The 143,145-nt window shown below is 34.5% G+C and overlaps 14 protein-coding genes, 2 long non-coding RNA genes and 4 pseudogenes across 19 annotated transcripts; 8 read left to right on the plus strand and 12 right to left on the minus strand.

Moving 5' to 3' along the window:
- Positions 1-7,428: 7,428 nt before the first annotated feature.
- On the minus strand, positions 7,429-11,296 carry LOC120200684. Its single transcript, XM_039201455.1, has 5 exons — positions 11,165-11,296; positions 10,312-10,861; positions 8,914-10,122; positions 8,251-8,699; positions 7,429-7,881 (listed from the first exon to the last, which is right to left on the minus strand). Exons 1-5 carry the CDS (start codon positions 11,294-11,296, stop codon positions 7,429-7,431), a joined length of 2,793 nt encoding a protein of 930 aa, XP_039057386.1.
- A 3,835-nt stretch (positions 11,297-15,131) lies between these two features.
- Positions 15,132-17,251, plus strand: LOC120200695 (annotated as a pseudogene).
- Positions 17,252-26,764: 9,513 nt separating this feature from the next.
- On the plus strand, positions 26,765-27,084 carry LOC120200691. Its single transcript, XM_039201457.1, has one exon. It carries the CDS (start codon positions 26,833-26,835, stop codon positions 26,998-27,000), a length of 168 nt encoding a protein of 55 aa, XP_039057388.1. The 5' UTR covers positions 26,765-26,832; the 3' UTR covers positions 27,001-27,084.
- Positions 27,085-29,096: 2,012 nt separating this feature from the next.
- On the plus strand, positions 29,097-30,895 carry LOC120200696 (pentatricopeptide repeat-containing protein At1g77360, mitochondrial-like). The gene has a single exon (XM_039201461.1). The coding sequence runs from the start codon at positions 29,221-29,223 to the stop codon at positions 30,655-30,657; it is 1,437 nt and encodes a 478-aa protein (XP_039057392.1). The 5' UTR covers positions 29,097-29,220; the 3' UTR covers positions 30,658-30,895.
- Positions 30,896-31,269: 374 nt separating this feature from the next.
- LOC120200697 (DELLA protein GAI-like) lies at positions 31,270-33,377 on the minus strand. The gene has a single exon (XM_039201462.1). It carries the CDS (start codon positions 33,190-33,192, stop codon positions 31,504-31,506), a length of 1,689 nt encoding a protein of 562 aa, XP_039057393.1. The 5' UTR covers positions 33,193-33,377; the 3' UTR covers positions 31,270-31,503.
- A 4,676-nt stretch (positions 33,378-38,053) lies between these two features.
- LOC120200698 (myosin-binding protein 2-like) lies at positions 38,054-41,158 on the plus strand. Of its 2 annotated transcripts, none has more exons than XM_039201463.1 (4): positions 38,054-39,098; positions 39,185-39,394; positions 39,485-40,879; positions 40,974-41,158. In XM_039201463.1, the coding sequence occupies exons 1-3, from the start codon at positions 38,081-38,083 to the stop codon at positions 40,840-40,842; spliced, it is 2,586 nt and encodes an 861-aa protein (XP_039057394.1). In that variant the 5' UTR covers positions 38,054-38,080; the 3' UTR covers positions 40,843-40,879; positions 40,974-41,158. The 2 variants fall into 2 exon arrangements, with proteins under 2 accessions (XP_039057394.1, XP_039057395.1); XM_039201464.1 differs by having other exon boundaries at positions 38,054-39,095.
- A 1,162-nt stretch (positions 41,159-42,320) lies between these two features.
- LOC120200700 (repressor of RNA polymerase III transcription MAF1 homolog) lies at positions 42,321-45,564 on the plus strand. Its single transcript, XM_039201465.1, has 11 exons — positions 42,321-42,453; positions 43,341-43,432; positions 43,560-43,630; positions 43,707-43,756; positions 43,854-43,924; positions 44,008-44,070; positions 44,441-44,528; positions 44,851-44,913; positions 44,985-45,064; positions 45,150-45,221; positions 45,309-45,564. Exons 2-11 carry the CDS (start codon positions 43,401-43,403, stop codon positions 45,385-45,387), a joined length of 669 nt encoding a protein of 222 aa, XP_039057396.1. The 5' UTR covers positions 42,321-42,453; positions 43,341-43,400; the 3' UTR covers positions 45,388-45,564.
- A 520-nt stretch (positions 45,565-46,084) lies between these two features.
- LOC120200701 (protein TIC 40, chloroplastic-like) lies at positions 46,085-53,144 on the minus strand. 2 transcript variants are annotated; one of them, XM_039201467.1, is made up of 15 exons: positions 52,885-53,144; positions 52,654-52,776; positions 52,086-52,143; positions 51,960-51,977; positions 50,609-50,885; positions 50,299-50,393; positions 50,127-50,190; positions 49,557-49,635; positions 48,368-48,408; positions 48,007-48,052; positions 47,272-47,366; positions 46,999-47,102; positions 46,844-46,891; positions 46,370-46,434; positions 46,085-46,209 (listed from the first exon to the last, which is right to left on the minus strand). In XM_039201467.1, the coding sequence occupies exons 1-14, from the start codon at positions 53,088-53,090 to the stop codon at positions 46,375-46,377; spliced, it is 1,314 nt and encodes a 437-aa protein (XP_039057398.1). In that variant the 5' UTR covers positions 53,091-53,144; the 3' UTR covers positions 46,085-46,209; positions 46,370-46,374. The 2 variants fall into 2 exon arrangements, with proteins under 2 accessions (XP_039057398.1, XP_039057397.1); XM_039201466.1 differs by lacking the exon at positions 46,085-46,209 and having other exon boundaries at positions 46,255-46,434; positions 52,654-52,774; positions 52,883-53,144.
- Positions 53,145-66,351: 13,207 nt separating this feature from the next.
- Positions 66,352-67,955, minus strand: LOC120200702 (UDP-N-acetylenolpyruvoylglucosamine reductase-like). Its single transcript, XM_039201469.1, has 4 exons — positions 67,689-67,955; positions 67,289-67,562; positions 66,814-67,013; positions 66,352-66,736 (listed from the first exon to the last, which is right to left on the minus strand). The coding sequence occupies exons 1-4, from the start codon at positions 67,922-67,924 to the stop codon at positions 66,421-66,423; spliced, it is 1,026 nt and encodes a 341-aa protein (XP_039057400.1). The 5' UTR covers positions 67,925-67,955; the 3' UTR covers positions 66,352-66,420.
- Positions 67,956-69,247: 1,292 nt separating this feature from the next.
- On the minus strand, positions 69,248-70,515 carry LOC120200686. Its single transcript, XR_005523593.1, has 4 exons — positions 70,423-70,515; positions 69,830-69,887; positions 69,616-69,692; positions 69,248-69,415 (listed from the first exon to the last, which is right to left on the minus strand). It is a non-coding gene; the product is annotated as an uncharacterized LOC120200686 (long non-coding RNA).
- Positions 70,516-70,666: 151 nt separating this feature from the next.
- On the minus strand, positions 70,667-72,502 carry LOC120200687. The gene is made up of 3 exons (XR_005523594.1): positions 72,374-72,502; positions 71,368-71,582; positions 70,667-71,288 (listed from the first exon to the last, which is right to left on the minus strand). It is a non-coding gene; the product is annotated as an uncharacterized LOC120200687 (long non-coding RNA).
- Positions 72,503-73,276: 774 nt separating this feature from the next.
- Positions 73,277-73,582, minus strand: LOC120200692 (non-specific lipid-transfer protein 2-like). Its single transcript, XM_039201459.1, has one exon. It carries the CDS (start codon positions 73,580-73,582, stop codon positions 73,277-73,279), a length of 306 nt encoding a protein of 101 aa, XP_039057390.1.
- A 1,327-nt stretch (positions 73,583-74,909) lies between these two features.
- On the minus strand, positions 74,910-82,828 carry LOC120200703 (RAB11-binding protein RELCH-like). Of its 2 annotated transcripts, XM_039201471.1 has the most exons (21): positions 82,493-82,828; positions 81,926-82,078; positions 81,128-81,306; positions 80,458-80,565; positions 79,843-80,013; positions 79,508-79,757; positions 79,218-79,444; positions 78,838-78,912; positions 78,627-78,755; positions 78,468-78,542; positions 78,166-78,375; positions 77,795-77,947; positions 77,477-77,691; positions 77,227-77,344; positions 76,994-77,126; positions 76,724-76,925; positions 76,534-76,639; positions 76,316-76,456; positions 76,118-76,241; positions 75,862-75,978; positions 74,910-75,590 (listed from the first exon to the last, which is right to left on the minus strand). In XM_039201471.1, the coding sequence occupies exons 1-21, from the start codon at positions 82,692-82,694 to the stop codon at positions 75,202-75,204; spliced, it is 3,477 nt and encodes a 1,158-aa protein (XP_039057402.1). In that variant the 5' UTR covers positions 82,695-82,828; the 3' UTR covers positions 74,910-75,201. The 2 variants fall into 2 exon arrangements, with proteins under 2 accessions (XP_039057402.1, XP_039057401.1); XM_039201470.1 differs by having other exon boundaries at positions 79,218-79,757.
- Positions 82,829-85,911: 3,083 nt separating this feature from the next.
- LOC120200693 (protein PLASTID MOVEMENT IMPAIRED 2-like) lies at positions 85,912-89,888 on the plus strand. The gene is made up of 3 exons (XM_039201460.1): positions 85,912-86,038; positions 86,183-86,340; positions 89,288-89,888. Exons 1-3 carry the CDS (start codon positions 85,912-85,914, stop codon positions 89,561-89,563), a joined length of 561 nt encoding a protein of 186 aa, XP_039057391.1. The 3' UTR covers positions 89,564-89,888.
- Positions 89,889-101,254: 11,366 nt separating this feature from the next.
- Positions 101,255-102,336, minus strand: LOC120200704 (annotated as a pseudogene).
- Positions 102,337-106,307: 3,971 nt separating this feature from the next.
- LOC120200689 lies at positions 106,308-107,029 on the minus strand. The gene is made up of 2 exons (XM_039201456.1): positions 106,888-107,029; positions 106,308-106,726 (listed from the first exon to the last, which is right to left on the minus strand). Exons 1-2 carry the CDS (start codon positions 107,012-107,014, stop codon positions 106,452-106,454), a joined length of 402 nt encoding a protein of 133 aa, XP_039057387.1. The 5' UTR covers positions 107,015-107,029; the 3' UTR covers positions 106,308-106,451.
- A 15,661-nt stretch (positions 107,030-122,690) lies between these two features.
- On the plus strand, positions 122,691-125,447 carry LOC120200705 (glutamine synthetase cytosolic isozyme 1). Its single transcript, XM_039201472.1, has 11 exons — positions 122,691-122,853; positions 123,228-123,267; positions 123,363-123,466; positions 123,544-123,592; positions 123,679-123,785; positions 123,883-123,970; positions 124,187-124,315; positions 124,399-124,473; positions 124,557-124,648; positions 124,724-124,883; positions 125,007-125,447. Exons 1-11 carry the CDS (start codon positions 122,780-122,782, stop codon positions 125,157-125,159), a joined length of 1,071 nt encoding a protein of 356 aa, XP_039057403.1. The 5' UTR covers positions 122,691-122,779; the 3' UTR covers positions 125,160-125,447.
- Positions 125,448-129,501: 4,054 nt separating this feature from the next.
- On the minus strand, positions 129,502-133,169 carry LOC120200706 (transmembrane protein 33 homolog). Its single transcript, XM_039201473.1, has 9 exons — positions 132,930-133,169; positions 131,444-131,564; positions 131,196-131,296; positions 130,863-130,988; positions 130,662-130,782; positions 130,479-130,563; positions 130,164-130,277; positions 130,014-130,053; positions 129,502-129,821 (listed from the first exon to the last, which is right to left on the minus strand). The coding sequence occupies exons 1-9, from the start codon at positions 133,104-133,106 to the stop codon at positions 129,669-129,671; spliced, it is 1,038 nt and encodes a 345-aa protein (XP_039057404.1). The 5' UTR covers positions 133,107-133,169; the 3' UTR covers positions 129,502-129,668.
- Positions 133,170-135,956: 2,787 nt separating this feature from the next.
- On the plus strand, positions 135,957-141,000 carry LOC120200707 (annotated as a pseudogene).
- A 1,187-nt stretch (positions 141,001-142,187) lies between these two features.
- LOC120200685 overlaps positions 142,188-143,145 on the minus strand; it is a 1,313-nt pseudogene continuing 355 nt past the window's right edge.

Genomic DNA, 143,145 nt, shown 5'->3' on the forward strand with positions numbered 1-143,145 from the left:
TCCAAGTTGATGTACTCTTGACCATCTTTCAAACCCGACATCTTCTAGTGTTTGAGCACACTGAGGCAAAACACGTCTTAAACAGTTTATATGCTTATTGAAATCCACTTCCCGATAAGCCTTTACAGCATTCCAGTATGTCCATTTGTGCTTTTTATACCAGCAGACCTTGATTTTAGATTTCTATACAAATGAGCACCACAAAGTCCATGAAAAGCATCTGGGAAACACCTTCTAACAGCGTTGTCAATTGAGTTTGCCCTATCGGATATGATTGTCAGATTGCTAATAGGACCTATGCAATCCCTAAGATGCCCCATAAACCATGTCCATGAATCAGAGGTTTTAGATTTGTCAACCCCGTAAGCTATTGGCAATATCCCATTGTTAGCATCCATGGCTACTTCTAATAAGTTTACTCCAAGGTATCGACCTTTCAAATGTGCTCCGTCAACTATAATAACTGGGCGCGTGCAAGTAATAAACGAACGAATCTACAAAATAATATACACAAGAAATATAATCATTTAAATTTTAAATGCATGTAACTAACAGAAATGAGTCAACAGAATTATATTGATTTACTAACCGCAGCACCAATGGCGATAAACAGCAACTCAAAGCGTCCATCTCTATCTGTTTTGATATGAGTTACCGACCCAGGATTTTTCAGCTTTAAATTGTGACAATAAGCCGGCAGTTGGGCAAACGATGCTTCTGGCGACCCCCTCAACAATTCCAAGGCATAACATTTGGCTCTCCAAGCTTGAGAATATGATATACGAATCTTGAACCGAGCATTCATGTCAGTCATAATTTCATGTCCCCGATATACCCTGCCATTCAAAAACATTAACTCAGCCAGAAAACCACCCAACACCTTTTTGTTTGCCTGTCTATGGTGAGGAAAAACTTGGGTTCTTGAACATGTATGTTTATCAATAAAGGTCCTAACTTGAAACATTGCGCAATCTTTTATCCTCTTTGCAATCATACGCCACGTACAATTTTTATCAATCGTACACCTTGTTTCGAAACGATCTTTGCTTGATTTGTTAACTTTTAGTTGATAGCCATCTTCCACACATTTCGTATACAAAGCTATCTTCAAGTCTTCCTTTGTATCAAAACAATCATCTTTCTTGATACAAATAACTTTTGTGTAACAATCAACTGCTTTCTTTGCCAACTCTTCTTCCGGTAACTGAAGTAATTCTGGCATATTCCAGTTATACTCCCGTGGCATTTTCTTTTCTTCGAGGACTTTTTCTTCTTATTTTTCTTCTTCAGGATTATATGAATTACAGAATGGATGTTCAACATGTTCATTCATAGTCGTAACTTCCTCCTCATTATCATCAACAACATCTTCCTCGGCAACGGGTGTTTCATCATCAAAATTCGGGATGCGAAACTAACGACATGAACATTCTCCCATGACCCTCCAAAACACAAATCTATCCAAACATGATCAACATTAGATGATTTCATGGTTGTAACTAAACAAACGAGATGCGAAACTAAGACCTGTTGCCGGATGGGGAAGGATGTCGTTGTATACTGGAACGAATGTCGCCGGAGAGAGTGATAGATGGAGATGGCATGAGTTGCGATTTAGGGATTTAGGTTATGAATTATTGCTGCTGCGTATATATATACACTCAAAATTTGGCTTGTGAAACTAAAACCTGTTGCGAACTTTGAAACTCGCATTGCGATTCTGTATTATCTCGTTGCGAAAGTCAGAATCGCTTTGCGAAAGGCAATCATTTGACCATCGCAATGCGAAATGCAAATCGCAACGATAGAATCGCAATGCGAAATGAAAAAGGCAACGAGGATTAACATGCATAAACTTTTAACAATTATTATTGAATTCTAGGTACTTAACCAAACATTTTCAAACCAAAAGGAGTATATATGTTAACAAAACTTGCATTATGTGTATTTTATGTGTGCACTTTTAACATTTTCAGTTAGGCATGTATTAGTAACTTGAGTTTGAACATTGCTATGATCTATTCAGTTGTCATCACTTATTAGACATTCATTTGACTATCGTAACGCGAAAATGGCTATTGCAACGCGAAAATGGCTATCGCAACGCGAAAATGGTTATCGCAACGAGAAAATTGCAATGCGAAATGAAAATCGCATTGCGATTTTCTCGTTGCGATTTTCATTTCGCATTGCGATTTTCTCGTTGCGATAGCCATTTCGCGTTGCGATAGTCTGTTTTGCCTTCAACATAAAGCAGATTGAAAATCAACAAATCAACTATTACATTTCAACACAAATTATGTACACATCAATTAAACAAATCAAGATTTACAAATCATCTTTTACAAATCAATTAAACAATCAAAAAATAATAATAATTCTTATTTCTTCATCAATTATTGAATCAATGAATCAACAACTTTGTGACCCCGTACATCCATTTCACGCAGCTCACTTAAGGATTAACCTGCAGAAACCAAACATTTTCTCAAACAAGACTTCCTACACATCTAAAACCTACAAACAGCAAATTATTGAATTCTAGGTACTTAACCAAACATTTTCAAACCAAAAGGAGTATATGTTAACAAAACTTGCATTTGACTTACCAATTAACAATGGACACTTTCATAACGCGGATGCAGGTAGGCAGCGTCTCGAATATATTGCTCTAGCCATATAATGCCAAAACCACAAGCCTACTGCAGCTCTATCTCTATCGGTGAGAGGTAAAAACTCTGTGCTTCCCGTCGTCAAACGCGCCAAGAAAAGGCATACGAGAGGACCACAATCCCCTCTGGCTCCCGGCGATTGCTGTGGCGCGGTCTCGTCTCTGACAACTGTGACATTGAACTTCTTTGGCTTCTTGTGTCCAGAATAACTCCAATACTTAATCCCATCCAAGAATTTAGCCAAATGAGAGCTCCATCCCTTGAAAATATCTCTCAAATCAGACAGTGATATGTAATTAATCATGCTGTCATACACTATTATCTTCAGGGATGGGAGCTGAAGTTGGACGAGAAGCCAGTGACGACGTTCCAAAACAGGGATAAACACCTGCGATCATAAGTAATAATTCATTTATTTGCGCACTTATTTATTAACACCTTTAAAAAATTTAAAAAATAAACACTAACCTTATCGACCTCCCACCATGCAGGATAAAGTTTAGCTTGTCCATTGCCCAACAAAAATGATTCATCTCGTTGATTCTTCAAGTGAACTGCGTGAAAAGCCGTCGGCATTATTGTATATAGCGAATTTTTTTTTTATTTTTCCTAAGCTTCCTTATTATTAATAGACGTGACACCCACGTATCGATATGCTGTTTTACAAAAAAATACATATATTAGTGAATTACATTAATTTTTAAACAAATTAATCAAAATCGTATATAAGACAAATATAGTCTTACCTCCCCATCCAAATAGCCACTGTCTTCAACCCCTAATAGCACACCCCACCAAGACCGATCAAGCAACAAAAACATTTCATCGTTGAGTTTGCTGATGTCAGTGTAACACCCTTGGCTCCGCTCATGTAGATAAAAATCAACTGCGGTCTTAGCCCAAAGGGTATTATCCACAATTGTTTCCGGTAGTTGTCTCCTCTCCACTTCAGATACCGGAAGGGTACTAGCCGGTAACTCATACGAGAGCTAACTCTCATCCATCATGTCCCGAACCGGTGGGGGTTTCTCAATACTTCGATATATTACCCCATGTGAATCGGGCTCTGGAATGGTGGGAGGGACCTCTTCAACGATGACAGTGGCCTCTTGAACGGTGGGAGGGGAATCTTGAGGGAGAAAAGGGGCCTCTTGAACGATTGGAGGGGACTCTTGAGGGATGACCGGTGAGTCGGGCTTCTTCTTGCGGAGTCTTCGCACCATTGGGGTGAACGGAGACGTAATAGCACGTCCACGCCGTCTGATGCGTGAACTCCGTCGTGCAAGGAAAACCCGACGTAAAGCATCCACCTTATCGGGCCGCTAAAAAAATTAATACATAAATCAATAAATAAACAGACATGATATTAAACAAAGACAAATATGTTTCAAACTAGCATTGTATTCACCCAAATCATTATTCTATCATAGTTCACAAAATGCTCAGATAACATTCCAGAAGTAAGCACTTATATAAACATTTAAAAGGACAACATATATAAACATTCCAGAAGAAGAATAGTTTACTTTCGCAACACGAAACTTAAAATCGCAACGCGAAATGACTATCGCAACGCGGAAATGGCTATCGCAATGCGAAATGAAAATCGCAACGCGAAATGAAATCGCAACGACAAAATCGCAACGCGAAACACAAATCGCATTGCGATTTTCATTTCGCATTGCGATTTTGTCGTTGCGATTTTTATTTCGCATTGCGATAGCCATTTCCGCGTTGCGATAGTCATTTTCGTGTTGCGAAAGTAAACTATTCTTCTTCTGCAAATTGAAACTTGAATGGATTGCATTACTTCAACCAAAAGATAAAAACAAAACCAAAAACAAATACTAACAAAAACAGATTGGCAGCAACCGAATGAATTACGAGTATGAAAAATCTTAAACTTACCTCGTTGCGTAGAGTATGAACCTCATTCTGCAACGATGCTACCATCTCACGTAGAGCGGCTACCTCACCGCGTAATGTAGACACCTCAACACGCCATGCACCATCGTCTTTGCGTAAAGTACCGACCTCCTCACGCAAGGCATTGACCTCATCACGTAACTCCCCTAACTCATCCCGTTGAGGTGGAGGTGGAGAACAGGGAGATAAACGTCGTGGCATCTTTGTCGGTCGCCTATCTTGCGGTGATGGTGGAGAAGAGGCTCGATGATGTGACAGAATAGGTGATGGCTGTCGTTGTGGAGGTGTATAGCCGGGTCGATCAGATGATGGCTCTAGGTGAGGTGATAGCTCTGGGCGAGGTGATGGCTCCCGAAGTGGAGGCTGCTCATCAACCGTTCCATCAAAAAACGCTTACTAGCTTGCCACCAATCAGTGGCAAGCTCAGCTTCCGTGGGTGTCAGCCTCTGTAGAGGAGTGTTGGCCTCCTAACAATATAAAAGCTCAAACAAAGTTAAATGTGTACTAGTAATAACTTGTTTATAAACATATGGTAGTATTTATGTTAACTTACATTATTTATTGTCGTATACCGTAGTAAATCTTCCCATTGCAAGGTTCGTTTCCTCTTCCAGGAAATAGCCCTGGGAATATTATTTGAAGTTTTTATTGCATATGTCTTCATGGCGGGAAAGGCCTCAAATATCCAAATCTACAAACAATATAATAACAAACATTAGTAATTGTTAAATAATTACTTATAATTTTGGAAACATTATATAAAAATTCTTACCTTAAAGGCCCAAATAAAGCATGTCAAAGTGTATTTGGAACCATCGCCATGCAAACTTTTTCGATCATCCAAGGCAGACGATAACTTATTCCATGTAGCTTTCCATAAATACAAGCCCCACGGAAACAGGTTCCACGCATTTAGGTCTTCTACCAATTTGATTAGATCATTTGGAATAGGTTGTCTGGCCTCTCTGCCTAAAAAGCCGGCATGCAAAAGAATTAGAAGGCATACTCGGACAACGTCGACGTCATCCATCCGAGTAAAACCATCTTTATTATTCAAAAATCTTGTCAGGTCTTCTACGTGTAGACTCGGCCTCTCCAGCTCAGGAAAAACCCGGGATAGCCATGATGGGTGGGTAATGTGTCTAGTGTACCGACCTACATCATCGTGTCCGAAGCGTAGACCGGTGATTAAGCAAAACTCCTCCCGCCCAAAACACGTATACGCCGGTGGAAAATCAAACCATATCTCTTCATCACGACGTTGTATAGTCTCTGGTAGATCTCTAGTCATGGTTTGAAGAAACAGGTGTGTCAACATCGCATCTCCACCGGGATGTTGTACTTTCAGCCATGGCCCGAAGCATGTATCCTCAAACATTTTTCTTTGTGCAGGTGAAAGCTTCGACGCAATTGTTTTGGCCAGGCTGACTTTATTTCTCAAGGTCAATTGAGCCGAATAAAAGTTCTACAAAAACAATAAACATACTAAATTAGATATACCAAAAACTACACTGTGAAGATATACCAAAAACAATAATAAACATAAATAGTAGTAGTTTATTCTTCAAACTTAAATATGCAACACTGTGAATTTCGTATTTGTCTTTGTTTTTTGGTTGAAGTAATGCAATTCATTCAAGTTTCAATTTGCAGAAGAAGAATAGTTTCTGAAAATGAAAATCGCAACACGAAAATGACTATCGCAACGAGAGAATCGCAACGCGAAACTAAAATCACGTTGCGATTTGCATTTCACGTTGCGATTCTTGGTTGATTTAATAAGCAATCTAAGTGAAATGGTTAATCTATTATTGAAATTACCAGTAAACTTATCATCAATTTCAATATGAAAAACCTAATAATAATGCAAAAATTTCAAAAAGAAAATAATTAAAAAACTAACCCTCGTTGGTTGATTTGGTTGATTTTCCATTTCTGATTGTGAGGGTGGCTCTGAGAGATTTAGATAGATGGATTTCGCATGAGATGGGGACGGATTTCGTCGGAGATGGGTGAGAGAGTGAGAGATGGAGATGGGACTGAGTTGTGATTTTAGGTTTTAGGTTATGAGTTGCGATTACGGGATATACTGTGGACAGTTCAGTGTTCCAATATATTTATATTCATGTTTGGAATTTAAAAATAAAATACTTGGCCAGGATACTAATGGCGCTTTGAAAATCGCATTGCGATTATGTATTATCGCGTTGCGAAAGTCAGTATCGCGTTGCGAAAGTAAGTATCTCGTTGCGATTTTTTATTATCACATTGCGATAGTCAGTATCGCATTGCGATTTTCCCAATTCGCGTTGCGATTTACTTATTCACATTGCGAATTTCCCAATTCGCGTTGCGATTTACTTATTCGCATTGCGAATTGGGAAAATCGCAACGATACTGTAGACCATCGCAACGCGATTTTCAACTATCGCATTGCGAAAATGCAACGCGAATTTGCGATAATGGAGATCGCGTTGCGAATTAGCGATCGCATTGCGATTTTGTTGGTCATTTTGGCAAATCCGGAAAAAGTTGGTTAAAATCGTATATTATATGGGATTTTTGGTCACTGAGGTTATTTTCTCTAAGATATATTGTAGAGGGAGTGAGGAGGCACGCAAGGGTGAGGATTTCTCTACTAGTTTACTTTTTTTTTTGAATTAAAAGAAAGCCTAAGACAGTAGTCTAAGCATGTCTAGTGGCATCGTCTTGTTATGCATCGACTGCTTCTAATCGAAGATCAACAAGCTCATCAGGGGGAGAGTCAAAACGAATCAAACTGAAGTGATTCCAGGAGGCAAGCTTTGCCATCTTATTTGCAATCTTGTTCTCATTCCGGCTTATCCATTGGACCTTTGTTATCCAGCATCCAGACCTTCGTTGCTTCAGGATTGCGCACACTATCTTCGACCAGCTTGACTGCTCTATTACAGTCTGATTGTGTCAATAATCTGAGAACCCCAAGGCTCCTTGCAATGAGTAAACCTTCATAGATGCTCCAGAGTTCTGCGTAGAGGGCCGATGTTGTCCCTATATTCTTTGTAAAACCTGTAATCCAGTCACCAATGGAGTTGCGAAACACACTACCAATCGAACCTCGCCCATCAAGTGTCGCAACTGCACTATCAGTGTTTAAACACGTCCATCCTCGGGGTGGCAAAGACCATGTTGAAGTAGCCCCCTGTTGTCTCGGGCGTGCAGTAGGATTTCTGATATTGGTTTCATAGCATTTGGCCCAGCTATAACTACTATGAATAATCGAGTCAGTTTTATAAGTGACGCCCTTAAAAACATAATCGTTCATTTGTTTTCAAATTAGCCAAATGAGGGCAGAAAAAAGAGAGGACCAAGAGGGATCACCATCACATAAGGGACGATGCATGTGGATGTTTTGCGTAATCCATGAATGAAGGTCAGTCCCGAAAAAGCTTGAGCAGGCAGATTGGGGCACAACACGCAACCACATGTGTCGGTTTGGTGGGCAGTCGTGTAGCACATGAATTACAGTTTCAGTTGCTGCACCACAAGTCGGACATGAATAGTTATTTGTGAGCAGTCGTCTTCCTCGCTCATAATTCGTCATGATTTTTTCTTTATAGGCGAGCCATGTAAACATGCGAACTCGTTGAGGAGCAGTGATGGGCCAAATTACCTTCCAAATAGAGCTTTTTTCATTCCAGTTATCTTCCATGAGAAAAGTATAAGCTGACTTAATTGTAAAGTTAAGTTCAGGAGTCCATCTCCAGATCAGTGCATCGGGTTTATCGTTTCTATCTGGGGGTCGGACATTGATGACGTGAGGTATGACATCTGGAATAAAAACTTGAGATAGAGCTGCAACGTCCCAATGGCCATGAACATCAACGAAGTTATGAATTTTCTGGGTTAAATCAGCATGTATATCATCTCGGGCATAGTCTCGTAAATGCCCCAAGCTCGGCACCCAATTATCATTCCAGAAAGTTATAGAGTTCCCATTACCCACTGACCACCAAACATGAGAGTAATTGTCTCCATACTTTCGATATTCCTCTCCATAATGGGGAGCAGTTGTGCTTTTCAATTGATATAGGGTGAGCTTCCTGGATTTTATATTTTTGTCTGAGTAATTGGACCCAGTAAGAGTTTGTCTTCACCATAAGGGAATAGCAAAGCTTCATCATGAAAGCTTTGTTTTGCTCAAGAGGCCGAATAAACCCCAAACCTCCTCAATCAATTAGATTGCAAACGATAATCCAGTTAACTAGAGAGATCTTCTTGCCAGATGGTTCCGACCCCCAAATAAAACATCTTACCATAATTTCTATCTCATTACAGACTCGTTTAGGGAATGGCATGACTTGCATAAAATAATTCGGAATGGCTGAAAGGACTGATTTTGTCAGAGTAATACGCCCTGCAAGCGATAGGGATCGAGCAGCCCATCCATTTAGTTTACTTCTGAACTTGTCAAAGATGAAATCAAAATCAGTAATTTTCATACGTCTGTGGAGGACCGGAACTCCAAGATACTTCCCCATAGATTCAACTTCTTGGAAACAAAGACATGATAGAATAGAAGATTTCGTAGATGTGGTGGTATTAGGCAAGAAGTATATATGCGTCTTCCGTTTACTAACTTTGTGACCCGAGAAATACCCAAATTCCTTGAGGGTTTTCTCAATGATTTCCTCATGGTGAAGGTCAGCCTTTGCATATAACATAAGATCATCAGCAAAGAATAAATGATTGATGGAGAGACCCTGCCGGGAAAAGGAATAACCCTTCCAATCACCTTCTTCAACACATTTACGTATGCTATGGCCAAGACGTTCCATTGCAAGAATAAAGAGGTATGGGGAAAGTGGGTCACCTTGTCGGATACCCCGTTCTGGTTGGAACGCAGAAGATTTCTCACCATTCCATTGGATTTGCATAGAGGTCGAAGTGATACAATGCATTATGAGTCGAATAGTGCATGGTGGGAAGCCAGCTTCAGTGAGCGAGTCTTGAATGAACTCCCATTGGAGGCAATCGAAAGCTTTTTCAAGATCCACCTTAATTGCCATCCAACCTTGCTTTGTCTTGAGTTGGCGCATGAAATGGATTACCTCCTGATTTATAATGATGTTTTCGGTGATAGAGCGGCCAGCGACGAAGCTTGTTTGATTCAGCATGATCAGAATAGGCATCACTTGTTTTATGCGACGAACAATAATTTTTGTGATGAGTTTGTACATAACTATGCATAAGCTGATAGGACGTAAGTCTGCAAAAGTTTCAGGTCCTTCTTTTTTTGGGATTAGAACAAGCACATTTTTGTTTAGGTTCGCTTCAATGTCACCTCCTGCAAAAATGTTTTTCACCATGCTGCAGACAGATTGACCCACCACGTGCCACTGTTGTTGGAAAAATTCTGCATGGAGGCCATTACGCCCCGGTGCTTTTAGGGGAGCCATATCCTTAAGAGCTTCATAGATTTCCTTATCATCGGGTTCAATGGACATGGAATCCTTTAAATGAGACGGAATAGCCGGGAAGTAACCTGAAATGGGAAAATTCCCTACCACGTCCTCATCGCATGCATAGATATTCTTGAAAAAATTAACCGCTTCTTCCTTAAGTTTATTTCTGTCAAAGCACCAATCATTTGGAGAAAGTTTAAGGGCCAAGATTTGGTTTTTCTGCTTTCGCTACAAGGCACTTCTATGGAAGTATTTTATGTTTCGATCACCTTGGGTAGCCCAATTTATTCTTGAGCGTTGTTTCCATAGAATTTCCTCTTGGTCTAGGAGCTGCTCTAACTTGGTGAGGAGTTCGGTTTCAAGATTGATATGGAAATTCGAATGACGTCTATTGAGGCTTTTGTGTATTCCTCGAAGTCTTGCCATAACTATCTTCTTTTTTGTGCCAATATAACCGAACACCGTTTTATTCCATGTATCAGTTGCATTAGTAAAAAAGGAAATAGTGTCTGAAAGAGACTCAGAGTTTACCCAGTTATCCTTCACCATTCGGTTGAAATCATCATGTTGTAACCAGCCAGAGAAATATCTGAATTGAGACTGGCGAAGGTTAGTTGTAGAGCTTCCAACACATATGAGAATTGGTCTGTGATCAGACCGCATGCGATGAAGATGATGTATGGATGTTTCAGGATACAATTCGTCCCATTTGCTATTACATAAAGCTCTGTCAAGACGAGCGTAAGAGAGACCCCAATTCCACGTGAATTCAATACCTTGGAATCCAATGTCACGGATACCGAAATCATAAACAAAATCCTAGAAATGTTTACAAGGCCGAGTAGAAATTGCACCATTCATCCGATCCGAAGCAGTGAGTGTGGAATTAAAATCTCCAATCATGATCCAATGGGAGATAGTATTTCCAGCGAGGGATCGAAGGTGAGGCCATAGTTGTTTTCGCTTTGTTGCATTCGGGCTGGCATAAATAATGGTTGCCAAAGTTGAGAACTTGCCACAGGTGGTAGCTATACGGCAGTGGATAAACTGCAGATGATTGAGGAGTATTTTGACATGGATGTTTCCACGCCAGCATAACTATATGCCTCCTGAAAAACCTACAGCTTCAATGCGGTGAGAGCGATCAAAACCAGTGGCGGAGATGAAAGCATCAGCTCTACCCCCACTTAACCGGGGTTCAAGGATTACTACTAAATCTGGTTTAAAGTCGCGCAAATATTGTCGAAAAGCCATGAGAAAACGCAGGTGACCACATCCCTGTACTTTCCAACATATTATTTTAACATCCATAAATAAAGATAAGTATAGAAACCAAATCATTCCAGCATGGGAACCGTTTGGCTGTCAGTGCAATTATTCGACATGGCATCATCTCGTTGAGTAGGACTAGTAGCATCAGCTTCTGTTCTTTTAGAAAATGCTTCACTCGATTGAATTTAGTTTATATCGGGTGGTTCTCCTGGTATGGATTTGTGTTTGGTGGTTCCGCGTAGGTCTTGCAAGTTCATGTCATCAATAATGTTTGGATTTGTGTTTTCTGCTAGAACGATGGCCGAATGTTTCGACCTGTCCAGTATTGTAACACGTGGTTCAACATTGATTTGGCGAGATTGGTTGCTAGATTGACCCTGACTTCCTTTCGAAGATCTAGCAGTGATCTTGGGGATCATTAGTGGTTTACGGGCAAGAGCGGTAATCTTGTTTTTAGTAATATGTTGATTGTTGGAGTTGATTTTGCTGGATTGTGCGTGATTAGCTGAAGAAAGAGCATTAGTCGCATTGGAAGCATGAGAGACATTCGGTCCATGAGAGGCATGATGAGCATGAGGAGTCTGAGCAGCATTTGGCGTGTGAGTAACTTTGCTGGTATATGTAGCTTGGTTATCAAATGCAACAGCAGTAACATCATCGACTGATTCATAAAGAGGATTAAAATGCGAGCCATTATTCTCCAGATGTTGTCCTTTATCCGCTGGAGGTTTTTTACTATTTTTATGTTGCCTTCGCTCAACAACCATCCATGGTCCAAATGGTTCAGAGTTTTGGTTGGCAATCGACAAATGTGGTTCACTTATTTGCTCATTCTGGTAATTTGAGTCCAGCTTGTCGACAATAATTTTATCTGGGCAGATATCCTTTACATGTCCATACCGACCACATGAGAAGCATATTGTAGGCAGTGATTCGTATTCAACGATCTGAACACGCCTATTGATTAGAAGCTTTGAGGTTAGCGGTTTTTTCAGGTCCACACTTACCGTCATTCTTGCGAATCGTCCTCGACGACCAGTTTCCATTTGATAATCAATTTTAACAACCTTTCCAATGCATTCACCAATTTTAGTAATAAGGCTGCGTTTATAGAGGGTTACCGGTAATCCCAGAAGACGAATCCATGCCACAATTCTGCTAGGAAACAATTGTGAGGAGGTGAAATCCGGTGACCATGGTTCAACGGTTAGGTAATGTCCAAAAATTGTCCATGGGCCATCGGAAAGTGCAGTCAAGAAATATGAGCGTGTTCGTAGCGAAACGAGGAAGTAGTCGTTTTCTATGTCCATGAGACGAAAAGGCTGAGACGGCTTCCATAGATCATAAAGTTTATTTCGAAGAGTTGTGTAAACAATACGCCTCCCCAGTAGCTTCACCACAACGGTCTGATCAAAGCTTTTATTGGCAATGACTTGGACCCGATCAGAGAAATCGATGGAGATTAAACCATTAACGACACCACGGACTACACCATCCTCAAAGACTTTGACATCTTCCTCGTCCAGGATTTCATCATCGATCAATGGTTCTTTAGGATTATCTTTAAGGAGAGTGTCGCAGTAAGAGATTGGAGCGGGTGGGATCACTGGATTCGTATCGCTGACCACTTCGACATCCATGTTGCTTGGAGCGCCGCCGCCTGTGTCTGGTGGTTCTTCATCAAGTCGGCGTGCTTTCTTTGTGAAACGGTCGTCTTGCGCTAGGTTTTCTTTCATTAGCCGCCGCTTGAGAGAAAGGGTTTTCTTTTCTCTACTAGTTTACTTTTAATGTTGTAAATTTATTACGGGTAAAGTATACAAATGGTCTTAACTATAGCGAGATGATTTATTAAATCATTAAAAGTTATAAACGATCTTTTAATTATATGATGTTATTTTGTTTAGTATTTCTACTATTAAAATTTTATAAGATGGTCCTTTAATTATAGGATTCTATTTTGTTAAGTCTATAAATTATTAAAGATTATAAAATGGTTATTCGATTATTCATATCTTCCAAACTCATCTTTTTTCATTAAAAAATTAACGGTCATTTGAGCTGAACGTTAACCTATTGGTTAAGATATGATAAAATTATATTTTAATGATATATATTAATATCGTTGTTACTTTCAAATACTGATTTGACATAATAATATTTTAATCACTAGCTCGACAATATAATTAAAATTAAGGGTGAACAAAACTCGACTTAAAAAATCAATCTTCACGATTCGACTCAACTCCAAGAACTCGACTTAAATTGACATCGAGTTGTAATTTCATAAACTCAGCTCGGCTCAAAAAAATTTAAATTCGAGTTGAGTTATAAAATAGAACTCGAATAATAACTTGAATAACTCTAAATTTTTAGTAATTAGTTGATTAATTTTTAAGTTTGAATCGAATCTTTCGACTTTGTATGATATATGTGTATTACATACGAAGAAATATACATGTATTGTATATGATTATAGAAAACCGTTTAAATTAAAATCAAATAGTATGATAATATTATAAATATTTACAATCAAATTTAAATAGAAACTCAAACAAGCCAACTTGACCAAAAAAAAAAATCAAATCAAATTTGAGTTATAAAATAGGATTCGTCAACTCGAATAACTCAAAATTTTCATTCGACTCGACCTGATCGAATGCTCACCCCTAACGTAAATAGAGAGTCAATCTACAAATACAACTCAAACTGTTTTGGAGTCATATTTTATTATATCTCAATCAATAGGTCAACGTCCAACTTAGAGGGCGAATTTAGAACATATGAATAGTACCCTATAATCGGAGTAGAATTTGTGTAGTTTACCCATTTATTATTTAAAAGATTTGGAGTGTTGAAGGGGACGAAAGAAATAACCTGGCCCAATGAGAACGTGATAAATGACCGTTCACCGTCAAACCCAATTTTTCTAATCCAAAAGTTGAATTAAATACACTCCTTTCAAACTTTAATTTAATTTAAATTCAATTTAAATTCAAATACATTTTAAATTATAACATAAGTGTCTTTTGTAATTTTTATTTTGAGGATAATGATTTATCATTTATATATGTATAAAAGTCCTCATTAATGTCGTGTTAAACAATCATATCAATAGAATTCGAATATTAATCAATATGGCACAAATAATAAACAATATTAATAATTATTCTATTCTATTATCGATACATACTCATTACATACGATTAAAATTATTTATTTCACTCATTTCTTATAGAAATTATATTGTGATCATTTAATTATAAAAAGATTTTAATTTAATTATCAATAATATAATTTTGTTAATCAAATCACTTGATTATATAAATGATGTCAATCAAACTACTCTTTATTAACATTTAACAGATAATGTAATGAGACAGTTAAAAAGTTTTAATCTAATTATATATTTGTTCTCTATTATTTATACATTCTATCATTTAATCCTAATTTTAATTTAATTCAATAAATTATATATTTTATTAAATTAAATTAAATTAAAATCAAAACTAAATCGATAAATGTATAACTAACATGGACCAAATGTATAACTATATCAAAACTTTTAGTTGTTATGTCAATTTGTTTTGTTAATTATTTATGATTAGTGATTTGATTGATACTATTTAAACATTTGAGTGGTTTGATTGATAAAATTGAAAGATTAAAGATTAAATTAGAATCGTTACATAATTAAATGGTTATGAGTATAATTTATCTTCTTTATAGAAAAAAGTATGTCTAGGTTTTTAATGAAAGATAGCTAAGTTTGACCACAAATGAGAACTATGTAGGACTAAAACAAATGACACCAATTATAATGTCGTTAAGATGCATTTTCCTAGCAAAATGGAAGCATAGTATCTACAAACTATACTCAGCTCCGCCACCTCAAATAATTTCGACAAATATTTACATAAATAAGTTGGTTAAGAGCGGACAGTTATACATCTCGTGGAATGTGTTCGATGAAATGCCTATAAGAACCGTTGTGTCATGGAACGCCATGATTTCGGGTTACTCAAAGTGGTGGAAATTCAATGAAGCACTCGATTTACTTTCATCCATGCATCGGTGTGATGATGTAAAGTTTAATGAGTCCACTTTTTCCACCGCACTAAGCTTATGTGGTCGCTTGCAATCATTAAGTCTCGGAAAACAGGTTCATTGTTTGGTTATTAAATCTGGAAGTTCTTTGTTGTATTCTTATGCGAATTGTTTTGAGATCGAAGAAGCAAAGCGAGTTTTCCAAGAATTGCATGATAAAAATGAGTTGTTGTGGAATTTGATGATTGTGGGTTATGTTGAGAGTGGCTTGATGAAGGAGGCTCTCGATATGTTCATGAAGATGCCGAAAAGGGATGTTGTGGCTTGGACTACATTGATTTCGGGATATGTGAAGAGCGAAGAGGGATGCGAGAAGGCTTTGGAGTTGTTTTGGTGGATGAGAGGGAGTAGTGAGGTGGTGCCAAATGAATTCACGTTGGATTCTGTTATAAGGGCTTGTAGCAGGTAAGGTGATTTATGTGAAGGGAGGCTTGTTCACGGGATTTTGATCAAATATGGATTTGAATTCGATCAATTAATTGGTGGTGCACTGATTGAATTTTATTCTGATTGTGAAGCTATTGCTGATGCTAAGAGAATCTATGATGGAGTAACAAATCCGTGTTTGAATGCTTCAAACTCACTTATTAGAGGGCATATATCAATGGGTAAGATTGAAGATGCTGAACTGGTTTTCAATAGACTAGTTGAGGCAAATTTGGTTTCTTATAACCTGATGATCAAAGGGTATGCTGCTTGCAGTCGAGTTGAAGACTCGAAAAGATTATTTGAAGAGATGTCTGAAAGAACAATAGTTTCTACTAACACCATGATTTCTTTGTTTCCAGAAGTGGGGAAATTGATAAAGCTTTAAAGCTGTTCGAAGAAACACAGGGCGAAAGAAACTCTGTAACATGGAACTCAATGATGTCTGGTTATATTCAAAACAAGCAATACAAAGAGGCTCTAATGTTGTACCTGAATATGTGCAGATTACAAGTAGCACGTACAAGGTCAACATTCTAGGTTCTCTTTCATGCATGTTCATGCCTGAGATCTCTTCAGCAAGGAAAATTACTTCATGCACACTTGCACCATTCCAATCTAACGTTTATGTTGGAACATCCCTCATGGATATGTACTCGAAATGTGGCAGCATCGTTGATGCTCACAAATCATTTTCCAGCATCTCTTCCCTTAATGTGGCAGCATGGACAGCTATTAGTAATGGGTATGCACACCATGGGCTTGGCTCTCAAGGTATCTCACTCTTTGAGCATATGTTGGAGAAAGGTGTGGTTCCTAATGGTTCTACTTTTGTTGGAATTCTGTCTGCCTGTGCGCATTCTGGTCTGGTAAATGAAGGAATGAAATTGTTCAGATCGATGGAAAAATGCTACAGTGTGATCCCAACTATAGAAAACTATGCATGTGTGGTTGATCTTCTTGGTCGGGCAGGTCTTCTGCAAAAAGCCGAGGAGTTCATTAAAAGGATGCTAGTTGAAGCCGATGAGGTTGTTTGGGGAGCTTTACTCCATTCTTGTTGGTACTGGATGGACATGGAAGTCGGTGAGAGGGTAGCAGAAAAGCTGTTCAGTATGAATCCAAAGACCATATCTGTATATGTGTTTCTTTCATACATATTTGCAATACTTGGGAAATGGGGTGAAAAGTTGGAGGTGAGGCAGAAGTTGAGGGACTTGGAAATGAAAAAGGATCCAGGCTGTAGCTGGAATGAGCTAGACAACAGTCTCTTCGTGTTTTCCATAGAAGATAGGATCCATCCATGTTGTAACATGATTTATGAAACCTTACAGCACCTGACAACAAATTTAAACTCTTTTCATTTCGATTCGTTTTGATTGCAAGAGGTTTTGCTATATAACATACTGATAAGGGATCCTGGCTGTCCTCATGCAGCACACAGCAATTCATCAATCAAGGTCTTTTAGTTTGCAGATTCATCGTTGGTGTTCCCTAAATTGTTATCCAGAATGAGCAACAAGGTATAACTATCCTTACTGCTATTGCATCATTTTCTGTTATGCTAGAGGTACATTATAGATTGGATGTTTTCTTCATGTTCTGTAAAGAAAGTACCTTTTTTCCCCTTGCCATGGATAAAATGTAGTAAGTAAGTAGTAACCTAAACCACTCATAATACACATTACTATCCAAAACATTAACTCGATTTTTAAGAGATCATATTTTAAGAGTGGCCAAATTTAGACATACGCATTCAATTGGTCTGTCAAGTTTTCAAGTTTGGATGGTTCTGTCAACATTGTTAGGATTATTTATTATTTTAAAAAAATCCTGAGTTGAGGTCTGTGCAAGTTTGGATTGTTCTGTTAACATTGTTACTATACTAATTACTATCCTAATTATTAGGGTTGCTCCAGCTTTCTTTACCTCCAAGTCAAGATACTATTTTTCCTGAAACTACCGCAGATAAATGCAGGAATATCTGCTTGCATTTGAGAAAATTTCTCCAACACTAATTCATTCAGCAGCATCTCACATTATTAAGAATTCAGTTACACTGAATACTCCTTGATCTTGATAATTTTATCCTTATTTTGTGCTAAATATTTTCAACTCCTCAGTTTTAATCTACATGCTGATGGATTCTTTCCTCCATTCAAGCTTAAGGCTATTAAGCCTTATCTGTATTTTCTTGTTGTTTCATAGTTCATCTGCTAAAGATAAATTTTGCTGCAGCTTTTGAAAGGGACTCATAGAGGAGGCATTGGTGTTGTCTTAAGAGACGTCAAGGGGTTTGTGGTTGGGGCAGCTGCCATAGTACTGTCAAATATACTGGATGCACATCTAGCTGACGCTGTTGCCGCACGGGAAGGTATCGTATTCGTACCTTCTAAAAAAATGGGAATGCACGCAGTTATCCTGGAATGGGACTCATTATCGGTGGTTAAGAAGTAACAAGACGACGAGGACGATGTCTCAAGCATGGAACTTGTAGCGGAGGAAATTTACCTAGAGCTTATTTTTGCAAGTGAAGGCAACGAAGTTTAAAGTTAGAATAGGATTAGATGTCATAAGTGTTTACAAAATTTATGTAAAACTTCACAAAAAAATGTTTTGAGAGAGATTAATTTACTCGAGTTCAACATTAATGGGACTTAAAGAATATTTAAACCAGCCAACAATAACTTCAACGTCTTGGACTAAAATAATAACTTTTAAAATATACAAGACTTAAAAGTAAATCTTTAGAAGTATTACATAGACTATGGTGTTCGTTTTTATAGTAAAAGAACTAAAATGAATTTTTGATATAATGCATAAATTTCTAATAGACAAAGTCTGAAATCTATCAAAGAAAAAAAAAAGAGCAGACTCTATATACTTAACTATACTTATTGTGTTAATAATATTCTATATATATTTGAGCTTTTAATTAATTAGTTAATCTATCTATACATATAAATTCTTTGATTAAATTAGCGTGATGAGTTAAACAATATCAACTCGACTAAAAAAATCAAATATCCTATTTTAAATGATGATTAATATTCTTATAAGGGAATTTAATTATTTTTAATATTTTTATTTTATATTTAAATAAAAAAATTAAAATTCACTATTTAAGATTAAAATATAAGACTAATAAATTCATATATAAACTCCTAACTACTCACTTGTGAATAAATTCTTTATCAAATTTTTATAAATATATTCATTTAGAGTTCATCTACATTGAGAATCGAGTTATATGTACCCTAATTTGATATCCTGAATCAAGTTGACAATAGTTCAGTTGGAAAACTACTAAAAGATCATTATTTTTAATAACAATAAATATTATTATAATGATATATTTTTATTTAATATTTAAGGTTTATATTAAAATAAATAACGAAAATTTACTACTCCAATTAAGTGATATGGATCAAATACACTATCAAAATAGATTTGTAGAAAACATTCTATCATTCTACTTATGATTATTCAATAAATATATTTTTATATCTACATCATGACTTAATTACTTAACTACAGATGAAAAATGATGTAGTTTTAATATTTTTTTTGTTACTTTAATTTTTAAAATTCTAACTCAATTCGAATTAAAATCCTAAATTATTAATTCAAGTTAGCACGAATAATTTGAATAACTCAAAATTTTAAAATCCAATATTTTAAATCAGATCGAATTTCATTTAGTTCGGCACTTATTAAAATTGTTAGATCACAACAACCTTATCCCTTTCATTAAAAAGAAAAACACAGAAATATTGTTTCCCTTCTCATTTGAAATGAAAACTATTAATTTTGGCTGTTCATTTGGAACATTAATTTCGGACCGATGGAGAAGCCACTAAAAATCTCAATATGTCTTTGTGGGACACTAAACACTTCACTCCGAGCCACCAGAACTCGCAACATATCTTGCATGTCGCCATCACGTTTCTTCACAAATATCTTCTATTAAAGACATTCATAACACAATTTTCATTTTGTAATAAAAAGTTTATAAAATTCGAATCCCAGATTTTGTAATTAACCATTCATACTTGTTAGGTATGGCTCATAAATATACCAGTAAAGAGGACAGGAGATGGAGCGGAGTGAGCGAAGCGAACATCAACTGTCCTTACAAAGAAAGTCTCGTTGTGGGGTTACAAATTATGTGGGTTGGGAGTGTGGGGGCGCAGCCCCCGCGGTACGGTACAGGGTTGATTTTGTAATTATGTACCAGGGTTTTCTATTATAAATAGAGATGTAACCTAGACCTAAAATATCATTGAATAAAATTCTAGCGCCGCCTAGGCACCGAGGACGTAAGCACATTGCCGAACCTCGTAAAATTCTCGTGTTCTTTCGTTTTCTTTACCCGTTTTCGTCAACAATTGGTATCAGATGTCAGGAGCAAAATTCGAAGTCGCGAAATTCGATGGTCAGGGTAACTTCGGATTATGGCAAACGAGGGTGAAGGATCTATTGGCGCAGCAAGGGATCTTGAAGGCTTTGCGACCTACAAAGCCGGCGTCGATGGATGAGGAAGATTGGGAAGAATTGCAGCAGCGAGCGGCAGGAACCATACGATTATGCTTGGCGGACGAGGTCATGTATCACGTCATGCATCTATCGTCTCCAGACGAAATTTGGAGGAAGTTGGAAAGTCAGTTTATGTCCAAATCCTTAACGACAAAACTGTATCTGAAGCAGCGGTTGTATGGGCTGAAGATGCAGGACGATCACGATTTGGCGCAACACGTGAATGTCTTCAATCAAATCGTTTCTGATCTGGCTCGGCTTGATGTGAAAATTGAGGATGAAGACAGAGCGATGATTCTGTTGTGTTCGTTGCCTCCCTCTTACGAACACATGGTGACTACTCTTACATATGGGAAAGAGACTATCAATGTTGAGGAGATTACTGCAGCCTTGTTGGCTCACAACCAGCGGAAGCAGAATGCAGGGGAAAGCTCTCAAGCCGATAGCTTATATGTCAAGGGTAATCGAGATCGTGGACGGAAGCCAGAGAAGGCAGGGTCCGGGAAGCGGAATTCCAGATCCAAATCCAGGGATAAGAAGACGATTCACTGTTACAAGTGCAAGGAGGCGGGACATATGAAGCGAGATTGTCCGAAGTTGAAAAAGCAGACTGATGAGAAGCGTGATGGCTCATCCAAGTCTGTGAACGTGGTCGAGGATGATAATTCTGATTGCAGTGAGGGTGATATGCTTTCTATTTCAACGACACAATTGACGGATGTTTGGATTCTTGATTCTGGATGTTCTTATCACATCACACCAAATAGGGAATGGTTTTCGACATACAGGCCAGTTAATTCTGGTTCGGTTTATTTGGGTGATGATCGATGTTGCAATATTGTTGGTATTGGTGATGTCAGAATTAAGATGCACGATGGCTCCGTTCGGACGTTGAGTGGTGTTCGACATATCCCAGACTTGAAGAAGAATTTGATTTCCTTGGGCACTTTGCACAAGAATGATTTATCCCTAAGGCTGACGAGGATAGGGAAACCATTCGGATTGTTAAAGGAGCATTGACTGTGATGAAAGGCAAGATGACTGCAGGGAATATCTACAGATTGTTAGGGAGTACCGTTGCAGGTGAAGTTCACTCTGTTGAGTCCTGTGATGATACGACAAAATTGTGGCATATGCGCCTTGCTCATCTTAGTGAACGTGGTATGGCAGAATTACACAAGAGAAACTTGTTGCATGGTGTCAAAAGCTGTAAGCTCGATTTTTGCAAGTATTGTGTTCTTGGTAAACAGACTAAAGTCCGTTTCAAGACTGCGAAGCACACAACTCAAGGGATTCTTGATTATGTGCATTCTGATGTATGGGGGCCTTCCACGACATCTTCTTTGGGTGGATCTAGGTACTATGTTACTTTTATTGATGATTTTTCACGGAAAGTTTGGGTGTATTTTTTGAAACAGAAATCTGAAGTTTTTGAGAAGTTCAAGTTGTGGAAAGCTGAGGTAGAAAACCAAACAGGACGAAAAATCAAGTGTTTGCAGTCTGATAATGGTACGGAGTACACAGATTCACAGTTCCTACAATTCTGTAAGGAGCATGGGATTCAGAGGCATTTTACAGTGCGCAAGACACCACAACAGAATGGTGTTGCGGAACGAATGAACAGGTCGTTGAATGAAAGAGCCAGATGTTTGCGGTTGAATGCGGGGCTTCCCAAACACTTCTGGGCTGAGGCTGTTAACATGGCGTGTTACCTTATCAACAGATCGCCAAGGGCATCGCTGGCTGGGAAAGTTGCAGAAGAGGTATGGACTGGTCATGATGTTAGTTTTGATAACTTACGGATTTTTGGTTGTCCTGCTTATGTGCATGTACCTGCTGATGAGAGATCCAAACTTGATGCAAAATCGAAGGAGTGCATTTTTTGGGTTACAAGAAAGGTGTCAAAGGATTCAAGTTCTGGGATCCAGTTGCGAAGAAAGTTGTGATTAGTAGAGATGTCGTTTTTGATGAACAGTCTATGTTGCAGCAGAAGCAAGACACGACAGTGGTAGATTTCGAGCAGTTTCCAGTTGAGAAACCAGAAACTTCTCAACCGACTTCTGGTGGTTCCACTACGGATGATTTGCAGGATTATAGTCTCGCCAGAGACAGGGTGAGACGGACGAATATAAAGCCTCCGAACAGATTGGGTTTTGAAGACTTGGTATCTTTTGCACTTACTGTTAGCAGTGATGATCCAGTTACTTTTCATGATGCCGTTACTAGTCAGGAAAACGACAAGTGGATGGCAGCCATGGTTGAGGAGATGGAGTCTTTGAATCACAATCGCACATGGGAGTTAGTTCCCCTTCCTGAGGGTAAGAAGCCGATTGGTTGCAAATGGGTGTATAAGAAGAAACCAGCAGTAACAGAAAAAGAGGGGGAGAAGTTCAAGGCTCGTTTGGTAGCGAAGGGTTTTTCACAGCATAAAGGAGTTGATTATGATGAAATCTTTTCTCCTGTGGTCAGGCACACTTCAATCCGAGCAGTACTTGCATTGGTGGCTAGTTGGGATTTGCATTTAGAGCAGATGGATGTTAAAACTGCTTTTTTGCATGGTGATTTAGAGGAGCAGATCTACATGCGGCAACCTGAAGGTTTCACTCAACCTGGAAACGAGCATTTAGTTTGCAGATTGAAGAAATCTTTGTACGGGTTAAAACAGTCTCCGAGACAGTGGTATAAACGGTTTGACTCCTATATGATCAAGATTGGCTACAACCGATGTGAGTATGATTGTTGTGTCTATGTTAAGAGCCTTGATGATGGTTCTTTTATTTTTCTATTACTGTATGTTGATGATATGTTGATTGCTGCGAAGAACATGGATGATGTTATCGGTTTGAAAACTTTATTGAGTCAGGAATTTGATATGAAAGATTTAGGTGCTGCAAAGAAAATTCTTGGAATGGAAATTTGCAGGGACAGAGACTCAAGGAAACTGCGGCTATCTCAACGGGGTTATGTTGAGAAAATGCTAGAAAGGTTTGCGATGAGCAGCGCGAAACCAGTTAGCACTCCATTGGCGAATCACTTTAAGCTCTCATCAGAACAGTGCCCTAAGACAGATAAGGAAGCTGAAAATATGACAAAGGTTCCGTATTCTAATGCTGTTGGTTGCTTGATGTATGCGATGGTATGTACTCGCCCTGATTTAGCTCATGCTGTTAGTCAAGTTTGTAAGTACATGTCTAAACCTGGTAAGCAACATTGGGATGCAGTCAAGTGGATCTTTCGGTACTTAAAGGGTACTGTGGGACATGGAATTATTTTTGGGAGTCAGCGGGATAATCCTTTGGTTGTAGGATATGTGGATTCAGACTATGCAGGTGACTTGGATAATAGAAGATCTACGACAGGGTATGTGTTTACTCTTGGTGGAGGGCCTATTTGCTGGAAGTCTACTGTTCAATCTGTCGTGGCACTATCTACAACTGAAGCTGAATACATGGCAGCGGCTGAAGCTGCAAAAGAAGCTTTATGGCTTACTGGTTTAGTGAAGGAGTTGGGTGTTCAACAAGGTGGAGTTCAGTTGCTTTGTGATAATCAAAGTGCTATTCACTTGGCTAAGAATCAGGTGTATCGTGCTAGAACTAAACATATTGATGTAAGGTTCCACAAGATCAGAGAGTTGGTTGCATCTGGAGAGGTTTTGTTTCAGAAGGTACATACTGATGAGAATGCCGCTGATATGTTCACCAAGCCAGTTACGACAGACAAGTTCAAGCATTGCTTGGACTTGTTGAATGTTTCGAGTTGTTAAAGAAGCAAGGTAACCCAACCCACATTGAAGTTTCCAAGGGGCAGGATATTCGCCAAGGTGGAGATTTGTTAGGTATGGCTCATAAATATACCAGTAAAGAGGACAGGAGATGGAGCGGAGTGAGCGAAGTGAACATCAACTGTCCTTACAAAGAAAGTCTCGTTGTGGGGTTACAAATTATGTGGGTTGGGGGTGTGGGGGCGCAGCCCCCGCGGTACGGTACAGGGTTGATTTTGTAATTATGTACCAGGGTTTTCTATTATAAATAGAGATGTAACCTAGACCTAAAATATCATTGAATAAAATTCTAGCGCCGCCTAGGCACCGAGGACGTAAGCACATTGCCGAACCTCGTAAAATTCTCGTGTTCTTTCGTTTTCTTTACCCGTTTTCGTCAACAATACTGTTGAAGATATTAACTCAAGCTTGTGAGATCTTTTTGCCAAGCTTAACCATTCATAATCAAACTTCTGTATAAAAAAAAACATAAAAAAGTCAAAGAAGGTTCTCCAAATAAATAAAAATGATACTATAACAAAAATCTTGGTTGTCTTCTATGAGCAAGGCAAAGGCAATGTCTCACACGGGATTATCACGTGCGGACCGGTCCTCTTTGTACCTGACATGTTTGTAAAATATTTTATCAGCAGAAAGAGATAATAGCAGCGAGCAACGACCGGAAGACGAAAGCATGGCCCCGTTGTTTGGTAATAGTGTTGTGTGTCATGGTCCCCGTGCAGACCTAAAAACAATTGCATGGTGATACAACTAAAGTTTCCACACGTGACATGGATAAGATTTTTATTCTTTTATATGTCTACGTGGTTTTATTTAATTATTTAATTTATCTGTATTTTCATGGACCAAATGTTATGGAGAAAGTTTAATTATCATGTACAGAACAATCTGAACTTTCCCTGTGACCTGAATTATTTGATGTCTTTTCCTTTTTAACAATCATCCATAGGATCCAGGGCTAGGGCTTATCAATTTATATAATTTATTTATGTTAATATTAAAAAATAAGTTTTATTTCACAATTAAATTGTTGGAGTTGACTTTTTTCAAGTATATTATGTAAAAATATAATAATAGTATGATTATACATGATTTTAAATGGTGATATATATACATAACATATAGATAGCAGAAAATGTATAAGAGTATAATAAATTTATAACATAACAAACAATAATTGCATACTTTATCAAAAAAGAAAATGGTAATAATAAGCTATAAAATTAAATCAACTTAAGTAATTATACACATCATTTTGATTAATAACCTTAAAAATTATATTTAATTTTAATTCAAATTATTTAGATTTTGAATCAAGTAATTTAATGACCGACTTGATTCGAAAATTTTAAGATATTAACATTTTCTTATAAAATAAAAATGGATTGAGTTCAAGTTTAAGTCAATTAAATTAGTGTTTTGAGTTATAAGGATATGATTTGTAATCGTAAAATGTTTTCTTATTAGGGTTTTATTTTTCTTTGTACTTTTAACATTATCATCAAGTGTCACGAAATCTGATAAGATAATGATAAGAAATTACAAATCGAAAGAAAATAAAAGAGTGGACTCACATTTTTTTTAGGTGAAAACCTTAGACGAAAAAAAAATATCACGAGTGAACGAGAAAATTTTACTATTGTCTAAAATAATTCTTCAACAAACAAATATCACACTTGAAACTTTTCAAATCATATCAAATAAAATTCAGGCTATCATCTCTTACATTCGAGATTATATCCTGTTCAACATTAAATTAAAGCAGACTCGATATACCAGTTGATATCTTGTGTTGAGAATTAGAAACCAAAGATTAGCTCCAACATATCTTTAGGACAAGTACTGGAGAATGCGTGGCAGATGAGTGTAAAACTGAAACGTTAAGGAATATGCAAATAGATAGATAGCTTAGCTGTGAGCAACATTTTAAAGGGACCAAGAGTTCCTGGAATTTAGGCAGATGTTTGGACAATTCTGAGAACTTTCAGAACTGAATTGAAGCTATCTAAAACGCTCAAGTATAATAGATTAATCCCCTATAGAATGGAATAAGGGAAACCATTGAAGCAGTTTTGGTAATATGGGTGCGGAGCACGAGACAAAACATGTGGGATTAGCATGCTGTGTTTTTAGTTTATTTACATTCATTTATGTATTTTCTACTTTCAAGTTTGAACTTGTCACTCAGATTCCTTTGCAGTGTCTTGAGTTTTGGGCTTTAGTTTATTTTTCTTAGCTCGATAACAGAAATAATTACTACTCCTTGTAACTGAATACGATACTATTAAGATAATCACGAATTCTGAATATAAATCGTAAAACGAAAATTTAGATACATTCATGAAAACATGCATGCCTCTCCCATCCTTCAAAGTTCAAGTTTTTCATCAATGGCCGACCATTTGTCTTGGGTTGGTAATTCCCACAAAATACTGCATATGATTAAGTGTCATATTCATTGATAGACAAAGAAATGGAGTCTTTTATTTTATTTATATTTTTTGTTTTTAGATCTTGGGAAGCTGAGGTGCAAGAATCTGGACCACACCCTCCCTCTATAAAAAGCCCTACAATCTGCTCTCATTTCAAACAATCTAACACAACAACATTTTCATACTTTTTCCATTTCCAAAAGATCGAAGAGAGATAAATCAAAGGAGAAACTATCAACACCATGAAGATAAGCTTAAGCAGTTGTACTACTAGCAGTGCAGCAGCAGCCATGGGAGAGTCCAAAAAGAAGGTTTCATGCAGAAGGCTTGGAGGGTATCTCAGACAACAAAAAGGAAGGATTTACATTATCAGAAGATGTGTTGTTATGCTCCTTTGCTGGCATGATTAAACAAGTATTTGCTGCAAGCTTGGAGCTGATGAAGTTTTCATCCATCTCTGCCAGTATCTGAGTATTTTTGCAGCTAATTTAGGCTTTCTTCTTGTTATCTAATTGTAAATAGCAAAATAGGTTAGGGCTTTAGTGAGCTTTATCCTACCCTTCAACTGGCTTTTCAGACTAAAAAATTCCTCATGTTGAATAAGATAAACCCTATAACATCAGCCTTATTTACGATATTATATATAATTTCCTTATATTTCTCTTTATTTTGCAGAAGTTTAATCACTTACATTCATGTGCAGTGTTTTTACTGAACTGCAAGTTTTAGGGTTTAATGGAAATACGTATCGTTTCGTTAAATAACTCATCAGGAACAAATTCAACATTTCATCAATGATTGTGTCAACATAATCCAGCAAGATGAAGTTGGGATATTCCAAAAGCCAATCCAGAAAGGAAAACAATGAGCTTGCAAAGAAATTATAAAGGTTTATAAATGAGAAAACTTCATGCATCAAACGCATGCACCAAATATTTTTTTCTTGATCCCTTAATCTGATAATATTACAACTTTGTATAATGTGTATGGTATGCATAAAAGAGATTTTGGACATAGAATTTGGTTAAACATGAAGGAGACATGAATCCTATGAATGAGTATCCGAATGCCCCTTTGGTTATATAGGTGACTTGGACTAAGGTAATCCATATACCATGGACAAGATATTTTGACAAATTGATGAAGAAAATCATAATAAATAAATAAAATTTCTCATTTCAGTAGTGTGTCCCAAAGGAAAAACACCAAAGTATTTTAATGATTATGGCATAAACTTTGTCAAAGTTCATTCTGGAACACTTTATGGAAACAAGAGGAAATGATCGGCTCAATGGTTAATGGTTGGCCCGGTACACTAATAAGTCTGGGGATTCTTAAGCTTTAAGACCCAACTTATGGGTTAAAGATGTTACATATTTATTCAAATTTTAATCGATGATTAAATTGATTTTTATTATAATTCTAGTATTTATTGTAAAGATAAGTTTTATAGGACGTTGGAAGAATGTTTTGTGATACATTAAATTTTAGGATATATATCGAGTTGAGAATTCCATGCATTTATACTATTTATGATCTATGTGTTTATATTGGTTTGTTTCTCTCCTTTGTGGATTATACAAGGTCTAACTACATTAAATCTTGTCTTTTACATATGTCTTATTCTATGTTGATCTCGTTTTTTTACACTTATGAATTCCTAATAAGTGGTATCATAAGTCGTGATTCGAGTTATTTAATTTTGAAGGAACATTTTATTACACAATTTGTTAGCAATATTTGATACATACAAAATGAGTTTTATTGCAGCGAGTTTATGAAGAATCTAAGATTACGATGGTTTATTAATAAATTTGCACGATCAATTGACAGTGGAGGTCACAAGAAGCATTATAACTCGAATCCAAGCCGATCAATGACTCAATGAAGTTTGGTCTGAGACCTTGGTTTTAATTTAGTGGAATTTAAGTTTACTTTTGAAAAATCTAAAATGAAAAAAGAGAAAAGGAGAAGTCTAATTAATGTCGTTGTTGGTCGAAGAATAACAGTGATTGATTACTAGCGATGGTGGTTTGATCAATAGTTCATTTGAATTTTTCGTTTATAAATAAAAGAATGTATACGTTTTGACATATTATTGCGACGGTCGACAATGATGATAGTAATAGTGTTTTTTAAAAAAAGTTTTATGGATTTTTTTTAATGAAACAAGAGGAATAAAATACACGAATTAAAATGTTGGTGTCAAAACACAGTCATCAGTTTCTTGTTGTACAAAATCGACGATCTCTATTGACGGAGTAGTGAAAACCATATGGACTTCACCCATCGCTGTAGCTAATTTCACTAACATATCAACCACCTTGTTTGCATCCCGATAAATATACTTCAAAACCACATTTCAATCCCGATGTATCAACTCCTTAATACAATCCAGAATTAAAAACGTAAAAAAATAAAGTTATTTTAATAAAATTAAATATACGTGGAAAAAACATAAGAATAAATTAATGAGTGGATATGTCGGACTTCCGTGACCTAGAGAATGGTTTTGCGCAAATCTAACGGAAAATCCTAAAAATGGCGAAAGACTGGAAAATCCTCTAAACTCCATTGAATTCAATTCCTCTCTGAAGGGTTTTGCGCAAATCTAACGGAAAATCCTAAAAATGGCGAAAGACAGGAAAAGGTCACATTCGCAGCGCTCCCCATCACCCCCCAAACCCTCAATTTTCCCTTCCTACCAAACCGCCCCTAACCTCAACCCCAAAGTCAAACTCCTCTGCGAAATCATCTCCACCACGCCCTCCGCCTCCGTCGAGAGCCTTCTCGAAGACACCGGCCTCCGCATCACCCAGCACGACGTCGAAAACGTTCTCAGCCTCTCCTACTCTTTCCCTTCACAAGCCGTCAAGTTCTTCCGTTGGTCGGGCCACGAACTCCAACACCAACATTCCCCTTACTCCTGGAACCTCGTCGTCGACCTGTTGGGAAAAAACGGCCTCTTTGATGCTATGTGGGACGCCATCAAGTCCATGAAAAACGTAGGGTTAGTTTCTTTGGCTACTTTTGCTTCTGTGTTTAGTAGTTATGTTAGATTTGATAAAGTTAAGGAAGCTGTTTTGACTTTTGAAGTTATGGATGAGTACGGTTGTGTTAGGGATGTTGTTGCTTTGAATACTTTGATTAGTGCTATTTGTAGGGAGGGTAAAACCATTGATGGTTTGGAGTTTCTAAGAGTGGCTAAAAGTAGGATTAAGCCGGATTTGGATAGTTACGCCATGTTGCTAGAAGGGTGGGAAAATGAAGGGAATGCTAGTTTAGCAAAAACGACTTTTGATGAGATGATTGCGGAAGTAGGGTGGGATCCCGGGAATGTACCGGCTTATGATTCGTTTTTGAATGCTTTGATTAAAGGGAAGGATGGGATTAGTGAGGCTTTGAGGCATGTCGATATACTGCTAGAGAAGAAGTGTTATCCAGGGATGAAGTTTTTTAGGGATGCACTCGAGGATTTTCAGAAAGTTGGTAATGTTAGGGGTGCTGAGTTGATTTGGAAGACGATGGTGGAGAAAGTTGGGATTCTACCTGATACAGAGATGTATAATTCGATGATCACTTTGTATTGTTCCAAGAATTATACTGATATGGCGAAGAAGATGTTGGATGAGATGGTTTTCACTGGGGCATTTCCGGATGCGCAATCATATGATGTGTTGTTTCATTTCTTGATCAAGAATAGGAAGTTGAAAGATGCTTCGATGTTGTTCAACGAAATGGTTAAAAACGAGTTTTTCCCAAGTAAAGCAGATTGCGTTGCAGCGGTTAAGATTTTTCTTGACATTGGAGACCCATATGTGGCTATAAAAGTTTGGAAATTCATGATAGAGAATTATGATTCTGATTTGGAGCAGACTGGAAATATATTGATTAATGGGCTTCGCGATGCAAACATGCTTCCTGAGGCAGTTAAGTATGCTGAGGGTATGATTGAGAAGCGAATAAAGGTCACATCAGCAACATTGTCTAGACTGAAACACAGCCTTAGCAAAGAAAAAAAAGACGGGGTATACGAAGAACTTTTAAGAAAATGGAAATCCTTTTAGTCTTATCGGAAGTGCTTGAATTACGCGTTAGCTCAAATGAGCACTGGAAATCCGTATTTTGTTTCTCAAAGTGAGCAGCACAGTTTGAACTTTGAATTTATTTCATTCTTATCTGTAGGTTTGATTCACTGCTCATTTTGTATGCTGGCCCTAGCTGTTGTGCCAATAGCCCGGTATTTCGAAAACCATAGTTATGTCGCTGCGAACTAGATCACTAAATACTTGGATACTTGTATAATCATTTTATGAATACAGGTGATTATAATCAGTTTAACGGTTTTGCATTTGCATATGACATCCAATACGATAAGAATTTCCGGATAATACGGTTGAAACTATCTTGTTTACATGCCTATTTTTGTTGTGTTTTTAGACGCTGGTCGAGTTAGGGAAGATTGAGGAAACCTCTTGAAATATGGTTAGTGGGAAAACTTGAGCAAACTGTGCAATTGTTGCCAAATGGTTAGTGAGAAATATGCTTCAACAACCGTTCCCAGGCCACCAAATGCATCAAAATTCATACAAACGTTATTCTTTATTGTTTGAATCTTGCTATGAGACACAATAATTTATGTAGTATAGTCTATTTATATATTTATACCACTAAAGAAATGAAAAACAATATATGCCTTTCAATATGATATAACCTTGAAAATTACAAAGTCTTCCATTAGAAAAACACTACCCTACAAAAACTAGTAGAAAAGCAGAAAGATATAATTGGAGTTACACAACTGGAATTGTCCTTTTAATTCGGGCGCATCTCGTCTCATCAATTCGTTCAGATTGCATGAAACTCGGTTCAATCATCTCCATTCTCTTCAACTACTCGAGTAAACTCAGTCCTCACACGACGGCGGCGAGTTGCCAAGCTGAGGTGGCAATAAGCGGTCTTGTATGCCACCCAAGCGTTAAACACCCATCATTCTCCTCCACTCTGTACTCGTCACCTCCAGCAAACAGAGCCAACAGCATGCTGGCTTGCTTGTAAGCATTTGAGCCCAAGTGAACTGGACAGAAGCCGGATGTTTCCATCCGAAACCTCCACTGAGCCAGCGTCTCATGTCGTTCAACTCGCTCTACCCCTTCACAAGCAACCACATTACAAATCTGTCTTCCCAGATACAACTCTGACATAACCAGGTCCTGACTTGGTGGTGGCGCCACCCCTGAGCCTTCTAACGAGTCAAAAAGGCTAGAATAGTAATGTAGAGCTTCAGTGAAGCGGTCTACGAAAACAGGACTGTTATGATTCGCTTCTTCTTCTACAATCGTGAGAATTTTGGGCTTCATGGTTTTGATCGACGAAAGAACCTTTTCTATCCCACCAGGTCGAGCAAGAAGACGGTGAAGTTCGAAAACGGAATTTACTGCCAGCGTCTCAACCTCAGGAGGTCGGATATCGAGCATTTTGGGCTCGAGATCTGCCAAACTATTGACCATTAATCCCCTGAACTCAAATCTGACGCCAATAGTTTCAGCTAACTGAGCTAACTTACATCCCACTTGCTGCAAAGCATCGGTATTATCCGGTTGATGAGGGCCAATGCCCGTCAACCTGAAAACAGGCGGCCCACCTGGTCTTAATGCAAGCTCTTGCATTAAAGCCGGCCATTGCATCCCCTGATTTAACCCGAAATCAACAACGTGTACTCTGTTTGACGTTGCAAAAGCTTCCAGTATTGCTTGATTGGCTGTAAAATGAGCGAATTTCAAGTAAGGGCAAGTTTCGTAGAAGTACATCTGCAGCATATCAGTGTAGGAAGGGTGAAGCGAGTCTTGTGGGTAAACGCCATAGATTCGACGAGCTAAGGCTTCAGCAAAATACGTAGCCACTTTCCTCATGGCACCAGCTTGAGACGCGGCAAGTAAGCCTATATGTTTGACTAAAGCATCAGCCAGCTTGAGATTCTGTTGTTGGACAGCTTCCGCACAAGCCATCAAGGTGTGAACCAGTCGAACCCCAGCTTCCTGTGAGTCAACCAAGACAACAGGCCGAGTTGATGACTCAGTTGGTGGTGAAGAAGATGAATCAGTTCCCGTGGAGGTTTTGATCCGTTTTGTTTGTGGATAAGCAAAAACCCCGGGAATTGCCCTCAGATCGTACTCGGAATCATCGTTATAAACCTGGGATTGGTTGTTGCTAACAATTTGTTGCTTTTGCTGTGTCTTTGAAGAATTGGAATCCGAATTAGGGAGAACAGGATTGTTCAACTCAGTCAACATGCTTTGAACCCAACTCGAAAGATCCGAAGGATTGTAATGAACTCTATCAGAAGCAAGATGTGAAATCCCATCTTCTTGAGCAGTTCCCATAACCATATCCAACTGTTCCATTTTTTGAGCCACATCCGCCATGTCTGAAGACCGAACTTTGTAACCCAAAACGGCCATTAGCTCGTCCATGTCGCCGGCATCTTGATCTTCTTCCCATAATTTCCCTTTGTTAGTGATTGAGCTCTCACCCTTTGAGCCACTGCTAATTCCACAACCACCGCCGCCGGCTCCACTGATAGCCTGATGATCTCTCTTCATTTTTGGTTTTTGGGGAGTATGGAACGAAAATCCAAGGCTAGGATTTGATCATGGTAAGGAATTGAAATCCGGGCTACGATTTTTCTTGAATTTTAGCTTTTTCTATTGATTCAAAGAAAGAAAGAAAACTGAGAGAAAAATAGGGGGGGATATGGGTGGAACGGAGGAAATAGGAAAGAAGAGATAAGGAACAACGAAGGCCATAATAATAATGCATTTTCTTCTTTTTCTTTTTATGCTTTAATTTCTTAAATATTTTCCTGATGTTGTTTGGCATCCAATTGTAATATAACCATTTATTTAATAATAGATTAATTTAGACCAGATAGTATATAAATTTATTGCGAAATTATTTTTAATGTATATTTTTTATAATTTAAAGAATTATTTTTTATTAGTATGAATGATTATTAGGTAATATTTATTTAAAATTTTTCTTAATTATTGACGACGTGTACACACTTTACAAAATTAATTACTCGAATTTAAAATCTTTAAAAATAACAACACTTCTTTTCAGTATTGAGATCATTATTTAAACATTAAAATAATTCATAATTTGATTTAGTATTGAAATTTCAATTTTATTATTAAATATATATTAAAAATATAATAATGTTATGATAATAATAGAAAACTTTAAAATATTTATTAAAATTTTAAAATTAAATAACTATATTATTTAACTACTTATAAATTGTTTTTCGTCATTAGTGCATAAATAATAATTTTTAGTATAATTTTACGTATTTTAAAATGATGTACAAATCAAGTGGCCTTTATGGTAATAAAATTGTTGTTATTTCTTGAAGACTTTGGTTTAAGCACTATAGATGTTAGAGATGTGAGCTTTTTTTTTTGTTTAATACAGCTGAATGGGTCTCTTAGAAACCCTTTTTATCGGCTCTAATTATCTCCTCAGCTTCCTTAGGGTAAATGTGTAGAAAAACAGAATCTTCTCGTTGGTTCCTCATTTGCTTGGCGATGATGTCTGCGACTCGGTTGGCCTCCCTCGGTATGTTCTGAATCTTTACTTCCCAATTCTTTTTGAGCATATTATCTATGTGTTGAAGTATTGTTAGTTGTCTGTGTTCGGTCGATCTATTGTTTATCAGTTTTACTGCTTCCTTGTTATCTGATTTCAGTATAACTTTTCTTTCTCCTTTTATCCATGCCATTTTTAAACCTTCATGAATACCCCAGAGTTCTGCTTCTAAAAAGGAACAAAATACCTATTTTCCTGCCAAATCTCCAGAGCCAATTACCTTCGTGGTCTCTAGCTATTATTTCACATGCTGCATCTCCATCATTCTGGTTTCTTGTTCCATCAGTGTTTATTTTACAGTAGTTAATCTCTGATTTTTTCCATCCATATTAGACATTCTTCCTGGTTTGATTAATCCCAGTCTTTATGGTTTTTGAATTTTCAACCTCTTGAGTAAGTCTCAATGCCAGTGCACTCGTTGACATTTAACGAGATTAAAATACCAGTGCACTCGTGACATTTTTATGACTATATATTATAGAGTGAGATTTTGTAACTAAAGCATTGTCATAAATCATTGGAAATGCAAGAATAATAACATTAAAATTAAAAATAACTATAGTTTAATTGCTTAACTAATCTTACTTAATCAACCTATGCATATATTGATTGAACTCAATTAATAATTGACGTTCTTTTTAATTTTCAAAATTACTTGAAATTTTTTAGTAATAAGTGGATTAATTTTTAAGTTTGAATTAGATCTTTTGATTCTATATAATATATGCATATCATATATGAAAAATATACGAAGAAATATACATGTATTATATATGGTTATAAAAAATCATTTAAATTAAAATTAAATAGTATCATAATATTATAAAAATTTACAATTAAGTTTAAACAGAAACTCAAAAACTCGAATCGGCTCGAAAAAATTTCAAATCGAGCTTGAGTTATAAAATAAGACTCATCAACTTGAATAACTCGAAAATTTTTAACTCGACTCGATTGAACACTCACCTCTATTTAGAACTCATTATCTAATCAATATACGAGAACAAAGATAAATAGTTTGACTAATGACCAAATGAATTTGATCTAATTTATATCATTTTTGAAATAGTAAAATTTAACAATATACATATTTTATATTTATATCATATTTACGTTCTTATTCTTATTTTATTCGTCACGTAAACTTAATCTTTCATTTTAAAGTACTAATAAACCATACAATAGGAATTGTAGCAGAGTCGCAATTCTATACCTATGACCATTTAATTATTGTCTATTTGTACTTTGATCATTGATCTTTATATTTTATCAATTAGATTATTTAATTATGTCAATTAAATTATTGGTCGCTAACATTTGGAGGATATACTGACGTTGCAGTTAATAAAAATAGCATAATTATAAACTTAACCTCAATACTTACATATTTTTATTAATTTAAGACTAAACTCTTTAAAACTTAAAACTTTAATATTTTAGCCAACCCAAACCTGATTCAAAATACATACTCAATTCCTTTTTTTTTTTGGATAAATAAATAAATGATATAACCCAAAATAAGAAGTGTTTAGCTACAATACAGTCATCAGCGTGAAATCAGGAAACAACCTGCGTGCAAGCAGAATAAAGATTAATCAATACACCATTGGTTACAAAGAGAGATGTTAACTCTATCCTGTCATACTCAATTCTTTATTCAAACCTGACCCAAATAAAAATAAAAACTTCAAATTTGACCAAACTAGAGGGGTCAATAAAATAAAAAATGAAAACGAGATAGATAACTTTTCAAAATTAAGCATATTAGAGGAATAAAATCATAATTTGACACGTAAAAAAATCTATAAGGATGTGCCACACACGCGTCAGCCGCTCTGAAATCATCATTATTCAACTTTACCGATTAAATTTATTAAAACATTATTATTTCTTTGTCTTTTAATATTTTCGATAAAGTGTTCAACAATAACAAAATCGGTAGAAAAAATAACAAAATCAATAACTTTTTTAACCGTATATTAGAGCTGCCGCACGTAATCATTTTCCTCATAAAATATTGTCTAGATTACTATAAACGTGCGTCGATAGATTTAAATTAATTAAAAATTAAATTTAACACCTAGTTTTTGGCAATTTTCATGAGATCACAAGAATAAAAATAATAATATAACCATGAATAAAATTGGTAAAAATAGTTTTATTTCACATTAGAACATTTTCAGCTAAGCTTTATTGGCCGGTGGTATTGGGCTTGCCTGAGTAATGATAATTTTATCTGGACTACACTTGGACAAAACATTGAACCTTTCTTGGATTAGGGCTGGCCCATGGACAAGTTAATGCCCAGCACGGTTAATTTTAAATTTTAGTCCCTTCAAAAACGCAGCTTTCAAACCTCATAGCCGAAATCAGAGGTGGAGGCAGGGGAAATGATCCTATTTAAATGGTTAAATTTCAATTTTAGCCCCTTTAAAATGAAAAGCTATGAAGTTAATGATAAAATTAAATAGTTTCAGTTTAAACCCCCTCAAAATTATATAAATATAAAATATAAGTTAAGGAAAAAGGTAAACTTATATTTTGAACTTCCACAAATTTATAATTTAATTTTAGACCCAAAACATTTTTACCATAAATTAATCTCGCAATTCTTATTAGGTTTCGTAAAGTTATAGAGTTTTAATTCTTATCAGGGACGATTATGATTCATTAGTCTTTCTTTACATCAAGCTGAGCCTCATTAGTCCCCACATGTGTTAACCAAAGGTAGAGCCGAAACAGATTCTGAAATTGGGCAACAAAATTTGATGGACGAAGCCAAAGTTCCCAAGCTTCCATATCTTAAAAGCATCATACACGAGACCCTTCGATTGCACCCAGCAGGTCCACTTCTACTCCCACACATGGCATCGTCCGATTGCACCCAGCAGGTTTTTTCCTTAAATCCATCAATTAACGGATGCCTAATGATTCGCATCCAAGAACCAACTTTTCAAACAAAACAAGATGAATAAAACGAATACCGGATCGGTAATTGAATAAGTTAGATCATTAACTTTTAATTTAATCAAATGAATTATTAATTTTTAATTTAACCAATTTTATGGGTGGTGGGGGGAAGCCAAAGAGAGGACCATGACAGCAACATCATTTTGTACCATAAAATTGTAAAAAAAAAAAAAGAAGAAGAAAAAGGGGTTTCTCAAGTCACCATCAAAGTCCCCCTAATTTTTCCCACTTTAATCTTCTTTATTCTTTTAGGGTTCCCATAGTGTCTGCCACTGTTTGACACATCATTCCCTTCACTTGCGCTTTAATTATAAAACCAAATAGAATCCCAAGTTGTTTCCTTTATAATATAAATAATCCCACTGTTACCACCTTTATACTATGCAAATCTTTTTTTTCTCAGAAAAAGTATTATGGGTTCTTTACAAGTTTTGCTAAGTTTAACATAATGCAAATCAATGGAGCCAATTATGGTTGAATAGGTTGGCACCTCTCCTTAAGAAATTCCAACACTGAAGAGCGCCTGTCTGTCTAAAGGAAAAAGTAGTGTTGTGGGCCAACTCCCAATAACACATAAAAATGGCCCGCCCACCGTACTCACATGCGGAGAATGGTGGGCCAATCTTTTGCGCGTGATGCTGCCTAAATCAAATGTAAGTGGGCCCTCACCCACTCTTTGCTTTTATCATCTCCCTTTACACATAAATACAATTGCTTATACACTCGGTCTTAATTTAGTTAGTATTGTAACTGTTAAAAGGCATAAGAAAAATGACTAGAGAAACAAATAACTCGAAACCTTAGCAAACATCTTTTATGTCTTGTTTTTTTTTCCATCTGATTTTGTAGCAAGAAGACAATAGAAAACATTCCATGGCTGCTGGCAATAAGTTCGCAAGTTTTTTGCATAAACACACCAGCAAAATCACTGTCATTTTAGTCTACGCACTCCTTGAATGGATCCTCATCTTCCTCCTTTTACTCGACTCTTTGTTCACTTACTTGATTACAAAGTTTGCCAATTATTTTGGCCTTAAACCACCATGTCCCTGGTGTTCTAGAGTGGATCATGTCCTGGAATCGAACAACAACTCGAGCTCTTACCGGGATCTTGTCTGTGAGAAACATGGTTCCGAGATTTCGAGATTGAGTTACTGTTCCAGTCATGGGAAACTAGCGGAGACGCATCTCATGTGCGAGGAATGTTTGGCTTCTAGGCCAAGTCCTAGTGATGGTAAAGGAATGACGAGGGGGATTGCTTTCATCTCGTGGGTGAGTAGCGATCACAAAGTCGACGATGGCTGTAAGGTTGTTCCTTGTTCTTGTTGCAATGGCAGCAAGCTCCGTCCTCCTTATTTCTTGTTCAAGCCGAGTTGGGGTGCTTTGGATTATGCAGACAAAGGGAGTTTGGTTATAGAAGCAATCGAAGACGATGGTGATGGCAGTGAAAGTGACGATCAGTACAAAGATGGTGAGGATATGATCGAGATTAAACTCAACGATCAGGATGATGATGATGATGAAGGGAACGATCAAAGGGCTACGATTGAACAACAGGTGCTTTCTGATGTTGAAAAGGATGTCCATGAAGATGACAAATCAGACACCATGAACATTGCAGAGAGGCATCTTGGTAGTGTCGCAAGTGGAACCGTTGTACCTTGTTTTGCAGGAGATTATATGATGGAGTTCATTAATCAGCATCATCAGAAATGTGTTTCGGATCGTTTAGTTCCCGTTGAATTAGTTGATCTATCGACATCTTCGAACCATTTCTCGCAAAAGCAGCACCATAACGACACTGATTCTTCGGTTGAAGAGACTCCATTGCTTGCTATTGATGAGAGTGCAGAGAATACCTGTCCCGGTGAACCCGAAAACCTGGAGCTAGGTATAAAAAATCTATATAATTTATTTGCTTAACCAGGATTTATTATACTGAAAAGTATTCCCCCCACTAAATGTATTTATTTGTAGCATCTAATCAACTAGACAAGGATGATCTTAATCTAACGGCTGAGCAACCAAAATCCGAGACGACATTGTTAAGCACTAGAGACTTTGATCTGCCTCAAGTTCAAGGGTCAGATCCTTCATTGCAAAGCTTTCAAGAAGAAAGTCTTTCAAAGTTTAAGAACCAAGCTAAAGGTGTTGATGCTCCTGAATCAAGCAAGACTCATAATGTTGGTAAGCCTGTACTTATAATCTTTATTACTGTGGTCAAGCATTTGATCTTGTGAATGGTAAATATATATGTTTATAACATATGTTCTACAGCCATTCTTGGTGTGACACTTGGTGTCAATGAGGAGAAGAGCATGATGGATGAGGATCGAGAGAGGATAAATGCTCATTTATCTGTTCGAACGGATCGTAACAACGAAGCAGAGGAGGAAAAGTTTCCCGAGACTCCAACTTCATCACATGAAGTTATGCATTACTTGCATAAGAAACTGCAGTTCTTCGAGAAAAGCAAATCGGGTATCGATGAGTCTTTCCTAAGTGAGATGGAAAGTGATGATCTTATTCAAACCATTGAAAGGCTGAAAACTTCCTTGAAAGCTGAAAGAAAGGCAATGAGTGCTTTATATGCAGAGCTTGAAGAAGAGAGGAGTGCCTCTGCGATTGCTGCGAATCAGACGATGGCTATGATAACAAGGCTTCAAGAGGAGAAGGCAACGATGCAGATGGAAGCATTGCAATACCAGAGGATGATGGAAGAACAATCGGAATATGACCAAGAGGCCCTTCAATTACTAAATGAGCTTATGATCAAAAGAGAGAAAGAGAAGGAAGAACTCGAGAAAGAATTGGAGTTTTATCGCAAGAAGGTTCTCGATTACGAGACTGACGAAAGGATGAGAACAATGAGGATAAGCAAAGATGGAAATCTGGAAAGTAGGAAAACTTCGGCTGCATGTAGCTATGCGGAGGATAGTGATGAGCTGTCGTTGGACCTGAATCGTGAAGCCAAGTATGAGGACAGCAGCTTCTCTGGCAACCAAGAGAGCAGCCCTGATGCAGTTGGTAACTTGGAAGAAATGGCACTGGATTGTATAAACCATGTAAGTGCACTCAATGAATCGTTGACCGAATTCGAGGAAGAAAGGCTGTCCATCCTAGATCAGCTTAAGGCATTGGAAGACAAATTACTAACCATGGGGGATAATCAATTCATGGAGGATTTGAAATCAATTAAGGATTCCTTTAATGGTTTTGATGACAGTAATGATCTGAGCAGCAAAGAAGGTAACGGGACAGATAATGGCTTCCGTGGAACAACAATGGCTGCCATGGCAAAGAGTCTCCTTCCTTTCCTGGATGCAGAGAATAATGGAACTGAAGAAGGATCGATATACGAAAAACAAGGAGAATCGGAACCAATTGAAATGCAGGCATATGCAAGTCCAGAATTGGAGTTGGATCACAAAAAACTAGCAATTGAAGAGGTGGATCGTGTTTATGAGAGGCTGCAAGCTCTTGAAGAAGACAGGGAATTCCTCAAGAACTGCATGAGCTCCATAAAGAAAGGCGACAAAGGGATGGATCTACTCCAAGAAATCTTGCAACATCTCCGAGACCTGAAGGCGGTCGAACTCCGATCAAAGAACTTGAGTGGTGATCTGCAAGGATGATCTTCGGCTTTCCATAAAATATAAAAGGAATCGCCTGGTAATTTCATATCACATTTCTTATATATATTCAAGGTTCTACATTTAAACTACTGAATCATCACTTCCCTTTCTAATTTCTTTGGTAATAGCAGGATCCCTTCAGCAAGCAACTCTCAATATCAACTGTTCTGAGAACATTTCACATTGAACCTGTTGGTCGAGAAGCTCCTGGGGTATCCATTTTCTAATGGGGAGATCCCTTATCTACCTTTCCTTTTTGGGGTTAAGAATGATGCAAATTCCCAAGTTTTGAAGGATCTCCTCCTTATCTGCCTTATAAAAAGAGGAAGGAAAACAAACTATTACCTGGTTAGTTCATGTAGGGTAAGCCAGTTTTTTCTTATTTGTTTTGTTCCATAAAACCAGTTTTCATGTACCCTTTTCTCCATAAGGTTTGGAGGAAGGATTTGAAAGGGAAGAAGGGGGGTTTATCCTTCACTCTCCTACTGTTTGCATCGGAGAAGGAATTTGGGGAATTCAAACACGTATATGTCCTTTATTTATAGTTCAATTCTCGTTTAGAACAGAAGGAATTACATATGGCAATTATGCAAAACTGCCTGTAAGTGTGAAGGGAATTTGTTGTTATATGATTGGTAAATATGACTACTTCATTGGAATTAAAGCAACATATGGGGTCATGTAATCAAGCAACTGATGCAAGAAGCAGTGATCTAGTTGTCATCTAACCACTAAACGGTTAATGATGGATCCCATTTTTTTTCTTCTTTTTAGAATAGATACATATATCTATTTTAATTTTAACAATGAAACTATATGTAGTATATATTTGCTTCATTGAAATTTCATCTTTAGCTCCCAGGAAAACACTCATTGTACAAGACGAAATTGCTTGATTAATTCTCTTTACCATAATCCCTTTTAGCGGGTGTAGGGGATGACTGGCCTTGCTCCCTAAAATTGGAAAAATAACTTTAAAGTCCCTTCATAGTAATAAAATTTTGAATTAATACAAGGTGAAATTCTACTTTAGCCCCATAAAAATGGAAAAGTTATCTCTAAATCCCTTAAAAAACTATTTTTTGGCTTATATATTAAAAATCCTTAAACTACATGTGCTTATTTAAGTAAGCCCTTAAAGTATTTTTGTAGAGTATTTAAATAATGCCTTCTCTTTAATGCTTATTCATAAAAACTTTTGTTTTGATTAGTTAACATATTTTATGACACGAGATTTCAGTGAATAAACGACGTAAAAATTAATTATTAGCATGGAAATGAAAATTGTATTTATCATAAATGATTTATTTAAACTATAAGAACATATTAATATGTAAATTTAAACCAAAATTTATATTCAAGTATTTAATTAAATAAAGAAAAATTGATTATCGAATTGAAAATTAAGACCAATTTTACATACCTAATTGGAAAAAACTTGGGTACCAAATTAATGATTGAAACCAAGTTCAAGTACCCGTAAATATATTATCCATATAAATACATCTATTTATTTCTCCTTTCGCTGTTCTCATTTGACCCGCATTTTTCAAAACTCCCCATTTTCTGAAACCATCGTTCAAATTCAAAGCCGGAGGCCATTAACGAAAGGTAAGATCCGCTTCTTCTCAGCGTTGTGATAGCTCTTATTATTTGATTCGAAAATTAGGTTTTTTATTTGATTCTAGATTTGTAATTCGTTTTCGTTCGGTTCATATCAAAATTGGGGTTTAGTTTAATTGGGTCTCCAAATTTTACGCTGCTTTAGATCTGACTTCGATTGTTTTTTTAAAAGGGGATTAAGGCTAAATCTTCTAGTATAGGTCTCGATGCTAAATATTCCCACTGTATTTCAACTTATAGAATGTTACCCTTATACTTTCAGTTTTCTTAGTTTCAGAATAAAATGGAAAATTAACTAAAATTTTCAATTACATCAACAAAATATTCCATGAAATATTCTAATTTGGTGATTTTCATGTAAAAATCCATGAAATTGAAATTTTAGTTGCAGATTCATTAAAATTGAAACACAATGACACAATTCAATATCGAGATATAGTACCTGAAGTGTGAAGTGTCCATTGCCCAGATCTTGATTAACAAGCTTTCAAAAGTTTTTTCCCCAGAATTTCTAATTGATACATAGGTTGAAATGATATATAGATTTGGAAAATGGAATAATAATAATTATTATTCATGTTTACATCTTCAGTAACGTAATAATGAGATGAGAGATTGATGTCTACGCCTGAGATAAGTCAGGGTGTGTTTTATAAATGAAGAACAATTACTTGAAAAAATGTGGTTTTTATTGGTTCGTGGTTTTATTTAGCCAGTTGAATGTGACTTGCATTGAAATATTTATCCTGCTTGCATCCCTAAGTGTTTCAATCTGATTGTGTGCGTCCCTTAAGTGATAGTCTGCATGCATTTTTACTACGATAATTTCTACATTATAGTTTCAGTGTATAAATCCTGCTTATCTTTGGCTTCAGGACCTCTTAGCTTGGCATCTGTGACGCTAAGATTCAACAACCTGTCCGAAAATACTCATCATGAAGTTCTTAGAATACACTCCTCTTGACCGGTAATTTGCAATCATTGAAAAGACCCAATTGCATAATGTTTTCTACTTTCTTATCCCTTAGATTCATGAGCTTTGCCATATTCTTTCTAACCTGAATTCTGACATAAGTACCATGTCAATTTTCTAGAATAAATGATTTCTTGAGAGAAATAAACCTTGGTGAACGCACCATCGAAGGGAGCCTTGAAGCATATTCTTGTAAGTTTAGGCACATAATTTGTCCTGAAGAATTTGGAGAAATTTGATTCAAACTCAGTTTCTTTCTTGCTTCTAGGCAAACACACAGGAACGGATAAAAGACTGTCTCTCAGTCTGGAGAATGAGGTACATTCAAGAACAATCAACATATAATATGTTTGATTCCTTTTTGCTCTAGAAGGTTATTATTGATGAGGGTTTTCTGATGCTTGTTTAATCTCAGATCCTGGACTATCTTGGGAAATCTTCAGATACCGACTCCTCACCGGTTGAATTCCTGTTGAGCCGATCAAGGTTGTAAATATTACATTCAGGTTTAGGCAGTTTAGTTCATCTTTCATATTTCTTTGACCAGCTTTTTATCACGTGCATTTCAGCCGGAAGACATTGATCTACTTGGTGCTTACCCTCTATCACATGTATCCAGATTATGACTTAAGGTATCTGTATCTTTTATTGCATCAGCACGTTCTTCTTTTTGAAAGAAATTTAAGAGGAGGATTATGGGTAATGCCACTGTCAGCTTATTGGGCGACTTGGCAACCCGCTATTAATTCTCCTTTTCTCTGCATTGGGAGTGTTGTCAAAAGGCTTTGACAGACAGTTCAGCCAACTGTTGCTCTTGGAGGAGCTGAGAGTTCAAATCTCTCCATTTCCCATTTCTAATTCTGCTGGCTATATTGGTTTGTTTGTTGTCTACTTCAAGTCATTGTTGTGCCATTGAGTGCTTATACTGATATTCATGCATGTTTTGATTTTTGCTATGGTTCCCTTATATTATGATATGGCATGTGCATCTATGGTTTCCAGTGCAGTTAAAGCACACCAGTTCTTCACAGAGGAAAGCTGGGAAACTTTTAAGCAGATTTTTGAAACTTACATGCTTGAAGTGTCAAAGGTATTAGCATAATTATCTCCATTTGTTCACTTTGACATTGGATTTCCTTGAATAATTTACCCGAGTTACTATTGTTGTAATCCTCACGTATCACCTGTCCTTGTGGATACTTATGTTGGACACCGGTTTAGTTAGGTTTATTCATTAGTTACTTCCCAAGTTATATGACACGTTAACCCTGTGGGTTTCTCCATTCGTCATTTGTTTGGGGTGGAGGAGTGGGAGACAAGGGATTGCTAGCATTCATTTGATCATGATATGTGTTACCTTAAAAAGGTGGATTTGCCTTGTGCTTAAGTTTCCTGCTTTATATCTTTGACAGGAATGGATTGAGAAATATGGGGGCAGTTCACTCCTGGAAACTTTGTACAAGGCTCTAGATGAGGTGAGCTTAATTTCAAAAGACTAAATGCAAGTTTTAGCTAGTGGCAGTTCTAAAATACCGAAGTTATGCAGGTTGTGAATCTCTCGGAGTGTGAAATTTACAGTTATAATCCAGATTCTGATGCTGATCCCTTACTGGAGAAAGGGGCAATGTAAGACCCTTTTTTTCTCTAAAAATTTTATCTCAAGAGGGTTGTTGCTCTGCCATAATTAACAGTTGGTGGACTTACGTTTCAGATGGTCGTTCAGTTTCTTCTTCTACAACAGAAAACTAAAGCGTGTAGTGAGTTTCAGCTTTTGCTGCTTAAGGTGGGTATATTTTCCAAGATATTTATCATACTTTACAAGATTCCATGATCGTCTTTAGGCCTCACTCGCAGATGTTGTTTCTGGCAGTAATTTAGTGGGTGATGGATTTCTTGCGGACAACTTATATTACGAAGACGGTGAAATATTTGATGACATGGACATGTGATGTAACCATGAACATGTACATACTAGTACAACGTAACCCGTTGACATTGGTGTGCAGTTATGTAACAGCAGTGTTGCTTGCATCGCTGGCAGACTAGGTTAGCCTTTTCAATTTCACCGTGTACACGTAGTCTGTAGTTGTGTTGTTTGTAATTGGAGTAAGTGATGATGCCTATAAGAAAGTGTCAAGTTCGAGTTTAGGTTGTGTTGTATGCTTGAGGCATGGACTTTTTGTGTTGATATATGCTTGAAACAAAGTGCTGATTGTTGTATATGGTTGAAATGTGGCATGTGCTAATGCATTGCTTAAAAAACATTTAAGTTCATTTAAATAAAATGGAAGTGTAAAAAATAATAAAAATTTGTTTATGTATTAATATATATACAAGTCTGGAAAAAATATTTTATAAACTGGGTTTTAATGTTGTCATGTATCCTATCTAATGTCTAGGATTATAGATTCAGAATTTAGATTTAAGGTTTGAAATTTGAAGATTACAGTTTAGAATCATTTAAATACGTGAAATAACATTTACCATTTATTAATTGGCACGTTTGTGAAAATAATAACAAGTACCATTTACATTTTTTGGGGAAAAATTAATTTACAAAGCAATTATATTATTATTATTATTTGGTTGCTTGATCTTTTGGGAATGTTAATGCTCGTAGAAACGGGCAAGCAGTTAGCTTAGCCTTTAATGTCATTTTCCAGTATACCATTAAATCAAGCTGATCAACAAAGCAAATACTGCAAAGACATTACCCCTATAATAACACCATTTATCGTTACTTTCTGGATAGCGTGCGCATTCAACTGCAACTACAGTTTACCATCTAGATCACAGTAAACGATGGACATTAGTGATAACCGAGTGGCAATGCTCGTTCTCATTCGGGAAACAGAACTCAGAAACTCGGAATGAGTGATCCAGAATTCATGCTCGGTTTTGGATTTGATACTAAAGATCCAACCAACTCACCAACTTCAAGGTGAACCAGACATTCCAGGGAAGAGTTCGGATATTTTGTTGAATACATCCATAACCTGATGTGCAAAACAAAAAATATGTTGTCAATCAAGTTATCAACAATAAAAAGGTATCAAGGAAACAACTTTAAAGACTATATTTTCCGGAAAATGGCAGCAAAGTTTAGATAAGTAAATGATGAACCACGGATAGAATCTTAGTACGTATATGGAAAGCTCGTTATTAAATCTTAATAAGCTCATTGAAAAAACAAAATCACAGCCATATTATGCACATCTGCAAGTAGACAAATAGATATGCAGGTCTATGCATGCATGTAAGATGAAAAAAACCTTTTTCCATTTTCTTTGTTGGATAATAAATGTACGCATCATATAGGCATCAAGGGGAAAACTGCTTAAAAAGGATGAACTCCGTGATGGCCATTAATCCCATAGATTGAATAGAAAAAAGGAAAAAGTTTACCTCCTTGTCATTTTGATATTTCGCAATACTCAGTGGGTTCTGGGAACACTGCAAAAGCAGCTCATAGTCATGAACATAAATGCTAAAGATATACAATGTATGAATGCATCTAAACACATATTCGACATTCATCGTATAAACAAGATAGAAGATACCTCCATGATAGCCGCTTGAACCCTAGGGTTTTGGAATGCCATAGCAACTTCAGGATTGGCCATTATTTTGGAGATTACTTCTTCAGGTGTCAGCCCAATCTGATCTGCAAATGGGAAGGGGGAGAAATTAAAGAACTTTCTTCAGGTGCGAGACCATATTCAAGCGGCAGAGAATTTGACAATCTGGTAACTAAAATATCATATATAGATGATAAGGGGATCTGATATAAACCAGTATCTATCTTATCCAAAGCGCCAAAGCTTCAGACTTACCGAATTGTTGCTTGACCTCAGGACTGTTGAGATCAAAGTTCTTCAAGGATTCCATCATCATATTGTCCCATTTGGTATTTCCACCCATATTATTTCTGAAAAGAATTTCCGAGACAATATTAGTATGCAGATTTGCTGGAAACTGATGCAATTATGAATAACAAGAAAATTAATATACCAATAGAAAACCATAAGGCTAATGAGAAAACGAGAAAAATTAGAAATCAATGAAGTTAAAGCTTTGGCAACCAAAAAAATGTATGAAGATCAAATTTGACTGTAAAAGAACAAAATGAGAAGCAAGTTAAGTTGAAAAAGGCATTATTAGATGTTATTCAAATAGCTAAGTTGGGCTCGAGGATCATGTTAATTTGCAAGTGAGAATGTCACTTTAAAGTTTGGTAATTGTCACAATTAGTTTCTAATTCTTCAAGCAGTAAATATAGATATTAAAGAAAAAACTTCGTTAAAGAATTATAAAGAAAACTTAAGATGGGATTACAGGAATAATGTATTCCAACCCTGCCATTCAAAAATCTGTGCAAAGAAAAGAGAACCGGGAATAATATATCAACAAAATCCAGACAGAAGAGTGAGCAGGATAACTATAAAAGAACAAAATGAGAAGCAAGTAGTAAACTCTTTTCGATGACTATGCTTGTGACAAGTGTAAATCAAGAGAAAAGACAAACCCCTAAAAATAATCCAATGCAGAAGGGTCAGAAGAGTGCTTACAGCATGTCTTGCAGTTGTTGACGGTATTGAGGATTTTGTAGCATCCCTGTTAAAAAATATATATATGCACAACAGTAAGAAAATTGGACTGAATAAAAATGGTATCCATAAAATTGCAGCAATGCTTATGCGTCAAATTAACAAAGCAGTTCTGCAAACAAATAATTCTAATAGGTTGACTGGCCATGAATCCTTAACCGGACAAAAGATAGCAGCCCTCTATAATTTAACATATGATATAGTTTTTACAGAGACCATAAAAATGTACCTTCCCTACTCACATCGACCCATCACACTAATCCAAAAAGAAAAGAACATAAAAACAGAGAAGGAAAGCAGTGTTACAAAACCGTGGACTTACATTTAAAAGTCTCAGGGTTCCTCATTTCCTCAGGCAAATACCTGTACGGACAAATAAAAGATCAAGCTTCCTTTTGACAATAGATGACAAAAAGATTTAATGAAAGCTTAATTTAGTTAATTGACAAATATCTACAAAGGAAAGATCCCATCCAAACACTCCCCTGCCTTGTGTCTCTTCTAGCAACCTAATCGAAACCAAACAGCTTCTGCCACAACTGGCCTCCAAAGAGTCTTCTTTCTAACTTAAGGTTAATTTTTCAAAAATAAGAACATTGAGAAATGGATGTGAAAAATCCAGAAAAGGCTTTATAATCTAATTTACCTCTTCTTTCTAATTTCAATGTGTAAGGTTGAATTTTCACGAATAAGATCATTGAAAATTGAATACTAGATGTGAAAATCTAGAAAAAAAAATGCCTTACAATATAATTTCCCTTTATAAGTTTTTTGAGGGATTTTTTAGCCAACTTAACCATTAGCATACCTTATCCTGGTGAATGGTCATGTACTAAAGTTAATGCAAGTCTACAAGATTTGCGTTTGATGTCACTTACCTTCATGTACTAAAGTTAATAGGATAATTGGATGTTTAATTCTCAATCACTAACTTCACAAACAAGGTTCACAAAAAAGATGACAAGAAACGACTAATGGGTAGATCTGATGCCAGCATTCAATCACTAAACGTCATGGGAAAAGTCCACAAGAATTTGGAGAAATTAAGATGGTTGCATTGGAGAAGAAAGGTTTTCAGCTAAGGTCTGGACATGTCTTGACTGTTGCTGGAAAAAGGAAAGGAAAAAAGAGACAACAGAGAAGAAGATAACCGAGTTTGACCAGTAACATCCACAGTTCCGTACACTAAGGTAAATAGGTATTAAACCATCAAGGGACACAAAGGGTGTAGGAACAAAAGATCAGGACTCATTCACTAAAATGATAATACAAGCTGTAATATGTCATGTTCCTCATCAAAAACATTGAGATGTCTGAAACATATTGTAAGAGGAAAGATAAAAAAACTTAATAATTTGACAGACCTTGTGTTCTGTAACTATTCCAAAGAAAAAGTATTATATAATGCACATTTAGATGAGAATAAACTTTCACCACACCTTAGGGCACACCAAGATGACATCAATAAGAACTTCATGAAAAAAATATTGAAGGAAAAGAAGCTATATTACGGATAAACCATCTTCTGTACTGTTGGATCTTCCAGCATTTTCTCTAAAGTATCTACAGATAAGGTAGGACCTGCTCTTCCTGCAAATGCAATACAATGTGTGCTCAAGTATTATTCATAGAGCATGAACGAAATTAGAAAGCTCGCCAAAAATGTCCATGTGCATGATTAAATAAATAAATCACAGGTACAAAGGAATATAACTAAACTAGTAAAAAAAAAGCACCATATATAATCTTGAATAAGCGCTACCTGATAAATAAGGCAACAGAAATGCCTCTGTCTCAATTAGTTAATAAATCCAACTATTAACCACCATTAGCTATGCTAATAAACACATCAAATGCATTTGAAAAGATGAATATTAAAAAAGATTACCATTAATTACTAATAAAACTGTGCATATGGACGCATGCCAAATCCAGTGATTTCAAATAATTACCTTCCATAGTACCGATGAAATTTTAAACAGTATGAAGATTACAAGGGTTATTGCAGCCAAATAAAAACCAAAATGCCCCACAGTTCCATTCCAAATAACCTTAAACTCTGCAACTAGCTTTTTACATACCAATTTCCTGGAAACCCCTAAAATCACCAGCATCCTGCTTGGATGCAGCTCCATTTTCAGAGACCTTCATACAAAATATAATAAAAATAATTTCCCAAATAGATACTCTGACTCCTAAAGAAATAAATCCACGCTAGCACAGCATCATAATGAGAGAAAATTAAAACCTTACATCCTTGGGAGAGCCAACACCGTTCGATGAACTTAGCTCTGTTTCTTCAAAAGCACTCTTGTTGACGGTTTCTTCAGGAGAAACATCAACAAAAGCTGCAAAAAGAAATCTGCTTCAATCTTTGAGAAACAATTTCAAGAATATCACAGCAATTGAAATGAATTCAGTCGTAAACTATATCTACAACCATTATTTTAGTCCTGCTAATATTTCATATACATGAATTGCCATATAATGTTCTTTTTTACCTCAAAAAATGAAGAGCTGCACATTATACATTCTATAGGTAACAATAAAAGTTTCATACTACCATATTTTTTTGTCTCAGCTGTTTCTGTTTCATTTTTCATGCTTTTCACTTCTGTTGTTGGATCAGTCACAGAGGCTGCTTCAAATTTTGATGCAGGTGCATCAACTGTGATAGCAGGTTGAGAAGAAGATGGAGAACGGGGTGTGGCAGGACCTGCTGATGGAGGTGCTGGAAATGGAAACGGGGATCCCGAGGGAAAGGCAGTATTGTCAAATTGATTATTTTGAGTATTCATCTGGCCCATCATGGTTTTGAAAGCTTGTTGCATTGCATAATTCTGAATTAAAGGGAAATATTATAAAGAAATGAAATAACAGAGTTACATTAAAATATTTTACCATTTGTACCATCTTAAGTGCATAAAGAAAGTTGAGCATCCCCAAAAACAAGGATCATAATTTAGATACATTAAGGCACAGCTCAGCCCCAAAACAAAAGGGCCATGAAAGAGATTTGGGTTACATATCTAACAAGTCATGGCAGGGCCTTGATAGTCTTCATAACACAAGGAACTCACTGTAGGAAAACATTTGGTATTATACCATTATTTTCAACATTTGTAAATTGACGTAAATCATGCCTTTGTAATTGTCATGTCAAGGCAACCTTCTGCCATTAAGTCAGCTTCTCAACTGCATCAACAAAGATCTGGCAGAAATGGAAGTGGCAGAAATATACAACAAGCTCTTTACTTACTGATTGACCAGTAATTTTATGTCCTAGATAAATAATTTCCATTAACAACTTTGTTATCAACTCTGCAACCCCCAGAAATGGGGCCCAAGCAGGGGTTCATCTTCCCTTAGGATAGATGAAAAGAAATATTTTAAATATATCAAACCAAAAATTTGCAGGTCAAGGAAAACATTGATTCCCCAGTCTTGTTTTGAACTACCACTATCTATTATAACCTGGATTCTTGGATTTCAAATGATAGATAACAATTAGACTCAAGTACATGGCCAAACAATTTGTTCAAATTACGTCTGATGGATTATTTATTATAATACTGTTTAGTCTTCTTGACCAAAAATAAACCCTTTAAAAACAGCTATATATGAACCCTCCAAAGAAAAATAAAAAAATTTCTTTGACAGATAAAGAAAAAACCTTTGGATAGTATATGGGACACTTAGAAATCTAATGGAAGACATCAACCTCCTATCTTCAAATGGAACCAGAAGCATGATTAAGACTTTTCAAAGATGCAAATTAAAAAAATTCTACCCACCACCATTTTAATTGCACCATTTACCCATATTCTACTTCCAAAACTCGAAAAAGAAGATCCGATAATAAAGATAACAGGCAAAAACAATACAAGTATACCTCAAATGAGAGAAACCCTCACCTTTAATCTTGAAGCTACCTGTCATTTCATTCGATCTCATCAAAATATGTACCAAAAAGGAAACATGGCCATTATCAATACAGCATTATTATAAATATCAACTGAGAAAAAATTTCATGTGCTCACCCATGTAAAAAGTGCTGAGAGCCCAACACCTACTCCAATCCAGAAGAGCGGTGATCCACTACAAAACATAAAGAAACAAATGACTAAGTGATGAAAGAAGTGTTCATAAAAAGCAAAAGATAATGTCTGCCTAGTAATTGCTTCTTTTTTCTCTGATTCGCATTTTTATCACTTCCTCTTAAGTTGCTATAAAGAAAAGTGAATATTAAAAAAGAAAAAGGAAATCACAACTGCATAAAATTTTGAGTTAAAAGTTAAAGTTTTCATAGCAATTCAAATATATTTGTTCCATAAGACTCTGTCTAGTGTTTTTTTTTTTGGGGGGGGGGGGGGAGGGGAGGCTACCTTAAGATTTAATGAACATTAAGGAAAAAAAACCCAAAGAACAAAATAGATAAGTGACTAAAAAAGCAATCATAATTCTAATACAATATCGATTACTACTCTCCTCACATTAAATTAAATATCAAACCTTTTGTCCTCCAAAGAAATTACAATCTTAAGCTTTTCATTTTCAAAACCAGAAATTAGAACCAAACTTAAATCAAAATAAAAGAGGATTTAATACATTTGAGAGGATGGCGGAGGCACAGTGAGATTCGTGTTGACTCCAACTGAAGAAGTAGTCTGCTGATTGCTGGAAGAAGAAGAAATGCTCGCAAACCTCTCATCCCCATGCTTTCTCAGAACTGCTTAACATAAAATTCAAATGAAAAAAAAAGCTCAAAATAACTAGAATTGTTAAAATCAAAGCAAAAACCGTTAAGAGACACATAAATAAAGAAGAAAAGCAATACAGATTCGGGGATGACGTGGAGAAAGAAGAGAAGCATGGGCGGAGGTGGGAATTCGGGAACGACGAGGAGCAATCTTGGAAGCTCGGAAATGTGAGGTTTTGGTAGGGTTTTTGAGAGTGTAATTGTGATTATTGTATCGTAATGGAAGTAACTTTGGAGCAGAACAGTAAGACGATGAAGAAAGTAACGCCATATTCAGATTCTCCATTGAATTTAAACTCGGGAAAAAAATAGAATAAAATAAGACAGAAACTGAAAGAAAACGAAAAGCAATGGATGTTGAAGAGCTGTTTGAGCAAGAGAATTCTAAGTGACGGACTTATAGCTTCTAATGGAGGTGAGGTTATCAATAAGTAATATTAAATAATTATTATACACAGAAAAAAATAAACCATTAACAGAATAAATAAATAATGGTGAAGAATTAAAAAAGTAAATAGCTAAATTAACATATTAGGACTAAATTATAAGAAACAAAACTTAAATGGGTTAAGATGAAAACTAATATATGATAAGTACTAAACTAAAAGAAAACAAAAATTAAAGTGGTTAAAACTCCAAAATAACATGCACATCAGGACTAAATTATAGCCTATACAAAAGCGAAAGGACTGCACAATTATTTACCCAAATTGTGAAGAAAAAAGGGGTAAATTTCATGTTTAGCACCTAAGCTATCATTTTTTTATTTAGTACCTAAACTTTCATTTGTTTCAAAATCATACTTAACGTTTACTTTCTATTTCGTTTCGGTACCTCTCTGAAACAAATGCTTCAACTTTTCTTATTTTTCTTCATTTTCAAGTTTTTTCAATTGATTTTCACAGATAAGTTATTTTTCATCTTTTGTTTCTGATTTTTTTAGAGGTTTGATTTTAAATTCATGGTTCATTTTGAATCTCTTTCTATTTTATGTAGGGTATCGACCTTTGATTTTATAGGAGTAGGAAGAGACTCTTTTGTGAATGAAATTATGATTAGGATTGTCATATGAACTTTAGATTAACTCGAGTTTCAATATATTAATGATTGTAATTGGATACGAGTCATTTAATTTGAGTTAAAGACGTTAATCTTTCGTTTGTAGAACGTGATCCTTCTGTAAGGCAATATTAAAATATTCAGTTAACCAATGAGATGAAATTCGACGAGCGTACTTGAGAAAAATGTCATAGGTATCTTCAATTTTATTGGTTTGCTTAATTTTTTTCAATGGCCCCCTCAAAAGATAATGTAGAGTTTTGTCACTGGGTATCCTCCTTCACATATGATGATGTTACACTCCAAAGATAATGTTCCACTCATTCACATTCGAGGAAGTGAGATTTGTAAAAGATAATGTGTTTCGTCATATTCGAAAATGTCCGACTCTTAAGATGATTTTCCACTCTTTCATACACAAAGAGGTGAGATTTGATGAAAATAATCTGCTTCTTCTTATTTGAATATGACAGTCTCTAAAGATAATATTTTACTCATTCGCGTTTGAGAAAGTGAAAAGTGAAATTTGTTGAAGATTGCATGCTCATTCGTACATGAGGATGTCAAACTATGGAGATGGTGTTTCACTTATTCGCACTCGAGTATGAGAGATTTGTTGAAGATAATCTGACTTCAACTTTAAGAAAATAAGACTTAAAAACATAAATTGAAAGAAGACTTAAAAAACATAAATTGTTCTTTCAAATTGAGATGGTAAAATCTCGAAAAGATAAATTATTTCTCCAACTTAAAGTAGTGATGTTCATCTTGTAATGTCAAATGTTCAAGCTCTTATAGTGTCTAAGAGTACATTTTTTTAGATAATTAGTTTTATTACCCAAAGAACAGAGTTTGCTACAAAACCAAATACAACCAATCACCAATCACAAAACATATTTACAACATACTTACAAAAAGAATGATCGGTTAAGCAGGGCCGTGGCTGGGGCGGCGCGAACTGCGCGACCGCGCAGGGGCCCAAAAAATAGCCCCAAAAAAGTATATATATAGTGGTGTTTTTTCAATAAGCGCCACTATAGATAGACCTATTGCGACGTTTTTAAAAAAAATCCACTATTATTGCGGCTTTATTGATAAAACGCCATTATAGATGGATCTATCGCGACGTTTGTCAAAAAAATGCCACTATTGTTGCCCCGAAATCGAATATATCTAGAAAATAGGGAGCCCCTTTATAAGAATTTGTACAGGGCTCCCGAAAACCCTGCCACTGCCCTGAGGTTAAGTTATACCCCATGCATTACAGAGATTAAATTTAACACTATCTAAACGGTTAATATTTCTTCCTCGAAGTTGAATTCCAACAATGTCTTTGATAGCTTTGAGGATGTCTTCAGCTAAGAATAATTATTATTAAAATCTTGAATTTATAATTTAAGATTTTAAAATTTAAAATTTAAAACTTATGGTTAAAAATTTGAAGGTTAAAGATTTAAATTTTATTTATAGTTCTTTTGAATGTTTATTCATTGTAATGATTCGCTAATGATATGTAGAAAAGAAAAGAACAATGTTTTTCCCTTTTTTTCCACAAACATATTATGTAAAATCAAAATGTTTTAGTTTATCAAATTGAATGATAGTTATTTAATATTTTAATATTATAATGATTCGCTAATGATTTGTAGAAAAGAAAAAAAAAACAATGTTTTTTTTCTCTCCTTTTTCCAAACATATTATATAAAATCAAAATATTTCAGTTTATTAAATTGGATGGTAATTATTTGAGATTTTAAGATATACTTTAGGAAATTCTCATTTAGGTTTTACATTTTAGCCTCAAATTATCAATTCATGTGATAAGAAAAGTTCTTTTTTTTTAAAAGGAAAAAAAGGTATTTTGTAGGTTAGTGAAAATCTCAGATATAAATAAAAATTTAAGTCGTTTTAAGAAAAAAAAGATAGTACAAATAATTGATCCATTGAAATACTAAGAAAATAATAATAATAATAATAATTATTATTATTATTATTATTATATTAATAATGTATGTAAAAGACTAATGTCACATTTGCAGTGATGGTGAGGGGCCATGGAGCCTTTAAAGCTCCTATTAATTCATTTTCTAACTTTTGGCCACCAATCATAAACAATTAAACATAGACCTACCCACACCGACAACTGTATTTGTTTTGTATTTATTTTATTTTGCATAAAATTTTGATTTTAATTTGAGAAAATCGCCTCAGTGACCAAAAAAAAGTTATAATATACGATTTTAACCAACTTTTTTTGGATTTGCCAAAATGACCAACAAAATCGCAACGCGAAATAAAAATCGCAACGCGATCCCCAGAATCGCAAATCAGTTTCCAGAATCGCAAATCAGTTTCCAAAATCGCAACGCGATTCTTGAAAATCGCGATGCGATAGTACAAATTCGCATTGCGATTTTCCATAATCGCAACGCGAATATGAAAATCGCAACGCGAACACATAAATCGCAACGCGTATGGGTAAATCGCAACGTGTATCCGTAAATCGCAACGCGTATGGGTAAATCGCAATGCGTATCCGTATATCGCAACGTGTATCCGTAAATCGCAACGATAATACATAAAATCGCAACGCGTATCCGTAAATCGCAACGCGATATTTAAAGCGCCATTATAATCGCTACGCGTATTTTATTTTCAAATTACAAAAAGAATATTAAGACAAAATCCCGTAATCGCAACTCATAACCTAAAACCTAAAATCACAACTCAGTCCCATCTCCATCTCTCACTCTCTACGGCGAAGAAATCCGTCCCCATCTCCGAAGATTTCCGTCCCCATCTCCGGCGAAATCCCTCACAACCATTCACGGTCAGAAATCCCTCACAATATTCAGAAATGGAAAATCAACCTCCGAGGGTTAGTTTTTTTAATTATTTTTATTTTGAAATGTTTGCATTATTGTAGGTTTTTCATATTGAAACTGATGATAAGTTTACTGGTCATTTCAATAATAGATTAACCATTTCACTTAGATTTCATTTCGCGTTACGATTCTGTCGTTGCGATTTTCATTTCGCGTTGCTATTCTCTCGTTGCGATTTTCAAGTTAGTATTTGTCTTTGTCTTTGTTCTGTCTTTTGGTTGAAGTAATGCAATCCATTCAAGTTTCAATTTGCAGAAGAGTCGCAACGAGATAAATGAAAATCGCAACGAGAGAATGACTGTCGCAACGAGAGAATCGCAACGCGAAATGAAAATCGCAACGAGAGAATCGCAACGCGAAACCAAAATCGCATTGCGATTTTCATTTCGCGTTGCGATTCTCTCGTTGCGATTTTCATTTCGCGTTGCGATTCTCTCGTTGCGATTGTCATCTCGCGTTGCGATTCTCTCGTTGCGATTTTCATTTCAACCAAAAGACAAAACAGTGTTGCAAATTTTAGTTTCAAGAATAAACTACTACTTTTTATGTTTATTGTTTTTGGTATATCTTCACAGTGTAGTTTTTGGTATATCTAACTTGGTATGTTTATTGTTTTTGTAGAAATTTTTTTCGGCTCAATTGACCTTGAGAAATAAAGTCAGCCTGGCCACTACAATTGCAAAAAAGCTTTCACCTACTCAAAGACAATTGTTTGAGGAAACCTGCTTCGGGCCATGGCTGAGAGTACAGCATCCGGGTGGAGATGCTAATTTGACCCATTTGTGGCTTCAGACCATGACATCAAATCTACCCGACAGTATACAACGTGGTGAGGAAGAGATATGGTTTCATTTTCCACCAGCGTATACTTGCTTTGGGCGGAAGGAGTTCTGCTTAATCACTGGTCTACGATTCGGACACGATGATGTAGGCCGGTACACTCGTCATATCGCCCGCCCATCATGGTTATCCCGGGTTTTTCCGGATGAGTCAATGGAGAAGCCGAACCTACATGTTGACGACCTGAAGAAATTATTTAATAAGAAAGCTGGTTTCACTCGGATGGAAGACGTCGATGTTGTCCGAGTATGCCTTCTACTACTTGTGTATGCCGGCTTTTTAGGCAGAGAGGCCAGACAACCTATTCATCGGGAGCTAATAATATTGGTAGAGGACCTGAATGCATGGAATCTGTTTCCGTGGGGTTCGTATATATGGAAAGCTACCTGGACTAAGTTGTCGTCTGCCTTTGATGACCGCAAAAGTTTGCGGGGCGATGGGTCCAAATACACTTTGTCAGGCTTTGTTTGGGCCTTTAAGGTAAGAATTTCTATATAATGTTTCTAAAATTATAATTAATTATTTAACAATTACTAATTTTGTTATTATATTGTTTGTAGATTTGGATATTCGAGGCTTTCCCCAGCATGCGTACATATGCAATAAAAACGTCAAATGATATTCCCAGGGCTATTTCCTGGAAGAGGAAAACTCTGTTGGATTGGGAAGACTTAATACCATATGCCACAATAAATAATGTAAGTTAACACAAATACTTTCATATAATATATAAACAAGTTATTAATAGTAGACGTTTAACTTTGTTTGAGTTTTTATATTTTAGGAGGCCAACATTCCATTACAAAGACTGACACCCACGGAGGAAGAGCTTGCCACTGATTGGTGGCAAGCTAGTCAGAATTTTTTGATGGCACGGATGATGAGCAGCATCCACTTCCTCCAATTCGAGAGCCATCACCTCACCTAGAGCCATCACCCGATCGAACCGACTATACACCTCTAGAACGAGAGCCATCACCTATCCCGTCACATCATCGAGCCTCTTCTCCACCATCACCTCATGATAGGCGACCGGCAAAGATGCCACGACTCCTATCTCCCTGTTCTCCACCTCCACCTCAACGGGATGAGTCAAGGGAGTTACGTGATGAGGTCAATGCCTTGCGTGAGGAGATCGGTACTCTACGCGATAACGATGGTGCATGGCGTGTGGAGGTGTCAACTTTACGTGGTGAGGTTGCCGCTCTACGTGAGATGATAGTATCGTTGCAGAATGAGGTTCATACTCTACGCAACGAGGTAAGTTTAAGATTTTCCATATTTAACTTAATGATAAATTTACTCGTAATTTCACTTAGATTAGCCATTTCACTTAGATTGCTTAGTAAATTTATTCGGTTGCTGCCAATTCTGCTAAACTGTGTATTCTTTAACACTGTGAAATAGTATTTGTCTTTGTTTTGTCTTTTGGTTGAAAGTAAATTTGTTCGGTTGCTGCCAATTCTGCTAAACTGTGTATTCTTTAACACTGTGAAATATATTTGTCTTTGTTTTGTCTTTTGGTTGAAAGTAAATTTGTTCGGTTGATGCCAATTCTGCTAAACTGTGTATTCTTTAACACTGTGAAATAGTATTTGTCTTTGTTTTGTCTTTTGGTTGAAAGTAAATTTGTTCGGTTGCTGCCAATTCTGCTAAACTGTGTATTCTTTAACACTGTGAAATAGTATTTGTCTTTGTTTTGTCTTTTGGTTGAAAGTAAATTTGTTCGGTTGCTGCCAATTCTGCTAAACTGTGTATTCTTTAACACTGTGAAATAGTATTTGTCTTTGTTTTGTCTTTTGGTTGAAAGTTTCAATTTGCAGAAGAAGAAATAGTTTACTTTCGCAACACGAAACTTAAAATCGCAACGCGAAACCAAAATCGCAACGCGAAATGAAAATCGCAACGACAGAATCGCAACGCGAAACCAAAATCGCAACGACAAGATCGCAACGCGAAACCAAAATCGCATTGCGATTTTCATTTCGCGTTGCGATTCTTTCGTTGCGATTTTCATTTCGCATTGCGATTCTGTCGTTGCGATTTTCATTTCGCGTTGCGATTTTGGTTTCGCGTTGCGATTTTAAGTTTCGTGTTGCGAAAGTAAACTATTTCTTCTTCTGCAAATTGAAACTTGAATGGATTGCATTACTTCAACCAATAGACAAAACAAAGACAAATACTAACTTCAGGGTATTAGTTTGAAACATATTTTTCTTTGTTATCTGATGCATTTTGTGAACTATGATAGAATAATGACTTGGGTGAATACAATGCAAGTTTGAAACATATTTGTCTTTGTTTTCACTGTTTAAATATCATGTCTGTTTATTTACTGATTTTTGTATTTAATTATTTAGCGGCCCGATAGAGTGGATGCTTTACGTCGGGTTATGCTTGCACGACGGAGTTCACGCATCAGACAGCGTGCACGTGCTATTAAGTCTCCGTACACCCCAATAGTGCGAAGACACCGCAAGAAGAAGCCCGACTCGCCTGTCATCCCTCAAGAGTCCACTCCTATCGTTGAAGAGGCCCCCCATATCATTCCTCGAGAGTCCCCTCCCACCGTTCAAGAGGCCACTGTCATCATTGAAGAGGTCCCTCCCACCATTCAAGAGCCCGATTCACATGGCGTCATATGTAGGCTTCTTGAGAAACCCTCTGACGTGCCGGACATGATGGATTCAAGTTGGCTCTCGTATGAGTTACCGGCCAGTACCATACCGGTATCTGAAGAGGAGAGGGAACAACTACCGGACACAATTTTGGATAACACCCTTTGGGCTAAGACCGCAGTTGATTTTTATCTACATGAGCGGAGCAAGGGGTGTTTCACTGACATATGCAAGCTCACCGATGATATCTTTTTGTTGCTTGAACGGCCTTGGTGGGGCGTATTATTAGGGGTCGAAGACAATGGCTATTTCGATGGGGGGGTAAGTCTTATATTTTTCTTATATTTCAATTTGATTAATTTTTTTTTTAAATTTATGTAAGTCACTAATATATGTCTTTTTTTGTAAAACAGCATATCGATGCGTGGGTGACACGTCTTCTAATAATAAGAAAACTTAAGAAAAATAAAAATATACGATATACAATAATGCCGACGTCTTTTCACGCCGTTCACTTGAAGAATGCACGAGATGAATCATTTGATTTGGGCAATGGACAAGCTAAACTTTATCCTGCATGGTGGGAGGTCGATAAGGTTAGTATTTATTTTAGATTGAGTTTAAAGGTTTTATGAAATAAGTGCGCAAATGAATGAATTATTACTTATGATTGCAGGTGTTTATCCCTGTTTTGGAACGTAAACATTGGATTCTCGTCGAGCTTCAGCTCCCATCCCTTAAGACAATAGTGTATGACAGCATGATAAATTACATATCATTGGCTGATTTAAGAGATGTTATTAAGGGATGGAGCTCTCATTTGGCTAAATTCTTGGATGCGATCAATTATTGGACTCGTTCTGGAAACAAGAAGCCAAAGAAGCTCAATATTACAGTTATTAGAGACGAGACCGCGCCACAACAAACGAGCGGAGCCAGAGGAGATTGTGGTCCTCTCGTATGCTTGGCGTTGGAGCGTTTGACGACGGGAAGCATCAAGTATCTACCTCCCACCGATAGAGATAAAGCTGCAGTAGGCTTGTGGTTTCGGCATTATATGGCTAAATCGATATATACGAGACGCTGCCTACCTGCTTCCGCGTTATAAAAATGTCCATAAACAATTGGTAAGTTTATATACTTTTGGTTTGAAAATGTTTGGTTAAGTAACTAGAATTCAATAATTTGCTGTTTGTAGGTTTTAGATGTGTAGAAAGTGTTGTTTGAACAAATGTTTGGTTTCTGCAGGTTAATCTCAGAAGTGAACTGCGTGAAAATGATGTCGAGCTGCAAAAGTTGATTCAATAGTTTAATTGATTGTTTTTTGATTGTTTAATTGATTTGTAAAAGTTGATTCAATAGTAGATGATCGGAAATAAGAATTATTGCTTATTTTTGATTGTTTAATTGATTTGTAAAAGATGATTTGTAAAAGTTGATTTGTGTAATTGATGCGAACATAATTCTTATTTGTGCTTGTTTAATTGATTGAAATGTAATGGTTGATTTTGTTGATTTCAATCTGCATTATGTTGAAGGCAAAAATGACTATCGCAATGCGAAATGAAAATCGCAATGCGAAATGAAAATCGCAACGAGAGAATCGCAATGCGAAATGAAAATCGCAATGCGGAAATGAAAATCGCAATGCGTTTATAATTTCGCATTGCGATTATCTCGTTGCGATTTTCATTTCGCATTGCGATTTTCATTTCGCATTGCGATTCTTTCGTTGCGATTTTCATTTCGCATTGCGATTCTTTCGTTGCGATTTTCATTTCGCATTGCGATTTTAATTTCGCATTGCGATTCTGTCGTTGCGATTTTCATTTCGCATTGCGATTTTCATTTCGCATTGCGATTTTCATTTCGCATTGCGATTCTCTCGTTGCGATTTTCATTTCCGCATTGCGATTTTCATGTTGGGATTTTCATTTCGCGTTGCGATTGTATTTTCCGTGTTGCGATAGTCAAATGCATGCCTAATAGTGATAACAACTGAATAACAAGAGTTGGTTAAGTCAAAATGGTTGGCCTGAGTCATTAATTCAACTGAAAATGTTAAAAGTTCACACATAAAATCCACATAATACAACGTTTGCATTTAAAAATCACCTAAGTTAACAGTCTCAAAAGGTGAAGCCAATCGTGATTGGGATTTTAAAGATGATTGCCTTTTGCTTGACACCATATGAGCTTTGGATTTTGATGAGGATCCATATTTTGGTAGAGGAAAAGATGATTTTGATGGCACTGGTGATCCACATGTCAACCTTGTATGACCACTTTCCTTGCACCGACTACATGTCGATCTCTTCTTCTCTTCACCCTTAGACGGTATACGATCGTGACTTTTTGGTCGGCCAGGTAGCCTTCTGTCCATGGCTGGTGGCAAAACTGTTTGTAAGTCATCTGGTATGTCCCACTCAGAAGGATGTGGAATAGGGTAGACAATCTCGGCATAAGTCTGTCGATAAACTTCTGTAGTGTAGCAATCCATAGCGTATGCGCTTGAATCATCTTGGTTTAAATGAAGAGCAACTTTTATAACATGGCCACACGGATAACCAGATGTTTGCCATTTCATACAACTACACGTCTTTGCATTTAGATCGACTAGCCCATTTAAGTTATTATCCAGTACTTGAAACAAAGTGTTTGAACATGGTTCAACTCTCCATGACGTTGACTTCACAACACGTTTCGTTATCTTTTTTTCAGTCCATGGTGTAACACGATGTTCCAATGTTCCTGTAAATTTAAATAAACAATACTTAGTAAAATATATAAATATGATAAGTTACGAATTCAAAGAAATAATACCTGCATGGTTTCTTTTCTTGTAGTACCACTGTTGAATAGAGGCTCGAAAAAACTCCATTAACATAGTAATGGGTAATTTCCGGGAATGACGACTTAGAGCGTTGATTGATTCTGCACTATTAGACGTCATGAAACCATATCTTGCTCCAAGTTGATGTACTCTTGACCATCTTTCAAACCCGACATCTTCTAGTGTTTGAGCACACTGAGGCAAAACACGTCTTAAACAATTTATATGCTTATTGAAATCCACTTCCCGATAAGCTTTTACAGCCTTCCAGTATGTCCATTTGTGCTTTTTTATACCAGCAGACCTTGATTTTAGATTTCTATACAAATGAACACCACAAAGTCCATGAAAAGCATCTGGGAAACACCTTCTAACAGCGTTGTCAATTGAGTTTGCCCTATCGGATATGATTGTCAGATTGCTAATAGGACCTATGCAATCCCTAAGATGCCCCATAAACCATGTCCATGAATCAGAGGTTTCAGATTTGCCAACCCCGTAAGCTATTGGCAATATCCCATTGTTAGCATCCATGGCTACTGCTAATAAATTTACTCCAAGGTATCGACCTTTCAAATGTGCTCCGTCAACTATAATAACTGGGCGCATGCAAGTAATAAACGAACGAATCTACAAAATAATATACACAAGAAATATAATCATTTAAATGTGAAATGCATGTAACTAACAAAAATGAGTCAACAAAATTATATTGATTTACTAACCGTAGCACCAATGGCGATAAACAGCAACTCAAAGCGTCCATCTCTATCTGTTTTGATATGAGTTACCGACCCAGGATTTTTCAGCTTTAAATTGTGACAATAAGCCGGCAGTTGGGCAAACGATGCTTCTGGCGACCCCCTCAACAATTCCAAGGCATAACATTTGGCTCTCCAAGCTTGAGAATATGATATACTAATCTTGAACCGAGCATTCATGTCAGTCATAATTTCATGTCCCCGATATACCCTGCCATTCAAAAACATTAACTCAGCCAGAAAACCACCCAACACCTTTTTGTTTGCCTGTCTATGGTGAGGAAAAACTTGGGTTCTTGAACATGTATGTTTATCAATAAAAGTCCTAACTTGAAACATTTTGCAATCTTTTATTCTCTTTGCAATCATACGCCACGTACAGTTTTTGTCAATCATACACCTTGTTTCGAAACGATCTTTGCTTGATTTGTTAACTTTTAGTTGATAGCCATCTTTCACACATTTCGTATATAAAGCTATCTTCAAGTCTTCCTTTGTATCAAAACAATCATCTTTCTTGATACGAATAACTTTTGTGTAACAATCAACTGCTTTCTTTATCAACTCTTCTTCCGGTATCTGAAGTAATTCTGGCATATTCCAGTTATACGCCCGTGGCATTTTCTTTTCTTCGGGGACTTTTTCTTCTTCTTTTTCTTCAGGATTATATGAATTACAGAATGGATGTTCAACATGTTCATTCACAGTCGTAACTTCCTCCTCATTATCATCAACATTACATTCTTCGGCAACGGCTGTTTCATCATCAAAATTCGGGTATTGACCAATATCAATATCATTACACGCATGGTCTGTTTCTTCTTCTGAAACATCATCAAAATCCGTGTATTGACCAATATCAAAGTCCGGATATTGACCAAGACCAAATTTCGAATACTGACTAGTACTCACAATTTTTTCTGTTGGCTCATCATCGTCTAACTGGTCAATACGAAAACCGGAATTTGGTGCTGAAAGTTGATTGGGATTTGGATTAGAGAAAGGTTGTGGGTTTTGAGAAAAACTTAGTTGATTACTACCCGCTACTGACCCAACAATACTACTTCTAGGTTCAACAACATACAATGTAACATCATCTTGTGAAACACTAATGTAAGCAATGAATCGTTCAACATCTTCATTGTCGGTTAACAAATAAACTTTACCATTTCTCTGATAAGATAGCCTAAATCCACTTAGGGGCTCTAAATTCAATTTATTTGAAACACGTAGCATTAGAGTTTCATAAGTTAACTTTTGTAAAGACAATTTTAGTTGAAGATTCATGGGTAAAGGCATATATTGTAAAACACCATGAACATTATCCCATGACCCTCCAAAACACAAATCTATCCAAACATGATCAACATTAGATGATTTCATGGTTGTAAATTAATTTACTAAACAGACGAGCTGCGAAACTAAAACCTGTTGCCGGATTGGGAAGGATGTCGTTGGATATAGGAACGGATGTCGCCGGAGAGAGTGATAGATGGAGATGGAATGAGTTGCGATTTAGGGATTTAGTTTATGATTTCAGTGTTATATACCCAAAATTTCAGTGTTGTGATTTACAGATTCTCGTTGCGATTTACGGATTATCGTTGCGATTTACAGATTCTCGTTGCGATTTACGGATTATCGTTGCGATTTACGGATACGCGTTGCGATTTACGGATTATCGTTGCGATTTACGGATACGCGTTGCGATTTACGGATACGCATTGCGATTTACGGATACGCGTTGCGATTTACGGATACACGTTGCGGTTTACGGATACGCGTTGCGATTTACGGATACGCGTTGCGATATACGGATACGCATTGCGATTTACCCATACGCGTTGCGATTTACGGATACACGTTGCGATTTACGGATACGCGTTGCGATTTATGTGTTCGCGTTGCGATTTTCATATTCGCGTTGCGATTATGGAAAATCGCAATGCGAATTTGTACTATCGCATCGCGATTTTCAAGAATCGCGTTGCGATTTTGGAAACTGATTTGCGATTCTGGAAACTGATTTGCGATTCTGGGGATCGCGTTGCGATTTTTATTTCGCGTTGCGATTTTGTTGGTCATTTTGGCAAATCCAAAAAAAGTTGGTTAAAATCGTATATTATAACTTTTTTTTTGTCACTGAGGCGATTTTCTCTTTTAATTTCCCCTGCCTGAGGTAACAGATGCAACCCCATCACCTTTATTACCCTGAACCACTGCCATTAAAGCTACACTATGATAAACACAAATATGATCCGATACAGAATTAGGATTAAATATTTAAAAAAGTAAGATATCTAAATTTAAAATAATATGGACTTATTTTGTATGTAACCCAAAAATTAGACGGGAAAAAGTCTAATTTTACTTAAATTTAAACCGATAAAGACTTAAAATGCTACTCGTCATTATAATTTATACAAAGTTGAATCATCATTTCAGAAATCTTTAGGTTTGATATAATATTTGGTACCAAAACTTGATACTACTTTATTTTAATTTAGTACAATTTGGTACACGAGTTTAGTATTTTATCCCAATTTGATACCCGAGTTGGTTATAAACTTAGTTTAGAGCTACTGAAGTCGGTTTCTCAAGGTTTATCAAAGCAAATACATTACCGATTACCTTTCCCAGATGATAGAGTATTCCCGTAGGGATGAAAGTAGAGTACTTCCTCCTCAAGTTCCACCCCAAACTTGCTGTGAACTTTTTCCTTGGCCAAAGCAATGAGGTTGAGCATGTCTTGAGAAGTGCAGTCACCATTATTAACAAAGAAATTGGCATGGATATTGGACACCATTGCTCCTCCGACGCAACATCCTTTCAATCCGGCTTTCTCAATCAATTCACCAGCCGAAACACCCAAATTCGTCGGATTTCGAAATACGGAGCCAGCACAACGTTCCCCTACCGGTTGAGTATATCTTCGCCTGTAAATAAAAAAATGTGTTATCAGTAAGCAATCCTTTTCATACACAGGTTTTAAAACACTGCCACAATTCATAACCTCTTCAAAAGCTCTTTTTGCCTTTTCCTTGCTGACAGCGACCCCTCTAGCCGGAACGTAACCGCAACAATCGCTGCCAAGTCCTTCATGTCTTGGAACGGTGATGATCGGTAGCTGAAACTGAGATCAACTCTGTTCAGTGTCCGAAATTTTCCTTCGGTTGTAACAATGTCTATGCTGTCAATGGAATCGGCAATCTCCTTCAAAAAGCAAGTGATACTTTTTAGCTTCTTCAACCGAGAAAAATTTTGCCAATCCATTAATGATTAGGGTTTAATCTACTTAAGTTCATGTCCAAACTCGAGTCCCTTGCATAATTCACAACTCAAAAGTTTGAATCAAGTGTGATAGACTTTTTCTCCTTTTCATGTTGGACTTCGAGCTCGACTATTTTTGCTCAAGCTTGAATTCCGAATTAGAACCAGCTAGGTAACTCGAACTCAATAATGACCGAATCAAATCCGAGCTAACATACCTGACCATTTGCTCCAGCGTTCATGTAAGCAGCACCCCCTGCAGTCCCAGGAATGCCTGCTGCAAACTCAAGACCTGTAAATCCTTCATTGCAACTCAAAATTCCCAAATGATTAAATCGAAAACCACTACCAACCCTATAAACTCCAGGTTCCGTCCTCTCTAAGAAATCGATCTGATTTAGAATCACACAACCATCAAAACCCAGATCATCAAAGAGACAATTTGACCCTTTGCCAATCACAATGTATGGAACGGAAAACTCGTGACAATATCTGCATTACATCAGTTGAAATCTAATTTTACTAAATGTCATTCATTCGAATCAAACGCAAGTAAATTCCTCCACTTTTACTTCACTAAGTTCAGATGAAAGAGAGAGAGAGAGAGAAGAACGAAACCTGATGGCAGAAAGCAGGTGGGTTTGGTTAAAGACTTGGACAAAGTAATTGCAAGGGCCACCAATGCCCCAAGTGCAAAGATCCTTCAAGTGTTTCTTGCCTCTCACAAATTTCAAGCCATTCCAGCTCTGGGTTTGCTCTTTGTGATGGAAAAAAATGGTAGTGGAGTTTGTTGGGGATGGAACAGTGGGAAAGGCCACGGACGCCATTTTAGTGAAGTTGGGAGCTTGAAACATATGAGTGATGGACTTTGTCGTCTGTAAGTTGAGAATGGAAAATTTATTTCAGACACGTTCTTCCTCGGCTGTCATTCTCAAGGATTTAATTCAACATTTTTTGGGATAATTGAGCTTTTTTTTATTTAATATTAGGGTAAATTACAAGCTTAACTATCTTATAATTCTTATTTTACTCACCAAACTTTAATTGTTTTCAATTTAATTACTCAACTTTGAATTTGAATTTTTTTTAATAACTCTACCATTTTCTCCCCAGTCCCCAACCCTATGATTTAAATTTGTTTTGTAAATAGTCAGAATGAATGAATCCTTCTTCTGGAAATACTTGTAAAAAACATCAAAAACAAAATCCAATCAATAAACCCAGAAAACCAAACTGAATTCAAGTCTTCTGTTTATTAGCAGGGGTGTAAATGAATTGCGTTTAAACGAACAAGGTTATGTTCTCGTTCATGTTCATTCATTTATTGTTCGTGAACGTGTTCGTTTATATGTTCGCGAACATGTTCGTTTATATGTTCGCAAACATGTTCGCTTGTATGTTCACGAACATGTTCGTTTAACGTTCATTTAGTGTTCGTTTATATGTTCAATTTTTAATTTTACCCTTTATTTGCAAGCTAAAGAAAAATGGGAAAATTATGTCAATAGTACTTAAACTCTTTAAAATTCACAGGTTAAATTATGTCGTTTATTCTAGTCTTCATTTTCAGCTTTGTTTCTCTCAATTCTGCGTATGCATTATCAGCTTTGTTTATCTCAATTCTGCGTATGCTATGTATCTGGGAGACTGGGACCTCTTTCCATTATAGAACTCTATGTTGTGTGCCTAAAGGGAATTTGGTTACTAGGGCTTGTATTCTGAGAAAGAATAAGAGAGATAGGAAGGTTCATTCTGTTTAGTGCTATGTTCTTTTTAGCAGAAGAATTGATTGAAGAAGAGAGCAAAACTAATGGATTGGGGTATATTATATCATGTTGTGCTTATAGATTCAATACTAAAAGTGACTTTGAGAGTAGCAACGGTCTAATTGACAGAGAAGAGGGACAGAGTCTTTTGCTTTTATTGTTGTCGACTTGTTTATCAATTTCTCTTTATATTATATATGTTACCAACATTCTTATTTTAAACTGGATCCAAATTCATCCATCTTGCTTAAGGTCTTTTGCTCTAAATCATGGACTGGCCGATTCCCTTAAGAGACAAGACAGCAGTAAATATCTATTTCCATTACACAGATTCTGAAGAGTTGCCTAGAAAAGAACAGATGCCGGCTAAATGTTTGTCAAAGGTTGATTCAAATGTTCATACATACATGCATGTAATGTGATCAAACTTTGTGATGCTTGTACTTCTGCCCTAAATTGAATCTAGTGATTTTTTGGCAGAACCCACTCAGCGCCAGTGTCCTCACTGCCTCAACTCCTTGTTCCAGTGCATCATCAATCGTCAAAAATACCCTATGTTACCAGGAATCTTCATTTTCCCTAAAGTAACCATGCATGAAGCATATTTAGATGTGGATATGGAGGCATGATTCTCCAAATATATTAAAAATAAAATAAAATACCCATATCCGACACGCTCCCCTGTTCTCCATCATTGTTGTACACGTAATTTAGGAGAATGACAAGAAGAGGTAACTAAAATCTCTCTCTCAGAATGGTTGAATTGAGTAGTAACGTACCTGATTTCGCTCCACAGGACTGAACTTCTGTAGAAGATAAGCTTTCATGTCCATAGCACCAGGTGGATTTCCAATCCCTGAACCATAAGCAGCTCTTTTAGAATTGTGGAACAGTAAATCATATGCATATAATGTTGTTTTCTGAAAGGAATGTGTGTTTATGTTGCGAATATTTCCCAGTTAAGCCAAAAACAATATGATTTAGGAGCCCAACTATGCACAACCGAGGAAACTCACGGCTGCCATCCAAATGTCCCATCACACTCTTCACTCTGCAACAAGAAAGCAAGAGTCAAATATTTTTGAATCACCATTTGTCGAGTGGGAAGAAAGGTGAAGATCACACTTTAAGATTTATTTATTATTCCATATCATAAGAACGTAAATATGAGCTAGTATTGCTCAAATCTGTAAGATAAAGATTACTCGATGAATATGCAGAATGATCAAACTTAGATTACCAAGAAAACAATTTAGAACTAAACAATGTCTACACAAACCAGACTCGCAAGTCTTCGTCACATGGGCAGAAATGAGGCAAAAGAGCAACAATTTAAGCAGCAGCAAATTGCCTCGGGATAGACATAGACATCTCAACCGACAGATGAAGTTTAATACTGCCTCAGAAGTTCTCTAATCAAAAAGAAGTTTCTTAGACAACACATATAGGTTAACGAGATAGATGGTAAACTTCATATGCTGCATGACAAGTTCATGTATATAAAACAAAGGCTTCTTAAGTAAACCAGCTAGATGCAAAGGGAGACTCATAGAGATTCTGCTGCTAGTAACATCAACGGAACATACCCATTATGATGGCCATGTCCTCCTTTCGGCTGAAGCCTCAAAACACCATTCGGCAAGCTCATCTCATCATATACCTACATTGGAAAGCTCAAAGTCAAATATATTCTACACAAAAAAAAACTAAAATAACAATAAACTCAGTTATAAAATTCGGAACCATTAGAGATAGAAATGGTTTTAAGTAGATGTAAATCATTCACCAAAATGTCATTTAAAAATAATGAAAAAGGATGTGGGAGAAGAGATATATACAAGAGGAAGGGGCACACATTCCATACACATTCTTTATTGACCCTCATATAAACCACTACAATTTATCAATGTCTATTCCCAATTCAAACATGCATGGAATTTTACACGAATGTTTAGGTGAACAGCTCAGAGGCAAGAAGTTTCAGTAGATCAGTCCTACGCTTAATTTATAGAACTCAAGTTGACTGTCCTGAGTCCTGAAACTGACAAATTTCTCAAGTATCTCCAAAGAAAAAAGGAATTGTTGAACCAAAACGTGATGAGATTCTGCAAAAGGACATGTGAATGCATAACCATGAGAAAAGGGAAAAACAAAATGTACGACTAATCGATTCCCCACTGAAATTCATGTATGCCTGAGGTTTTGCGAACAAAATTGGGTACTTCTACAATGCACCTGTACTGATCATGAAAGAAATCCAAGTAAACCATCAAGCATAACCACAAATCTCAAAAGACAAAGATTGAATCCCAGACAAAGCTAAATAAACAAATAAAAGAGTTAAGCAACGCAAAAACAAAATGTATACCTATTCCAATCAGAGCTTTTGATTGCTTAGTATTCAACATAATCCTTCCGAACGAGAAATTTGATCAATCATTTCGAAACCAACCTGATAAATACAAAAATGTAAATTAGATATAAACGAAAAGAAAAATAAGCTGTCAGCTTCATAATTTGTAATTCATTACGTTGTGCCGGGTTCCATGGTACTTAATTCCTGGATTACCCAACCCAACAATCAACCATGGTGTATAGTCCACTTTAAATCCACCATTATTATCTGGCAACGAAGCACGCAAACAAAGTCTTCTTGATCCTTGATTCCTTGGACCAAAACACCGGCTTCTTGGATACGAAATGCAAGTATTTGGAAATTGGAACAGAGATTGCATGCAACATTGACCTAAAACAAACATAGCAGAAAATATTTATTCATTTTAATAAAATAAAGAACATTTAGGCTTTCTGTACCCGTAGTTCCTTTATCTAAAAGATTCTATCTTTGTTCAATATAATTTTCTCTTTATAGCATAATCTAAAAAATGGGAAATTACAAAATTCATTGTTTTGGTGCATTTCATTCAGATTTCTACGTTGTTTCGTTTCCATAGCCAACTTAAGGTAAGACTCAATATTTATAATGAGTTCTTACTACAGCAGAAAATACATTGAAAAGTCAGCAAACTATACCAGAGAGACCCCCCAAAAAGGAGTAGACTTTAAGTAACTAATAAGATAAGCTCACTGCTTTTTCTTGCAACTCACATTCCTAAAAAAAATCTCTGAAACACGCACACACACACGAGTATAAACATAAACAATGAAAACTGATAGTAAATAAAGAAAAAGAATTAACCTGTTTCACTTGGGTACTTCAATTCAGTAAAAGATATTGATAAAATAAAAAAGGGGTACAGATAAATACGGGGAAGGAAGAGCGAAGCCGAGATTTTGTTGCAAAGTCTCAATATTTATAATGAGTTCTTACTACAGCAGAAAATACATTGAAAAGTCAGCAAACTATACCAGAGAGACCCCCCAAAAAGGAGTAGACTTTAAGTAACTAATAAGATAAGCTCACTGCTTTTTGTTGCAACTCACATTCCTAAAAAAAATCTCTGAAACACGCACACACACACAAGTGTATAAACATAAACAATGAAAACTGATAGCAAATAAAGAAAAAGAATTAACCTGTTTCACTTGGGTACTTCAATTCAGTAAAATATATTGATAAAATAAAAAAGGGGTACAGATAAATACGGGGAAGGAAGAGCGAAACCGAGATTTTGGTGAATTTGTGTTCAGAATTGGTGGTTTGGGTATTTCATGCGTTTGGATGAGTTTCCTGTGATTTTGATGAATGTAAATATGATTAACAACCGATTACTGGGCTTCTAAACAAATTTAGGCTTTTTCTAAGGATAAAGAGATATTAATCTGATTATTGATTTTTCAATTTTGTTAGTTATATTTTAATTATTTAAATAATGTTTAAGTCACATACAATTAATATTTAATGAGGTAGTTAACGTGATAGTTGATTTTTTATATAATTATACATTTTTCTTTATTACTTATAAATTCTATCAATTTAATTTTAATTCTAACTTAATTTAATAAATTTAATACAATTATATGGTATTTATTTGCATATATCAATGTTAACCTATATTGAAATAGTAACTTAATACTTACCAAAAACAAACATTGATGTAATGGGACAATCGTTTCTTTTCAACTGATAAATTATTTTTACTCTTTAAAATTTTATAAATTTATCCATTCTAAATTTTTAAAAATTTGTTCCTATAATATAAAATATTATGTTTGTCTCTGTCAATTGCTTGTAAAAAGAAAATGTTGGTTGTTTGTATTTAAATTCGATATGTATTTGCATGTAATAGTAACATTACAAGGACCAACTACAAATATTATAGATGAATCATAGTTCATCAAAGCACATTGAAGAAGTCCATACGATGAGTTTATTCCTGCTTAAACCCAAGTAATAACATTACCTAATTACTTTTATATAATCGTTGTTCATATTCTGATGCCAGTAATTCTACTTAAACCAAAGCAAAGCTAAGATTTTTAACACCGAGGATATTCAACACCACAAGAGCTAGCAATGCCTTTAGCTTTAGGAGTGTCCACGAACATTTTAATGGTTGGGTTCTTAAGGTACTGGCAAAAACATGGCTTCTGCTCCTTCAGCTTGCTGCAACAAGTCTTCGATGGAGGCTTCGGCGACATGATCGCCTCCATGCACGGGCTGAGCTCCGAGACATCACATGTAACTGCTTCCGCCATTCGAATTTCCCCTGAAAACAGCACCGCCGCCACCAGTGCCACCACACACAAGGAAACAAGGAGAACCTGTGCATGCTTTTTTTCCATATTTGTAACAAAAAAAAGTTAGAATGGTAATTTGGTGCACTTCGGGTATTAGCATTGGAACAATTTATAGGAGTTGGGAGGTAACAGTTGGAACTTTAAAAGAAATCTTAGATTTTATTTTTAGATTATAAAGTAATAATTGTTCATAATTTTTCTTAATTATTAATAATGTACACACATTTCAAACGCAATTGTTCGAACACGAGTGTTAAAACTATTTATTACCTTAGTAATTATTAAAAAAAAAATTCTTTACACCATGCTTTAAGGGTGTTAAACTATAAATAAGTAAAGTGTTAAGAGGTTTAAGCTTGAAAAAAAAAGTGGGTTCTTAGATGCCATCATCTTGTTGTAGATTTGCCATCGATCATTGTTGGAGTTTGGTGGTACCTTCACTATGTTGCATATTAATGATTATAATTAACATTCATCCATCAATGGAGACTTTAAAGTTTTTCTAGTAACTCCCAAAAACATTTGAATACGGGCAGTCAACAAAGCTTTGTTACTTCATTTCTAGTGCAAGTGTCCATACGAGTACGGTTGGGATTTGAAAATTCTTAAAGTGAAGCCATGTGATACCTCCACTAGCTAAGAGGAGGATGATAGGCGTAACACTTTTCATACCTACAAAACCATTAAAAAGGATAGTTCTTTTTCATACATATTTAAACTAATTACAATTCCAATTTTTTAAATAAAAAGTTACAATTAAATATATATTTAACATTTATTTTTAAAAATATTAATTGACTTAAAAGACTCCATCAATACTAAAAATAATTATTTATTGCTTGCATTTGTTGATAAACAAGTGCCCTATTTAATTATTAGTTACGTTTTACTTGGAATATCCCCTTTGTATTTTGGATTTTGGATTTTTTTTCTTTTTGTTTGGACTTTTATTTTGTACTTTTTATTACATATTTATAAGATTTTATCATAATTAAAAAAAACTGCAATAAAGCAAGGCCATTTATATAGTTATTTATTAACCCAACGGAGCAAGTAGATGAAAGTGTTGATTGGCACCTCTTCAGCCGTTCAAGCTCCGCCAGTAACATCCTCTCTTAAAAATACAATAACAATGAAATTATGATATTTCGTTGTACTTTATAATTTAGTTTTTGTATTATATTATATTAAAATCTTAAAATTAGCTCACTCGTCAAAAGTATTTTCTTAACTCTGAAAACCAATATTGGTGGTTTTTAAAGCATAAATTTATGAAGTAGAAATGATTATAATATTGTAATCCATAAAAAGCGGATACGATAGTTGACCTATTGAGAATAATTGAAACCAAAGAACTTCACATAACAAGTCCTTTAATTGCAAGGAAATCATCGTTTCAGTCCCCAAGGACTGTAGTTCGCAACTATATTTGCGAACCAAACCAACAATCGAAGAATCCAGTAATTTAGAGAGAGCGAAAGCTACCAACTTTTAAAAACATTATTTGTAATGTGCATTGCTTATGGCACCAACCTATGCATCTCTCTATATTTCATATGTGATATATAATCCGAAAGAATTATCAGCACGTACTAAAACAGCATACTCTGTGTTCGTATATTTCATCTCACATATGCATTAGGAAGCAACAGTCTCACATGATTTCACTGGCTCTGGCGTGTTTCTTCCGGGCTCTTTGCTTTGCCTCTAAGCATGTCAGTGACCCTCATGATTCGCATGAATCCACCAGTATCCTCTGCTGCAGCTGGTGATGGTGAAGCTGCATAATTCGGGGGTTCTACTGGTTCGGTTGGTGATTCCGTAATTTCTTTCTTGCCTAGCAGCCCACCTTCACCGAAAAAGCTAGTCACTGATGATGGCATCCCGAGGTGAGCTCCCATCACCTTACTAAAAGCCTCTAAAGTCCCACCCGACCTTTCTTTCAATATTATTTCAAGGGCCTCTTTGTGCGCTGGATCTAGTGCATCAGGGTCTTTTAACAAGTTCTGTATGGCGGGGAGGAGGAAACTGCGGATGCTATTTGCTGAAAGATCTGCCAAAAAAAACAACAAGGGATAAGCACCAAAATTACATCGGACCTCTTTTAGATGCAAATATGAAGGTACACAGATGAATCATTTGAAATGAATCAGGAAGGAATAAGGCTCCAAGAAGGTGTGCCTGCAGCTCATCCCCTTGTTCGGTTCCTTGAGAGTGAGAATTCACCCGCTCACCTTTCTTTTTTCAGCGATAACAAGGAAAATAATGGAGAACACAGGATGGGGAGAAAGGTGTTGCCATGGCAATAACTAAGAGAAGCAAACCTGTGGCATCCAGAGCACGAACAGCTTCACAAAAAGCATTAGCTCTCTGCTGACGACGCATCACATCCGTCGTAGAAACAGGTGTGCTTGTCAGCTGGAAAATCTTGGATAAAAGATGTACATCGTGTTAAGGAGACAATGGGTTATCAGTTCTAACAATAAATGGACAGTGGCATCCACAACTGACTAAATCAAAACACACAATTCAATCAACAAATTTCTAAAAATTGATTTTGAAATGAAAGTCAAAGGATATAATCCCTAAGTCTCTCTGTTGTATGTGGAACAGCTACCACTAATGAATGGACCACAGCAATAGTTGCTTCAAGGGATCCATCTTCGAGGAAAGCATCCATTTGAACACGTATTTTATCAACAATCTGCAACACATTGAATTAGAAAGAACAATACATAAGGAACCGTACCGGCATGAATCAGAACAAAACCCCTGTACCATATCATTTTTAAAATGTTGCGCCACAGCTCCAAATGCATCTATGCTTGCATACTTCACGTTCAGGTTTTGGTCAGAGCCAAGGGTAATCAAGGCAGGGAGAACATGTGTCGATGCAACTTTCGCATCAATATATGGCACCTATTAAATGTACAAAGTCAATATCTTATTATCAGATATAGCAGGATATGTTTGTTTCAAAAGAAAGAGAAACTTACAATGACTTTGAGTATATTGGCAGCACTGATCTTCATTTCTATATTAGAACGTACAACCATTTCCCACAAGATATTAAATATCATGCCATGATGTTCTTCAAAAGTGCTGGCATTATTGAAGAGAATTCTTTGTTAAATGCATAACAATAAATATCAAATAATTAGGACAAAGGTTCTTTAAATTACAGACCAAAGGAAGCGGACAGCATTAACAATATCCATGTTGTGTGTTGCAGAGCGAGACTCTTTTGTGGCACCTTCCAGTAGCAGCTTTCTCAAGTAGTCAGGTAACTGTTGACGCTTAAGAGGAGATCCTAGAACACCCGCCAAGAGAAGTGGTAGGATGCCTATAATAGCAAGTCTCTCTGCCACAGCTGTTCTTGGTCTCAAACCTGCAATCAAGAAACAATTGAGGAATATGCAATGAATACAGGTTAACAAGACTCGATGGATCCCATACCTTTGATTCTTGAATGAACGTTGGGAGGGAAAAACATCAAATCACCCTCATCCCCAATTGCTACCAAGAATACAGGTAGCATTATGTGTGTCAGATAAGAATCTCCAAAACATTCAGAAACAGCCAACAAAAACTGCAATGTAAACAAGAACACGAACATTAATTTCAATAGAACAAGCAATGGAAAGCAGAAGATCCCATTAAAAATGTGCTACCGAGTCCTAACAAAATACCTTAGTAATTTGGTTTCTTAATTTATCTTCTTTCTGGGGTAACAAGCTAGCCAGCTGTAGCAAACAAGAAAAGCAATCGGCATGCACCCATTCAAATGCGGGCCACTCAACATGTCCCCTATTAGAAAATTAAAATCTATGAAAATCAAATCTGTTCATAACTAATCCATCAAATGTCACCCATATACTCATCTCAGATATAAATGGGAATGCAAGCATGGTAAAAATAACAGAGAGAGAAAAAGTATACCCCGCATATAGTTCAAGTACCGAGTTGGAAAATAATGTCTCATTAGACTCCGAAACAGAGGAAAATGGGCAAGTCTCAATTGCTTTCTGATGAACAAAAGGAAGTAATTCAGCCAGCATTCTTAACAAAACATCAAGATTCCAGCGCTCTTGTTCACCTAAAACACGAAGGTGTGACTCCACAGACCCTTCAACTCCGGAAAGAGGTGGGCAACGCTGAAAATGTAGGGGGAATAACATTGAAACGTAGAAGCATTGCAAACTGGAAATAGTATCAGCTGGTAAATCATAAATGAGAATTGAAAAGGCAAAACGTTACCTGAGCAGAGCCTAAGATATGAGAGAGTAGAACTCTCAAAATATGGTCTAATTTGTTTTCCCAATTTATTACTGCGGGAAGTAGTTCCTTTAGTGTTGTTTCAACCACCACTCCAGATGGATCACAGGCCAATTGGAACATCAACTCTTCAACCTATCAATAAACAAATAAGGCATTGTATAACCTTTATATATATATATATATATTTTACTCTGTATCTTTCAAGTCATGATATGATATTATGCTAAGGGCAAAAGGCTCCATTCCCTAGACCATGGGTCATTAACCTGTTCTAGAGCTTACACTGCAGCCAATTCTGTCAAAGAATTTCTTCTCCATGATTGCCTTGAAACATATTTAGTGAAGCTGACCTTGAAATATTTATCCATAAGCGGAAAGAGCGGAAGCAGCAAGGCCAGATTGTGTGCAGCAGCTTCTCGAACAACTGTTGCGGGATCTTCTACTAGTTGTTGCACAATAGATAAAATAAGAGAATCACGAATCTCAGGTCGGACGAATTCAGCAAGCTCCCCACATGATTGTGCAACCAGTAATCTACGCTCCTCATACATGTGATTTATCTGAATTTAGAAAAACCAGAAAAGAAAAGACATATCAGGCTACGACAGATATAACTGAGAAAAAACAATAAATAAGCAGTAGAGAAATTCACCTGTTCCCAGCACTGGGGAAGTAATTCTGTTTCTGTTCTCATCTCCCCAACATTTTTAGCAAGGCTAACACATGCCTGAAGTGTAGTTGAAAGGATTTAGCACCATAACAAAACTTAGCTATGGGATACTAAAATGTGATTCTTTGAATAGTAACATACGTCCATTATAATTTGCCTCTGTTGTTCATCTGGACGTTTAATCAAATTGAAGAGTGTGTGTGTCAGTGAATCTCGAGTGCTGCTATCTGGATGCCTCTCGATAGCACACATTATCAGTGGAAGAAGCTCCTAAAGAAAAATACAATAAATATTGGATCGAAATACATAAGATAGGCATCTGAGTAAAAACCTAACATAGTCAGAAAGTGACCTCACGATGATTGATCAAAACATATGGTACAATCTTAGGTAAGGAATCTGCAAGGATTTGAATAGTCCCCAAACCCTGTTAATTTATATGGAAAAAAGAACTCCGCATCAGATATGATAGATTTACTTGAATTTCTTCAAGAGGAAACACAAGAATAGAGCAGACATGGAGAAAAATCACAAGGGTGGTGGATGAGAAGCGGGAGGTAAGTAGATAAATTATGATATTCAAATGGAAAACCACCCAAATTTAAAAAGACATGAAGAATATTATATATGAAATTAGAGCCTCAATCCACTCAATCTCGCCACCAAATCCAGAGACAAAGAATCCCCAGCTACCACCCTTGAGGATAAGGATAAAATATAATAAAAACTTGCCATATTCTCAGGAACAGGTCCAGCACCAAGGTTTTCAGAATTTAAATGCAACCCACCATCTTCAGATGGTGGATTCTCATCTTGTCGGGATAGGATTCTACCATCTGGGAAACGATCAGTATTGTTAGAAGGATTCATAACTGATTCTGGCAAATTTTCTTCGGGCTTGGGAGTGCTGCTGTCAAATGTTTGAATTGGTACTAACAGTGTGGTGCTGTCTACAACTTCTGTTGGTTCAGTATGATCGGAGATTGGAGTTCTATTTTCATCTATCTCAACGACTTTCTCACCAGAGCTGGAATCAACTAAATCCGAAATATTTGTTTTCTCTACCTTTAATCTTTCAATTTCCATCTGCAAAGACTTTATTTCTTCCTTGTAACTTTCTAAGGCCTGGGACTGTGTAAAGTCAAAACTAGTAGCCACCTGATTTTGTAAAAAACTAGATCCTTCAATTTGCATTTTCAGAGATGTGATTTCAGCTCTACAATCATTTAGTTCCTTCCTTTGGTGTTCCAATTCATGCTTCAGATCTTGTGTCTGAAAATTTATGAAGTCAATGTAGTAATAACCATTTTAGCATTATCTGGACCTGCTTAAAAACAATTATGTCAGAGAGAACTACCAGCTTTTCCTTGTCCTTTAGATCATTCTGAGTGGCTTCCAAGGATTTCTTTAATGCAGTTATTTGACCTTCAGCCACTTCTTTGTTTTTCATTAAGCAATCTTTCTCATGATTTAAGTTTTCATTTGCCTTTTTCAACGAAACAATGTCTCGAATCATAGAAATTTTCTCCTGCAACAGAAAAGCATTACTGTCTTCAATGAGAAGAAATTCACTGCAAGTAGGAAGATCTATATGAAGTATAACAACAATTATTGTTGAAACATTGATCTTTCATAATCATAACATCAAATATTGTTGAACATCAATGACAAGCAATGTCAAACACATCAAAACGTAACCAAAAAAGAGTGCTCATGGGGAAAGATATTGGGTCAAGGATCCATTCTTTTCTCTAATTGATATCTACAAGCATAGATATTTCTCAGTGAAACAATTCCAAATAATAACAAAGTACTTTAGTGAATATTACAACCGAGAGTGCAAGTTTTTTACTGCACTGAGACAGGGATTTGAAAGATATTAACAAAGCAAAGTCAACAATAGATATGAAAGTAAAAATATGAAAAATATTCAATATCATTCAATATGAATAGTATAAAACATCTCGCTTACTTCAGCAGCTTCTGAAGTTGAAGACATGTACTGGTAGTAATAATGGCGCAAGGCATCAGGTACAGATGCCGGTGAGTTTTCCCAAACATCTAGGTTTTGATCTGCAACCTGAAGTTAAATGATACACCGACAATGACAAGTTTTAAGAATTAGTAGTAAAATATGCACATCCAACAGATTAGACTCTCTCATATCTTTTAGAACCTCAAAACCTAATTGTATAAGAGAAAAAATTAAGATGTAGCGCAAATACTGTAAAAGATGAAACTTCAGTTCTGGGAACTCTACAAAACATTATAGCTTCTCTCTCATTATGCTGATTTTACCATTAGAAAAGATGTCTGAACATCACTAAAAAACATTAGTTAGACTCTAAATTCAAATCAAAAGCTGGATCAACTATAGGTTGTGTTTCCTGTTTTTTAAACTATCTTCATGTTCAGAAAATCTACATTTAAGATGTTATGGGGCAAGTATTTTGTACTTTTTGCAGTTTGCAAATGATAATTAAAAACTACCACAATTTTCAGATTATAGAGATTTCGGGGAAACCAGCCTTGCAGCCAAACCAATTGCAGAAAATGTTTAGACCTTCCACTCTTAGTTGGTGCAGATTTACAGAATTAACAAGCAGTAACAATGAGAAAATGCTACCAATTGTTCTACATACCTCTTCATAAAATGTCATTGCAGTTAGTCGATATCCAGCTATCAGCAAATATTCTTTTACCGCACAATTCAGATCTTTACGCTCATTTGCCTTCAGTGGGCCTAAATCAGAAAAGGGAGCATCTTGCTTTTTCCGATGTATTTCCGGTGCATGATTTACCGTACTGCTTACACTTGATTCTACATATGCATACAACATAAAAGGAATTTACACATGCCAGAAGCATGGTAGCCAACTAATGATAAAAGAATGCACAAATAGAACAATCCTACAATGCGCAATTTACCTCCTGAAATCCTACAAAGCCCACCAGATATTGCAAAACAGTTGCCAATTAAAAGGAACTGATGCAGAAATTGGGGTGTCATTTCCAAACAATGGTAAGAATATATAGGACGGTTAGGAGAAAACTACATTTCATTCTGTGCACGGACATAGTCATGCAAGGTGGCCAAACTCATGGAATGAAAGAGGAGCCAAAAAAAATCATTTGCTTCATTGTTTACTCATAATGCATGTAACTCACCAATAGTGAGCCTATATTTGATTTAGGTAGCTGTTCTTGAACATTTTGGCTCCTCCAAAGATAAACGGTCATAAATAAAAAGCATACTAAAAATGTAATATTCAAAGAGACAAATTTCTCTATAAAAAAAACCATCGAATTGATGTTTTCGCTATTCTTTTTTTCTTTTCAGAAAAATACAAATAAGAAAGAAAAAGGGAGAATAACAAAAGCATAAACCAAATGGATTCTAAGTGCATCAATCCGAATATTGGACAAATAAGAAACGTTACCACTCAATTTATCCCGTGTGAGATCTTCTTTTCTTTGTAACTCGGTCTTCAGTTTCGCAATGTCTTCTAGAGCTAAACGTAGTTCATAGTCACTAAGCGCTAGTTTTTCTTCAATTGTTTCTTTCTCTTCTAGCAAACTCTGCGGGTCTAAAACTGAATTTAAAGAAATAAAAGTTAGCTGAAACCATCAATAAGATTCACAAACTCAATACCAAGTCCAAAATGAAACTGCTAACTATCAAAAGTTTTGACTAGCTATATCTTCAGGATAAGCATTCAATCTTTCCCATATAGGATAGCGTAGTGAGATCGTACAAATACCTTAATTCACAAGCGCAATACGGTAGATTTAAGCTGTGAGAGCAACCGCTTTAAATTTATAAAGCACAAATCAACACCAAAAATATCCGTAATTCTTTACCCCCTATCAACTGCCAAGATAACAAATTAACTTGCACCGCCACAAATTCAACTTCCACTCAGTAATTACATGTATTACTAACTTTAATTTTCTAATGTAAAGCAAACTCATATAATTAAACAAATTTTTTTAAAACAAAAGTGCACCTCGAAGAGAGTTGTAACGAGAGATTTGATCAGGAGGAAAATGAGAAGGATCAGAGAAGAACTCCTTCAGACGAATAGCTTGAGCATCACGGCCATCGTCGAGAAGCTCGTGGAGTAATTCAAATGCCGTTAACAAGTAATTTTCTTCCAGTAGAAAATTCACCACGCAATTGCACAGCGAAGATCTTTCAACATCCATCATTCAATCAATCTCCGCCGTTTAACAACACAACGATCTAATCGACCATTTATCTCGAAACAAAACCGATATAAATATTTATGGTTCTCTAAATGACTGCAGAGTTCGTTGTTTTGAGAAGTCTATTGAGCTGAAAAACAAAGGAAAGAAAGCATAAATTTGGTTTGGTGGCGAAGTGTTGATATTTTGTGGATCTGAAGAGGCTTGTAGATTTGGATCTGGGCGAAGAGTGACGTGGGCCGTTGAGTCCGTCTTATTTGGGAACGTACGTCGGCGCTTAAGAGTTTGGCCGCTTCCTTAAACTGTTTGAGGTGGACAATTCGTATTTTTTAAAAGGATAAAAGTATACAAACAGTACATTGACTATATAAAACATTGTTACTTTGTTGAATCTTTTATTTATTAAATGTATAAAATAATTTTTTGATTATAAAATATTTTTTGAATTTCTGAATATTAATTTATTTATTTTTAAATATAATTTAATATACATTATATACAATGTTCTTAAAGTAGGAGAGCTTTCTATAAAAAAATTGAATAAAATACTATATTTTTATTTAAAAATGTAAGATTTATTTTTTTAAATTGTTTATGATGATTATAAGATTATATTTATTCATAATTTTACTCATCCACTAACAACGCGCACACATTCTATAAACATAACTACTTGAATTTAAGACTTAAAGAAAGAATAACATATTCTTTAACCGTGAGGCACTCAATAAGTTTTATGTAAAAATTAAATTAAATACTGTTGAAGAATCGGATAAAGAAAAATAAAAGAATACAAGAATTTGCAGGATTATAGTCTCGCCAGAGACAGGGTGAGACGGACGAATATAAAGCCTCCGAACATATTGGTTTTTGAAGACTTAGTCTCTTTTGCACTTACTGTTAGCTGTGATGATCCGATTACTTTTCATGATGCAGTTACTAGTCAGAAAAACGACAAGTGGATGGCTGCCATGGTTGAAGAGATGGAGTCTTTGAATCACAATCGTACATGGGACTTAGTTCACATTCCTGAGGGTAAGAAGCCGATTGGTTGCAAATGGGTGTATAAGAAGAAACCAACATTAGCAGAAAACGAGGGGGAGAAGTTCAAGGCTCGTTTAGTAGCAAAGGGTTTTTCACAGCAGAAAGAAGTTGATTATGATGAAATTTTTTCTCCTGTGGTTAAGCACACTTCAATCCGAGCAGTACTTGCATTGGTGGCTAGTTGGGATTTGTATTTAGAGCATATGAATGTGAAAACTGCTTTTTTGCATGGTGATTTAGAGGAGTGGATCTACATACGGCAACCTGAAGGTTTCACTCAACTTGGAAATGAGCATTTAGTTTGCAGATTGAAGAAATCTTTGTATGGGTTGAAGTAGTCTCCGAGACAACGGTACAAACGGTTTGACTCTTATATAATCAAGATTGGCTACAAGCGATGTGAGTATGATTGTTGTGTCTATGTTAAGAGCCTTGATGATGGTTCTTTTATTTTTTTGTTACTGTATGCTGATGATATGTTAATTGCTGCGAAGAACATGGATGATGTTATCGGTTTGAAAACTTTATTCAGGAATTTGATATGAAAGATTTAGGTGCTGCAAAGAAAATTCTTGGAATGGAAATTTGCAGGGACAGAGACTCAAGGAAACTGTGGCTATCTCAACGGGGTTATGTTGAGAAAATGCTAGAAATGTTTGCGATGAGCAGCGCAAAACTGGTTAGCACTCCATTGGCGAATCACTTTAAGCTCTCATCAGAACAGTGCCCTAAGACAAATAAGGAAACTGAAGATATGGCAATCTGTATTCTAATGTTGTTGACTTCTTGATGTATGCAATGGTATGTACTCGTCTTGATTTAGCTCATGTTGTTAGTCAAGTTTGTAAGTACATGTCTAATCCTGGTAAGCAACATTGGGAAGCAGTCAAGTGGATTTTTCGGTACTTAAAGGGTACTGTGGGACATGAAATTGTTTTTGGTAGTTAGCGGGATAATCCTTTCGTTGTAGGATATATGGATTCAGACTATGCAGGTGACTTGGATAATAGAAGATCTACGACAGGGTATGTCTTTACTCTTGGTGGAGGGCCCATTTGTTGGAAGTCTACTGTTTAATCTGTTGTGGCACTATCTACAACTGAAGCTGAATACATGGCAGCAGCTTAAGCTGCAAAAGAAGTTTTTGGCTTACTATTTAGTGAAGGAGTTGGGTGTTCAGCAAGGTGGAGTTCAGTTGCTTTGTGACAATCAAAGCACTATTCACTTGGCTAAGAATCAAGTATATCGTGTTAGATCTAAGCATATTGATGTAAGGTTTCACAATATCAAAGAGTTGGTTGCATCTGGAGAGATTTTGTTTCAGAAGGTACATACTGATGAGAATGTCGTTGATATGTTCACCAAGCCAGTTACGACAGAAAAATTCAAGCATTGCTTGGACTTGTTAAATGTTTCGAGTTGTTAAAGAAGTAAGGTAACCCAACCTACATTGAATGTTTCCTAAGGGGTAGGATATTTGCCAAGGTGTAGATTTGTTAGGTATGACTCATAAATATATCGGTAAAGATGACAGAGGATGGAGCAGAGTCTCGCGGTACGATACAAGGTTATATTTGTAAATTTGTACCAGAGTTTATTTATTATAAATAGAGATGTAACCTAAACCTATGAGACATTGAATAAAACTTCTAGCGCCGCCTAGGCACCGAGGACGTAAGCACATTGCTGAACCTCATTAAAATTCTTGTATTATTTCGTTTTTCTTTACCCGATTATTCAACAAATACTAAAGTGATAACATTATAAAATTTCGGGTAAAAATATTATTTAACTCCTATTTTTATTTGATGTTACTGCTGTCGTTTTATTTTTTATTCCATTTCCTTGGTATTTACCATTTTTAGTACTTAACGACTTTTGTAATTATAAACTCTTCATTCTTCCATTTCCGCTCTTAATTTCCACGCACCACCATCTCTCTATTTTCCAACTTCACAGTTTACTGGTATGTTCTCCTTTCTTCCTCAGCTTTTAACTTCCTATTCCAGTTTCAGTTTACCTTTTCTTTTAAACTTGTTTATTGTTCATGGGAATTTGCCAATGTGTAGTTTCGTTTTTGGTTTATGGGAATTCCAAGCTTTTACATGAATATAAATACACATACAGAATATGTTCAAACTTTTTGATTTGGTTTTGTCAATGGAACTATTAAAAAATGGATTGGGAAAAGTATGAAGATGAAAGAAGAATTGGGTCAGTTACAGCTGCTGTTAATGTGTATGGAGAGATGATTCATGCTGGAAAATTTTTCATTGAGAAAAACCAGGGAGGATTTTCCAGAGGTATAATTTTTGCTACCACTTTGAAAAGTGAAAACCCTTTTGTTTATTTGCAATTATTGGAATTTTATAGTTTTTCCATTTGACTGACAAAATTGTCATTGTGGGGGGTCACTTTCGTTAAGAAGCCTTTTTCAAGGGTAAAAGAGCTTCACATGGAAAGAATAAGCATGAATAGATACATAGAGAGTAGAAACACTGTAGAATCGAAGGCTGTGGCACAATTTGAGCTATCCGTTTCAAGGGAAACGATCAAGGATAATGCTTCAATGGTGAATGAATCAGATTTTAAGGCTAAGTCAAGGGTTGTAACATCCTCAATACCGGGTTAGTGATCAAATTGTAAAGTTTCAGAATTTGGTGACTAGAGTAGAACCATGGATTAGTTCAATGATTTATTTGGAAATAAATCATAAAAGTTATTGGTAATTATTAAATGAAGTAAAGGGTAAAATAGTCAATTGACAAGGAAAGATATTTTCTCCTCTTCATTAGGAGATTAACACTTGGGGGATATGAAGATGAAAACTCTCTTCTTCTTCACTTGCTTTCTTCTTCTCCAACGTGCTCAAGCTAGGCAAAGGTGAGTTTCTTTATTTGTGGATTATTAGCTGAAATTTAAGGTTGAGTTTTGATTATTAGGTGATAATTAAGCATAAGAAGAGCTTAAATTATCTTGAAACAATAAGATGAAGAGAATAGAGGGGATTAAAGAAAAGAGAGAAATAAGTGAAATCTTGAAAGAAGGTTCTTTAATAAGGTTTTAGAGTGAATTTGACTTGTCATCAATCTAATTAACATGTATGAAGTATTAGAATTGGATTTGTAACATGTTAAAATTTGGGTATGATTCTTGAATTTCTTAAGAAAAATAGGATATAGAGGTTAAAGAAGTGATTATTGAGTAGAAATGAGGGCAAATATGTATATGTAAGTAACGAATATGAAAGGGGATGAAATGTGAAGCATTTGAGTTGAATTAAATGGATTTTCGGGCTTAAAATGCAAATTCTGGGCAAGGTGTATCGATGCACATTGAATGTGCATCGATGCATTCTTTAAAGAAGAAACATCGAATGCAAATGGTGCATCGATGCATAAGGAGTGCATCGATGCATCCCTTTAAAATGAAAACATCGAAGGTAATTTGTGTATCGATGCATGGGTAGTGCATCGATGCACATGTTAAAGAATGTATCGATTCACTGTAGCATGCATCGATGCACTTCAAGGGGAAATTGAAATATACATTTCTTCTGGTCTAAGAAATGATAGAATAGATTATAACAATGGGATACTGATATGTATCAATGTATAATTATGTAGATATCGAACATGAACAAGTTTCAGGTTGTGTATCAAGTTAAGATTCGATCGGAAGAGAGGAAATCATAAAGTGGATTGAAACTTAGTGAGGCCAAAGTGAGTGCACATTATTTAGTATATGATGTTAAATGGAAAATAAGACTTATGATAAGTCTATTTCCAATAGTAAAATGCATGAATTCATAGAGGTATGTGTTTCTTATGATTTATATGTGTGCATGAGTATATGTGTTATTGATATGATTCTATGATCATAGGATGTAAACTATGTGATAAGTGATAAGTGACTATATGGAATTATATGAGAACAAGAGATGACAATGATTTACACGTCATATGAAAACCAGATAAGTGTTATAAGCAAAGTGACATATATGTGATAAATGAATGATATGAAAAGTGAGATAAACAAAGTATGGTTGATATAGGGTAATATAAGAATAGCTCATAGGTTATATGATAAATATGGAACCATATAGGAACATTAATTGAGTACTTGATAATAAGTCATAGGTTATATGAGAATATATATGTTATGAGAAATGACCCATGTGACTAAGTGTGAATTGATATAAGTATGTGATATGAAGTTATGGGTATATGTGTTATATGTTACATGATATGACATGCGAGTTACATGAACAAATGAGAAATGATATAAGTCATATGGAACGATCTACGTGAATACATGCACTTGTGATACATGTGATATGATATGAGATATATGGTTACACATATATGTGGTATGTGACAGAAGAGAAATAACAAGTGATATGAAATGTTATAAATGATAATGCCCATGTTATGTGATATGAGAGCTAGGGGTATAGTTGGCATGCCAAGAGTCGAGGGTTTACCTATGTCTTTCGAGACATATGGACAGTTTACCTAGGTTCTTTGAGACCTATGGACAATTTACCTAGGTTCTTCTGGACCTATGGACAATTTACCTAGGTTCGTCGGGACCTATGGACAGTTGCCGAGGTTCTTTATGACCTATGGATAGTTACCGGGGTCTTTGAGACCTCTGGATAGGTCCTTCGGGACATTTATACGAGCTGTGGTGCACAACCTCAATAGACTCACATATCTATAGTTCTCACATGTGTATCATGGGCTAATAAAGAGATAATATTAATAAACTGGATATGATGATATGTTTTTTCCTTATGAAAGGTTATGTGTGATATATGATGCTACAAATGGTAATTATAAGATTATACGATAAAAGGAATCAATGATAGTGATAAGAATGAAGATGATGATATAGTTGCTTGTGTGTTTGATTTACGATAGGATATATGTTTTACATGACATGATATATATATATATATATATATATATATATATATATATATATATATATATATATATATATGTTATATGGTATAAGTGAGTACCTGTTAAGGTATATGTGAATGAGTATAATTGATTGACATGATGATATAATAACAAGTCTATCAGATATATAATATGGACATAAAAGATCATAGGAATAGGAGATAAGATATATGAATGATAATAACAGTATATGAGTTGTAAGAAATGATTACTAGTAAATGTTTACATTATATGTTTATTGCCTCACTAAGTCATAGACTTAGCGTGTGATTGTTTCACACGTAGGTTATAGAAGTGAGAAGAGTAAAGAGCAATGTGGAGCAAGACAGGTCAATTCCCCTTACCGAAGGTCAGATCAGAAGAAAGATGAATAATATGTATGCTAACAACTAAAGTTTTAGTTGGCATGTATTCAAAATAATGTATTGTATAAGCTCTGAATAGTTTTATAAACGTTTTGAATAAGTTATATGTTATAAAAGTTTTAAATTATTCACTAATTTTGTACAAGAAAAAGTTTTGAAAAGTCAATGTGATACCTCGGACTCGGATCCGGGTCGGATACGGGTTGAGGGTGTTACAAGGGTGGGAGATGTTGAGTCTTCAAGGAAAAATGGGTACCTTGAAAACAAAGTAATGGTTGTCAAAGACAGGAGTATTGAAAATTATCAGTATGAAGAAGTGATGAGAGAATTGGAATTGGTGAAACAAGAATTGAGTGAACTTAAGCTCGATATGGCATCTGTTATGGAAGAGAAAGCAAGAGCAAAGAAGGAATTTGAAGATTCAAGCTCTAGAATGAGGTCTAATGGTGCCTCTGTTGAAGCATTTAGGGAACAAATTGAGGCAGCTAATGAATAACATGTGCTAGTTGAGTTGGCTCAGATTGAAGCTCTGAAAGAAGCTGAAGAAATCGAAGCCCAAATAGTGAAAGAAGCCGGTGAGTTCTCTCTTCGGATGGAGGAAACAAAGAAGAAAATGATGGACATAATTGAAGAGATTGATCAGTCAAAAGAGTTGGAAACAAAATTGGCTGCAACTTTGTCTGATATTAGTCTCTTACAAGATGAGCTGAAGCAAGGGACCAGACAATGTGGTTCCGAGAGGTGATGATAATTGCTTGGAGCAACAATATGATAGTTTTCATAATGTTGAAAGAGTGGAACCTTCAGTTTCCTTGGAATTAATCAAGAAAGAACTGGAGACATCTAAGAAATAATTGGATTCGATTAAAGATGATCGGTATATGTCCTCCATGGATATCATAAGAAATGAACTGAAACATATTAAAGAAGAAACATAAAAATTGAAGAAAACAGAAGAAAAAGCAGATTTGAAAGTTAAAAGCCTCAATTTGAAGCTGGTGAGATCCAAATCCAAGCTGGAAGTAATGACTGCAGCTGAAAGAAAAGCTAAATCGATCGAGGCAAACCTTTCCCTCACCCTTGAACAATCAAGGGAAGAATCAGAGACATCAAAGAAAGAGATGATGCTTATCACCAAAGATATTGAAACTATCAAGGCAGAAATCCAAAAAACAAAATCCAAAATAGACGTAACAGAGGAAGATTACCAGCAGCTATGCAAGAACTCGAGGCTGTCAAGTCATCAGAAGCTTTAGCTCTAGAAAAGTTAAGATCCCTCATTGAGACTGCAATGCAATCTAGAGCTTCAGCTGTTGGTACCGTCAGAGCACCCCATGGCGCAGCAGAAACAAAACTCGACGGTCTCACCAGCGATCCAAGTACAAAAAACTGAAATCAGGAGAAAGAGATGTGAATACTTACAGCGGGTTCCTTGAAAAACAGCAAGAGAACAGTGAATACTAGTTGTGTAGATCAGTTCGAATCGTAAGCCTCTACGAAATCACGTCTCAGCCTCTACTCAGTTCACCCGATTGAGAACAATAATTTTCTTCCCCAAAACCGTTTTGAGAAAAAAAACGGTTGAAGGTTTTGTGTGTGTTCTAAAACGGCTGCTAGACCTAACACACACTTTTATAGCCAAGTTACCCTAATCATATTAGGGTTTTATTATTTCAAATTAATTAAATCTATATTTAATTAATTGGAATTTAATAATCTTTTTATATCCAAGTTACCCTAATCATATTAGGGATTTTATTATTTCAAATTAATTAAATCTATATTTAATTAATTGAAATTAAATATTCGGGATTATTAAAACATATATTTAATTAACTCTATATATATATTTTAGTAACGTACAACAAATTGTAAATCTTTGCTCGTTTCAATCCTAGGGTGTGACCCTGTATGTTCTTCTAACGTTAGCAATAATTATTAGAACAATTCTAATATTACATACAATGAGTGACATCTAACAGTATATCATTGTCACCTAAGTTACAAGAAAATATGATTCGACATATCATCTTGGTGATTAACTCTTTTATGTATTACATCCTTATGTCCTTTATATCTAGAATAGGCACAAGTCTTGGAATAGTCGCACTTGTATAGCCCATCTATTGTTTCTTGATATCTAGAGTAGACTTTAATTAACGAATAGTTTATGATATCTCATTTCAACTTATTCGAGTATGGCCATACGTTTATAGTCTTACTCAATCAAGTGGCATGTGATATATTTCTATTATATAGGAATGACAAATCCTATCTTAATCATACACATCCACTACATATATTAAGATATATTCAATAACAGTCTTTATAGAGAAACCAGTTACGGAGCTTGTTTAGCTGCATCAAAACATACAACAATATATGTTGGGATAGTATTGATCTCAAGTCTGAGGATCATACATATAATCATCAACATGAGCAATGTTATGAATGTCACATAATAATTCAAGATATATGCTCATGGTGGGTCAGTCTAATACATTGTTCTCTAACAATATATGTAACATCCTCAATACCGGGTTAGTGACTAAATTGTAAAGTCTCAGAATTTGGTGGTTAGAATAAAATGAATGAATAGTATAAAGATTTATATGTAAATTATTGTGTATGATGGAATTGAAAGGAAGAATGAATGAAAGGACAATAGAGTAATTGCAAGGAAAAATAATTAAAGAAAGGATAAGTATAAATATAAGGATACACGTGGGTGGAAGGGGAGAAAACACCCAAGGCTTCCAGAGTTCTCTTCTTCTTCTTTCTTCCTTGTGCGTGTGAACCAAAGAAAAGGTAAGATTTCTGATTATTGAGTTTCTTGTTAAATTTAATATTGGGTTTTGATTATTAGATGATAACTAAGCTTAAAGAAAGCTTAAGTTATCTTAACATCAAAGGATGATGGAGTTAGGAGAGATTTAAGATTTGAAGTTCTTAAATGAAATCTTGGAATTGAGTTCATAACTAGAATTGAAAGTTAAATTTGACTTGTCATCAATCTAGTTAAGATATACGAAGTGTTAAAAGTGGAATTCAAACATGTTGAATTATTGATGTAATTCTTGAATTTCATATGAATGATAGAATTGGAGGTTTAAGATGAAATAAATGAGTATAAATTGGTTTAAGGATGTGTACTATAGTTAAGAATGAAAAAGATGATTAAACATGAAGGATTTAATCCAAAATGAATTAATTTTCGGGTTCAAAAAGAGGATTCTGGGCAAAGTGCATCGATGCATATTCATAGTGCATCGATGCATCAAGGTTAAAACCCAGAAAGTGTTTGAAGGTATATCGATGCACAGGTAGTGCATCGATGCACTCTTTTAAAATAAAAAGATCGAATGCAATTAGTGCATCGATGCATAAGGCATGCATCGATGCATCTTATTAATAATAAAACATCGAATGCAATTTATGTACCGATGCACAAGTAGTGCATCGATGCATACCTTCATTAAAAGAGGAAATTAGCATTTATCTTAATCTAAAGATTAAACCATTAGAGTATATTAGCTATAATACTGATATAGATCCATGTGTGATTATGTAGATACTAAAATTAAGCTTATTCCGGAACGATCAAAGGATTAGAATCGAATCAAATCAAAGCAAAGCTAAGGTGAGTGCATACTATATGTATAGTATAATGGAATAAGACTTGTGATAAGTCTAATTCCTATATTGATTTTCATAGTATAATAGCTGTGAACATGCATACATGATAATTATTGTAATACATGCATAAGACATATATATGTCCATGTGATTGGATAAATGATGTATATATATGAATAGATTCAAATACACATGTGATATGATATGTGATATGAGAACATGACATGAGCTACATGATCACAAGAGAAATGACATGAGCTACATGATCACAAGAGAAATGACATGAGCTACATGATCACAAGAGAAATGACATGAACTACATGATCACAAGAGAAATGACATGAGTACATGAACATATGAAATATAAGAATAATGCTCATAGTATACGATATGAGAGCTATAGGTGTAATTGGCATGCCAAGAGTCGAGGGTATAATAGTTATTCGGGATGTAGTGGTCCTACGGGACATATATGATAGTCATTCGGGACGAATACTGAACTAAGGTTCGGTGCCCCATGAGTGAATTGATACGAGTTGTGGTGACATCATTAGTGCACAACCTCTATGTACTCACATACCTCTATTCTCAATAATATACATCGGCAATTGAAATACAAAGTAAAGTGAAAGTGGTACAAGAAGGTAAGTTTTATACATGCATGATATGATTATATATGTTATTGTGTACTATATACATGCATATTGAAATGTCATGAAGGAAATGGTAAGAATGCATATTCATTTATTGCCTCACTAAGTCTATGACTTAGCGTGTAAGTGATTTACACGTAGGTACCAAGAAATAAGAAGATTCAGAATAACAGTGGCACGGACAACAACATTACTAAGAAATCAGATCAGAAGTAATTGACAAAGTATGTATTTTGTTGTGTAATAAGTGTTGGTATGTAATAAGTAGTTAATTACGAGTGCTCTGATCAATTTTGTATTAAGTGGTCTCTTTTATGTACATTAAAGTATTTTGTTTTAATAATGTTTTAAATTCCCGAGGTTTTTCTTTAAGAATCAAAGTTTGAAAAGTCAATGTGTCATCTCGGACTTGTATTCGGGTCGAATATGAGTTTGGGGTGTTACATTTAATGGTATCAGAGCCACTATTTAGTCGATTCTTGGCATAAACCAGAGTCTAGAGTGTCTGATAATGTATACATACCAACAAAATAGTGGAAACTTCTGATCTAATGGAATAGTAAGTATGTTGTTTTGCTAATAGAATTATATGGTTGTATTTTTATAGATGTTCGGATGAGGTAGTTCTAGGAATGAAGTGGGAGATGATAGACCCGCTGAAAGTATTAATTCACCTGCCCTGGCCAGGCAGAGTGAAGAACATACATCTTCTGGAATGCCTGTAAATAATCAAGATGTATTCTTTAGAACGTTAGACGTGGTATTGACGCGTTTCCAACCTCCTGTTACTTCAACTCCAAAAATGAATGTTGCGAAAGAGTTGAAGGGATTAGGAGCTCTAGAGTTTATAGGGGAAGCCAATGAAGGTCCTGTTACTGCGGACCTTTAGCTTAATGACGTGAAGGTCATGCTTACAAGATTTCATTGTTCCGATACTGGGAAGTTGGATGGAGTAATTTCCTTGTTGAGAGGACAAGCATGGATCTGGTGGACCAGTGTTACATTGAGGATATCTAATGCCCAAGTAACTTGGTCATTATTTTTAGAAGAATTCAAGCATAAGTACATTGGAGATCAATTTGTTCGTCAAATGAAGCAAGAGTTCATGAATTTGAAGCAATGGAATCACACTGTATAGGAGTACAAGTGTGAATTCAATAAGTTGAGCTGCTTTGCTGCCGAGTTAATTCCTACGGAGAATGATACTTGTGAGTGGTTTGTAGAGGGGTTACATCCTCGGTTGAAGGAAATGTTAATTGTCTTGAATTTATCCTCGTTTCAAGAGGTAGTCAACCGTGCCAAGGCTCTGGAAATAGCTCAGAACGAGAGGTTTGAAAATTCGAGAGCTCAGATAGTCAAAAGAACGGGTGCTTCTTCGAGTTTCGCACCATCAAAAAGGGGCAAAGATGCTGGTTTTCGACCCCAAGTTAGATCAGAGTCAGTGGCATCCTCCGCTAGAGGATCAAATCAAATAAGAGGTAAACAAACTCAGTCAGTGGGATCTGGAGCTGGAAGATCTAATCAGAGTCAAGTCAGTCAATGCTCACATTATGGAAAGAATCATTCAGGGATATACCAGATGATTTCTGGAGTCTGCTTTAGATGTGGGGACGCTGGGCATTTTGTTCGGGATTATCTAATGTTAACCAGTAAAGCTACACAGCCAGAGAGATCTATTTCTGCAGGCCAGAGAGGAAGAGGTAGAGGCAGAGGAAGAAGTCAATCGGAATCCTCTACTCAACAGGAGATACACTCTACTGCTCGAGTGTACAACCTCAAGACCAATGAGGATTGTGATGACCCATATATTATAACAGGTACATTTTTATTGTTTGACAAAGGTGTAGTTGTTTTGATTGATACGGGGTCTATATATTCATACATTACTAGTAAGTTAGTGAAAGAATTAAACATTCCGTTAGAAACTACTAGCAATGAGGTGATAGTGACGAACCCATTAGGGCACAGTGCTCGGATAAATTTGGTGAGCCGAGGGTGTCCCATACAAATTCAGGGAATTAAATTTCCTGCTAATTTGATGAAATTACCTTTCGACAAATTTGAAGTGATACTGGGAATGGATTGGTTATATCGTTATTATGCTAATGTCGATTATAGATTGAAAAGAGTAACGCTAAGAAGTCCAGAATGGGTAGATGTGGTGGTATTTAGTGAATGATGGAATCCATTGGCAAATGTAATTTCAGTAATGTCGGCGAATAAGTTATTGCTACAAGGATGTCAAGGGTTCATTGCTAATGTGTTGGATATTAGAACCAAGGAGAAAGGGATTGAATGAATTCCTATAGTCAGAGAATTTCCCGATGTATTTCCTGCAAAGTTGCCAGGTTTACCTCCGGATAGAGAGGTAGAATTCCAGATTGAGATAATACCGGGAACAGCGCCCATTGCAATGACACCATACAAGATGGCTCCAAAAGAGTTACAAGAATTAAAGATTCAATTACAGGAGTTACTAGACAAAGGGTTTATTAGACCAAGTGTATCACCTTGGGGAGCTCCTGTTCTATTTGTTAAAAAGAAAGATGGATCAATGCGTCTTTGTATCGATTACAGACAGCTCAATAAAGTGACCATCAAGAACAAGTATCCACTTCCCCGAATTGACGATTTATTTGATCAATTAAAGAAAGCTTTAGTGTTCTCAAAAGTTGATCTACGTTCGGGTTATCATCAATTAAAGATTCAAGAGAAAGACATTTCAAAAACGACGTTTAGAACGAGATATGGTCACTATGAGTTTATCGTGATGTCGTTTGGAGTTAAGAATGCACCAGCTGCTTTTATGGATCTAATGAAAAGGATATTCCAACCTTATTTGGATCAGTTTGCTGTGGTGTTTATTGATGATATTTTAATATATTCAAAGTCAAAAGAAGAACATAGTTTACACTTACAGATTGTTTTACAGATTTTACGAGACAATAAGCTTTATGCTAAATTTTCTAAGTGTGAATTTTGGTTGAATGAAGTGACATTCCTTGGACATGTAATTTCTGCAGAAGGAGTTTTAGTGGATCCACAAAAGATTAAAGCTATTCTAGAGTGGGAAGTTCTAAAGAATGTATCAGAAGTTAGAAGTTTTATGGGGTTAGCCGGTTATTATCGAAGGTTCGTTAAAAACTTTTCGATCATAGCATTACCCCTAACTAAACTGTTGAAAAAGGAAGTAAAATTTGTTAGAACTCAAGAATGTCAAGAGAGTTTTGAAAAGTTAAAGAAGATTCTTACAGAAGCTCCAGTGTTAGTTCAACCTGAGTCTGGTAAGAGCTTTATAGTGTATAATGATGCGTCTCATAGTGGTTTGGGATGCGTATTAATGCAAGAAGGCAAGGTGGTGGCCTATGCTTCGAGACAACTAAAACCGCACGAGAAGAATTATCCAACACACGACCTAGAGATGGCGGCAGTAGTGTTTGCTTAAAGATCTGGCGTCACTACTTGTATGGTGAAAAGTGCTACTTGTATACGGATCACAAGAGCTTAAAATACTTGATGACTCAGAATGAGTTGAATTTAAGACAAAGAAGATGGGTGGAATTTTTCAAGGATTATGATGTTGTGATAGATTTCCATCCCGGAAAGGCAAATGTGGTAGCTGATGCCTTGAGTAGAAAGAAGTTTGCAGCGTCGCGAACTCTTGATGCTAGATTATCGTTAAGAAAAGATGGTGCAATTTGTGCAGAATTGACTGTCAAGCCAGCATGGCTAGAACGAATTAAAGAATTGCAAGCTAAAGATGAAAAGTGTTTAAAGAAGATCCAACAGATAAGAAATAGAGAGGGTACGGATTATGAGATTAAGTCTGATGAGAATTTGTGTTATCGAGAAAGATTGGTAATTCCGGATGATGATGAATTAAAGAATGATTTGTTAACGGAAGCTCATTGTAGTCCATTGACAATGCATCCGGGAGGGAATAAAATGTATATGGATCTCAAGAGTCGATATTGGTGGCCGGGAATGAAGAAAGACATTACGAAATTTGTATCAAAGTGTTTGACTTGTCAATAAGTCAAAGCTGAGCATCAGGTTCCGTCAGGATTGTTACAACCAATTTCAATTCCTCAATGGAAATGGGAAAACATAACAATGGATTTTATCACGGGGTTGCCTTTAACTCCGAACAAAAAGGATTCAATCTGGGTGATCGTAGATAGATTGACTAATTCAACCCATTTTATTCCGGTACGAACTGATTTCTCCATGGATAAGTATGCGGAACTGTATATTAGAGAGATTATACATTTGCATGGTGTACCTATTTCCATAGTTTCTAATCGAGATCCTAGATTCACATCACGGTTTTGGAAGTTATTACATGGAGCACTGGGAACTCGGTTGAATTTCAGTACAGCATTTCATCCTCAAACCGATGGTCAATCCGAGTGAACTATTCAAATTCTGGAGGATATGCTAAGAGCTTGTGTCATTGAATTCAAAGGATCGTGGGAAAGGTATTTACCACTTGCTAAATTTGCGTACAACAATAGTTATCAATCAAGCATCAAAATGGCTCCCTATGAAGCTCTATACGGAAGAAGATGTCGTACGCCCTTGAACTGGTATGAACTTAAGGATCGAGAAGTTATTGGTGACTAAATTGTAAAGTCTCAAAATTTGGTGGTTAGAATAAAATGAATGAATAGTATAAAGATTTATATGTAAATTATTGTGTATGATGGAATTGAAAGGAAGAATGAATGAAAGGACAATAGAGTAATTGCAAGGAAAAATAATTAAAGAAAGGATAAGTATAAATATAAGGATACACGTGGGTGGAAGGGGAGAAAACACCCAAGGCTTCCAGAGTTCTCTTCTTTTTCTTTCTTCCTTGTGCGTGTGAACCAAAGCAAAGGTAAGATTTCTGATTATTGAGTTTCTTGTTAAATTTAATATTGGGTTTTGATTATTAGATGATAACTAAGCTTAAAGAAAGCTTAAGTTATCTTAACATCAAAGGATGATGGAGTTAGGAGAGATTTAAGATTTGAAGGTCTTAAATGAAATCTTGGAATAGAGTTCATAACTAGAATTGAAAGTTAAATTTGACTTGTCATCAATATAGTTAAGATATATGAAGTGTTAAAAGTGGAATTCAAACATGTTGAATTATTGATGTAACTCTTGAATTTCATATGAATGATAGAATTGGAGGTTTAAGATGAAATAAATGAGTATAAATTGGTTTAAGGATGTGTACTATAGTTAAGAATGAAAAAGAGGATTAAACATGAAGGATTTAATCCAAAATGAATTAATTTTCGGGTTCAAAAAGAGGATTCTGGGCAGAGTGCATCGATGCATATTCATAGTGCATCGATGCATCAAGGTTAAAACCCATAAAATTTTTGAACTGTGCATCGATGCACTCTTTTAAAATAAAAAGATCGAATGCAATTAGTGCATCGATGCATAATGCATGCATCGATGCATCCCATTAATAATAAAACATCGAATGCAATTTATGCACCGATGCACAAGTAGTGCATCGATGCATACCTTCATTAAAAGAGGAAATTGGCATTTATCTTAATCTAAAAAGTGAACCATTAAAGTATATTAGCTATAATACTTATATAGATCCATGTGTGATTATGTAGATACTAAAAGTAAGCTTATTCTGGAACGATCAAAGGATTAGAATCAAATCAAAGAAAAGCTAAGGCGAGTGCATACTATATGTATAGTATAATGGAATAAGACTTGTGATAAGTCTAATTCCTATATTGATTTTCATAGTACAATAGTTGTGAGCATGCATACATGATAATTATTGTAATACATGCATAAGGCATATATATGTTCATGTGATTGGATAAATGATGTATATATATATGAATAGATTCAAATACACATGTGATATGATATGTGATATGAGAACATGACATGAGCTACATGATCACAAGAGAAATGACATGAGCTACATGATCACAAGAGAAATGACATGAACTACATGATCACAAGAGAAATGACATGAGTACATGAACATATGAAATATAAGAATAATGTCCATAGTATACGATATGAGAGCTATAGGTGTAATTGGCATGCCAAGAGTCGAGGGTATAATAGTCCTTCGGGACATAGTCCTTCGGGATGTAGTGGTCCTACGGGACATATATGACAGTCCTTCGGGGAGAATACTGAACTAAGGTTCGGTGCCCCATGAGGGAATTGATACGAGTTGTGGTGACAGCATTAGTGCACAACCTCTATGTACTCACATACCTCTATGTACTCACATACCTCTATGTACTCACATACCTCTATTCTCAATAATATACATGGGCAATTGAAATACAAAGTAAAGTGAAAGTGATACAAGAAGGTAAGTTTTGTACATGCATGATATGATTATATATGTTATTGTGTAATAGATACATGCATATTGAAATGTCATGAAGGAAATGGTAAGAATGCATATTCATTTATTGCCTCACTAAGTTTATGACTTAGCGTGTAAGTGATTTACACGTAGGTACCAAGAAATAAGAAGATTCAGAATAGCAGTGGCACGGACAACAACATTACTAAGAAATCATATCAGAAGTAATTGACAAAGTATGTATTTTGTTGTGTAATAAGTGTTGGTAATAAGTAGTTAATTACGAGTGCTCTGATCAATTTTGTATTAAGTGGTCTCTTTTATGTACATTAAAGTATTTTGTTTTAATGAAAGTTTTAAATTCCCGGGATTTTTCTTTAAGAATCAAAGTTTGAAAAGTCAATGTGACATCTCGGAATTGTATTCGGGTCGAATATGAGTTAGGGGTGTTACAATATAATCATGTATCAATTCTGACATCTCTATGTCAATGACAACTCGTTGTCATCAATCAATAACATGTTAGTCTTAAGCGTATTATTATTGTCTATGCTCATAATAATACTTGACTAGAGATCTTTTAATAATAACAATTATGTCATTATATGGACTTTATTATCTTCCAGTTTATGTTAAACACATATATATAATTGAAAATAATAGATGCAATGCCTTTATTCAATAAAATCGGCAAATAAAAGTATTATTACAATCATCATATAATTGGTCTTTGGGCATACTCTAACATCAGCATCTAACTATAGTTCCACAATCACTGTCTCAAAGTTTGAGTATGAGTATTTAACTGGACATGCAGGTGGAACCGAAGAAATAGCGGATAAAAAGGTGGCGGCAACTCAGGCATGGAGTGAAGCTTTAAAGGCTAGTGAGAGGGAGATATTGATGAAAACTGAACTAGCTCATATGGAGCTTAGAGAAATGAGTAGATGAGCATGATGTATCAGCTTCAGCAAATACAATTGATTAGAGTTAGATCCACGAACGGCAGTGGCAATTGGACCCCGTCACAAAGAGCAAAGCTCCGCCTCAACTGCAACAACGGAGGGTAGAAGAAAAGAAAGTCGATGCCAAATTTAACCAAGCTCTTTAATGGCAAGAAAGTTGACAAAGATGAATAAGCTGCTGGTAAATCGTTGTTGTTCTGTCTTTTTTTTACAAGCATTTGATTGCAACACGTTCAGGTGTTCTTTATTGGCCTCGCTTCTTTTTAACTAAAACTTGAATATGATAAGTGTTTAAAGCATATTAGCAATGTAATTGTGGATGAGTTTATGTCCATGGTTCAGAATGTTCTTTGATTTGCAAATGATATCAGTTTTCAATATGGCTTGCATCATGCATGGCTCATTTTAGTTCCTGCTTAGATCAGATGTTTTCCCATTTGATCCTTTTCATGGCGTTTGCAGACAATAATTTTCAATAGTATTATCAGAAAAAATATTTTTTTCAACAAAATCATAATAATAACACAAATATAATTAATCAAAGTGATGCAAAATCAAAAGATGAAAAGGATACATATATTATTAACGGAAATGAATACTAATTTATTGGCACTTTGCCACTCCTTGTTCATGGGCCTCTTGAAGCTGCTACATTATTTTCTGAGATTGGCTCCACAGGCATTCTTTCCCTCGCATTGCTTGCCTGCCATTTTTCCAGAAACACAGAGTCAATCATGTATGGTTTAGGATTTTAATTAGTAATAAGAGATGAAAATGAACTTGTTTTTGCCAATTTGTAGAGGCGGTGATGGCAGAAAACACCAAGGCCTGAACAGTAGTACCGGAGAGGATCCCAATCCAAAGGCCCTTCCCTCTCAAATTAGCTAAAAACTCAACAAAGCAGCAAATGGAATTGCCAGTTGGTAATATGCCCCAGGATTCACATACGCTCCAATATGCTGCCACCCGGTTCCTCTTGCAACACCTAATCACCCATAGACTTGATTCACTGTAAATTGCAGTGTTTTTGTAAATACGTGAGCTTGACACAATGCATGCAATTGGCCTGTGTGTCGAAGTTGCAGAGGAAAAAAATTATCAGAATATTATATCAATTAGAACAAAATCACTTCTAATTTTTAACACGATACAATAAATATATTCTCTTTCTTTCATTCTATTAATTTCTCTTTACTTACTAACGTGTTTCTTTTGCAGAAATACTCTACTGACAAAAGGTGGTAAGGGAAACTGACCAGAAAGTACAACTCGTAAGCTGTCCATGAAAACTGCAACGCAAAGCGGAGGAATAATTTGTGCAATATAATTCACCACTGCCTCTTCATTGCTAAATATGTATACAAAGACGTTGCGACAAGAAAAATAAGATGATGGCCACCATGATCGGCTCAATTAATGCTATTACCGTTGCAACAATTACAGATAGTCGAGCTGATTCTGGATTTCCACCTCCTAATTCATTCGAAACCCTCGTGCTGTCATGTTTACTCATCATAAATTCCATGCATCTTAGATCATACATACGTACATACAGACACACATATATATATAGCTAATTAATAATGAGGAAAAGTTATGATTTTACATTGCAGCAGCGCTGATCCCATATGGTACAAAAAAATGTAATCCGATGATTGTCATGCTTTAAAAGTGCAACAGTCGAGACATAATTAGTATAAAAGAAGAAAAATAAAACCCTAAAAACTGAAGTGAAGATTGAAGTTCTAAAACGCTATATTATTACATTACTGAATCATTAATCGAAAGAACCGATGTTTCAAGGGCTGAATCTGGTAGAAGACCTGACAGCAGTATAAGCAGTACGAATGACCATAATTCAATACTACAAAATTAACCAATAACCGAACCGAGTTAGATTTTGATCAGTTAATTCAATTAAAACGAAACAACGAACACCCCTTACAAATTATCTAAACCATGAAAAAGGCGGTTATTACATTACCAAAATATTACAGCAGAAGCCAGAAGGGAGGGAGTCCATAGCTAAAGAACTCTTTGACGCCTGAGAAAACGTACGTCCTTGGCGAGGAAAGCACGAGATTTCTCACATGCTAAAGAGTACCTCACGTAAATAACAATCAATACGGCATTAACCCAGAAAGCTAATCCGATCGATAAAGCAGCCCCAGTTATTCCCATACTTGTTTTGTGTGTTAGAAATTAGAGTCAGGCAAAGAGGTATATGGACAAGTACAGATGCAAAAGAGCTCAAGAACCAAGCTTTGACACTGGAGATATCGATTCAATGACTGGAGAATCGGGTTTGCAAGCAATGCAGGTATGAGCCAGATGGCATATCTGCCGGCTTCCATTGCAATTTATGGGTTTTGACCCATTAATACTAACAGTTTCTCCATGAATATCCATATAACGCATATCTGAATACAAATTGGATAGAGGGGGAGTATTGAACAGTAGGTGTAAGTTCCAAGCTTTTGATATGTTCAGCTCCATAAGCTTGTCCACATAAAGTCTCCAATGCACCAGAGATTCCAAACTGTTTTTGGCACATGAAAATGTACAGTGTTACTAAATTAAATAGGCATATAGTGTGCTTTTTTTTCGATTTGCATATAGTGTGCTTTCATTTGATGATGATCATAACATGCACGTATAAAAGACCGAAATTTATGTTAATGAGCCATATAAAGATTAAAGAGGGTGCTAATTTGCAGGTGAAAAAGATGGGAAATTAAGGTCTTAAGGGGGAGAAGACGTACATTAAGCTGAGGCCGGTGAAGTTGGCGAAGGAGAAACCCAATGCGGCCCCAGAAAGAGGTAGCTTACCGAGGTGGCAGACAATTATGACCGAGAAGACATGCAAAAGGTACTGCGTCACCGACACGGCCACCAGCGGTACCGCCATGTCGCTCACCGCCTTTAACTCCTCTGTGAATCCGCTCCATGTTATCTTCCTGTATGCTTCCGCCACATTTCTACTGAGCAATGCATCTTCCATTTTCTTCATCTGTTCTTTTCTCAACTCAACTCAACTCTTTATAATCGAATCTAAATGCTCATTAATTGAGCTACTGAACGTAGTTGGTTCAATCTATTCTATTTAATTTTGACATTTACATTTGCTTAGATAAGATTTTATGGGCTTTTTTTTAAAAAAATCAGCTAAATATTTCCTTTTTGACAACTAGAAGCTAGAATTAATAATGAAGTTGAAAGGAGATATGACATCACATCATATCACATTACATCATTTCTTTTTTCTTCTTTATATTTTAAAGTAAAATATGTAAACAATACATCAATTATAAGATTCTTTTATTAAATACACCTATTAATAAAAATAAGTTAATATGTTGAGATAAAAAAATCGAGTAAAATGATATATTAGTTGATAAAATTAATATAATATTTAACATTTACAATTTATTTTAATTTGAATTCAATTCTAAAAAAGTTAATCATAAAATTTTAATATTATATTAATTTAGTTATTAAAACCTTATTTTTCATTATCCCCTTTCATCTTTTGGACTAATTTCTTGTATTGTTTCTATGCAAACTAATTTGTGAGAACAAAACAAAACTCTCTATATTAAGTCCTTATATTTGAGTAGTCCTAGAGAAATATAAAGTCTTCTTGAAGCCATTAGAATCTTGGTAAAATTAGTCTTCAATTTGGATCCAAAAATTTATAGGATAAAGTACATGGAGAATCCTCAGTGTTGCTTGGTTTGTAAGTTTTAATACCCTAAGTCGATGACAACTCTTCCATTTTTGTTTCTATATTATTCTTTAAAAAGTATTATCCAATATGAATAATTCTTTGAAAAAAAATCGCAGTCCATTTGAATAAAATATGTCAAAAAATTGCATTAAAAAATGTTGAGCTGGGATTCTACACGAGAATGCTTCATCCGGTGGGTACTGCCTCACCCGCTGAGTGATCAGAAAATGAAGTACTCAACTTTTTCATGAGCACAAACTCAGAAGGCTACATATAGTATCGGATTTAAAAATATTTTTAAGAATAAATATACATACGTTAATAATATAAATTTTTTATATAGAATATATATAATTAATAAAGTAAATAACTAATCAAAATAAATACAAATTTTAAAGTAGAGAGTGTATTAAGCGTGAATCCACTGCTGTCTACACACTCAGAGACCGTATTAACAACCTTGTCACTCGAACTACCAAGTACCAACCTATGTTTTTCCTTAGAAAAACAAAATTACTGTGTTTGGATACCACCATGTAATTGCATGAAAAATATATTTTCATATGGGTGAATATTCGATCAAGTTGAATCTAATTGAGTAAAAAATTTGAATTACTCGATTTGACCCTATTTTTCCATTCAAATTTTATTTGATTTTTTTCCGATATGAGTTTTATAAAATTTGAGTCAAGTTTTTCGAGTTTATACTCATATTTCATTGTAATTATTTATAATATTATGGTTATTTTTAATTTAAATAACTTTCTCTAACCATATAAGATTTACATATAGATTTCTCCAAATTCTTTTTTATATGTATAAGTAAGATTTATAGTGTCATTTGAGAAAACAAATATCATCTGATATTATATATTATATTTATAATGTTATTTTTAAAAGAAATGATTCTAAGGGAAAAAAACAGTGATAATAATATAAAGGAGTCATGGAATTGATAGGAAGAATTAATTTATAAAAAGTTACAGTTGAATGATCAAGTTAAATAAAATACAAAGTTAATGGACTAAATTATAAAAATATGGATTGAATTTAAATAGATATTTTATAGTTTTAGAGGAACATGTTGTTCAAATTTGATCAAAGACTTAAAATGAATGAAGAAATGAAGAAAATGATAAAATAAAGCAAAGTCAAAAGACTAAATTACAAAAAGATAAAATTTATTTTCAAAAAGAGAAATTGAAGCTATATAGGTATTCTATAGTGATTTTAGGAGCAAGTGGTTTAAATTTGGTCAACATGATCTTGAAATGAATCATGAATTGAAGCAATAGAGAAATAAGTGATTAAATTGCAAAACGATCAAATTACTTGGACAAATATCATAACGACATCGTTTTGAAATTTGATTTTCAATTTTTTGAATTAATAAAATTTGAACTTGACTCGAACTCAAAACTAATTCATTTATTCGAGTTGAATCAAATAACTCAAAATTAAATAAAAAATATTTTTTCTAGTCAAATCGAGTTTTGCTCACTTCTAATTCTATAATAATAATTACACTCACATATAATTACAAAATATTCTAATTTTCTCGATATATTTAATTGACAAAGTATAATTACATCTTGATTCTCTATGTAATATTTAACAATAAAAGTTGTAATTATATAGTTATTTAAATTTAAATTATTAACTCATATTAATTATAAAACTAAATAGTATATTTAAGTAACAAAGTCTTGAATAAATTTCAATAGGAAAGCTAAGCGTGGCATCTAAATGGCTGTCCCTTTTTCCCATATGTATGGGGTAAGGGGGAGGTAAGATAGTAGGTTACGCCCAACACTAAGTTGAGAGCAACTTCCGTAAGAGACCTCCGAATTATGAAATGCCCTCCGTGAGACTCGATCCCACGACCTCAAGGTTAAGAACCTTGTGCTCTACCAACTAAGCGTGGCATCAAACCATATAAACTATGTTTTGTACAACATGATTTGATGAAGTTAATCAATACAAGAATATGAAATGTATTTGCTGGAAAGGCCCATCTCCCATGCAACAGTACGCATATACATGGGGAATCTAAATCATTGATGGAAATGAAGCAGCAAAGAAACAAAGGAAAGGAAGAGAGTGCCAGTAAGGCAAGTGAAGCCGATAGTTGCCCCAACCAGACCCACAAGTTGAAACAATTCTGATCCATCTCTTCTTGCTTTATAATCATACCCACCACCATAATTCCACCCATACTTATCTTCATTTGATCTGCAAAATTTATCCATCTTCTCCCTCATCTTCACCTTCTCTATTCTCTCCCTTAACACTCCCATATTCGCATCCACCCGACTACTCGATCCATCTGCTGCAGAAATAAACAAACAAACATAAATACGGCGGGTTTAATGCAAGTATAGATATAATCCATATAACAGTTCTCAACAAACGATATTTCAAAGACTTCTCTTTATAGAATTAGATCGCCACGCATCAAGAAAGCAAGATAATAGATGATTGTAGATTTACCTTCTTCTCTAAAGCTTTGAGCTCTGACACGAAAGGCTTGACGAGTATAAGGCTTGGAAGATGGTGAGATTGTGGCGAAAGTTGAAGGTAGTGAAGAAGAAGCCATGGTGATGGTGCAATTAAACATGATTTAAGTATTAAGACGGCTAAGGAGAAATATATTATATATTTGAATATGGCTAAGGATCAGTCTGAAAAGATGTGTTTCATGGAAGAAGATATTGATCATTATTTTGATTCAACTTCATATTTAATAGTCAAATCTTTGCAATTAAAAATTTGAAGCGAAATTTGGAACTATTCTCTTGGATGATTCAAGTAAAGCTGGTGTCTATATATAGAGAAAACTCCTAACGTTTTATATAACTAATATTTTAATAAATACATTATCGAATTTAATAATATAATTATATTTATCGTGATTTTAAAATTTTAATTTGATATAATAATTTTATTTTACCGGTAAGATTTATTATTATTATTTATATATATTTAAGTATTAAAGTGTTTATATTAAACTGATGTGACTTCTAAAATGGTGTTTTCTTCATGTGTTTTAAATTACTTTACTTCCACGAAGAATAGTAGAACCAATAAATTATATAAATCAGATCGTGTTTATCTTTTTATTATATCATATTTTTTGTTATTTTGTACTATCAATATCTTCATTTTACTCTTTGAATAAAAAATAATTATATTTAATTTCATAACATCTTAAATATTATAACATTAATGATATCAATGGAATAATATATATAATTTATATGTTACTTTTTTTTCTTTCATAAATATATGATCATAGAATTTCATAAATTATTTTAAAAATTATTGAAAGAATTATGATTATAACAATCATAATAGTGTTTTAAATTAAGCTTACCGCTAGGGCTGAGCAACGAAATCGAAGAAACCGAAAAACCGGCACAAACCGAGTAAAACGGTTCGATTCGGTTTGACATTATACGGTTCGGTTTTCGGTTCGGTTTAAAGTCTTCATTCTTTTGATTCGGTTCGGTTCGGGTTTTTCATATGAAACCCATTTGTTCCATATTAAACCGAATAGGCAATTTTTTTAAAAAAATTATAGTTTCAAGTGATTTTTTCATTGAAAACCCGAAAAACCGAACCGAACTGAAAAACTCGAACCGTTAAAAAAACAAAAAAAAAACGATTTCGGTTTTTTCGGTTTTTTAACCATTTAGTTTCGGTTTAAATATTAAAAAATCGTTTATTTCGATTCGATTCAATTTTTGGTAAAAAACTAAACTGAACCGAACCGAATATACCCCTACTTACCGCAATGGGTTAAGCATTTATTATATTTGCAACCACCGTAACCTAATTCTTAATGCATAAACACAATGCAGAAAATACATGGACACAATGCATAAACGATTATAAATTTTTTTCTTTTCTTATAATAGCAGTTATAAAAATGGTTTTTTACTTAAATATAGTGTCCTATTATATTTATTATGAAAATAATTTTTTAATAATTTATAAACTGAGTTGAGAATCTATCAACCAATGACACAAATTTATATAAATTTTCTTAATACAATATCTAAACTACTCAGACTCCTCTCAATCCATGAATTAAAAGATAATAGATAATTAACTCACATCTTGTGTGTTATCACTTGATTAGTAATTAAACTTTTTTTTTAAAATATAATAATAAAAATTAATATTTGAATTTTTATTAGAAAAGTTTCACTACGTATGATAATTATAAATTTATTAAATTAAATTCTAAATAATTAAGTAAATCTATGCTTTCTATATACCCATTTTAATTGATTTTATGGTTGTCTTTCCGATTTCTCAGGATTTTATTCAAACTAATATGATTGATTTGTGTCATATACTTAGTTTTGGTGAGTAAATCTTTCAACGAGAATTTTATGCATACACAATATCTCAAACTGAATATTTACTTAAAAATATCAAGATGTTTACCACTTAAATCAACCCGTTCATAATTTGAATATTTTTTTTAAGACTAGCATGCTGGGTTCCAATCAATGTCAAAGTCTTGATTTCCATAAAATTAGGGTAAATCACATGGCAAACACTTGGTTTGGAAGCCAAATTAGCGGAAAGTGTTCACAATTTTTAGCGGAAAGTGTTCACAATTTTTTGTTTTATATTTCTTTTCTTTGCGCCTATTTCGTTTGGTTATATTCAAATAGGTTCCATTTTTCTACGAGTAAACTACACCTCATAGTCATTGGACTAATAGTAAAATTAAATTTACATTATTTTATTTTACGATATTACATTTCTGTCATTAAACCAATTTTTTTATGTAATTAAACTGAATAATCAAGAACCACCCAGAAACATGACAAAAAATTGGGCCAAAATCGCTTTCTCGTTGTTTTCTATTGATTTTTCAATGTATTAGACCAGTTCTTTAAAATATTTAGCCCATTACATTCATTTCTGGCCCAGACCCAATGAACCCGTCCAGTTTAAATGAACCAGTGAAGTGATGAAACCATTCAATATTACATAAAAAAAACTAAAAAAAGAAGATGAATTAATAGCTAATTAAAAAATGGATCTTCATTATTTGTTATTTTTAGCCGGGTCTTAGGTTTCTGTCTATATGCAGAGACTCTTTCGCAGGGATTATTTTGCAGGGATTACTCCCCATTACAGAAGCACATATGATATTAATGACTGCATATGAATACTGTTTAACTATGTATTTATGTAATTATTTATACATGCATTGCATTTTATCTATATTTTTAATTTTCTGACTGCCGGAGGTCTTTCACGGAAGCTATTCTCAACCTGGCGTTGGGGGCAGCCTACTACCCTACCTCCCCCTTACCCCATACATATGGGAATTGGGTTTTGTTGTTGTTGTTGTTGTTGATCTTCATTATTTGTCTTGTACGTTAAATTCAAAAGCTAATTAAGGCTTAGGCACCTATAAACTATGAACTTTGTTATCTGATTGCACGATAATCCACTAGCTGTATTTGTCATGTGGCTTTTTAGCTGTTCTACATTAATATATACGTACATATATATAGTAAAAGTACACTAATATAATTGGATTGCATGGTTAATGTGACATCTATATTTAATCACTTCCGATATATTCCGCGAAATCAAATGTTAGTAAATGGTCTTTTTGATAATATGAATGAACAATATTTAGATAATCATCAACTTCAAAGAAATCATATGATTTTAAGTACATTAATATAATTGAATTGCATGCTTAATGTGATATCTTTAATATAAAAATATTATTTTTTATCAACATTATCATAATTTTTCAGCTTGATTCAAAGGTTAGATGTTGAATTCTTTTCAAGAAACTCGAGTTCAAATATGTATCGTCATCTTATTGGATAATATTAATTTATTCAAGACTGACGTATGAACACAACACGTTAACTGTCATCGATAATAGTATTCAAAATGTAAGTGATCTTAAAGTTCAACCCACTTTATTCTTTTTAAAATTGAAAATAAAAACAAGCAAAAAGAGTGGTGGCCAACCAATCCATTTTGATGAAAGGATCTTTTTTGCCACCTTCTTTAGGACTTGTAATTGTGGGACATTAAAAAAGAAAAAGAAAATGTAAGGGTTCTTGGAACCATAGCCACGAAGATCACAATGCAATGTTAGGGGGAATATATTCCATGAAATTATGCAGAATTAGGTTCTCGAAAATATCAACCATCCACCAATGGTTTGGATGATAATAAGTGGATAGAGAACGTAAAGGAAGGCTGCTATGTTTTTGGCAGTAGATACCTTGAATTTATGTTCAAGATAGAGACACCAAATGTCCGATTTCGCATCTATTTTGGCAACAACGACTATATCTACCTTGTCTTCCCAACAAGGCAAAACAACATTGTTCTATGGTTTTATTAAATTACAGGGAACAAACAACAATGCCTGCTTCATCACTCATCTCGATTCATTTTCTTCGCTTTTTTCCTTCACATTTTTAAATTATAATCATGCAAAAAAAATATTCGAGCAAATGTATACATAAGATATACGTACATTATTAATTAGTAAGAAAAATTCTGAACAAATACTACCTTATCATCATCTAAACTATTAAAAAAACATTCTTTAAAAAATCAAATAATTTTTTTTTAAAAAAAAGTCAATATAGTAATTTAAAATATTTGACATTTCGTTCGTTTTTAAATTTTCATTAAGAAACAATCTATATTTAAAAAAAATTAAGAATTGGATTTAATTAAAAATGAATAAAAATAATTTATTAAAAACATAAATGTTGAGGACGAAAATTGACACTATACCTTAATTTAATTATAAACCTTCAACCGAACCATGTACTTGAACCAAGCACATTGTTTACCTTGTTCTTTGTCATGAAAATACATATTTGTTTTTTCATTACTTGAAACTTCATTGATAGTTGCTATATTTAATCTAAGCTATTAATTTATATGCATGGTTTGTGACGCCAAGATTTATATATTTGGTAAAGTATATCATTTTCATCAAATTTTAGGGTTTGTTTCATTTTTGTCATTGGACTATAAATTGTTTCAATTGTATTAATGTATTTTTTGAATTATTTTTTTATTGAATCGTTCAATTATTAATAATGGGATGATGTGATATTATTGGCGACGACGACAATATTAATTTTAGATTATTTGTTAATCCTTATTTTTCTCCTTTTTTTTCTTTCCTCACTTTCTCTATAATTTAAATTATTTTTTTGTTTAATTAATTTCTTATTGTATTAAATTGTGGATATTTTTTATTAATCTAGGGTACGTACAAGGTAATATATGTTTAAAGATAACTCTCAATCTTTTGACATTAAATGCTTGTTCCCCTGACATTTCTGGTGTCCGAACTCATAACTTCAAGGAATAACAACAATTCATTTAACACATAAGTCATTGTATATATATTTTTTGTCAACTCTAATAGCACTTTTTTCCTTAAAATTAGATTTGTTATCGTCTTTCCATATACGTAAGGCATTTATTTGAATATCCTGTTAAATTATCCATGTTTTGGTTCCTTAAACTAGATATTGATAGTTATTATAATCACCGAAGATGGATCACGATTGAATTGTGGTAATGTCAATTTGTTAACGAGTCATTATTACTATATGTATCTTTATGTTAATGTTGATGGTGTTATCATTCATTGTAGATAGTAGTGTTTATTTGTATCTATCATTTGTCTAAAGTATTTAATTAAATTTTAATTTTGTATGATTATTTTTATTTTTAAGTGGTTAATTTATAATTTAAAAATAATCCGATATATATGATTAATTTATTATTCTTTTTGTAAACTCTGGTATTTTTTAATTTAATAAATTACTCACTAGCTACCACTAGTTTAAAAAATCTTATTATAATCTAACTAGACTATGATAAAACCCTTTAAAAGAATCAAAGTTATTATTTTATTAATAAACAATTTACAAGTAATAAATAATTAATACTATCAATAAATAATCATTGAAGTGAAGATGCATGATATGTGATGCCAAGATTAGACAATGCAAAATCAGGACAATAAACAAATAAATTAAAATTTAAGGTTCTTGAATATTAAATTTCTATTGTTTAAATCATCTCTTTGCGTCGCAAGCACCGTTCGCTATTTAATGAAATAAAAGAACATTTTGGACTTTCCCTTTCACGTAATCAAATATGTTTTTGGCCCTTGTGTTGCCAAAGAATTTTCATAATTAAATTATTTTATTTCTTCTTCAAGAAAAAAATATAATTACTTTTTTTAAGCAACACACTATAGAAATAAATCTATTTTTTGTTATCTATATTATTAATTAAATATTTCATTGAATTGATATATCAAGTTATATGAATATTAATTAATCTTGATAAAGAATTATAAAGGTCTATTGTGAGATAATTTTTGTAATTTAATTTATTCTATTTACAAAGAATTAAAATTTTAAACATTATTGAAAATAATTTAATGCTTCATCATATCAAAGCAATTAATAACTAAATATTTGTTTGAAATGTCTCAAATCATAAAATAATTTTATATGATCAATATATGTTATCATACATTTTTTTTAAGTAATTAAAAATTAGAAACACATTAAATTATCCCAAATTAGAAAATCTTACTCCAATCTGTGATAAACCTTGAAGAAGTCAAGTTCCATTTTTTATTAAATAAATTGCAAGTATAATACTTATTAATCATATTAAATAAATAATAATTAAAGTAATGGTGCATGATATGTGATGTAAAACCAGGACCACAACTACTAAAAACAAAATTTTAAGATTCTTGAAAATTCAATTTCATGAAATAAAAATAATTAATTTATGGGATGAGGTATTAGATCCCTTAAGTAATATTAGAAGTATGAATTTTGATATTATGAGTGAAGTAAATTAGATTAAAAGAATCATCCTTATAATAGATTTTAACAATATTTAATTCAAAATAATTAATCAATAAATTATATATAAGTGATTTAAAAAAAATAAAATATCAACAAGAAAGACTTGACTTACAATTTAAAGAAAGCAACTTGAATGAACTTATTTTTTTCACAAGTAATAGTGACATATATATGACACAAAGTCAAGCTATAATTGTAATCTATATAAAAAAACCAAATTGACAAATTGCACCGAGGATCTGTGGGTTTAATGGTAATCACAGACCTATTACAAATTCACGGGTCAACTTTGTAATTCCGGTCTTCAGTTTCTTATTCTAGAAAAAGAAAACATTTTATTTTTTTTTCATGAAAATTAAAAAAAAAATCTTTTTTTTTCTTTTTAATTCTTAGTATACGTTTTGTTCTTTTGACAGTTTCAGAAACAAGCTATATAAAACAGTGGTGGTCGAAACTTAAAAGATTCTGGTTTCGAACTCAAGTTTAAGGAAGTATTAATATAAACCAATTGCTTTCAGTGATTAGATGGAGTGATATATTTTCTTTTTTGACGTTTTGAGTTTAAATAACAGATTTGTATGGTGTATATATTATCAATAACTAACAAAATAATGAATAAATATTATCTTCTTTTTTTTTGAAAGAAATCAATAACTTTATTCAAAATAAAAAATATCTTGAATTACAATAAAAAATTTACAATCATAATTGTAAATTAAGCACATAATTAGGACAATTTCCTATAATCATTGAAATAAAATTAGCAATTTAAGATCACATAAAGACCATATAAGGAAAGATTAAAATATAACTAAAAAAACTCGAACAAAAATATGTACAAATAGATTTGATCGTATCAACAAACGAATCACAAAAAGGAATTAAGCTACTGAAAAACCATCTACAAACTGTAAATAAAACTCGAGCGACGTGAAAAACTATCCATGAACGCATCATGAGTATCCAAATCCAATCCGATGGTCCAAAACATAAAAGGTCAACAATATAACATATAGACGTCATCTTGATAAGTCGTGGCGAGGTCTAACTAACCCTTAGAAAATGATAAGTGAAAACAATGACCGAAAAAGCTATCAAAATACAGACGAAAATGTGTCAAAAAGCAAAAGAAAATATGTCATAGAGACAAAAGAAAACATGTCATACATATAGACTTATTGAAAATAAAAAACAAGAGAAAATTAAAAGACAATATAAAATATTGACAATCGACAATCAATATTAAAGTTGATGTCGTCGACGATTAACAAAGACAAAAAAAAAAAGAGATAAACGATTTACCGATGAGAGAAAAATAAAAGAGATAACTAACAGGAAAAAAAGTTTCATATTCCCAATTAAACTAAAAACTTCAAAAAAAATACTATCTTAATTGATAATATTAACCATGACCAACCAACGTCACACACTTGGCATTATTGGGTGGGTCTTCTAGCAGGAGTTTTTTGCATACATAAAGATTCAAACTCGAGACATTGCTTCAGCGATATCAAACTGCTTACCACTTGAACCAATATTAGAAGTTTGAATTTTTTATATTGTGAGTGAAATGAATTAAATTGAAAGAATCATCCTTATAATGATTTTAACAATACTTAATCTAAAACAATAGATCAATAAATTATATAAAAGTGATTTAAAAAATAAAATAACAACAAGAAAGACTTGACATACAATTTAAAGAAAGCAACTTGAATGAACTTATTTTTTTCACAAGTAATAGTGACATATATATAATACAAAGTCAAGCTATAAAAAAAAAACAAAATTGACAAATTGCACCGAGGATCTGTGTGACCTATTACAAATTCACGGGTCAACTTTGTAATTCCGGTCTTCAGTTTCTTATTCTAGAAAAATAAAACATTTTATTTTTTTCCATGAAATTAAAAATATTTATTTTCTTTTTAATTCTTAGTATACGTTTTTTTTCTTTTGGCAGAAACAAGCTATAAAACAGTGGTGGTCGAAATTTAAAAGATTCTGCCTTCGAACTCAAGTTTAAGGAAGTATTAACATAAATAAATTGATTTCAATGATTAGATTGAGTGATATATTTTCTTTTTGGCGTTTTGAGTTTAAATAACGACATCTATATGATATATATATATATATATATTATCAATAGCTAACAAAATAATAAATAAATATTATATTCTTTTTTCTTTGTTCTTTTTTTTTTTTGAAAGAAATCACTAACTTTATTTAAAATAGAAAATATCATAAATTACAATAAAAATTTACAATCATAATCGTAAATTAAGCATATAATTAGGACAATTTTCTATAATCATTGAAACAAAACTAACAACTTAAGATCACATAAAGACCATACAAGGAAAAATTAAAATATAACCAAGAAAACCCGAAGAAAGATATGTACAAATAGATCTGATCGTATCGGCAAACGAACAACAAAAAGGGATCAAACTACTAAAATACCATCGACAAACTACAAATCAAACTCGAGCGACGTTAAAAACTATCTACGAACGCATAACGGGTATCCAAATTCAATCTGATAGTCCAAAGTAGAAAATATTAACAATATAACAGATAAACACGATCTTTATCAATCGTGGCGAGGTCTAACCAACCCTTCGAAAATGATAAATAAAAACAACGGCTGAAAAACGTGCCAAAATGCAGAAGAAACGTATCAAAAGACAGAAGAAAACATGTTATAAAGACAAAGGAAAACATGTCATACAGACAGACTTATTGAAAATAAAAAACAAGAAAAAAGAATAAAAAAGAATAAAAAAATATCGATGATCAATAATCAAAATTAAAGTTAGTGTCGTCGTCGATCAATAAAGACATAAAAAGAAAGAGATGAATGGCTTACCAATAAGAGAAAAATAAAAGAGAAAAGTTGCATATTCCTAATTAAACTGGAAACTTCGAAAAAATACTATCTTAATTGATAATATTAATCATGACCAACCCTCTTCACACACTGATTTTAGTGAGTGAGTCTCCTAGCAGAAATTTTCTGCATACACAAGGATTCAAACTCAATACCTTTCTTCAACAATATCAAACTGCTTATCACTTAAACCAACTTATATGGTAAAATTATCTCATTGTTAAATGATCATTCATGTAGTGTACCTTATTTTTATTTTAAAATCTCGTTCTATCATAAATTTTTATTTAATTTTACTCTTCATTATTGACTTCATATCTATAAATGAAAGAAATTTTAAAAAAAAAATTATATTTACTTCTTTTATCAATTTAACCTTTAATTTTTATTGAGTAAATTAAAAATATCATTAATTAAAAATTAATAATTATCACTATTTTTAACTTTTAAGGGTTAATTTATTAAAAGTTATAAATATAGATGATTAAAAAAATGTATTTACCTTTATATAATTATTAAACTATTAATTAATGATAAAATTAAACATAAATTATAAAATTAACTAAGATTTTTGAAATAAAAAATAATATAGAAATTTAATTATAAAAATTATTATAAAAATAAATTTAATTTTTAAAATAATACAATTTTTTCAAACATATCTAAACCTGATCTATTTTATGAATTGATTATTTAATAAGAGTTTATACTTCCTTTGTTTTGGGTTCGGTGACTTGTTAATATAATTTTACCGTATGATAGTGTTATGTTTGTAAATAACAAGGATGCATTGAATTTAGCACATATAGGAACAAGAATATTGTGTGAACCCCAAGTTTGGTGTGTCTTGGTTTTGTCTGACTCAATTTCACCTATCCTACCTTCATATGACAGGATAATATAACTTTTCTCATAAATAATTAATTGGTCTTACATATATTACAGTGGTAACTTTTTATTATTATTAAAGTTTGTAATAACTTGAATTATTTTTATTAAACATTAAAATAAAATATACTTATCTTAGCAGTTATATCCTTAATAAAAAAACAATTTTAATTATTAATTATGGAAGAATGTGTGTTTACAAAATTGAATTTGCATATTAAATCTCAGGGCGAATTCAAAAACAGTGAAGCATCACCAAAATTAAAGATGAATAAGAGTCTATTAACATTTTTTTTGAGTTAAAACTGAATTAACAAAAAAATATCCCAAATTGACTCGTACAATATGAATACATGAAGATATTTACTATCATGTTAATAAGAATACATGAAGAGCATCAGACGATTTTCTAAGACAATCGGATGATCTAATTACTTCTAGATTACACAGCACACCAGATTATATATAGCATGAGAAAAACGTTGTGTCTTCCATGCATCCTGCCCCGAAGACATCAAATGCTCCCGACATCTTCGTACAAACATAATAACAAACATCCTGATTAAAAAAATAAAATTTTCAACACCTCATTTGAACCAATTTTTTTTTCTAACTAAAAATATATATTTTTAAGAATTTAGGTAAAGTATACTGGTCTCGATTATAAGACACTATTTTGTTGAGTCGTTTGAATGTTGAAAATTACAAATTTGTCTCATAATTATAGGATGATGCTTTATAGAGTCTCCCAATTATTAGAAGTTACAAAATGGTTACTCGACTATTCATATGTTCTAAACTCGTCCTGTTAAAAAAATGACGAACATCTGAGTTGGACGTTAACAAGCTGACTCAATATGATTCATATTTTAATGATGCCTATTAGCATCGATGTTGCTTTCAAGCATTGGCTCTACGACATAATGTTTTAAAGCATTGATTTGATGATATAATGGAAACAAAGACTCAATTCACAAAGCATAACTCAAACAGTTTTAAGATCAAATTGTATCATATCATAGTGATTAAGTTAACGTCCAGCTCAACCGTCCGTAAAAAATAAAAGAGAAAATAACCTCAGTGACCGAAAATGCCTTGTAATATACGATTTTGACCAACTTTTTTTGGATTTGCCAAAATGACCAAGTAAATCGCAATGCGATCGATAATTCGCAACGCGATATCCGGTATCGCAAATCAGTTTCCAGGTTCGCAACGCGATAGTCGAAGTTCGCATTGCGATTTATTCCAAATTCGTTGCAATAGGCGAAGTTCGTGTTGCGATTCATTTCAAATTCGTTGCGATAGTCCAAATATTGCATTTGTTTCTTAAGAATTTTCTCTAAAAAAATAGAATTCGCGCGGACGTGTCGAAGACACGTATTACCACGACCACGACCACGACCACGACACGGGACGGGACGGCGGCGGCACGCGAGAGTCCCCCTTGTTCTCTATCACTCAACAAAAAAGTGGGAAAGGCAAGCCTTAAATACCATTCCCAATAGTGTTTCTAATACTATGTGAGATTGAGCATTACCAACACTTGTTTTCAATACCATTACCTTCATTGTCTGTAAGAGTTTAATTTTGAAACTAAAAAAATATTTATTCGAATAAATAACTTACCCTTTGAGGACTTTGATGGAAGAAAAATATTAACTAAACAAATGCAAAGGAGACAATGATGGAAGTTTTCAACTGAGGATGCTACTACGAAAACTAGCTGATAATGACACAAAGGAAACATATCGAGTTGTTTGGTCATCATCTACTCTTTGCAAGTAAGTCATTTGAACACTATAAGAACCCGAATCAGAGTTAGTTTTAGCAATTACTTCATTTATGATCAAAGTCCTCAAAGGGTAAGTTATTTATTCGAATAAATATTTCTTTAGTTTCAAAATTAAACTCTTACAACAATGAAGGTAATGGTATTGGAAACACTATTGGGAATGATATTTAAGGCTTGGTTTTCCCACTTCCTTGTTGAGTGATAGAGAACAAGGGGGACTCTCGCGCGCCGCCGCCGTCCAGTCTCGGGTCGGGTCGGGTCGGGTCGGGTCGTGGTCGTGGTCGTGGTTGTGGTAATACGTGTCTTCGACACGTCCGCGCGAATTCTATATTTTTAGAGAAAATTCTTAAGAAACAAATGTAATATTTCGCCTATCGCAACGAATTGGAATGAATCGCAACGCGAACTTCGCCTATCGCAACAATTTGGAATGAATCGCAACGCGAACTTCGACTATCGCGTTGCGAATCTGGAAATTGATTTGCGATACCGGAGATCGCGTTGCGAATTATCAATCGCATTACGATTTACTTGGTCATTTTGGCAAGTCCAAAAAAAGTTGGTCAAAATCGTATATTACAAGGTATTTTCGGTCACTGAGGTTATTTTCTCAAAATAAAAAATATGAATTTAGAACATATAAATAGTCAAAATTTATAATTTTTAATATTTAGGAGACTCAACAAAATGATATTTTATAATTAAAAAATTATTTTATAATTTTTGATAACTAAAATACTTAATAAAATAATACCCTATAATAGAAGGACTACCCGAATTTCTTAGAAGCAAGACTTTGGAAATTGAAAGCCACCGTATTGAGACGGTGCATGCACCCAAACGGCACGCGGTTTGTACGGTGAAGGAGACGGATTACAAACAGCCACGTGTCACTCAACAATGGATATCCTATTCCGGGTGATCGACCTTCTACGGGTCCAAAAAACCACGACACTGTCGACTCGATAAAATATTTTTTTCCTTTTTTTTAAATTTTCAAAAAGCTAAATTATTTTTCTTATTATATTAATATTATATTTTTCTTTTTACTCTTTTAATTGAGGAAGCTTAGTCAAAAGTATTGTTCCCCTTTATCTTTGGAGCAGAGATAGGATAACTAAAAACAAAAGAAAATGGAAAAGGAAGCTTTTTGCCACAGTTTGCTCGTGGCGCTTAGAAAGAAAAAAAGTATACTGTACTTTATGCGGAATAAATCTTATTTATTTATTTATTAAATTTATTAATATTTTTAGTTTAATTTTAAACGTTTTATTTCATATCAATTTCCTAAATTTAAAATCTTTAAATTGCATAACATTTAAAACTAAAAAATCTTTGGCATATTTTTATTATATAAGATATTAAATTTAAGATTAGAAGAAGAAACCATTAGACTATTGTTAAAAATTTAACACGACATTATAATACTATATTATGTCATCATAAAAAATTATAATATATATTTTTATCATATTATTTATTTTTCTATATTTTAATTTTTATCATATATATTTAATAAATGATCTCAATGATTAAAAAGAATGTTATTTTTTCTTGAAGTCCTGAGTTCTGCTCTGCAATGTTTATGTGTGTTATTAATGATTAAAAAATATTTCAAACATATATTACATTATAATCACTCTAAACTATTAAAGAAAAATAACCATATTTCTATTCAAAATATCCTAAACTCACACCTCGTGACATTATAAAAGATAAAGTAATACTAGTTATCCAAAATATAAATATAAATGTGCCTCTAAATTATATTTGACTATTTTAAATTAATTTTGTTCTTTCAACTTTGTTTTTTTCACACACACATATATATAATTAATTAAGGGGGAGAAACTACTTATTCCAAATGGTTAGATGGCCAATTTTTTCTTCCACCTAACCCCATTTCCCCAACCTACTTTTCAAGTTCAACCATATAAATGAGTGCACTAAAATTTAGATCTCCAAATTCTAATTGTTGACATTTGGATTGTTTGACGATTCAAATATGGAACTGTTAATATTCTTACCATACAAACTCCTATTTTCTTTTAGATTTTTTCAATATCGAATAAAGAATTAAAGACTTTAGTATTTTTTTAAAAATAATTAAAAGAATCTATTGAATTTTCGTATAAAACGCTGGAACAATTTATTCAAATAATAAAGCTTGACCAATTGCCCCTTTATTTTAGAAAATGTAATATGTAATTGTTAAGCCCCTAAAAGTAGAGATGGCATTTAAACCCGACCCGACCCGATCGGGTCGGATTTTTTAAAAATATTTTGAGTTCGGGTCGGGTTCGGGTTTAGAGTGAAAAAAATCCGACCCGACCCGACCCGAAAAAATATATAATTTTATCCTATATATTTAGAGATAATTACAATAATACCCCTCTATATATATATATATATATTAATTAAGTCATTGTTTTTATTGAATAAAAATAATTTTTTCATTATTTCGGGTCGGGTCGGGTTTCGATATCATATATTCAGGTTGGGTCGGATCGAGTGAAACCTTATTTTAGTCAGGTCGGGTCGAGTCTCGGGTGGAGACTCTCTTATTCTCGGATCGGATCGGGTGGACAAAAAATCCAACCTATTCCCATCCCTACCTAAAAGAAGTTAACACTTAACATGACATCATTGTATTAGTTAGAATTACTTTTACTTAAAGATCACTAAACAAATTATTTGGAATCGAGTCATTCCTAGATCTTCTAATATTTTAGAAATTTAAGGTTTTCTTTTAAATATCTAAAACTATTAATTATAATTTATGAATAAACTTGAAATTTAAGCCTATAGTTTTAAAGTCACGTCATCAGTTTTTTTTACTAAATTAACGAAGAACTTTAATAATTAAATTAATCGAATATTTATATATACGAAGTTAAAGACCATTATTTCCTTCGTCCCTCCGCGTCCACTGAGAGACATGGGACTTAACTAAAGAGGCGAAATTAGAGGAAAATAAGAGAAGATGGTATTATTTTAAGTAATTAATTTAAAATTGATAAACCAAGGGATGAGCCGGTAATTTAACCTCTAAACAGCCGGCCTTTTCTGACTAATTACAAGATACCCCTTCACGGGCGATAATTTCGATTTGCACCCAACTTTTTTAATCTGCACAAAGAAATTAATAATTCTTTTTCTTTATTGTCAAAGAAATATAAAATTTTAGGATAAAATACGCAAATGCTTCTTCTTTTATAAGATACTATTTTATTGAGTCATTTAAATATTAAAATTAATAAAATAATCTATCGAATATAAAATATTATTTTATTGAGTCTCTTAATTATTAAAATTTATAAACTATCATCTGAATATTCATATATTCCAAAACCTGTATTTTTTGTTAAAAAATTGACGTCCATTTGAGTTGGACGTTAACCTATTGGTTGTGATATAACAAAATCATATTTTAATGATTTCTAGTGATATCACTGTTATTTTCAAGCATTGACTCGATGTCACAATGTTTAAAACACTGACTTGACGCCATAATATAAACATAGAGTTGATCAAAAAAATACAGTTTAAACAATTTTGAGATTAAATTTATTATATTTCAGTCAATAAATTAACATTCTACTTAGACACTATTAATTTTTTAATAAAAAAAATTAAATTTAAAATTTATGAATAATTAAGTGATCATTTTATAATTGTTAATAATAAAATTACTTAGTAAAGTAATATCCTTGTTTACTTGCAATAAAAAAAAACAAATTGTAAAGCAACCGAACTCAACAGTTCTATAAAAGGCAATACAGGAAGCGACCTTCCTCCCACTGCATCTTTGTATTTTTTTCTTCTCTGTTTGATAGAGTTTGCAGAAAAGAAATATCTTTGTTTCAATATATATTTGCTTGGGGAAGAATCAATATGGCGCTTCTTGCAGATCTTGTTAATCTCAATCTCTCCGACTGTACTGACAAAATCATTGCCGAATACATCTGGTCGGTCTCTCCATCCCCTTTCAGAAAGATAAAAAATCATTGTTTCTGTGCATATATCTCATAAACATGCTTAACTCAGTGTTACGGTCAATGGGTTTCTTTAGTTTGTTTTGTTCATTCTCTGTATGCTCTCTAATATAATCAAACAGTTTTTCTTCATGAACTTGCTTCAAGTACTTTTCTTCTTCTAATTTTTCGTGAATGTTTGTAACTTAAAATATCAGTTCGTGATCATCTAAACGATGGGTAACGTTTCTCTTTTGATTATCATCTTGTTTTGGTTGTTGAATAGCTTATCAAATAATATCCGGGGTGACTTTTCTTATGGTTTCAACTTTTCCCTGTTTTTTTTTTGTTTTATATTTGTCGAATAGGATTGGGGGATCTGGCATGGACCTCAGAAGCAAAGCAAGGGTAATTGATTTCGCCTCTTTCCGAAAGTTTTTTTTTTCATTACTTTGTAATAATATGATGTTCTTTGTCTTTTTTTTTTTTTTTGTTACTTGAAGACCCTTTCTGGCCCTGTTACCGATCCTTCAAAGCTCCCCAAGTGGAACTATGATGGTTCCAGCACTGGCCAAGCTCCAGGAGAAGACAGTGAAGTGATCTTATAGTATGTTTTTTTCTTTGGGTTTCTTTAGTTTTCTCTTAGTTTCTTCTAAGATATTGATTGATTTTTGTTCTTTTTAGTCCTCAAGCTATATTCAGAGACCCATTCAGGAGGGGCAACAATATTCTTGTAAGTTGTGTTTTTTTTTTCGGGGCTAAAAAATGGAAACTTTTTAGTGTAGATTTGTGCATATCAATGAACTGATTTTTACACAGGTTATGTGCGATGCTTACACACCAGCCGGTGAGCCTATCCCCACAAACAAGAGATGCAACGCTGCAAAGATATTCAGCCATCCCGATGTTGCAGCCGAAGAACCCTGGTATTTTCCTACTCCCAACGATGGGGTCAAATCTTTTTTTAAACTATTTCCAATGATTTAATGTTGATTTGCTTTGAATCCGGTGCGAGAGAAACAGGTATGGAATTGAGCAGGAGTATACCTTGTTGCAGAAAGATGTTCAATGGCCACTCGGATGGCCTCTCGGTGGCTATCCTGGACCTCAGGTACTCCTCTCTTTCAAACCATTGTTTAAAAAATCAAAGCTTTTAAAGCGTTTATATTGGAAAGCCACCAAGTGGATGGATGATATTAATCTCTAATGGAACTTGCTTTCGTAATCTAATGCAATAACGCTGATTCTGGTGATCTATAACGTAAATAATATCAAATATTTTGGAAGATTATATCGTAATAGTCCGTGGGATACTTTGGGGGGACAGGGTCCTTATTATTGTGGCGTTGGCGCGGACAAAGCCTATGGCCGTGACATTGTGGATTCTCACTACAAAGCTTGCTTATATGCTGGAATCAATATCAGTGGCATCAATGGAGAAGTGATGCCAGGACAGGTATAACCACTGTATAATACACTCTTTTGTGTTTCTTAGTTATTGAATATGTTTAAGCTTCATCTATCATCTTTTCTTTACAGTGGGAATTTCAAGTTGGTCCGGCAGTCGGCATCTCTGCCGGAGATGAATTGTGGGTGGCACGTTACATTCTGGAGGTGATCTAGCATGCTTTTGTTAAAAATATCTACTTTTGTTACTCAAATCAAGAGTTAATTTGATCTCTGTTTCTGAATTACAGAGGATTACTGAGATTGCTGGAGTGGTGCTCTCATTTGATCCTAAGCCAATCCAGGGAGACTGGAACGGTGCCGGCGCTCACACAAATTACAGGTACAATTTGAATCTATCTTGGAAAGTTAGTGGGACAACTGATTAATAAAGTGCTTGTATTATATGATTTTTCAGTACAATGTCCATGAGAAGTGATGGAGGTTACGAGGTTATCAAGAAAGCAATTGAAAAGCTTGGGCTAAGGCACAAGGAACACATTGCTGCCTATGGAGAAGGCAACGAGCGCCGTCTCACCGGAAGGCACGAGACCGCCGACATCAACACTTTCTTATGGGTAAAAAAATGGAACCACCTCTGACAATTTATATGATAACACATCTTTGCACGAGTCCAATATCTGTGGTTTTCAATCTCCACAAATGTTACAACGTTCTTATCTATTCCAACTCTCGGACAGGGTGTTGCAAACCGTGGAGCATCGATTCGTGTTGGTCGAGACACCGAGAAAGCCGGAAAAGGGTATTTTGAAGACAGGAGGCCGGCTTCGAACATGGATCCATATGTTGTCACTTCCATGATTGCAGAAACAACCATCTTGTGGAAACCATGAGGGGCAGAATGAAGCCCGTCTCTCCTTCCATGGCAAAATCAGAGGAAAGGACTTAGTTCCCCCCCCCCCCACCACCACCCCCATAGGATACACTAATTTCATCGCCAAGTGTTTTAGGTTTCTCGTCATTTTCATGGTTGGGCTTTCCTTTTAATTTGAGCTAGCAAGGTTGTTTCCACTGCTTCCTTGCAATTACGGTTATCATGTGTTAAATAAATGAGAATGCTTATTATGCTATTAATAATGGACTGGATTTTCAGTTTCAAAATCAGCTAAATGTTTGTCTTTACTTTTACTCCGGCTTTTTTCTCCTGTTTCTTAGCTATCTTCTAATTAGTATATTGTTAATTACAGTAAAATGAAGGAAAATCTTGTAAGTTCATATTAATTACCTCATCAAAACCAACAGGTTTCAAGAAAACAAATTTAAGAAACGTTGAAGGGTTCAAGGAAGTTTAGTTTGGATAGGTGGCGAGATTATTTCGAGAAAAGTCCAAAAGATTCAAGGTTCGAAATTTCTCCCAACAGACAATGGAATTTGGCCATCGAGATTGTTATTCGAAAAGTTCAGTACACGAATGAGGCTTCAAATCACTAATGGCTTTTGGGATTTCGGAGCCAATGTCACAGTAACCATATGGGAGCTTGTATTTGCAAACATGGATGGTGATAAGTTGCTGGTAGCGGCGACTTTCATGGCTTCCAAACACTGAAGTACTCGGATGGCAGCTTACCTGTTAAATGATTGTTGGACAGGTCGATTACTTGCAACTTGGAGAAGTCTGATTTCAGAAGATTGCAGAAGACTAGAATAGAGGAACGATCGAAGAAGATGGGTGTGATTTCTCCAGACAGCATGTTATTCGAAACTTTATAGGAGATGGTGGAAGGCGGCAGCGATTCTTGGAACATGTTGGACTCAAGGATGAAGAATAACCGGAAGCTTCTAAATTATAATGTAATATCCATTTAAAATATTTTCAATTAGTTGATATTCAATATTTACATATCTTGTACATGTTATGTTTGAACGCCTCACTTTTGATGAACTTTTATTTTATGCATTTAAATTCCATCTTAGAATCTAATATTTTATAGGTAATAAATAATTTTTTTTTATCTTTATTTGATATGCAGATGAATCAAAGATAAAGTGATGAAGGTTATGGAATGGTTACCCGATCTACAGTTAAGATTAAGCCAAAGGATTGGAATAGACGATGAAAAGAAATCACATCGTAAAGGCTTGCACGAAATTAACACTCAACTTTCACTTTCCTAAGTTTAATGCAAGACACAATAGAATTGCTCAAAGAAGATATCTTGATCCACAAACATAATCAGTATGTTATCGTAAGATCGAGTGAGTGTTAATTAAGGGTCTAACCATGCAAAAAAACAGGAAGCTTTGTTATTGACAGTTTGATGAGTGTGTTGTACATATTTTTCATCAAATACCATTCATGCATTTGGTGTCATGTTGATACATGCACGAGTATGAACTCCTGTGTGAGAGTATTAAATACTAATGAATTCCTGTGTAACAAAGTGAAGCTACTGATAAAATGAGATAATGATAAAATAAAGAATTAATTCATTTCGATTTAATTATTGGGTTAAAATTAGATCGATCGATATTCGACTTAGATCAAATTTGGGTATATTAAATTCAAGTCACTCTCAATTCAAAGTGCTTTCAGTTTGTGCCATTTTCAATTCAGACATATCAAATTCAGATTGTATAAAAAGTTATGAATTTGGGTCTTTAGTATTTAAATTTAGTATTTTTAATATATTTTTGTAATAAGATTTCAATTATATTAACCAGGATTAACATAGGTAGTAAAACGTTATAAATGAGTAAATACATTTGATCGGTTAGTCAAATTATTATTTTTGTTCCATCATATACCCTTAGATCATGGATTCTAGATCTACTAGCAACACAATTCTTTCCTCTAGAGTCTCCATTCTCCTTGAGGTAAGATTAAGACTAGGACTACGATTTATTAAAATAAATAAAATACAATATAAATAAAAGTAAGTCGACATCGGAATAGACACTGTCCATTGGGCATTGCGTCATATTATATTATTTGAAAATTGAAATTTTGATTGTTAAATTTACTAAATCAAATTCTTCTATTAATTTTATACTGTACATTAGTTATAAATTTACTTTATATCCTTTAATTAGTTAATTTTTATCTTATACCATTTTTAAATTTTAAAATGGGAAATCTGCGAAGATTAAAAGTAACCAAATCTATAATTAAATAAATGTACATTTAAAACATAAAAGTGAAATAAAAGCACTCTCCAAACACAAACCTCAATCCCACCCTAGTGAACACAGTAGGTAACACACAATGAACGTAGGCAGAAATAAAGAAGTTTCAATGATGGCAAGGGCAGTTGCGTCGTCCAACATAAACAATAGCCCCCCTCGTCACTGCCGTTGCCATCGTGTGCGGTGGTGGTGGGGACGAGTGGCATTCCACAGGGCTTCCGTTTTTAAAGCATGAAGCAAATTTAGTCGAATGTTGTGGCCCTGGTCTTCTCGGTGCCGGAAAACCATTATAACGCCCGTATTGCTCCACTATATCAAACAAAATTTTTACATATCATTGAAATCAAAATTATGAACTCTGAAAAATTAAACGTTACCAGATATTATTCATGTTATTTAAAAGTGGGTGAGTATCGCATCATAATATTTGGTATATATTATTGTTTATATTTGTATTATTTTTTAATAAACATATGATTGAAGTTCATAATATATATATATATATATATATGTATTGAAATCTTAAATCATATCATAAAAGGAAAATAGAAAGCAATGATCTTACCATGATAAACTTCTTGAGCTGTAGCAAAAGGAAGGAAGAAGGATAAGAAGAGAATGCAAATGATAGGAAAAGCCTTCATTGTTTTGGGAGAAGTAGCCACTCTTATTTTGTGCTTAACTTCTCCCTTCTCATGTATATTTATAAGCATATTGAAATTACAAAAAGAAGAACGAGAAAAAGAAAATCTTATCCTTTTATTCTTATAAGACTACCAATATTTGGGGGGAATGACTCTGTTAGGCAGAGCGAGGAAGTAAATACCCACACACATATTTTTTTAATGATAATTTTTTAGATAGAAATCATTAATTTTATTTAAAATAATAAATATTCTAAATTATAATAAAGATTTATAATCATAATAGTAAAATAAGCACATAATTAGGACGATTTCCTATATTCATTGAAACAAAACTAGCAACTTAAGATCACAATGGACCATACATGGAAAGATTAAAATCTAACCAAAAAAACTCGAAAAAAGATAAATACAAGCAAATCTGATAGCACTGGCAAACGAACCACAAAAGGAATCAAACTACTAAAAAAACCACCGAAAAACAACAAATCAGACTCAAACTACGTGAAAAAACTATCCACGAACGTATAACAAGTATATCCAAATCCAATCCGAGGAATAGAAAAAGATATGTGGACACAAAGGTCAAATGACCGAAAAACGTGTGAAAAGGAAGGAAAAAACGTGTCCTAATGACAAATGAAATCGTACCATATATACAGACTTATTGAAAATAAAAAAAAATAAAGATATAATATAAAAAATAAAATGATTATAAAGAATACCAACGGTCGACAGTGGAGAAAACTAAGAATATTTTTTAATGATAATTATAGTGATGTAAAATTATACATGTTCTATAAAATGAAATTTTGATGTTTAGATGTGTGGGGTTTAATAATTTATTTAAAGATCGTATAAAAAGACAAAAATGTTTTTAATAATTATTCTCAATCACGCAATGAATAAGATTGAGCATTAGATATTTTAGTTAGACATCTCGGGTTTAATTAATTTTTATTTATTTTCTGATCAATTAGATAATGACATATATGAATTTACCAAATTACTGGGCATATGTATGGTTTTGTTCTTTAACGGCAACACATGTATCATGTTTACACTGAAATGAAAAGTGATGTCTTTGTCTTTTAAAAGAGATTGGGTTGCATCGTCTTGGTCGTCGCCAGCACAGCACAGGGTTTTCTTTTTCTTTTTCCTATTTTGTTTTTATTGGTTTAAAAGATGAATATTTAAAGACCGAAAGAGCAAAGGTGACCCCACCTCCCACTTCCTAGAGACTAATAGTCAGTTAGATTCTTTGGTTTATGATAAAAGCATATTTGGCGTGATTTCAGGGAAGGTAATGACCTTGCTTTAGCATCTTTATCACAATTAAGAGCACAATTGAGGAAGTAAATTGAAAATGAGAGTTTAAATTCAAGATAGGCTGAAAAATCTGTAATTAGCTGAATCAATGTATCCCCATCTATACTCGAGATGGAGCGACTCCATTTATCCCAAATCAGTATTATGCTAACAAAAGCGCATATAGGGTTCATGTTTATCAATGTTTTTCAACTGTTATCTGAAACAATGGTTCATGTTGATCTATCTATCATCTATTTTCGGCCATTACCTGAACCACCATCGCAGAATTGCGGAAACTGGAGCGTTCAAAAATGGTACATAACGCTGGACAAGAGGAATAAGCGTCCTCCCAATCTTTGCCCAAACACTTTGGTGGTACCCGGCACTAACCGGAGCATGGTACATAAGCTTCAAAAGCTGCCAGAGGGAGGGAAAAGGACAAGGAAGCAAACACATTAATTCATTCATTTTTCCTCTACTTGTTCTTTAAAAATATGTAAACTGGGTAAATAGTTCTGTATCAACCTGTCACGAACTTCCAGACAACTGCTGAACAGAGAGCTAATAAACAAAAAATGAAAAATAAAGTTACAGAAGAAGATTACAGACCTGCCAGTACATGAAAGTTTGTATGATATTACGTTGCCACCTACAAAAGTTCATACAAAATTTCAGCAAATTAGAATGGACGCAGAAGGTGGAATGGCTGACGGGTAGAATAAACCAAAATAGGAAAAATGTATTTGTTAAGCAACTGACGAGAGTAAGGAAACAATTAGAAGGAAACCAACTCCAATCTCAGCATGTGAAGAAAGTATGTTCAAGGTCGTCGTGTTTGACTCTACCCACACACAAGGATCTTCCAAATACTTCCTGTAAAAACAAAGGGGCTCGGTATTAACACCGGAAGAGACCACAAAGTTGAAGACATTTCAAATATGATATAAATGAATTTCTTAATTGAATCATTAAGTGTCTGATCAAATAATTAATTAAAAAAACATATATATACATGCTGATGAACTGGTAAATTGTAGTAAAGCTGATGGTTTATATAGCTCAATAAGGGTATACCTATACATGGTGGAACGATTGAAATTACGCCTTAAGAACTTCGCGATTTGTTCAAGTGTTCGGCAGAAAATGGGAATCAAAGCAACTACAATGAAGATCCAAATTAGTTCATCACACTACACAATAAAGTGAATTCAGTAACAAAAAAAAGTTAAAATATTAAGGGCAGAAAAGAACTCTTACAGTTAAGGAAAAGATGTGAAGTAACAAATGTAAGGCAGTAGATTAAGTATATAAAATCTTTAGTTGCAATTATTGACTGAAAATACACTTGAACTGCCTGCAAATTCCATGCCCTAGGTTTCTGCATAACGTATAGCACAGATTCAACGCAAGAACAATGGTGTATTAAATCAAATGGATGACAAGTAGAATAAAGTTTACCCCATATAGTGCATACAAAGAGTACAGAGAGGAACAAGCAGTGCCCACAAATGATAGCCGATAAGCCCTGTAGGAAAGACTTCTAGGAACAAGTGGGAAGATGGCTAGCACGGCAACGATGAAAACCTGCAAGAAATATTTTTAGCAAAAAACCTAACAAAAATATATGCAGGAAATGAAAGATGAACCATTAACAGATGTTACGACTGAAAATATTTCATATTATAATTTTAATTAGATATTAACAATTTTGAAAAAACATGATAAGAAGGCAAGAGACACTTTATAATATGCAGATACGCCAGATAATTGGAGAGGAGGTGAGGGTTATACCCAAGCATTGACAGAAAATTGTAGTGTTTGTCGATCCCAACGCACAGAACTTGTATTTGAACCTCCAGCTGCTGATGCCCCTGAACTTCGGGTGGTTGAGCCTAGTGGACAAATTTAGTTAAGTTCAATGAAGGAAACAACTCATTAATAAGGAATAAAAAATACAATAAAGGATACAATTCTATGTTATTTATTTCAATTTGTAGTTTCTTTTTCTAGTCTGAGTTGCATCAAAAATTATCTTTTACCTGCATTGCGAGGTCGAACTCCATCATCTGCTGCCGATGATGAAGTAGAGGATGAAGCAGAAGGTTTTGCAGATTGCGATGGTTTGCTTGATGGCATCGCCTCTACCACAAGATCAGGATCCTGTTCATGAAACATGTTCCACAGATCATTAGGTGTATAAGTTAAACATGTTACTAGAAGATCTTGAATATTAAAATGTGATATGCATTAAAGCAGCTATAAGTGTTTGCATAATCACAATAACTTGAATGTAAGCAACATTACAGATAAAACAAATTCCACCCAATAGAAGTAGGGTATGCATCACACAAGATTCATTTTTCATATGTAGACCATTTTAACATCAATTACCTATGATCAGCGACGGAACATATAAGGAGCAAGGGAAAGCCTAGGCTCCCCTAGAATTTGGAAAATTTGCTTTATAACCCTTCATTTTTCTAAAAAAATTCCATTTATATATGATGGCTCCCCCACTTTTTTTTTATTTTAAAATTTCCCTTTATATATGATGGCTCCCCCAAAATTCAATGTCAAGATCAGCCACTGCCAATGATTCTCCTTTTCAAGTATGTGGGCCATTGTAGCATCAAATAATTAAGGCCAATTCGATTGTTGCTTCTACTACTTGAAATTTTGTTTTGAAACAAGCAGAAAATGAATATTCATGTAAAAATCAAATGTATATATGTATAAAGAATGAAAACTTGAACCGCTTGGACTTAAGTGGTACCAGTAGATTACATGCATAACAGGATAAGAAACAAGTGTAATCATGGTTAGAATTGTTATGTTGGCAGTGACAGTATTCTTTAGATATTCTCTTTCTTTTGAGCATAAAATGAAATATTAAACACAAAGCATCATACTACAGTGAAAGGGGTGAAAAATATGATGCAAACTACATCAAACACAAATGAAAGCCTATAGACTCCAATCCCAGCACCATGGAGCCAGTAAGATCACAATTCATCAAAGCTCGAGAAGTGAATTGACATTAAGAGTAAAAAAGCTAGTAGACAAAATAAACAAGACTCCTAAATCATTAATCTAGCATAGAAGTAGGTTCCTGCAGATTTAGCAGCCTAAAGAGAGAAAAGGAACTCAAATATTTGTGAAACAAACTAGTAAATTACATTGATGAAGCCATTAAAAGGTGAAGAAGATTCATAAACAAGAAAAAGAACTAAAATTTCTCAGACAAAATTAAATTTGGTTGAGGGAAAAGCAATTCCACATTTCTTTTGCCGTTTTCTCGAGTAGCAAAAGACCCTATCCATAACTAATAAAAGTTCATAGGTAAATTCACTAATCCCAGAAATAACAAACAATGTTTTAAAAAAAAAAAACTCATATGGGAAATTCAACCAATTAAAAGATTCTGTAATCAACGTAAGAGCACATAAGAGAAAGACTTCCCAGAGAAAGAAAAAAGGAAAATGAAAAATCGAAAATACCCAGAGCACATTAGAGAGAGAAACGTACGATATAGCGCTGGTAGAACTTGCGCTTGAAGTGATCAACAACATCAGAGCGAGAAGACAAGTGAGGAGGAATCAAGATATTGGACCAATAATCTGCCCATCTTGGATCGTTTTCGTAATCGTAGGCCGCCGCCGCTATTCTCTTCAGTTCCTGCGGGTCGTCTCTTTCTTCTCCCATTCTTTCTTTTCTTTTCCAAAGAGATCTCTTTTTCTTCTGGATCAATTGAGAACGCAACAGTCGGAAGGGGGAAATGGCACTATTTATCTTGCTCTTTCAGTTTAACCGCCGACTCAAAATCACTGTGTAAATATTAATCTACAACTAATAATCAAATGCTTGCAGTTTTTTCCCTTTGTTTGTAATATTTAACAACCTAAAGCCCAACAATCCCAAACCTATACTTAACGAAGCCCATAAATTATTAAAAAGTTATCTAAAACCCATCTCCACTCCAAAATCATTTAAATTGAAATTAAAATCGATGTAAATCGATTTTTTAAATAAAAGAAATAAATTTATATCGGGTGAAATTTAATGTCTAAACATTATATTAGACATCTCTCCACTATGATATATATTTTAAATTGATTATTAAATTTTAAAATAACCTAATTGAGTATATAAAGTATCAATATTGCATCTACCAAGTTTTTTTAATAATTTAATGTGGTTTATAATATAATATATGTTCAAAGTTCTTTTTTTAGACATTAACAATAAGTTCACATCTTACAGACGTGATTTTTCGACCTCGAGAACTCATAGGAGGACAACATCACATTTTATCAAAGAAAATTTAGATTTTGGCACATGTTCACCTTAAACTAAGGGTAGATCCATCAATGTCTCTAGATGTAGCTGTTTGAATTCAATATCTCTAAAGAAAATAGCATTTATTTTTATTATTATCATTAGTTGATGTGCTAATTCAAATTAAAAATAATCCATATTTAAAATATGTAGGTGAAATTTTAAACATATACATAACTTGGATTTGACATGTTAAAACTTAGAAAAAATAAACAACATTTCTAAAATTTAATTATATTAGTAACACGACTAATCCAAAATGTTAATAAAATATTTAACCTCGCACGTTATAAACATGTTTTACGTCAAATTAAAATTGATATATAATGCTCAAATTGATAAATAAGTTGATGCATGGATTTAATTAAAAAATACTAAAATTTTGAAGAATAATTATAACGTTTTAAAATATAAATGATAATTTAAAGACATTTGATATAATTAATCCTATTTATAGTTTGTAAGCGAGAACACGGCTCATTCAACAACAAAAAACTATGGGCGGTTGAAGAGAGAATAGTATGCGCATGGGTTGGGTTTGGATCGGGTTTCTGACTGATATGAAATTTTATATCCTTCGTATGACTCGAATTCAATCCAAATTTTTGAGATAAAATCTGATTTTGGTCTGATCCGACCCAAAATAATAATATTATTTTTATTTAATAAAAACAGTGATTTAATTGGAAAAAAAATATAGAGAAGGATATTATTATAATTATCCATAAATATATAAGGTAACATTATTTTTTTTTGGGTAGAATATTTTTACCCTAAACCCGAATCCGACCTGATCCGAACATCAACTTTTAAAAATCCATCCGACCTGACCCGAACCCGAATTCTTTAAAAAAAAACTATGACATGATCAAATCAGATCGAAACCTATCGGGTTCATGTCCATGCCCATCCCCAATGAGAAGTCAGAATCAGATCTCAAATAATATATTTTCATTATCATTTGAATTTCTCAACGCTGACTTATTGTTGGGATATTCATGTTATTGGTAAATTAAATGATAAACCTCAACACGGCTTTGGAGTTTCTGTAGACCGCTCTTTGCCTTTTTATTTTAATCTAACAAAAAAGTCACTCTAATTATAGCTAAATATACTTTTCTTTATCACTATTTAATTTGATTTACAAAATATAAAATTATTTTCAAGAATATAATTTTTAAAATGTAATATTACATAATATATTATTAAAATTAGTACATTATTTGATTTAGTTGTTATTAGATTTTTTTTAACAATTCGTACCTACGAGAGGGGTAATGAACTGAGAGCTTTTACGTTTTAGCTACATGTTCTAGTGATTGTTGACATTTATTTGGTATGATTAAAGAGACACATTCAAAATTTCATGATAAAATAGACAGAGCTCGTTGAAATCACTTTGAGGAGTTTTATACCTTAAATGCTTATATAAGATGAAATGAGGATAGGAAGATTATTGGAATTGATTTAAAACATGTTAGGTAAATGCTTATTAGAATATTTAGTTTAGAAATTTGATTTTGTTACTAAAATAAAATGTAAGGAAGAATGAAAATAGAAAAGAGTATGTTCTATATAAAAAAATATATATTATTTTAAGAGTAATACGATCCAAAATGTTAGAAATTATTCATTAACAATGAAACAAGTAGGCACTTGTATTATTCATCAACGGTGAGTGACTGATTTGTTACAAATTATAATATTGTTGACCAATTTATTACTTTTAAAATTTTAATGAAGAAAATAAAAATTTATTCAAATATTAATGATCATTTATGTAGTTTTTCTTATAAATTATTTTCTTGTTCATATTATGAACGTAATATTATCTGATAATAAATGAAATAAAATAAAAATTCATTTAGATGTAACAGAGTTAAAATTATGAAATTTATTTAATGCAGCCTGATAACCTGAACTTATTAGTAAATTTTAAGATTTTATTTCAGTACTTGTTCAAAAAAAAATTATTTCAGTAAATTGCTAAGGAAACGTTGCATGTGCAGAATTATACGCTGTTTTGTCGATCATATGATGAAAAAGACTTGATTTTGAGTACAGGCTGAAGGCTCCAAGTTGCTCCCACGTTTCCTTTGCACCATTTGCGGGCTCACTCTTATCTCTATATCTCTATCTACAATTCTCTCAAAAGAAAAAGGCTTTCTTTCTTTTTCTTTGTTTTTTTGCAAAAAAAAAAAAACAAAAAAAATCAATACCACCATCTACCAGTGTGCTTTTTTATTTCAACATTTTAATTTTCTTCAGCTTTTGGAAATATAGGTAAGCATTTTCTAACACTTGAGCTCCTTCGTTTTTTTCTTCTCCTTATTTGCAAAGTTTCGTCCATCCTATAATGCTGCATTTCGATTATTATTAACAGTTGCATTCTCGTTCTGGATGTTGCTTGGAAGTGGGAACTCATTGTTGTGATCTCTAAAATTGAGTTTGGTGATCTGGGTTTTTTGCTTTTTGGAGGCTCTGAGAGTTGGGGTTTTTTCTCTTTTCTTTTGTGAAGTTTGGATTTTTGAGGTTGCCGGACTGTGCAATCTTTGTTGAGATCACGAAGGGGCGTTGGTTGATTGATTTGTTGGATCATTTTGTATTGGGTGTTTTCTTTGTACTTTGGCCAAAGATCTTTGATAGGCATTTAATGGCTCGACTTTTGCTATATTGTGCTGTGGAAATCATGAATAAATATAGTTTTCTGGAACAATAAGAGATTTGGATGTTGAGAATGTTCTAAATCGGATATGAGATTGTAGGGGATATTGTAGTGTTGACCATTTAGAGAAATATGAGTTCAATTGTAACTTCTGTAATTTCACCAGCTTCTAGTGATATCTCGCCACCACCAGCACCTCCTACCTCTTCCTCTGATTCCTCAAGCACTTCGCCATCCCCTACATCATCTGAGCCAAATCAAACTACTGATCCCCAACATCCTCACCACCATCAAATTCGTCATCCCCACCACCTCAATCCCCTCCTCCAGATGTCCCTACTGCTCCTACTCCATCACCACCACCAGCATTGTCAACACCGCCGCCACCAGCTTCATCTCCACATCCATCCCCTCCGGCATCCCCACCTCCATCACTGCTAATATCTACTCCACCTGCTGATAATTCACCACCCTCTCCGGTTTTATCACCACCACCAACTAAATCAAGTGGCTCTCCTCCTCCACAAGTTGAACCAGCACCAACGGTTGTAACTCCACCTCCACCACAGATAATCTTAGGTTCCCCACCTCCTCCAGCTAATGTTCCAACACCGCCCTCCCCAAAATCTCCACCTTCACCACCGCCACAAATAATTTTTAGTTCCCACCTCCCCCGGTTAATGTTCCAACACCGCCTTCCACAAAATCTCCACCTTCATCACCACCAACTGAAAGCTCTTCCACACCTCCTCCTACACTTACACCTTCACCATCTGGCTCTAAGTCTTCTCCTCCCACAACGTCTCCCGCAACACCCACATTATCGTCCCCACCGACTTCGGTTCCCTCAACCTCCTCACCACCTACAGTGTCACCTCCAGCTACTCCAAGTACTCCGAAAACAACTGTAAGTCCTGGTTCAGCACTTTTGCCCACAATTCCAATAGAAAAACCAACTGCAAAGTCAACTAATGGCGTATCTGGCAATGCAACATCCTCTGGTAAGAGTGGTTTAAGCACTGGAGGGGCTGTGGCAATAGGCATTTTTGTTGGGTTTATTGTGCTCAGTCTTCTTGTGATGGCTGTGTGGTTTGTTCAGAAAAGGAGGAAGAGGGCTGGACTAAAAATTGGGTACACTGTGCCTTCTCCATTTGCTTCATCTAAAAATTCAGGTAAAAAATGAAACAATGCTTAGGGGAGCAGCTTTTTTATGTTCTTCCGTTGGTTGTGAATTTTCTGAATTCAATCTGAGAATTAACTTCATTTCTTCCGTGTTTACAGGATTAATTTTGAAATCCTCAGCAATACTTATTTAATGGTTAAAAATCCAAAAGTCTTAATCTGAAATGGAAATTTCTCTCATAGTAAGCCAAAAGATTTTGTAGAGAATGTAATACCTAAATTAAGATTATTATTAGAATTTCAGCCAACTTTATACGTCTATCAGCTGCTAACATTGAAGTTATCTTCTTTTTTTCTTGTGTAAAAGTAAAAAGGGAATGATTATGGGTTTTTTATGTGGGAAAATTGGAAAAACTCAGAGTGAATGTTCCATACAAATATATAAATGTTATTCTCAAGTCGCATATTACTTGGGCCATATTTCAATTCCTTCTTTTGTTTTCATTTTTAACCTTGCTATAACTGAAATAATGTTGTATAGTGATATTGGAACTTGCTCTGCAGATGCAGCCTTTTTAAGACCCTGGACTCCACATCGACTAGTGGAAAGTGGTTCTTACAGTGGTTTTTATTCGTCACCAGAGCCTGGTGGGGTCAATAATTCCCGGTCATGGTTCACATACGAAGAGTTAATCCAGGCAACAAGTGGGTTTTCTGAACATAATCTTTTGGGTGAAGGTGGATTTGGTTGTGTATACAAAGGTATCCTCACAGATGGCAGAGAAGTGGCAGTCAAGCAGCTAAAGATTGGTGGTGGACAGGGGGAGAGGGAGTTCAGAGCAGAAGTTGAGATTATTAGCCGAGTACATCATCGCCATTTGGTTTCATTGGTGGGGTACTGTATATCAGAGCATCAAAGATTGCTCGTCTATGATTATGTCTCGAACAACCCTTCATTACCATCTCCATGGTTAGACTTCTTCTGATCTTAAACCCTTAAGAAACATCTGTCTGGTTAACTATATCTGCTTTTGAGATGTCAGATATAACTTTGAGTTCAAAATGTGAAGGAGCTTGAATGACATATATGCATGATTATACGTCAACTGATAAAGAGGACTCTTATACCAATTTTGTAAGAGGATTCCTTTCCATTAACTGTTTCGGCCCACTGCTCGAGATCCTCTCTGAACTCAACTCACATGCATATGAGTATCCACCTACACATTGAATCTAAGATGAGGGACAGAAACATGAAAACTACTCTTTGTGGTTCTCTTGACATATGGTAATGTTCTAATGCAATGCACTTTTATGAAATTTTGCAGGTAGAGGTCAGCCAGTTATGGACTGGGCAATACGAGTCAAGGTTGCTGCAGGTTCAGCTCGTGGGATAGCTTACCTCCATGAAGACTGTAATCTACTTGTTCTTCTTTCTTTTCTTTGCCCCACTTTGAGACAGACTTATGCTTCAAACCCTTAAAATATAAGAATAAGAATAAAAGTAGAGTTTAAACAACATAAAGATCTAGGTTTCTATGCTCTTCCTATGATATATTCCATCATTACATCATTCTCATTGTACCTTCTTATGCAAGATTTCTTAGAAATTTTATTGCTTCAATCAGGCCATCCTCGCATCATTCACAGGGATATCAAGTCATCAAACATTCTTCTTGACAACAATTTCGAGGCTCAGGTATGCCATTCGTATTACTAACATTTTCTCAGTGCTATTCTTAGTACTTATATTGGGGTTTCCCCCCATTATTATAATTTCCCCTTTTACACTCTAATTTCTGCCCCTCAATTCATGCTTCCATAATAGGTTTCAGATTTTGGACTAGCAAAGTTGGCATTGGATTCAAATACTCATGTGACCACTCGGGTGATGGGAACCTTCAGGTAAGAAAATATGTCGTTTTGTGATACATCTAGTGGAACTGAACTTACATGTGCTTATGCACGATTTTGTTGTCCCCATATTGCATAAGCATGATCCATTACTTTTGTACTTTTTATCTGTTTAGAACTTCCCCGCTGTAAAACTTACCCCCAAGGTCCATATTTTAAATGCATATTATCACTTTGATATATCTAAAGCACATTGTTGCGATTCAAAGCATTTAATATCCAATAATTTTTAGATGTGACGATCTGTTCAACTGTGCACTGTACTTCCATTTTCCGTTTTATTTGGTCAGCAAACATGTAATGTGTAATAATAAAATTATCATATTCAGGTTTTCTGATTAATGAATTTTTTCTTTCACAGATATATGGCTCCAGAGTATGCAACAAGTGGCAAGTTAACTGAAAAATCCGATGTTTATTCCTTCGGTGTTGTGCTCCTGGAGCTAATTTCTGGACGCAAGCCTGTTGATGATACTCAGCCCCTAGGTGATGAGAGCCTGGTTGAATGGGTAAGGCTACACAAGTAGGTTTGTGTTATCAAAAGGTTTCATGCGCTTTGTTCGGACTTGTTCATAAGATTTAGCTTTTCTTTAAGTCTTACAGTGGTTGAATAATCAAGAATCTTTTGATCTTTTTCTAATAAATCTGAAATCTGGTGTAGCTTCGAACAAGGATTTCCAAAAGTGCTACACCTAATCGTTATTACCTTGATCATTTCTTTATCTAATGCAATGGAACCTGTGGCAGTGTTTCAATGTCAACTGTTTTTAAACTATTCAAATCTTGTTACTTAGGCTCGACCATTGCTTGCTGAAGCAATCGAACATGAAAGCTTCAAAGAGTTGGTGGTTCCAAGGCTGGGAAACAATTATGTGGAACATGAGATGTTTCGAATGATTGAGGCAGCTGCCGCTTGTGTGCGACATTCAGCTGCTAAAAGACCAAAAATGAGCCAGGTAAATATGTTTTCAGAGTGCGGTAACTTCGTTTATTATAATGTTTGGCTTACAGACGAAATTCTTCGACATTTACTTCATAGGTAGTGAGAGCTCTAGACTCATTGGATGAGTCATCGGATATCACGAATGGAATGAGACCCGGCCAAAGCGGAGTCTTTGATTCGGCACAACAATCTGCAGAAATCAGGTTGTTTCAGAGATTAGCTTTTGGCAGTCAAGACTACAGTTCTAGTTACTTTAATCACTCTCAAAGCAGTTGGAGAAGTCGAGAATACGGTAGTCAGGATAGTTGGAGAAGCCGAGAGCACGGGAATCCAAGCGGCCGGAGTCAAGAGCATAGGGACCGTAGCACCTTAAACCCGTAACAACTCGGACAATTTCAATGGTATCCGAACACCCCAGATTGAGAAATCAGATGGCATCAAAGTTTTAAAGGGGATAATGCCTTTGCCTTAACTCTCAAATTTTGGGTAAGATTTGAAGACTGAAACATCATGGAATCAGGTTTTGCTGCTCACCATATTGTGTAATGTTTGATCATTAATTTGTTGCTTTTTAATCATTCCTTCTATTTATTGTATTTATTAATTGTATGAAATTGATATTTTTTCATCTTATTATAACTTATGTAAAATTATTTTTTAAGGAAATCTTTTAACTTTTGGATGAGGATCTCACGGCATCTATTTCTATTGTATATCATTACTTTAATTTTTTTTAACTGAATTATCTATTAAAATATAGGATGATGCTGTCACTATTGACGAGTACAAATGAACATCATTAATAATAAACATCATTAAATTAATTTATAAAACGTTAAATTATTAAATATTAAACGTATAATTATAAATTAGTGGTGGGATTTGAACCTGAGATGCAAGCCAAAAAATTAAGTACCCTAATTACTAAGTTGGACCACTAAATTTGTCTAATATACAAAACATAATTTATATAATTTATAATATAGTTAATGGTAATAAATGAACTTATAAAGACTCGAACATGAAATAATTAATAAATATTATAATTGATTAATAAATGAATATGTTTTATTTATATTTTAAATCACATTTAATGTAGAAATTAAAATAAAAGTAAATTTAATATGTTATAATTGAAATGTATCATTTTATATATTTTAAATTAATAAATTGTCTTCATTATTCTAATTTTATTGAACTGAAATGTATCATATCTTATATCTTAAAATATTATAACGTCAATTAGATTCTAATCTTATTTAAAAACTCTATATTAAAATAGACTAATTCAATAAAATCAAATTTCCCCTAAAATTTTCTTCAAATATATAATGAATAAATAATAAAATATAAAATTCTTACTCTAACCGGATATAAACAAGTCAATGTATAAGTTAAAATGCTTACTACAATAAGTTCTCAACTATAAAAAAAATTCTAAGTCAACGAAGCTCTTCGTAATATTTTAATTATAATATATTAAAATTATTATTTTTTAGTAAAATGATATAAAATATAAATAAAAAAACATTCACGCATTAATCAATTATAATATTTGTGTATATATATCATATTTGTGTATTAATTATATATATTATGTCATGATAGATTTGTCATTTGAATGTTGCACTCAGTGGTAAGGGCGTTTTCTTCCTCTCTCTCCACGTCTTGGGTTCAAACTGCGCCAGTAGTGGTTATTGATTCAATTTATTTTTTATTTATTTAATTGGTGACATGTGTCACTATTTGATTGGATAAAAAATAAATTGAATCAAATAAAAATATTAAAAAATCTAATTACATATTAAATTGTGAGAGGCACATTATATTGAACACACTTTTGGCAGAGTTTAATAAGTCTCGGGTGTGCCAGTTGAAGGTCCAACTCTTCCTGTGGTTACAATGGTGCAGGCTTTTCGAGAGTGTGGTATAAAGCACTGGAATCTGAGAAAATTAGTAAAGTGTTGAGTTTCCATGGGAGATTAAAAGAAGGGTCCTTGTATTGCCACCTCAGTAAGTCACTAACTCTCCTTAGCAGGCCGATGCGGCATACTGCTGTAATCTATGCTATGACAAAGCTCACCTGAAGAAATGAAACACACGTTTAGTCAGACAACTTGTTTATTGTTCTGTTTGCTGTCACTAGCAAGGCACCTGTCTAAACAACAGCCGATCCTTTTCACTAGTGCACCGCTTTCTCCATCACGAAACTCCAAAAACAGTGTAAAAGACTGAATACTCGGGAAATGCTCCACCATATAAGCTCACGTGCATGCACGTAAAGCTAAAAATTAGAGTGATACAATGGAAAGACTTTGAATACCATATTTTAACATATATTCAAGTTTGATATACGTATTTAATATATATATATATATATATAATACTAATAATAATGGTTTTAGTGGGAAGATATCTTTAGAACCCGAGAGGTTTACGTGTAGGGACAATAATCAATGAGGATAAGATGTTGGCTAAGGTCAACTGAAACTTGTAAAAAGAAGAAAAAAATCTTACAGATGAAGGTGGAAGTGACTTGGCGAGTTCAACACTCCTGATAAACCCTTCCAAATTCCGATCACAACCGGCGTTATGGCTCGTATCTCGACGGCGTAAACAAGCATCCCTTTGAAACCAATGTCGTGGACTCTCCTAACGCAGTTGGCCGCATCCTCCGTGGTTTCACCTGCTCAAAATGTTGAAAGAAGGTATGTTTTACGGTTTTCAAATTTCAATATGGCATCACGTACAAAACTTGTTTC

This window comes from Hibiscus syriacus, unplaced genomic scaffold, assembly GCF_006381635.1.
Source record: "Hibiscus syriacus cultivar Baekdansim isolate YM2019G1 unplaced genomic scaffold, ASM638163v2 tig00006449_pilon, whole genome shotgun sequence".
Classification (NCBI taxonomy): Eukaryota; Viridiplantae; Streptophyta; class Magnoliopsida; order Malvales; family Malvaceae; genus Hibiscus; species Hibiscus syriacus.

Bases quoted from the DNA above. Each gene is read 5' to 3' on its own strand.
- LOC120200689 (XM_039201456.1), bottom strand. From the start codon at position 107,014: ATGTTTAATTGCACCATCACCATGGCTTCTTCTTCACTACCTTCAACT. The intron at 106,727-106,887 runs GTAAATCTACAA...TTATTTCTGCAG, and splicing joins TCAAAGCTTTAGAGAAGAAG to CAGATGGATCGAGTAGTCGG.
- LOC120200703 (XM_039201470.1), bottom strand. From the start codon at position 82,694: ATGATGGATGTTGAAAGATCTTCGCTGTGCAATTGCGTGGTGAATTTT. The intron at 78,376-78,467 runs GTGAATTTCTCT...TTCTAAATTCAG, and splicing joins TTCCCCAGTGCTGGGAACAG to ATAAATCACATGTATGAGGA. The intron at 77,345-77,476 runs GTATACTTTTTC...ATTTTCTAATAG, and splicing joins GTACTTGAACTATATGCGGG to GGGACATGTTGAGTGGCCCG.
- LOC120200701 (XM_039201467.1), bottom strand. From the start codon at position 53,090: ATGGAGAATCTGAATATGGCGTTACTTTCTTCATCGTCTTACTGTTCT. The intron at 50,394-50,608 runs GTAGTATGAAAC...TTCTTTTTGCAG, and splicing joins AGCTGAGACAAAAAAATATG to CTTTTGTTGATGTTTCTCCT. The intron at 47,103-47,271 runs GTAAGTCTGAAG...TCCCATTTGCAG, and splicing joins TGAGGTCAAGCAACAATTCG to ATCAGATTGGGCTGACACCT.
- LOC120200702 (XM_039201469.1), bottom strand. From the start codon at position 67,924: ATGTTTCAAGCTCCCAACTTCACTAAAATGGCGTCCGTGGCCTTTCCC. The intron at 67,563-67,688 runs GTTTCGTTCTTC...GATGTAATGCAG, and splicing joins CACCTGCTTTCTGCCATCAG to ATATTGTCACGAGTTTTCCG. The intron at 67,014-67,288 runs GTATGTTAGCTC...TGCTTTTTGAAG, and splicing joins ACGCTGGAGCAAATGGTCAG to GAGATTGCCGATTCCATTGA.
- LOC120200698 (XM_039201463.1), top strand. From the start codon at position 38,081: ATGGCTGCTGGCAATAAGTTCGCAAGTTTTTTGCATAAACACACCAGC. The intron at 39,099-39,184 runs GTATAAAAAATC...ATTTATTTGTAG, and splicing joins ACCCGAAAACCTGGAGCTAG to CATCTAATCAACTAGACAAG. The intron at 39,395-39,484 runs GTAAGCCTGTAC...TATGTTCTACAG, and splicing joins AAGCAAGACTCATAATGTTG to CCATTCTTGGTGTGACACTT.
- LOC120200706 (XM_039201473.1), bottom strand. From the start codon at position 133,106: ATGGGAGAAGAAAGAGACGACCCGCAGGAACTGAAGAGAATAGCGGCG. The intron at 130,989-131,195 runs GTATAACCCTCA...TATTTCTTGCAG, and splicing joins AATTTTCTGTCAATGCTTGG to GTTTTCATCGTTGCCGTGCT. The intron at 130,054-130,163 runs GTCAGTTGCTTA...GAACTTTTGTAG, and splicing joins CTAATTGTTTCCTTACTCTC to GTGGCAACGTAATATCATAC.
- LOC120200705 (XM_039201472.1), top strand. From the start codon at position 122,780: ATGGCGCTTCTTGCAGATCTTGTTAATCTCAATCTCTCCGACTGTACT. The intron at 124,474-124,556 runs GTGATCTAGCAT...TCTGAATTACAG, and splicing joins TGGCACGTTACATTCTGGAG to AGGATTACTGAGATTGCTGG. The intron at 124,649-124,723 runs GTACAATTTGAA...ATGATTTTTCAG, and splicing joins GGCGCTCACACAAATTACAG to TACAATGTCCATGAGAAGTG.
- LOC120200696 (XM_039201461.1), top strand. From the start codon at position 29,221: ATGGCGAAAGACAGGAAAAGGTCACATTCGCAGCGCTCCCCATCACCC.
- LOC120200693 (XM_039201460.1), top strand. From the start codon at position 85,912: ATGGATTGGGAAAAGTATGAAGATGAAAGAAGAATTGGGTCAGTTACA. The intron at 86,039-86,182 runs GTATAATTTTTG...CAAGGGTAAAAG, and splicing joins CCAGGGAGGATTTTCCAGAG to AGCTTCACATGGAAAGAATA. The intron at 86,341-89,287 runs GTTGTAACATCC...GGTGTTACAAGG, and splicing joins ATTTTAAGGCTAAGTCAAGG to GTGGGAGATGTTGAGTCTTC.
- LOC120200700 (XM_039201465.1), top strand. From the start codon at position 43,401: ATGAAGTTCTTAGAATACACTCCTCTTGACCG. The intron at 43,433-43,559 runs GTAATTTGCAAT...TCAATTTTCTAG, and splicing joins GAATACACTCCTCTTGACCG to AATAAATGATTTCTTGAGAG. The intron at 45,222-45,308 runs GTGGGTATATTT...TGTTTCTGGCAG, and splicing joins TTCAGCTTTTGCTGCTTAAG to TAATTTAGTGGGTGATGGAT.
- LOC120200697 (XM_039201462.1), bottom strand. From the start codon at position 33,192: ATGAAGAGAGATCATCAGGCTATCAGTGGAGCCGGCGGCGGTGGTTGT.
- LOC120200691 (XM_039201457.1), top strand. From the start codon at position 26,833: ATGAAGATAAGCTTAAGCAGTTGTACTACTAGCAGTGCAGCAGCAGCC.
- LOC120200684 (XM_039201455.1), bottom strand. From the start codon at position 11,296: ATGGCTTTTCGACAATATTTGCGCGACTTTAAACCAGATTTAGTAGTA. The intron at 10,123-10,311 runs GTGATCGAAACA...TTCCCATTTCAG, and splicing joins AATAAATTGGGCTACCCAAG to GTTACTTCCCGGCTATTCCG. The intron at 8,700-8,913 runs GTAATGAGATAG...CCAATTACTCAG, and splicing joins GCCATTCCCTAAACGAGTCT to ACAAAAATATAAAATCCAGG.
- LOC120200692 (XM_039201459.1), bottom strand. From the start codon at position 73,582: ATGGAAAAAAAGCATGCACAGGTTCTCCTTGTTTCCTTGTGTGTGGTG.